The sequence below is a fragment of the Pleurodeles waltl genome, chromosome 10, assembly GCF_031143425.1.
Source record: "Pleurodeles waltl isolate 20211129_DDA chromosome 10, aPleWal1.hap1.20221129, whole genome shotgun sequence".
NCBI classification, from domain to species: Eukaryota; Metazoa; Chordata; class Amphibia; order Caudata; family Salamandridae; genus Pleurodeles; species Pleurodeles waltl.
Window position 1 is genome coordinate 91,732,761 of NC_090449.1, and position 144,179 is coordinate 91,876,939.

Sequence of the window (144,179 nt, forward strand, 5' to 3'; positions counted from 1 at the left end):
CAGATCATACAGCAGCAAAGCAGTCCTTCTTCCTGGGAGAATATCCACAGTGTCTGAGGTCCAGTATTTATACTTTGGTTGCCTGGTTCTGGAAGGTGGGGGAAGCTTCTAGAGGCATATCTTTTAAGTACACAGATGCCCTGCCTCTTCTGCCCCAGCTCCAAGCTGGCTGGAGTGACAATGCAGGGTGTGGACAGGACAAGCCTGTTCAGATGAGAGTGAGGCAGTTCTAAGCTCCCCCCCCATCAAGCTAGGTAATAGCCCATTAAGGCCGATAAAGTCACACCTAAACTCCCATTGTGTGTGGCTTTCTGGAGGGAATGCACAAGGCCCAGCTCTCACCCACCCCAGACATGTATTAGAGGCAACCAGTATGCACAGAGAGCTAAGAGCAGAAAAATGACAAATTTCCAAAAGTGTAATTTCAAAAATTGTAATAATAAATTGGACTTTACCATTAGAGAGGATTTATCATTACAATTCCATAGCTACTAAACATGACAGCCCTACTCCTCCTTAATCAGGAATTACACTTAATAAAGGTACTGAATAATCCCCAATGTTATCCTGTGAGGGGGTAGTCCTCACAGTAGGGAAAAACATATTTGGTATTTTTCACAACTACGACATACATAAGTAGTGAGAGCGAGTGCACACTCAGAAGGATTTTTGATTGGTTAAAAATGTTGTAAAAAACCCATACGACGATTAAATTGGAATGGCCAGGGTAGATGATGGGGGCCAATAAGTAATGTTGGAAAAAGAAACATTATTATTCTCAGAGGATCACATCCAAAAGTTATTATCTACCCCCTCTCCCTTCACATCTGTGATACTAGCCTCTTCAGCAAAAAAAAAAAAAAGAATGATGGTGAAAAACTCATAAGATTAAAATAGAAACAGATTAGAACAGAGTTGCCTGGCCATTGTTTATTAGAACATCTTAAAGCAGGGACAATTCCCTTGGGTTTTCAAGTATAGAACACACAAGTTATTTTTATTGATGACCATGAACACTGAAAAGGATTCAGTTATATTGGTATCAAATGCAGGAGGGACTGGATGGTTCATCAAAACTTCACAACAATTGTGTAAGAAACAACTGGATGAAATTCTTGAATTGAAACAGGCTATTAAAGACAAACAATAACTGAGGCAAAAACACTTTTGGACAAGACTAAGAAAGAGATAAACCCATGCAAGGCTCACACCGTCAATAGAAAAAAAACAAAATTTGAAGCTGATAAGAAAGCGTTTACCTTGGAAATAGTGTATCTATATTTAAGGAGAAGTATTATACCTTCCCTGAATCTAGAAGGGCTCTCCCCTGGCCTTGTACTAAGGCAGTTCTAAAGAGAGATTTATAATATTCTCTGCGCTTCATCTTCTGAATCAGCTGGCGAATCAGATTCGGCTGAAGGATCATCTAGTCGAAGTTTGCAGGAAACATCAAGGCCTTCTTTTTTTAGAGAGAGGCAATCAAAGACCACGGGGGAGGTTCAGACCAAACAGCCAACCTTGGGAAAGGTGCACAAGACAACTCTTCTACGAAACCCAGTGAAAACGTCCAAAGTTAATCTGTCTTCAAGACGCGTCTCAACAGATGAAATAGCTGTTTTAGAAAAAGGGCTCACATTTGTTCCAGCAAAGAAGACAGACTTTGTATGGTTGAAGATTGAAGCCGTAGAAATCGTCAGAACGGTCTGTTTAAAGGCTTATTTTCTATATCATCCATCTCAGCAAATGGGATGAATCAACTGGGTTAAAGAACAAATCAAACTTCTCCTAATCTAATCCTGAAGGGAGTCATCACCTTAGAACAAATGGTTTTCTCAATGATTAGTCACGTGGAGAATAAAAAAGATTACTGTAAACATAATATCAACAGAAAGCCTTGGCTTAGTTACAAAAGGATAAAACAATCGTCTTAAAGCAGACTGCTAAAGGTGGGGCAATAGTAGTCTGGGGAAAGGACAAATATATACAGGAAGGCAACAGGGAACTATTGGACCAAGAATACTATCAAAAAATCCCTGCAGACCCCATCAAGGACACACGAGGTGAGATCTTTGCATCATTCCATGAAGCCTATGACATGGGCCACATTGGTCTTAAAGAAATAGAATATTTTGTATTTTCGACCAAAAATACACAAGGATGAAAAAAAAACCTTCAAGACGACCAATCGTTTCTGGCTGTAACTCAGTCCTAGAACCCATTTCTAATTATGTTGACATATTTCTTAAACCTTTTGTCAAAGAAGTTCTTTCTTACCTGTGTGACACAACTGATTTTCTCAATAAAATTGAAGGATTAAAATACAATCCTAAAATACAATGGCTGGTTACCCTTGATGCGGTTTCTTTGTACACCAAAATTCCTCAAGATTACGGACTTCAATTTTTTTAACATTTCTTAGAGGAAAGGACACAACCACACAGAGTGCACACACGATTCATCTTGCAATTGGCAGGTCTAGTACCTAGAAATAATTATTTTAAGTTTGAGGATGTGTTTTTCCTACAAATCAAAGGGACTACCATGGGTTGTTCCTTTGCCCCAGAAATGGCGATTCTTCAAATGGCCTTGTATGAGAAAAAGTTTGTCTACAACAACAATCCCTTCTAAAAGCATGTGACAACTTGGCTCCATTTATTGATGATGTGTTTTGCATTTGGACAGGACATGAGGAGTCTTTGGAATCATTCATTGTTTAGCTCAACAACAGAACACCTGATATTCAGTTTAGGGAGAGTAAAAACACAAAAAAAGATCACACTTCTTGGTGTGGAAGTAAGAGCTGAAAATGAGCAGCAAATCAGCTCTTTGTTCAAATACAGCAACTGAAAGAAACATTGCCCTCCACTTTTTAAGATTCCACCCACGGAACTTAAAAGCAAACTTGCCATACAGCCAATTTCAGAGAGTGCGAAGTAACTGTACATTAAATTAGAATAACTTTAACCATGCATCTATTTTGTATACCGAACTAAAGGAGAGGGAATACCCCCATAAGATATTGAAACATTCTCTCAAGAGAGCTTGGTAAACTGCAAGGGAATTGCTGTTGGTATACAAAATCAAGACCAAATCTGACTGTCTTAGTATGCGTATCAAGATTCAGTTCACAAACAAATCAATTTAAGAACATTATCCTTCAAAATTGGCATCTGATTTCTAAATTGGATTACATTTGAGCGACCTCTGTTAGCATTAAAAAAGAACATGAGTTTAGGAAACCAGTTGGTCAGGGCCTATACTCCGCACACTGAAGTAATAAATAATCTAGGCAACACTGGAATCTCTCTCCCCTTCAGGGACATTATATCTGTGGTGCATGCATGACATGTGGACAGACTGCGGAAGAATCTGAATTTACGATAGACAATGTCACACGGAAACATTCAACTTTTTCTAACTGCCAAATGAAAAATGTTATGTACGCTATCATCTGCCCCTGTAAAAAACTAAACATTGGGAAGACTAATCAGAAAGTAGTACAGGGAGGAAAAACGTCAAAGCAGCACAGTTGGTATATCATTTTGCAGAAATGGGCCATTCTGAAAAAGAGTTCAAATGAACAGTGTTGACAGTGGTCTCCTCAAATCCAAGAGGAAGTGATCTTGAACAAGAATTAGTTCAGAAAGAAGCCCATCTGATATTACATTTCAATACTACGGACAAAGGTTAAAATGAGATGTTGAAATTGCATAGACTGCAAAACCAATGTATAGTATGAAAGGCATTGATTTGTCACAGTTAAAAACATCGTTGAACCAGGCACTCACTAGTGAAACATAAAATCTACTAACTGCTCTAGAGTTGGGATTATGGCTCACTAATTATACAGTGCTAGAAACCTTGGAGTGAGCTTTTCTGACAAACAAGGATGTGATTTTACTGTCAATGTTAACACTGTATAAACAGTGGGCTTTATCCACCAGCATGCACCAGCTAACGTTCACTGATTGTTCGGAAATACCTGACTGAGTTCTGATTGGTGTTGGGATGAATGGTTCAAGAATTACCATTTTCTTCAATTGCAGTAACAATGGAATCCACAAGTTGAATGAGGCAACCGGCAAACAAACAAAATAAGTCTGATCATACCCTGTAATACAGGCCACCAATGCACACAAAAGGTGGACTTTATGTACCAGGATGCACCGGCTAATTTTCGTTGATCTATTGGTTTTGCCTGCTTGTGTTTCAAACGGTGCCATGATAAATGGCTTACCAAATTCTGTTCACCATATATGCACTAAGAGAACTGGCGGCTAGAAAGAAAGGCAATAAAGCAAGTCAATAGATGTTAAAATCCTCAAGTCTCGTGGGTTTATTGAAATGATACCATCCCAAATATCACGCAGTAGTTTCATATTTGAGTATTAATGCCTCCTGTCAGGAATACAAATAGGAGGACTCAAGTACTGTCAGAAGTATTGAGGGCAACAGCATAGTGGTTCACCTGCAGGCACACAATAGATTGAAGTGCTACGAAGTAGCACACAAGAACTCCATTGATATCAGCTTTCCATATTTTCCAGATATAACAAGGGTTACATTGTAGCGATCCATCAGTGCACATAAGATTCAACTATTCCAGACCTGAAAAGACAGAAGCCGCTGATCAGTCAATCAATCAATATTTGTAGAGTGCGACTACTCATCTGTGAGGGTCTCAAGGCGCTGTTGGGGAGGGGCCTCATCCAAAGAGCCACGTCTTGAGGTTTTTCCTAAGTATAGTGAGTGACTGATCCACAAGGGGAGTAAGCAATCAACTTGTTTCTCAGAATGGATGAGGAAAATTATGTAACTACATACTTCATATAAAGTATTTTTTGTTTTAAGGTATTCATGCAGCGGAAATAACTGCTAAAATTCCAAAGAAGGGAGTTAGCTGATCCTTAAAGGATCCCTCCTATGTTTCTACACAGCTACAATCTGCTCCCCTGAATGAATGGTTGAGGATTGGCAATACTAATTGGATGCTTAAGGTAATGATTAATGTCAAGGAGAGGGGTGAGATGAATATAAGATGTTTAAAATTTGTTTTTTTCATATGAACACTACACAATCCTTGTTGTTTTCATTCAGTTAAACCCAGTCTTGTTCCTGAAGAGATTGCCACTTAAATAGGGTTGAAACGCATAAACACATAAGCACCAGGAACTTGTGAGACTCAGCCGGAACATACAGAGGCAACCTCAATGAATGAAGGAGATAGCTCATCTTTGAAAGGTTATGAAGAATACAACCCTTAGAAATGCATTTAAGTTCCCTACAAAAGAGGACTAATTAAGTGGACTCTGTTAGATTGTAAAACAAAAGACTGGTTTGATCTAAAGGGGATTGGTATCAACAAGATAAACTGTATTTGTTTGGTTATCTATAAATGTTTCTATAGTCTATTGTAAGGAAATGCCTCCTTGGCATGGTTGCCCCCTGACTTTTTGCCTTTGCTGATGCTATGTTTACAATTGAAAGTGTGCTGAGGCCTGCTAACCAGGCCCCAGCACCAGTGTTCTTTCCCTAACCTGTACTTTTGTATCCACAATTGGCAGACCCTGGCATCCAGATAAGTCCCTTGTAACTGGTACTGCTAGTACCAAGGGCCCTGATGCCAAGGAAGGTCTCTAAGGGCTGCAGCATGTCTTATGCCACCCTGGAGACCTCTCACTCAGCACAGACACACTGCTTGCCAGATTGTGTGTGCTAGTGAGGACAAAACGAGTAAGTCGACATGGCACTCCCCTCAGGGTGCCATGCCAGCCTCTCACTGCCTATGCAAGTATAGGTCAGTCACCCCTCTAGCAGGCCTTACAGCCCTAAGGCAGGGTGCACTATACCATAGGTGAGGGTACCAGTGCATGAGCATGGTACCCCTACAGTGGCTAAACAAAACCTTAGACATTGTAAGTGCAGGGTAGCCATAAGAGTATATGGTCTGGGAGTCTGTCAAACACGAACTCCACAGCACCATAATGGCTACGCTGAAAACTGGGAAGTTTGGTATCAAACTTCTCAGCACAATAAATGCACACTGATGCCAGTGTACATTTTATTGCAAAATACACCCCAAAGGGCACCTTAGAGGTGCCCCCTGAAACTTAACCGACTGTCTGTGTAGGCTGACTAGTTCCAGCAGCCTGCCACACCAGAGACATGTTGCTGGCCCCATGGGGAGAGTGCCTTTGTCACTCTGAGGCCAGTAACAAAGCCTGCACTGGGTGGAGATGCTAACACCTCCCCCAGGCAGGAGCTGTGACACCTGGCGGTGAGCCTCAAAGGCTCACCCCTTTGTCACAGCCCAGCAGGGCACTCCAGCTTAGTGGAGTTGCCCGCCCCCTCCGGCCACGGCCCCCACTTTTGGCGGCAAGGCTGGAGGGAACAAAGAAAGCAACAAGGAGGAGTCACTGGCCAGTCAGGACAGCCCCTAAGGTGTCCTGAGCTGAGGTGACTCTAACTTTTAGAAATCCTCCATCTTGCAGATGGAGGATTCCCCCAATAGGGTTAGGATTGTGACCCCCTCCCCTTGGGAGGAGGCACAAAGAGGGTGTACCCACCCTCAGGGCTAGTAGCCATTGGCTACTAACCCCCCAGACCTAAACACGCCCTTAAATTTAGTATTTAAGGGCTACCCTGAACCCTAGAAAATTAGATTCCTGCAACAACAAGAAGAAGGACTGCCCAGCTGAAAACCCCTGCAGAGGAAGACCAGAAGACAACAACTGCCTTGGCTCCAGAAACTCACCGGCCTGTCTCCTGCCTTCCAAAGAACTCTGCTCCAGCGACGCCTTCCAAAGGGACCAGCGACCTCTGAATCCTCTGAGGACTGCCCTGCTTCGACGACGACAAGAAACTCCCAAGGACAGCGGACCTGCTCCAAAAAGACTGCAACTTTGTTTCAAGAAGCAGCTTTAAAGAACCCTGCAACTCCCCGCAAGAAGCGTGAGACTTGCAACCCTGCACCCGGCGACCCCGACTCGGCTGGTGGAGAACCAACACCTCAGGGAGGACCCCCGGACTATTCTACGACTGTGAGTACCAAAACCTGTCCCCCCTGAGCCCCCACAGCGCCGCCTGCAGAGGGAATCCCGAGGCTTCCCCTGACCGCGACTCTCTGAAACCTAAGTCCCGACGCCTGGAAAAGACCCTGCACCCGCAGCCCCCAGGACCTGAAGGACCGGACTTTCACTGGAGAAGTGACCCCAGGAGTCCCTCTCCCTTGCCCAAGTGGAGGTTTCCCCGAGGAAGCCCCCCCTTGCCTGCCTGCAGCGCTGAAGAGATCCGTTGATCTCTCATAGACTAACATTGCAAACCCGACGCTTGTTTCTACACTGCACCCGGCCGCCCCCGCGCTGCTGAGGGTGAAATTTCTGTGTGGGCTTGTGTCCCCCTCGGTGCCCTACAAAACCCCCCTGGTCTGCCCTCCGAAGACGCGGGTACTTACCTGCAAGCAGACCGGAACCGGGGCACCCCCTTCTCTCCATTCTAGCCTATGCGTTTTGGGCACCACTTTGAACTCTGCACCTGACCGGCCCTGAGCTGCTGGTGTGGTGACTTTGGGGTTGCTCTGAACCCCCAACGGTGGGCTACCTTGGACCAAGAACTGAACCCTGTAAGTGTCTTACTTACCTGGTAAAACTAACAAAAACTTACCTCCCCCAGGAACTGTGAAAATTGCATGGTGTCCACTTTTAAAGTAGCTATTTGTGAATAACTTGAAAAGTATACATGCAATTGAAATGATTCAAAGTTCCTAATGTACTTACCTGCAATACCTTTCAAACAAGATATTACATGTTAAATTTGAACCTGTGGTTCTTAAAATAAACTAAGAAAAGATATTTTTCTATAACAAAACCTATTGGCTGGATTTGTCTCTGAGTGTGTGTACCTCATTTATTGTCTATGTGTATGTGCAACAAATGCTTAACACTACTCCTTGGATAAGCCTACTGCTCGACCACACTACCACAAAATAGAGCATTAGTATTATCTCTTTTTACCACTATTTTACCTCTAAGGGGAACCCTTGGACTCTGTGCATGCTATTCCTTACTTTGAAATAGCACATACAGAGCCAACTTCCTACATTGGTGGATCAGCGGTGGGGTACAAGACTTTGCATTTGCTGGACTACTCAGCCAATACCTGATCACACGACAAATTCCAAAATTGTCATTAGAAATTGATTTTTGCAATTTGAAAAGTTTTCTAAATTCTTAAAAGACCTGCTAGGGCCTTGTGCTAGATCCTGTTTAGCATTTCTTTTAGAGTTTAAAAGTTTGTAAAAGTTTGAATTAGAACCTAGAACTAGTTGTAGATTCTTAAAAAGTATTCCAACTTTTAGAAGCAAAATGTCTAGCACAGATGTGACTGTGGTGGAACTCGACACCACACCTTACCTCCATCTACAGATGAGAGAGCTAAGGTCACTCTGTAAACTAAAGAAAATAACAATGGGCCCCAAACCTACCAAAATACATCTCCAGGAGCTTTTGGCAGAGTTTGAAAAGGCCAACCCCTCTGAGGGTGGCAACTCAGAGGATGAAGATAGTGACTTGGAGGGAAATTCCCCCCCTCCAGTCCTACTTAGGGAGAGCAGGGCTACTCAAGCCCTGACTCCACAAATAATAGTCAGAGATGCTGGTTCCCTCACAGGAGGGACCAACAACTCTGAAATCACTGAGGATAACTCCAGTGAAGAGGACATCCAGTTAGCCAGGATGGCCAAAAGATTGGCTTTGGAAAGACAGATCCTAGCCATAGAGAGGGAAAGACAAGAGATGGGCCTAGGACCCATCAATGGTGGCAGCAACATAAATAGGGTCAGAGATTCTCCTGACATGTTGAAAATCCCTAAAGGGATTGTAACTAAATATGAAGATGGTGATGACATCACCAAATGGTTCACAGCTTTTGAGAGGGCTTGTGTAACCAGAAAAGTGAACAGATCTCACTGGGGTGCTCTCCTTTGGGAAATGTTCACAGGAAAGTGTAGGGATAGACTCCTCACACTCTCTGGACACGATGCAGAATCTTATGACCTCATGAAGGGTACCCTGATTGAGGGCTTTGGATTCTCCACTGAGGAGTATAGGATTAGATTCAGGGGGGCTCAAAAATCCTCGAGCCAGACCTGGGTTGACTTTGTAGACTACTCAGTAAAAACACTAGATGGTTGGATTCAAGGCAGTGGTGTAAGTAATTATAATGGGCTGTACAATTTATTTGTGAAAGAACACCTGTTAAGTAATTGTTTCAATGATAAACTGCATCAGCATCTGGTAGACCTAGGACCAATTTCTCCCCAAGAATTGGGAAAGAAGGCGGACCATTGGGTCAAGACTAGGGTGTCCAAAACTTCCACAGGGGGTGACCAAAAGAAAGGGGTCACAAAACCTCCCCAGGGGAAAGGTGGTGAGACAGCCAAAAATAAAAATAGTCAAGAGTCTTCTAAAGGCCCCCAAAAACCTGCACAGGAGGGTGGGCCCAGAGCCTCTTCACAAAACAATCCTGGGTACAAGGGTAAAAACTTTGATCCCAAAAAGGCCTGGTGTCGAAACTGTAGTCAGTCTGGACACCAAACTGGAGACAAGGCCTGTCCCAAGAAAAGTTCCACTCCAAACTCCAATCCAGGTAACACTGGAATGGCTAGTCTCCAAGTGGGATCAACAGTGTGCCCAGAGCAAATCAGGGTCCACACTGAAGCTACTCTAGTCTCTGAGGGTGGGGTGGATTTAGCCACACTAGCTGCCTGGCCTCCTAACATGCAAAAATACAGGCAGCAGCTCTTTATTAATGGGACAAGTGTAGAGGGCCTGAGGGATACAGGTGCCAGTGTCACCATGGTGACAGAGAAACTGGTTTCCCCTGGCCAATACCTGACTGGAAAAACTTATACAGTCACCAATGCTGACAATCAAACTAAAGCACATCCCATGGCAATGGTAACTTTAGAATGGGGAGGGGTCAATGGCCTGAAACAGGTGGTGGTCTCCTCAAACATCCCAGTAGACTGTCTGCTTGGAAATGACCTGGAGTCCTCAGCATGGGCTGAGGTAGAACTAAAAACCCATGCAGCCATGCTGGGTATCCCTGAACTGGTGTGTGTAAAAACAAGAGCACAATGCAAGGCACAGGGTGAAAAAGTAGAGCTGGAGTCTGGAAAAATGGCCCAGCCTACCAAGAGAAAAGGAAAGTCAGTTGGGAAACCAACTGCAACACAGTCAGAAAAAGAGAACCTCTCTTCTCAGGAAGAAGTTCTGCCCTCTGAGGGAACTGAGCCTTTGGAGCTTGAACCTTATCAGGTTGAGCTCTTAGGCCCAGGGGGACCCTCAAGGGAGGAGCTGTGTAAGGGACAAGAAACCTGTCCCTCTCTTGAAGGCCTTAGGCAGCAAGCTGCTGAAGAGTCCAAGGGCAAGAAAAATGGAACACATAGGGTCTATTGGGAAGATGGACTCCTGTACACTGAGGCCAGAGACCCCAAACCTGGTGCCACTAGGAGAGTGGTAGTGCCTCAGTCGTTCAGAGAGTTTATTCTGACCTTAGCCCATGATATTCCCCTTGCTGGGCATTTGGGACAAACCAAGATGTGGGAGAGGTTAGTCAACCACTTCTACTGGCCCAATATGTCCCAGAAGGTTAAGGAGTTTTGCCTCTCCTGCCCCACCTGTCAATCCAGTGGTAAGACAGGTGGGCACCCAAAGGCCCCCCTCATTCCACTTCCAGTGGTGGGGGTCCCCTTTGAAAGAGTGGGTGTGGACATAGTTGGTCCACTGGAACCTCCCACAGCCTCAGGAAATATGTACATCCTAGTAGTAGTGGATCATGCTACTAGGTATCCTGAAGCTATCCCCCTTAGGTCGACTACTGCCCCTGCAGTAGCCAAGGCCCTCATTGGTATCTTTACCAGAGTGGGTTTCCCTAAGGAGGTGGTGTCTGACAGAGGTACCAACTTCATGTCAGCATACCTAAAGCACATGTGGAATGAGTGTGGAGTGACTTACAAATTCACTACACCATACCATCCACAAACTAATGGCTTAGTTGAGAGATTCAACAAGACATTAAAAGGCATGATCATGGGGCTCCCAGAAAAACTCAAAAGGAGATGGGATGTCCTCTTGCCATGTCTGCTTTTTGCTTACAGAGAGGTGCCACAGAAGGGAGTAGGATTCTCACCCTTTGAACTTCTGTTTGGTCATCCTGTAAGGGGACCACTTGCTCTTGTTAAAGAAGGCTGGGAGAGACCTCTTCATGAGCCTAAACAAGACATAGTGGACTATGTACTTGGCCTTCGCTCTAGAATGGCAGAGTACATGGAAAAGGCAACCAAAAACCTTGAGGCCAGCCAACAGCTCCAGAAGTTTTGGTATGACCAAAAGGCTGCACTGGTTGAGTTCCAACCAGGGCAGAAAGTCTGGGTTCTGGAGCCTGTGGCTCCCAGGGCACTCCAGGACAAATGGAGTGGCCCTTACCCAGTGCTAGAAAGGAAGAGTCAGGTCACCTACCTGGTGGACCTGGGCACAAGCAGGAGCCCCAAGAGGGTGATCCATGTGAACCGCCTTAAGCTCTTCCATGACAGGGCTGATGTGAATCTGTTGATGGTAACAGATGAGGATCAGGAGGCAGAGAGTGAACCTCTCCCTGATCTTCTGTCATCAGACCCAAAAGATGGCTCAGTAGATGGAGTGATCTACTCAGACACCCTCTCTGGCCAACAGCAAGCTGATTGTAGGAGAGTCCTACAACAGTTTCCTGAACTCTTCTCCCTAACCCCTGGTCAGACACACCTGTGTACCCATGATGTGGACACAGGAGACAGCATGCCTGTCAAAAACAAAATCTTTAGACAGTCTGACCATGTTAAGGAAAGCATTAAGGTGGAAGTCCACAAGATGCTGGAATTGGGAGTAATTGAGCGCTCTGACAGCCCCTGGGCTAGCCCAGTGGTCTTAGTCCCCAAACCTCACACCAAAGATGGAAAGAAAGAGATGAGGTTTTGTGTGGACTACAGAGGGCTCAATTCTGTCACCAAGACAGATGCTCATCCAATTCCTAGAGCTGATGAGCTCATAGATAAATTAGGTGCTGCCAAATTCTTAAGTACCTTTGACTTGACAGCAGGGTACTGGCAAATAAAAATGGCACCTGGAGCAAAAGAGAAAACAGCATTCTCCACACCTGATGGGCATTATCAGTTTACTGTTATGCCCTTTGGTTTAAAGAATGCCCCTGCCACCTTCCAAAGGTTGGTGAATCAAGTCCTTGCTGGCTTGGAGTCCTTTAGCACAGCTTATCTTGATGATATTGCTGTCTTTAGCTCCACCTGGCAGGATCACCTGGTCCACCTGAAGAAGGTTTTGAAGGCTCTGCAATCTGCAGGCCTCTCTATCAAGGCATCCAAATGCCAGATAGGGCAGGGAACTGTGGTTTACTTGGGCCACCTTGTAGGTGGAGGCCAAGTTCAGCCACTCCAACCCAAGATCCAGACTATTCTGGACTGGGTAGCTCCAAAAACCCAGACTCAAGTCAGGGCATTCCTTGGCTTGACTGGGTACTACAGGAGGTTTGTGAAGGGATATGGATCCATTGTGACAGCCCTCACTGAGCTCACCTCCAAGAAAATGCCCAAGAAAGTGAACTGGACTGTGGAATGCCAACAGGCCTTTGACACCCTGAAACAAGCAATGTGCTCAGCACCAGTTCTAAAAGCTCCAGATTATTCTAAGCAGTTCATTGTGCAGACAGATGCCTCTGAACATGGGATAGGGGCAGTTTTGTCCCAAACAAATGATGATGGCCTTGACCAGCCTGTTGCTTTCATTAGCAGGAGGTTACTCCCCAGGGAGCAGCGTTGGAGTGCCATTGAGAGGGAGGCCTTTGCTGTGGTTTGGTCCTTGAAGAAGCTGAGACCATACCTCTTTGGGACTCACTTCCTAGTTCAAACTGACCACAGACCTATCAAATGGCTGATGCAAATGAAAGGTGAAAATCCTAAACTGTTGAGGTGGTCCATCTCCCTACAGGGAATGGACTTTATAGTGGAACACAGACCTGGGACTGCCCATGCCAATGCAGATGCCTTTTCCAGGTTCTTCCACTTAGAAAATGAAGACTCTCTTGGGAAAGGTTAGTCTCATCCTCTTTCGTTTGGGGGGGGGGTTGTGTGAGGAAATGCCTCCTTGGCATGGTTGCCCCCTGACTTTTTGCCTTTGCTGATGCTATGTTTACAATTGAAAGTGTGCTGAGGCCTGCTAACCAGGCCCCAGCACCAGTGTTCTTTCCCTAACCTGTACTTTTGTATCCACAATTGGAAGACCCTGGCATCCAGATAAGTCCCTTGTAACTGGTACTGCTAGTACCAAGGGCCCTGATGCCAAGGAAGGTCTCTAAGGGCTGCAGCATGTCTTATGCCACCCTGGAGACCTCTCACTCAGCACAGACACACTGCTTGCCAGCTTGTGTGTGCTAGTGAGGACAAAACGAGTAAGTCGACATGGCACTCCCCTCAGGGTGCCATGCCAGCCTCTCACTGCCTATGCAAGTATAGGTCAGTCACCCCTCTAGCAGGCCTTACAGCCCTAAGGCAGGGTGCACTATACCATAGGTGAGGGTACCAGTGCATGAGCATGGTACCCCTACAGTGTCTAAACAAAACCTTAGACATTGTAAGTGCAGGGTAGCCATAAGAGTATATGGTCTGGGAGTCTGTCAAACACGAACTCCACAGCACCATAATGGCTACGCTGAAAACTGGGAAGTTTGGTATCAAACTTCTCAGCACAATAAATGCACACTGATGCCAGTGTACATTTTATTGCAAAATACACCCCAGAGGGCACCTTAGAGGTGCCCCCTGAAACTTAACCGACTGTCTGTGTAGGCTGACTAGTTCCAGCAGCCTGCCACACCAGAGACATGTTGCTGGCCCCATGGGGAGAGTGCCTTTGTCACTCTGAGGCCAGTAACAAAGCCTGCACTGGGTGGAGATGCTAACACCTCCCCCAGGCAGGAGCTGTGACACCTGGCGGTGAGCCTCAAAGGCTCACCCCTTTGTCACAGCCCAGCAGGGCACTCCAGCTTAGTGGAGTTGCCCGCCCCCTCCGGCCACGGCCCCCACTTTTGGCGGCAAGGCTGGAGGGAACAAAGAAAGCAACAAGGAGGAGTCACTGGCCAGTCAGGACAGCCCCTAAGGTGTCCTGAGCTGAGGTGACTCTAACTTTTAGAAATCCTCCATCTTGCAGATGGAGTATTCCCCCAATAGGGTTAGGATTGTGACCCCCTCCCCTTGGGAGGAGGCACAAAGAGGGTGTACCCACCCTCAGGGCTAGTAGCCATTGGCTACTAACCCCCCAGACCTAAACACGCCCTTAAATTTAGTATTTAAGGGCTACCCTGAACCCTAGAAAATTAGATTCCTGCAACAACAAGAAGAAGGACTGCCCAGCTGAAAACCCCTGCAGAGGAAGACCAGAAGACAACAACTGCCTTGGCTCCAGAAACTCACCGGCCTGTCTCCTGCCTTCCAAAGAACTCTGCTCCAGCGACGCCTTCCAAAGGGACCAGCGACCTCTGAATCCTCTGAGGACTGCCCTGCTTCGACGACGAGAAGAAACTCCAGAGGACAGCGGACCTGCTCCAAAAAGACTGCAACTTTGTTTCAAGAAGCAGCTTTAAAGAACCCTGCAACTCCCCGCAAGAAGCGTGAGACTTGCAACACTGCACCCGGCGACCCCGACTCGGCTGGTGGAGAACCAACACCTCAGGGAGGACCCCCAGACTACTCTACGACTGTGAGTACCAAAACCTGTCCCCCCTGAGCCCCCACAGCGCCGCCTGCAGAGGGAATCCCGAGGCTTCCCCTGACCGCGACTCTCTGAAACCTAAGTCCCGACGCCTGGAAAAGACCCTGCACCCACAGCCCCCAGGACCTGAAGGACCGGACTTTCACTGGAGAAGTGACCCCCAGGAGTCCCTCTCCCTTGCCCAAGTGGAGGTTTCCCCGAGGAAGCCCCCCCTTGCCTGCAGCGCTGAAGAGATCCGTTGATCTCTCATAGACTAACATTGCAAACCCGACGCTTGTTTCTACACTGCACCCGGCCGCCCCCGCGCTGCTGAGGGTGAAATTTCGGTGTGGGCTTGTGTCCCCCCCGGTGCCCTACAAAACCCCCCTGGTCTGCCCTCCGAAGACGCGGGTACTTACCTGCAAGCAGACCGGAACCGGGGCACCCTCTTCTCTCCATTCTAGCCTAAGCGTTTTGGGCACCACTTTGAACTCTGCACCTGACCGGCCCTGAGCTGCTGGTGTGGTGACTTTGGGGTTGCTCTGAACCCCCAACGGTGGGCTACCTTGGACCAAGAACTGAACCCTGTAAGTGTCTTACTTACCTGGTAAAACTAACAAAAACTTACCTCCCCCAGGAACTGTGAAAATTGCACTGTGTCCACTTTTAAAGTAGCTATTTGTGAATAACTTGAAAAGTATACATGCAATTGAAATGATTCAAAGTTCCTAATGTACTTACCTGCAATACCTTTCAAACAAGATATTACATGTTAAATTTGAACCTGTGGTTCTTAAAATAAACTAAGAAAATATATTTTTCTATAACAAAACCTATTGGCTGGATTTGTCTCTGAGTGTGTGTACCTCATTTATTGTCTATGTGTATGTGCAACAAATGCTTAACACTACTCCTTGGATAAGCCTACTGCTCGACCACACTACCATAAAATAGAGCATTAGTATTATCTCTTTTTACCACTATTTTACCTCTAAGGGGAACCCTTGGACTCTGTGCATGCTATTCCTTACTTTGAAATAGCACATACAGAGCCAACTTCCTACATCTATCAATTTAATGTTGTTTTAAGATTTTAGGAAGAGTAAGCAGTGTGTATATTGATTGTTAGATTTTTAGTAATAGGCATGATTTGTTATATTGAATCATTGATTTGTTGTAGTGTAAATAACTTGATAACTGCAGGATGTATGAATCTGAGGTTTTGATGTAATAAATGTGTAATAATGGATTGTTAGGGAATTTTTGGCCAAGATAATTGAGTTGCTTGACCCTATATACAAATAACATTTCATAAACAAGTCCAGCCAAGATATATATATTTTTGTAGGTTTACCTTTCTAAAAGTGGCATTTTTAAAATTGTAATAATAAATACAACTTTTCCTTTAAAGTGGATTTATTATTACAATTCCATAGGTACCAAACGTGACAGTCATCCTCCTTCTTATTAAATAATTAAACTTCATAAGGTAATAAATAATCCCCAATGTTATGTTTTGAGAGGGGTTGGCCTCACAGTAGTGAAAAACAAATTTGGTAGTTTTCACTACCATGACATACAAAATTGAAAAGTATATGTACTTCCTTTTACGTACACCTCACTCTGCCCTATGGGCTACCTAGGGCCTACCTGAGGGGTATCTTATATGTAATAATAGGGGAGTTAAGGCTTGGCAAGGAGTTTTGAATGCCATGTCAACATGGCAGTGAAACTGCATATACAGGCTCTGCAGTGGCAGGCCTGATACATGTTTAAAGGGCTACTTAAGTGGGTGGCACAATCAGTACTGCAGGCCCATTAGTAGCATTTAATTTACAAGCCCTGGGCTCATATAGTGTAGTTTACAAGAAACATACAAGTAAATTAAATATGCCAAGTGTGGATACACCAATCTTACCATGTTTAAAGTACAGAGCATTTGCACTTTAGCACTGATCAGCAGTGGTAAAGTGCCCAGAGTCATAAAGCCAACAAAAACAAATTCAGCAAAAAACGGCAGGAAAAGGCAAAAATTCTGGGGAGGGCCCTGTAGAAAGGGCCAGGTCCAACAGAGTCCCACATCCACCCTGTCCCAGGATCAAAAATCCATGCCAGTTCTTGTGATGACCTGTGTGCTCTGGCCCACCCCGGTGGTATTTTTGGAAAAGTGGTGGAGTCCCATTTGCTCCGTCGTTCAGAAGAATGTCGAAGGTTGCTGACTGTAAAAAGACCACAACTCAGGCCTGATGGTCTAATTTCAATCTTACTCCCAGGAACGAGCTCTAGCCACGAGGAACAATTTTAGCAGACCTCCTCACTCCAAGGTGATGTATTTTGGAGAGAACTAGTCCCACTAGCTCCCTTCACCAGCTCTCCTCTTGGTCTTTGTATCTGGGTGCAGAAGTCCAGCTTTTTTCCCCAACTGGTCCTCAGGAGGTGCAAGGGGAAGGTAGCCTCACTGTCCCTAAAAAAGACCTACTGGTTGGGGGTCAACTTGGTCCTTTAGGGTGTCAGGGAGTTTGTCCTTTGAGTTCTCCATAGTTGTCCTAGGGTAAAGTCAACAGCAAAAAACATAACAGCATCAAAAGCCCTTTCTGTCCCTTGTACATATGGATTTAAAAGGGAGTCACAGGTTCTCAAAGCTAGGCACCCCTGGCCAATTCTAGTGTGTCACATCACCTCTCCATCATGTCCCATCGCTCCTGCACAGCCTGCTGGGACAGTTCAAGATGGCATCATCCCAGGGTTACTGGTCACATCTGTGCTAGGACTCTCAGTAGTGCCTCTCACTGTCATCACTGCCAGGGCCTTTCTCACCAAAACGTGAAAGAACAGCCCCCCTTCTGTGATTGCTACAGTTGTCTAAGCTTCTTCCTTTGTTCAGTGGGCCTGGTCTGTCCCCACCCCTGGTACAGTGTGACAGATATAGACTTTCATCCTAAACCCAACCTGCTCAGAGCTGAGGGAGGAAAGCACTATTACTGCTCTTGTGTGGGAAGACCTTTGTTTCTGCTGCTGAAGAGAAATGTAATTAACTTGGCCGTGCAGGATGATAACAATCTCTGATGCTGAACAGACACAGAAATATGACAATCTTGAGTGACCCATGAAATGTACATGTATGGTCTTGGTAGCTGCGAATATGAACTGGGTGCACCTTTTCCGCCCCAGTTTCATACCCCACTGGATGTTGTAGCCCAAAGTGAAATTGCTCCGTTAGGCAGATTTCAACTTATGTGTGTAATAAAGTGTACTACAAACAAATCAGTAAATCACACTGACTTTATCTAAGAGTACCTACTAATATTATAAGTCCTATCATAAGTCAAGATCTAACCCTGCAGATTCCCCCTGTGGTAGGTTATCTGTGCCCAGTTGCCAGGCTGTGTACGACTGTAGTCTAATACGTGTAACACTAACACTTGTGCATGACATGTGTGCACAGGTGTTCACATGTAACCAGGCAGGTGTCAACTGCTATTGCTACATCGCAGTAGCCTTATGTTAAAAGGCAGATACTGGTGGTAAACATGCACAGTCCAGTTGTCATGTGATTATCATGGGTGAGACGCACATAGTGAGACCCACCCACAGTAAAAAGTCCAAAACCTTGTAATCCAAAAAGCTAAACATTCTGGGCGTATTACATTGGTGGAATCCATTTTTCTACAGTGCTTGTCAGAGATTCTCTATCTTTAGCATTCAAACAGCTGTCTGGTGTTTGTGTATGTTGCAGGTGATTGGCTACATAGAAGACAGGGAAACAAAGAGAGGAGAGAAGACGGGAAGGACGAGGAGAGAGAGAGGGTGGAAATAGGAAAAAGGTAGAGAAGGCAGGCAGTAAGTAGGGGTACAAAAAGGAGGGGTGGGCATGAAAGTGACAGAACAGGGAAAAAGAAGAGAGTTGACAAAAGTGGGTGAATGGGATGATGGGGACAAAGGGGGTGGAGTGTGAAAGAAGAGAGGGAGAAGAAAGAGTAGTGCAAGAAAAAGGAGAGGAAAGAGTGAGGGAGAGAGAATGGACAACATATAGGGAAAGAGGAGAGATGGATACTGGGAGGGTGGTGTGTGAGGAGAATTCAAGGGAAGCTTGCATGTGGATGAGAGATAGGAAGCAATAGTTGGAAAGTTAATGGACACCGGATTAAAAAAAGACAACGCGATTGTGACTAAAATGGAGAGGAGAGGGAGAATAATGAAGCAAGGAGGAAAGATGCAAAATGAGTGAATAGAAGTGAGAGATGGAGAAACTGGGGAAAAGAGGAGAGTGAAGAGGAGAGATTTCATTTTCCAGTTGTTGATGAATTAATGATCCATGGTCCACAGGAAGAGTGGATCAAATCCCCAACAGAAGCCTAAAGATGAGAACCTCTTAGAGTCTTAAACATCCGACAAGTGGAAAGGATCCCACTCCACGTCCATGAAGCATGAATTTAGGAACCAAGGAGGGAAGAAGCACTTTAAGAAAGGGATGTGTTTTGAATATCATCAGTCAGGATACAAGAGGAAAGCCCCCTGATGCTCCAGGAAGGAATTCACTCACAGGCATTTAACATGGATGGCTAATGTAGCGCTGTAAAGGAGATGGTGCCCAGAAGGAGAGGGTAAAGCAAGAGGAGGGGACAGAGCAAGCACCAGTTACCCTTATTTCCACGCTGGATTCAGAAAGTAAGTTGGTGATCCCATGGAGTTATAGGAGGCAGTTCTATGTAGTCAGAGTGAACAGGGTCCTTGTCATTGACCTGTACCAGACGGATACTGGTGGTGGAAGGCTGGTCTCTCAAGAACAGTTTCTACAGAGCAGTGTTTCATTTATGAAAGAATAAATGCTGGGCCTAAAGTTTTACTCAGATACCTGTGGCTCGTGCTGTTGAAGGTTGGGTGCTGAATACCAAGACTAATTAGCTTTGTTTCCACCTCATTTCTCTTTCATCCATCGGTAGACACTTTGGGCCAGATGTAGGAAAGCTTTAGCGACTCGCAAACGGCGAAAATCGCCGTTTGCGAGTCGCTAAAGCCACTTTGAGATGTAGAAATGCATTTTGCGAGTTGGAACCGACTCGCAAAATGCATTTCCGACTCGCAAATAGGAAGGGGGGTTCCCTTCCTATTTGCGACTCGCAATGCGATGTAATTCGCGGTCGCAAGTGGACTCGCAGTTACCATCCACTTGAAGTGGATGGTAACCCAGTCGCAAACGGGAAGGGGTCCCCATGGGACCCCTTCCCCTTTGTGTCTGGCATTAAAAATAATTTTTCAGAGCAGGCAGTGGTCCCATGGACCACTACCTGCCCTGAAAAATACCGAAACTAAAGGTTTCGGTATTTTTTTCCAAGTGCAGCTCGTTTTCCTTTAAGGAAAACGGGTTGCACTTAGAAAAAAAAACTGCTTTATTTAAAAGCAGTCACGGACATGGTGGTCTGCTGTTCCCAGCAGGCCACCATCCCCGTGAGTGCCCTGAATCGCTATGGGGTCGCAAATTGCGACCCACCTCATTAATATTAATGAGGTGGGTCTTTGCAACCCCATAGCGACTCGCAGAAGGTGTCTGAGACACCTTTCTGCATCCCAAATTGCGAGTTGCAATTTGCGAGTCGCTGGGACTCGCAAATTGCAACTCGCAATTTGGGACTTTGCTACATCTGGCCCCTTCTGTCTTTTGTCTGTAGTCCAAGTATAAGGTCACCGGACTATTATCAAGTTGCAAGGGAACCGCAGTAGCCCTTTTTTTTAACAAAGTGACCCTTTTCCTATAGTTCAGCAATCTGGCCACCAGAGGGTGTGGTACAGTGTCAGGGGGCGGAGGTCTCGCTGGTACCCAGTGCACCTTTTTGAGGATAAAGAACTGGGAGAGGCCCTGTTGGGCCACCTTCATCCAGATCCACTTCTCAAGGTAGGCCACCATATTGTTACTCTCACACTCTTTAGGGAGCCCAATAACACATGCATTGTTGCTTCTCCTCATCCTCTACTGTTTATCCCACAGCTCCATCTTCTCAGTGAGGGCTGCAACTTCGTTTTTCAGCTCATTCACTAGCAGGCTCAGGCTATGTGCAGCAGTCTCATTAGCTTTCACTATGTCAGCAGGTTTGCGGTGATCATCCTGGAGGATGTTCGCTTAATTCGCCACTATGTAAATTTTTGCTTTGATGATCTGTCTCGTGGTGCTGATGGCTTCTAGAATTTGATTTAATTTTTTCTGGGGCCACCTCCCATTTGTGTGGACCTTTGCCATCATGATGTACCTCCTCCACAGGGGTAGTGGTGCCTTCGGGAACCAGTTGGAGGCCTCCCCCCTGGACTTTGGTAGATCTGTTGCTGCCCATTTCCTGGAGTCTCCGCACAGGGTTAATTACAAGGGTCCACCAGGGGCTGAGTACATTTCCAGTAGGGGCTTCGTCTTGTGCCCTGTGGACTGTGTGTGGTGGGAGGCAAAGCAATCCAAGTTCACTGTCAACCACTCACGTGGCCCCCGCTTCTAGTCACCCTGGCCAAGATTGTGAGTCTCAAAGGGTCATGGTTGTCATGGTGGCAGATGTGTGCAGCAAAGGCGACTGAAGCATATATTAAGTAGTGTCTCACCACTAGTTGCCAGGGGCGGAGAGGCTCCCAGGTTCCCCTGGCAGTCAAAATCTCACCTGGGTGCCTCCTCAAGTAAGCCTGCTCTGAGGCTCCCAGAGGGCAACTGCACCAGTGGTCCAAGTGGCTCATGGGACCACAGGTGGCATCAAGACAACAGGCCTCTTTCTCTCCCACTACTGGGTGCCATCATAAAAGAATCCAGAGCCACAGGGCTCTGGGGGCCACAGCATCTCAAGAGAAGACTTTTCAGGCCAGGTCAGGCTGCATAGCACTGCCTGGTGCCCCTGCTGTGTTCGAGTCAATTTTGGCCACCATCTCAAGATACGTGTGGGGCAGTCTCGTCTCCATCTGTTACGCAGCTGTGCTCCTCCCCAGACGTGCATGTTAGCCCAAAGGGCCCCTTACTCCCTGGAGCTACGAAGTAACACCGAGGGGCACTCATGGCTACAGGCAGTATCAACAGCAGTGAGCTTTCAGTATTTCCTCCACCAGTACCCAGCAGCCAGATCAATCCAGATTATAGGGCTGCAGGGTTGAGAGGGTTGTGACATCATGGGGAAGCACTCTCTTGGCTGAGTCAGGCCACCATGTGCCACTCCGGATCCTTACTGCACCTATACCGATTCCAGCCACCATCTTAAAGAGGGAGCTGTACAACCTGGCTGGCGTCTGTCGCACTGTGCCCTTCCTCTATGGACATGGAAATCATCTGACAGGGCCTCACTCTTCTTAGAGCTGTAGAGTGGGTTTCCGGGGCTCCAGTTGGGCTCCAAGGTTGTCAGATGGCAGGAGGCAAGGGTTGCAGAAGCTCTTTAACTCGGTGACATCTTTGTACATGGCTTAGCCATGCCCCCATTCTGAGATGCATCAGTGAGTAGTCTAAAGGTATTTTTTCTCATAGACAGGGTCTACAGGTGAGGAAAAGGTCTCCATTTAGGCAATGCCACCTGATGGGTTGAGTTGTTGCAAAGTTATCCTGGTATGTCGAAAAGGGCACATAATAAACAAGCGCCTCTACTTGTCCTTGTTCTATCGCCTGACCAGAGGAGCCAGTGCTTCTCTTGGATTTTTCAGCTTTTTCAGGTCCTATTTTCACTGATGCTTGCTGTGACACTGCCAATTAATGTCACAGAGTGTATGCTCTGACCCTAAAATAGTACTGTGAAATAGATTTTATCTAATTGGTGTATTTAATATTCTAGTAAGGCCACTGCAGCTTGACACAGAAACTGAACAAGTTGGATGGACACTAAGACCCTCATTACAACCCTGGCGGTCGGTGGAGAAATGGCGGTAATACTGCCAACAGGCCGGCGGAAACCAAATTGCATTACAAGCATGGCGGTGACCACCATGCTAAACCGCCACTTCTCCACTCTGACCGCCAGGGTGGTAACAACCGCTGGGCTGGAGACTTCGGTCTCCAGATCAGCGGCTGTCACGACAACGCCGGCGGTATCACGAACTCGCATACCGCCATGGATTTTGTGGGGTTCTGTACCGCCACGAAATCCAAGGCAGTAGGCACTATCAGTGCCAGGGACCTCCTTCCCTGGCACTGATAGGGGTCTCCCCCACCCCCCCTCCCCCACCCCGAGTCCTCCCCTCACACCCCTGACCCCCCTGCCGCCCCCCAAAGGTGGCAGGACCCCCCTCCCCACCCCCCTAACATCGACACCCCCCCCACATGCACACATACAAACGGACATTCCAACAGACACTCACACAGACATACACGCACATATACTCACAGACATACAAACAGACAGACACGCACACATTTTCAAAACACACAACACCCCCCGCATGCATACACGCACTCACACACCCCCTCTACACACTCACACGCACAACCCCCATGCATGCACACAACTCTCCCCTAACGGACGATCACCTTACCTGGTCCGGTGATCCTACGGGAGGGAACTGGATCCATGGGGGCTGCTCTGCCGCCAGCTCCCCGTCACCAGAACATCGCCACACTAAATCCTGGGTTGTGATTCGGTGGGCGGTGTTCTGATGACGTGGAGGTGGAGCAGCCTCCACTTCCCCGCAGACCGCCAGTATGGCTGCTGGCGGATCTCTGTCCGAAAAAGGACAGAGGGATGCCAGCAGTCATGATACGCTGTGCGGAAAACCGCCTGCACTGGCGGTCTTCAGCACAGCGGTACCTCGGCGGTCTTGCAAAAAGACCGCCAAGGTTAAAATGAGGGCCTAAATGTCATATGTGAACAGCAGTATGTACTTACACCACCAACAAATATTACAAAGCTAACTGGCTGTCAGGAACACCACTGTAGTCTGGATGGGTTGCAGTTTACAGGACTTCATGACACATGACAGGGAAAAGAGCTGGTGCCATGTAGAGAATCTATTTTTATATATTAGATAAATCACCCATTAAGTGTGCATTGTAGGCCAACAGGGTTGTATGCTTGAGAAAATTAAAAAGTGGCATAGTACATGTTGAAAAACGTATGGCCTCACAATGAAATTACCCAAAAGATATGTTTGCTTTGCAGCTAAAGCTGGATTTCCCAGGATCCGGGGAAGGCATAACTAATATCTTTATTTTAACAATCCCTTGAAATAACACTAACAAAATTTTATATTCAGCTAAGTATACAGCTCATCACAGTAGAGCCTGTGAGAGCTCAGGAGTTGTGGGACCCTGGTTTATGAACCCTTTCATCCCCCCCACCAGTTTTGGCGATCGCACCACTCAGCACCGGAGTTTTGACACCCCCCCTTTCTCATGGAGGGATATTTAAATCCAGAAACAGTGTGTCCATGCATTGGCGCACTGCTGGTGCACCGAAGGCATGCCTATGGCAAGCCGATCTGCGCCCATCCATGGCTGGATCGTGCAGAGTGCTAGGATTCCTACATAATCTCCCTTCCACCCGATGGTCAGAATCAACTTCAAGGATAAGGAAACTCATACACTCAACCTTTCAATCACCTCCACTGGTTGTGCATGTTTTAACTTTGCTTCCCTCTCCACAATGGCAGACCTTAATTGCCAACGATGCGGCTTCTGCATAACGTATCCCATCTAGTGTACTCCTCATGTGTGGTGCAGCAACCACCTACTGCTCCTCCCATCCTGCGATAAGAGGGGGACGTCTAAGCTGTGCTGTGCTCTCATTAATCCGGGCTCTCTCCCTAAGCACAAATTAGAAATAGCCAACCTCATAGACAGCCAGAAACTCGATATGCTATTCATCACAGAAACATGGGCAGTTTCTGCATCCAACCCTGAATTCTCTGTAGCAGTGCCCACTAGATTTTCACTACATAGGCTGGATAGACCACTTAAAAAAAGTGGTGAACAAGCCCTGGTCTACCACAATTGCTTCACAGCCACTTTTGAAATAGTACAGTCCACTATGAAGCAGTCTTCTTTAGCCTTGAACCCAATATTGAGCACTTTTTAAAAGGCATACTACTATACCACATACCAGATCTCAGATGCAGGTTTGTATAAAACATCAGCACACTGTTTGAAGCTAGTGTATGTTCAAAAGATATCCCCATACTAGGGGATTTTAATTTCCACTTAAAGGCCTCATTTAATAGGGATACAGTGGCCCTCCTCGAAACAATGTGCATGCTAGGACTAAGACAACTAGTTAAGAAATTCACCCATTTAGCTGGGCATACACTAGGCGGCTTCTTTACTAACAATTCTCTTACTACCATAGAGGATGTTCTTCCATTAGTCTGGTCAAACCACCACGCAATAATTTTTAGTGTATGTACACCACTAAACTCCAAAATAAGTGCACACACTAGCCGTTCCTCTAGTTTTCGGGCATAGAACAAAATTGATACTGACCAACTTAATCAACAGCTGATACAGACACTGTTAACCTCCCACATGATACTGAACAAGCCTCCTTAGAATATACTGACTGGCTAAATTCTGCTTTTACCAAGCTAGCCCTGTTTAAAAACTTCTCTACCAACAGGAGTAAACCCTCTGCACCATGGTTCACTGAGGCACTTAGTCTAGAAAAACAAAACTGTGGGAGATAGGAATGATGGTGGTGCTCTCAATACAACAATTTCGAGAAAAACTTGTATAAACTTGCACTGTCCAAATGCAAGTGCCTAATAATAAAAGCAAACAAATACCTACTTTACCCAATAAGGAGCTTTTCCAAGTGGTGACTAAATTTACTACACTACCAGACAGTAAAGTAGCAAACTATAGCCAGTCCTTCTGTGATACACTGGCTCACTGCTTTAGCCACAAATTGAACCAAATGTATTCTAAGTTTGAGGACTCTAACAACTCTGAGACTAGTGTCCAAACTAATCAAATATACTCTGGCCAGATGTCCTTCACGGAATTTCACCCAGTCACCCTAGACCTGGTAGCCAAAATGATTATTAATGCTAAGTCTGGCTCTCCTCTAGACCCCTGCCCTCCCTCCACTCTAAAGCTGACACCTGCTGTGGTAGGAACTAGTCTTTCAGCCATTTTTAACTCTATGTTTAATCTTCCCCTCTCAATGGAAAAGAGTTTCCTTTTTCTCACTCACAAAGAAACCCAGTTTGAACTCAGCTGACCCCAATAACTATTGCCCTATTCCCCACCTTCCTCTCCCTTCAAAATTAGTGGAGAAGGAAATGAACAAACAGCTTGCCCAGTTTAACCAAGATTATCATCTGCTGGACCTAACACAATTTGAGTTCAGACCTGGGCACAGCACATAAACAACCTTGATCAAAGCAATGGAGGAGATAAGGGGGCACAGGATAGAGGAGATGATGTAGCACTCATCCTCCTTGATTTGTCGGCGGCTTTTGATATGGTCAACCCCAGGCTGTTGATCAATTGACTAGGGGATTTAGGTGTTCAGGATAATGCCCTGGCCTTACTGACCTCTTTTCTATCAGGCAGATTGCAAATCGCTGTCCTGGACAAGTAGGAATCTTCCTCTTTTACCCTTCTTTGCGGGGTCCCACAGGGATTCCCACTAACTCCTACACTATTTAATGTATACATCACTTAGCTTGCTACCCTGATTAAAACATTTGCATTCTCTCTAATCTCCTACACTTGCGAGACTCAGATAGTTGTGTTAGCCTTCAACCATGTTACAAAAGTCTCCACCCACTTCCATGTCTGTATGTGCATTATAATTTTATGGATGAACAAACACTGTCTAAAGCTCAACTCAGGAAAAACTGAGAAAGTAAATCAAATGCTACCAGTGGGCCTGCAGCACTGGTTGTGCCACCCACATAAGTAGCTCTGTAATCATGTCTCAGATGTGCCAATGCAGTGTCTGTGTGTGCAGTTTTAACTGTAAATTTTACTTGTCAAGTGTACCCACTTGTCAGGCCTAAACCTTCCCTTTTCTTACATGTAAGGCACCCCTAAGGTTGGCCCTAGGTAGCCCCAAGGGCAGGGTGCAGTGTATGGTTAAGGTAGGACATATAGTAATGTGTTTTATATGTCCTAACAGTGAAATGTTGCTAAATTCATTTTTCACTGTTGCAAGGCCTGTACCTCTCATAGGTTAACATGGGGGCTACCTTTAAATATGATTAAAGTGTAGATTCCCTTTGGGAGCGGATATACGTGGAGTTTGGGGTCTCTGAGCTCACAATTTAAAAATGCAACTTTTAGTAAAGTTGGTTTTGAGATTGTGTGTTTGAAAATGCCACTTTTAGAAAGTGGGCATTTTCTTGTTTAAACCATTTCTGTGACTCTGCCTGTTTGTGGATTCCCTGTCTGGGTCAGTTTGACAGTTGGGCTTGTTGCACCTCTCACTAGACAGTGACACAAAGGGAGCTGGGGTGTAGTCTGAATTTCCTGATGAGCCATCTGTGCTAGGAGAGAAGGGGTGTGGTCACTCACACCTGAAAGGGCTGTGCCTGCCCTCACACAATGCAGTCTCCAACCCCCCTGGTGTGTGTCTGGGGCCTGGCCTGGGCAAGTCAGGATTTCACAAACAAGATACTTTTCTTTGAAGTAAGCCTACTTCGAAGGGCAAAATGGGTATAAGAAGGGCACCCAAAACCACAGACTTTAGAACACTTCTGGAAACCAAGATGAACCTCTGCCTGGAGAAGAGCTGAAGAGTTAAGGAAGAAGGCTGCCCTGTCTGTGACTGTGCTTTGCCAGCACAAGAGTGAGAAATCCACACACCGACTGCCAAAAGCGTTCTGGCGAGCATGTGTCCGGATCACTTTTCTGGGTTGCTTCTTAGAAGTCAACTCAGTCAAGGGGGTAACAATGGTACCATACCCCTTGACAAACCTCCTGTAGTATCCTGTGAGACCTAAGAAGGCTCTCACTTCACTCTGGTTCTTGGGAGGCTCCCAAGCCAGAATGGAATCAATCTTTGGCTGTAGGGGTGCCGCCTGGCCACTCCCCACCTGGTGTCCCAAGTACACCACCAAACCCTGCCCTATTTGGCACTTGCTTGTCTTAATAGTGAGGCCTGCCTTCTGCAGGGCCTCTTACACCCTCCAGAGGTGTTGCAGGTGTTCTCCCATGTGGAACTAAACACAGCAATGTTATCCAGGTAGGCAGCACTGAACTCATCCAGCCCAGCCAACACCTGGTTGACCAACCTCTGAAAGGTGGCAGGGGCATTCGTTATTCCAAATTGCAGCACTTTAAATTGAAAGTGTCCATCTGGGGTAGAAAATGCAGACCTCTCCTTGGCCCCCCTCAGTTAAGGCAATCTGCCAGTACCCAGATGTTAAGTCAAACGTACTGAGGTACTGGGCAGCTCCCAACCAGTCAATGAGCTCATCAGCTCGGGGAATGGGGTCTGCATCAGTCTTGCTGACCGCATTGAGTCCCTGGTAGTCCACACAGAACCTGAGTTCTGGAGTGGAACCAGGTGCAGCAGCCTTTGGGAACCAGTACCACTGGGCAGGCCCAAGGACTGCTAGAGTGTTCAATAACCCCTAGGGTTAACATTTTGGATACTTCATCCTTAATACAAGCCCTGACCCTGTCAGTCACCCTGTAACCCTTCTGTTTAATGGGTGGACTGTCCCTAGTGTCCATATCATGTGTGCACAAGTGTGTGACCCCTGGGATCAGGGAAAACAGTGAGGCGAACTGTCCCAACACTTGGCGACAGTCATCCTGCTGCTTTTTAGTCACGGAGTGGGAGAGGATCACTCCCTCCACAGACCCATCTTTCTCTTCTTCAGACAGGAGGTCAGGAAGAGGCTCACTGTCCTCCTCCACCCCATCATCTGTCGCAAGGAGCATGGACAGTTCAGTCCGCTCAAAGTGCGGCTTGAGGCTGTTGACATGCAGGACCCTTTAAGGGTTTCTTAGAGACCGCAAGTCCACCAGGTAGGTGACTTCACTCTTACGCTCCACCACCTCAAAAGGCCCAGTCCACTTGTCCTGGAGCGCCCTAGGCTCCACTGGTACGATCACCCACACTTTTTGTCCAAGTTGAAACTCGACCAGAGTGGCATTCGGGTCATACCAGTGTTTCATGTCCTCCTGGCTTGCTTCCGGGTTCTCCTGTGCGAGACTCCTGAAGCGGGCAGTCTGGTTTCTCAAAGCCAGCATGTAGCTGAATACATCCTGGGGGGGGGGTTACTAGGAGCTTCTTCCAAAGCCTCCTTGACCAAACTTAAATGTCCCCTCACAGGATGGCCATAGATGAGCTCAAAGGGACTAAACCCAAGTCCCTTTTGAAGGCACCTCCCTGTAGGCGAACAGAAGGTATGGCAAGAGGACGTCCCACTTCCACCTCAAGGGCTCTGGCAGGCCCATAATCATGCCTTTCAAGGTGTGGTTGAATCTCTCACCCAGACCATTACTTTGAGGGTAGTAAGGGATGGTGAACTTGTAGGTTACCCCACACTCCTTCCACAGAGGCTTCATATATGTGGATATGAAGTTGGTGCCCCTATCAGATACCACTTCCTTGGGGAACCCCATGTGGGTAAAAACCGACATCAACACACAACCCACCACAGGGGAAGTGATTGATCTCGAAGGAATGGCTTCTGGGTACTGGGTTGCATGGTCCACCAAGACCAGGGTAAACCTGCTGCCCATGGCTGTCTTGGGATCCAGAGGCCCCACCATGTGAATACCTACCCTCTCAAAGGGAGTACTGACAACAGATAAAGGTTGGAGGGGAACCTTACATTTCCCCCCACTCTTGCCACCTGCCTGGCAAGTTTGGCAAGACCTGTAATGTGCATCTGAGTGCCTGCGCATTAACGGCCAGTAAAAGTAGGTGACAAGCCTCTCAAAGGTCTTGTCCTGCCCCAAATGTCCAGCTAAAGGCACATCATGAGCCAACCCCAGTAGGAAGGCCCTGAAGCACTGGGGTACCATCAGCACACAGGATGACCCAGGCTCAGGAACCTTAGACTCACTATACAGGAGGTCATCCTCCCAATAGATCAGGTACGATCCTGGCTCCTTGCCAGCTGCCTGGCTTGCAGCCTGCTGCTGCACACCCTCCAGAGTAAGGCATGTCTTCTGTGCTGCACAGAATGCTTCCCTGGTGGGCCCGCTTTCTGCTGCCACTGCAACAGGTCCGGGACCTCACCCAGTTCAGCCTCCTGTTCCCCTGTAGGTTCAAGGGCTTCACCCTCAGGCTCTGCCACCTCCCAGACTGTGGGAACTTCTGGGGCCGGTTTCCCACGCCCCCTGCCCTTCCTCTTCTTGGAGGTCCTCTGGGCCACTGTTTCAGGCTCCAGGGGCTCTTGACCACCCTGACGGCTGACATTGACCGGGTGGCTATGCATACCCACCCAGGCAGACCCAACATCTCCAAGTGAGACCTGTGTTCCACCTTCTTCCAAGGGGAATCCTCCAGGTCATTGCATAGCAAACTATCAACAGGCATGGTTGGGCTCACAGCTACCTTCAAGAAACCTGAGACCCCCCCATTCAAAGGGAACCTGTGCCACTCTGCACAGGCACTCTGAGTTGTCCACTGCAACTACTTGATGAAGTACCCGGGGATCAATCTGCTGTTCAGACACCAGCTGACTCCTCACTGTAGTCACTCTGGCTGCTGTGTCTCTCAGAGCCTCCATCCTCTGTCCATTGATGGTCACCCACTGCCTGTAGTTCTTAGTGTTCTCAGGCACAAGGGTTCTCTGGACCATCTCACTGTCCCCTACTAAGACAAGGGTCATCTCAGCTGGCTCCCACCCACCTGGAACCACCCAACCGCTACACTAGGCAATCGCTGGTACAGCTCACCAGTGGGTGCCGTTGTACTCTTGGGGCATTTGGGGTCCCCCTTCACATGACCCACCTGGTCACATTCATAACACTTACATGGGGGTCCCTCTGCCACTGGCTTCCCTTTGGAGAACCATGGCTTCTTCACATTGGGGGGTTGGGAATCCTTACTCTGGGAATCAGTTTGGGGCCCTCTGTTTACCATTACCCCCCTTTCTTCTGAGAGTGACCCTGCCCACCCTTGACGTGGTCTCCCCCATACTGCTTTTGGACCCTGGCGCTCTCCCAGCGGTCGGCTTCCTGCGCAAGCTTCCTGGGATCAGTCAGCTTGCTGTCAATCAGGTGCTGGTGCAGCTCTGGAAAACATAAACTGTACAAGTGCTCCCAAGCAATCAGATTGTAAAGCCCCTCATACGTAGTTACCTTACTGCCCTTCACCCAACCATCCAGTGACCTGCAATAAGAATCAACACATTCCAACCATGTTTGGGATTCCTTCTTCTTATAGGACCTAAACTTATCCTTATACTGCTCAGGGGTGAGGTCATAGCTTGTGAGTAGGGCATCCTTCATGATAGTGTAGGTGAGATCCTGAGCATCCCCTAAGGCTGTCAGTGCATCCCTCCCCTCTACCTCAAAATGCTTCCACAGGCCTGCCCCCCAATGAGCTTCAGGGTCCAGAATTATGTGGAGAGCATACTCATACCCCTTGAACCACAAGTATATGTCATCCTCCCTCTTGTAATCCTTTCCTAGGTCTTTTGGGATGTGTACCCTTCCTTCAGGATGCACTGTGCTGTTGCTGCCACCATCTCTACTGGACTGGCTCCTCTTATCGAACTCCTTTTTAGCTACGTTCATGAGCCAGTAGTATCTTCCTTTCCTCAATGGCCATCCTACTGTCCTCCCTTTCCCTCTCCATCTTGAGTTTGAGCTTCTCCAGCTCCTATTGGTACTCTCTCTCTGCCTGTCTGTTGTGTAACTCTTCAGAAGTCAGACCCTTGGAGGACACACTGCTACCTGCCCTGGAGACTCTCCCCTTGGACATAACAGGCCCACCCACTATACCATTATGGATGGATTGCACCTCCTCCTCCTCTTCCTCCTCTATGTGCCCCTCAGCTTCTTTGCCTGCCACCCAGGCCCTCAACGCCCTTTGCAGCTCCTCCTTCTTGGATGAGCTCTTAATGGGCAGGCCAAATCCTTACAGAGCTGCTTCAACTTGAGCCACTGTATAGCTCTCCAAGTTCTCTATGTCAAAAGCAGCTCTAGTTGATGCATCTCCAGAGTGAGACATGATGAAGAGTCAAAAACAAGTGCAAAGATTCAAAGGCGGAAAAACAAGTTCCCAATGAAGTTTCAAAAAAGTCAGTCAAGGTATCAGCGAGAAACAGAACAAAAAGAAGTCCCAAAGAGAAAAGCAAACATCACAAGACAAGTAGTATGTGGTCACGTAGTGGTCTGAACTCAAAACAGTAGTGTACACTTAATTACTGTATGTCAAGTACAAATACAAGTCCAATCCCATCCGCTGATCACCAATGTTAGAAATGGAGCCTTGGGTTTGCAGTCAGATTACCCCCTGTCCAAGCAAGGACCCTCACTCTAGTCACGGTAAAAGAGAATCACCCTCTGCTAACTCATGCTTACCCCCTTGGTAGCTTGGCACGAGCAGTAGGCTTAACTTCAGAGTGCTAGGTGTAAAGTATTTGCACAAACACACACAGTAATTTAATGAAAACACTACAAAATGACACAACACAGGTCTGGAAAAATAGAAAATATTTATCTAAACAAAATAAGACCAAAATGATAAAAATCCACAATACACAAGTCAAGTTATCACTAAGAATGCAAAAAGAGTCTTCATGTAATTTGAAACTCAACGCTAACGCTACTAGCGTGAAAATGTACCTTGGGTGTGTCAAAAATAACCCTGCACGGGTCAGTGTGCGTCAAAAAGGGCTTGCGATGGTTTGATATCACTCACGAGCGAGACCTTGCGTCGTTTCTTCTCTCCATAGGAGAGCGAAGCATCAATCCGGTCAGCACTCTTGGGTCCGGGCAGGCCTTGTGTTGTTTTTACATGCCCAGCGATGTTTGCATCGGAAATCCATGCAGTGCGGGTTGCGATCCCATCAGCCTCCATCAGCGATGCTGTGCGTCGTTTCCTCAGCTCTGTGCGTCGATCTTCCGGTCACGTTGCAGGCGAGCGTTGATTTTCAGCCGCAAAGCTGGCGGCATGTTGATTTTTCAGCCGCAGATCGGAGTTGCGTCAATCTTTTCTCCGCACGGCGGTCGGTGCATGGATTTCTCACTCTTGTGCTGCCAGCTTCTCCTTTCAGCATCCTAGGAACTGGATTGGCACCACTTGGCAGAGTAGGAGTCTCTCCAGAGACTTAAGGTGCTGGCAGAGAGAATTCTTTGCTGTCACTGAGAGTACAAACAACAGAAGGCAAGCTCTAAATCAAGCCCTTGGAGAGTTCTTCACAAGAAGGAAGGCAACACAAATTCCTGTCTTTGTCCTCTAGCACAGGCAAAAGCAGCAACTGCAGGAGGGCTCCACAAAGAACAGTCACTGGCAGGGCACCTCTTTTTCCTCAGCTCTTCAGCTCTTCTCCAGGCAGAGCTTCCTCTTGGTTTCCAGAAATGCTCTAAAGTCTGTGGTTTTGGGTGCCCTTCTTATACCCATTTTGTCCTTTGAAGTAGGCTTACTTCAAAGAAAAGTATCTCCTGTTTGTGAAATCCTGCCTTGCCCAGGCCAGGCCCCAGACACACACCAGGGGGTTGGAGATTGCATTGTTTGAGGGCAGGCACAGCCCTTTCAGGTGTGAGTGACCACTCCTCCCCTCCCTCCTAGCACAGATGGCTCATCAGGAAATGAAGACTACACCCCAGCTCCCTTTGTGTCACTGTCTAGTGAGAGGTGCAACCAGCCCAACTGTCAAACTGACCCAGACAGGGAATCCACAAACAGGCAGAGTCACAGAAATGGTTTAAGCAAGAAAATGCCCACTTTTTAAAAGATGTATTTTTAAATTGTGAGCTCAGAGACTCCACACTCCACATGTCTATCCGCTCCCAAAGGGAATCTACACTTTAATCATATTTAAAGGTAACCCCTAGTAGAGGGACAGGCCTTGCAGCAGGGAAAAATGAATTTAGCAACATTTCACTGTTAGGACATATAAAACACACTACTGTATGTCCTACCTTAACCATACACTGCACCCTGCCCTTGAGGCTACCTAGGGCCTACCTTAGGGGTGCCTTACATGTAAGAAAAGGGAAGGTTTAGGCCTGGCAAGTGGGTACACTTGCCAAGCCAAATTTACAGTTAAAACTGCACACACATACACTTCAGTGGCAGGTCTGAGACATGATTACAGAGCTACTTATGTGGGTGGCACAACCAGTGTTGCAGGCCCACTAGTAGCATTTGATTTACATGCCCTTGGCAGCTCTGATGCACTGTACTAGGTACCTACTAGTAAATCAAATATGCCAATCATGGATGAACCAATTACATACACATTTTGTAAAGGAGCATTTGCACTTTAGCACTGGTTAGCACTGGCAAAGTGCCCAGAGTAACACAAACAGCAAAAATAGAGTCCAGCACACATCAACAACTTGGGAAACAGAGGCAAAAAGTTGAGGGAGACCATGCCAAGGATGAAAAGTCTAACAGGGCCTAATTCACAAAGGTAAATTTTGACCTAAAGTCTAACTTTACACTTGCAGACTAACTTTACATCCGAAGTCTAACTTTACACCCAAAGTCTCAGTTTAGACCTAAAGTCTAAGTTTAGACCAAAAGTCTAACTTGGACCAAAAGTCTAACTTTACTACTTTTTGTTATTCACAAAGGAAAGTTACTACAAGTAACTTTACTTCTAGTAATTTTACTAGTAATAACTGTACTAATAGTAACTTTACTGGTAGTGAACTTTCTAGTACTAACTTTCCTATGGGAATACCGACAAGTAGGAAAGTTAGACTTTTGGTCTAAACTTAGACATCAGGTGTAAGATTAGACTTCAGGTGAAAAGTCAGACTTTAGTCCTAAACTTAGACTTTAGGTCTAAACTTAGACTTCAGGTCTAAAATTAGACTTTTTGTCTAACTTTACTTTAGTTAATAGGGCCCTGTGTCTTGCTCTTTTATTATTCCTTGTCTTGTCTATTAAGTCTTTTTAAACCTCTGTGCTCCCTTTGTGAGACTCTGTTCATAAAACTGGTGTCATCTGTGGCCCATGTCTTTTCTTTTTTTATCACATCTCTGCAGTGTGTGCCTTTACTCATTTTTGATGCACAAAATCTGTGAAATCTGACATTTTCAGACCTATCAGAATCTAAGGAGCTAAGTTAGAACTTAGCAGATGGGTTACTTCATCACAAAGGTGACGGCTATCCCGTCCGCCGAAATCTAAATCTCAATATGTTCAATGGGATTTAGATTTCGGCGGATGGGATATCTGTCACTGTTGTGACAGAGTAACCCATACGCCGAGTTCTAAACCAGGCTTTAAGTTTTTATTCTTTTGTATCACCTAGTTTCTGTCCCTGAAGACGTATTTTTACATTCTCTTTTACTTAACTTTGTGATATCATCATAGTCTGTGCTACGTAGTTGATATTGTTGCATGTAGATAGTAAAACCTTGATAATGGAATAACACAAGCATTGAAGTTTTTGGTATTTTTTATGGTGTTTCAATGGTGGACTCCCCAAAACCTCTTCTAGTTTCTCTACCTGCTCTGCCGACAGCCTCCAATTTTATCTCTCTTGCACCTCCGACTTACTCTTTGGACCCTCACTTCCTCCTATTAAGTGTCATAAGAGAGAAGGGCATTTTACATTCTCTTCTTTCTCTTCAGAGATGTCTTATTCATGCCTATATTTCTTAAATTGCCATTGTGTTCTCGTCTCGGTCCCCCTCTACCACTGACCCTATTTTTATCCTCACTAACTTTGCCTTTAGTCGGCTCTATTTTTCCTGTTGATTGACCCACCCTTTTGGCTTCTCATCAAAGGGTGCCTTTGAAAAGACTCTGGTGCACCCATATTTGATTCGTACAATGGCAGCAATATGAGTGCAGTAGAGCCCTCAGACCCATAGGCCTTGGTGCCTTAGCACGTGCAGCAATAATGTTTGCTGCAGCCCACCACCTCATCCTCTGCTTTCACACTACATGGTAGAAATGTAAAAAAAATATTACTGCAATGTTTTCACGTACAAATGTGGTGTTGTTGCAATATGTATTTTTATTAATTTGAAAAAAAAGTTCACAGCATTCTGTATGTTATGACCTATATGGCATTTATAATTTTTTGCAGGCACGACTCCTCTGCAATGGCGGAGGAGCATTGCCCAGCCTACAGCAGCAGCAACTGCAAACGTTTTACTATAAACTATACTAAGCTGTGTTTATTATTGTTTTGTAGTAAAAGGGGTAGGGTCACGGGCTATGACGTGAACGGAGGGGGAGTGCTTTGCACTCCCCCTCAGTGTGCATATAAGTTTGGCTGCTCGTCTAGAACACACATGCGCACTGGGCTCTCTCCAACCTGACACAGTGTTAGCCCAATTATATTTTTTGCCAAATATGCATTCCACACTTGTAAACAGGCCAGGGGTTACCAGTCAGAACAGCAATGGTTAAGTAGCATGACGTTACCCAAACATGTCCTGCACTTGTGGCCAGGGTAGTGAAAGAAAGTAAGGATTTCTGTAACCATTGTGGATACAATCTAAGGTACTTGTGTTGAAACTGTGGGGAAGGCAGTGATCCCAATGTAGTGCGATGTTCTGGCCAAGAGGAGCACTTACTCTGTTCCAAGAGAAAGCAAACGTGCTTCATGCTTAAAAACTGTGCTGTAATTTCTGTGAAAGGAAAACAAATTGGCAGGAGCAACTTTGCAATGGGCCAGCACAATGACCTTTGCTTGTTCTGTACTAGCTGGAAATAGGTGTTAAAAGGGGCTACCAAATAAAACCCAGCCCTTCACCACCTCACTTTTGATAAAGGCTGAAAATGCATACATTTTGGGGTGACAACTCTGGCAAAATCATGTTGCCAATTATGTATGACTGTGCTTTAAAAGGGATCACCACAATGTTTGAATCGTTAATTGGGATCACGGCTAACAAGTCACAGCCAATGCAATTTCTTCAATCAATTATGATATTTTAGCCAAAAGTACACTGGAGTTTTAGACTTTCAGTTTTGTTTTAAAATGTAAACATTGTAAGTACAAGATCAAAACAACAGCATGATAGTGTTTCGGTCTAAAATGAAGACTGTCTGAAGGTGTGGCATGTGGCATGGAGCCATTTGTCAGCTGGATAAGATAATGTGCAAAGATGAAAGGCAAAGGTGAATACCAACTTTTGCCATCTGAAATCTCACACCTTTTGGCTGCTTTGCTGTTTCAGCATACCTTTAATTTCACAAATGGGATTTGATGTAAAACGATTCTTTTGAAGTGCCCCTCCACCGCTCAGTCCTACTTGAAATGCTTGGGCTGCTTGCTAAGTTTTACTCAGTGTATACTTATGGTGATACTATGAAAAGCAGTGCTGAGTACACGCTTTGCCTGTACTTGTGAGGAGTGCGCGCTCATGCCTCTCTGAACTTCTATAACTTGCTTGCAGTATTTAGCATTTTATAGAATTAGCGTGAAAAATATCTTCTCAAATATTCCCAACTACACCCATTCCCCTTTCCACCTTTGTGTGTCCTCTCTTTTTTTAATTTGCGTAAAACTTTGCAACGTTCATTTGCACCATGCCATTTGTTTGCCTCTCAGCTCTAAAGTTATTGATGTATGCAACCCTGCACACATATACTTTCAATGCACGGGCCATGTCATCAGTAAATAATTCTGGTGGCTTGTCTTCCTACGAAGAAGCTCCATAGCTATAGTAGAATAGACCCCTGCCTGCCTGTTAAAACTAGGGCAATGTAGTGAGATTGCAAAAAATATTAATTTTTTTGGCTTCCAGGCAGCTTGAATTGTAATTGCCCAAAGATTTGGCTCAATAACTAAGACCAGATGGATAAGGATAATTAAATGTACTATGGAACACAACAAATACCCTAGGCTTTGTGAAAATATATGGGAGCTTTTTCAGAGGGGGTGAGACAGGGTTAAAATATAATAATTATTTTGTATGTAGATACTTGTAGGGCTGGGGTGGCGGTGTGTCACTTGGATCTGCACACTTCTACTTTCTTGTCTTGTTGGTGTGTGTATATATATATATATATATATATATATATATATATAATATATGTTATATATATATGTGTGTGTGTGTGAGTGTGTGTGTCTGTGTGTAGAGTGGGCGAATATGATGAAAATACAAATATGTACTCACACATGCACACACAGACACATATTTCTATATATCGTTTATTACAGAGCTACTGTAATTAAACTAAAGAGGTTTTGAGATTCTGTAGCAAATTGTAGCAGGTGCAGAGAAAAGTAAAAAGAAGTATCACTCTTCAAAATATAGAGTGTGAAAATTGGAGGCTGGAGAATTAAATGAACATACGGCATATATATCAAACATTAAAAATTGCTAGAAATACAGATGGGATGGAAATCTTGGCTTGAAGTCTGTATGTATTTAATGCTTTTACAAAACATAAAATTTGAAGACTGCAACTTTGAAAGTACAATATGTTATTGAAGCTTGAGAGCTTGAGCCTGATTAAGTATTTGCCAAATATATATACATATATATATATATATATATATATATATATATATATATATATATATATATATATATATACAACTCAATCTTAACCCTGCTCCAATGGGGGCCTTCTCCAATAGGACCAATACAGCCCAAACTGCCAAGCCAGGTGGGTGAAAAACCATGGATTGGGATGCAGCTCGAATGATGGCCAGTGGCTAAGATCATTTCAAGTATTCTATCCATCATCTTGTTGTATTTATATCTGATGCCCTAAGTGCACTGGGCATGTCCAGACGTGGGTCCCAGGATCACTATGCCACTGGAACCAAGCTATATCTGTCTGGTTGAAGAGCCCTAATTATTGCAACACTTCTGCTCGGATGCTTGTGTTCCACTTCAGGGAGAACCTGGCCTGGCAGTTTGGACTGGACTGTTCCCATGAGGAGAAGGGTCAAAACTGACTTGTATAAAACTGAGGTGGCATGGTGGGCAAAAAAATGATGGATTGGGATGCAGCCCCGTGGCTAAGATTAATTAAAGCATTCCATCCAGCACCTTGTTGTTTTTACATTTGACACCCTTAGTGCGCCACAAATAGCACACATGGGTACTGGGCTCACTGTGCCACTGGACCCAAGCTATACCTGGCTGAAGAGCCATAACAAGGGTGAAACTGGTACTTGGTTGCTTGATTTTCAAATCACAGAGGACCTGGCCTGCCAGTTCAAGCTGGACTGTCCCCGTGTGGAGCAGGATCAAGATTGATTTGCATATGGCTAGGTTCAACGTCAGGTGGCATGATGGACGAAAAATTATGGATTTGAATGTGCCCCAGAGTGATTCCTAGTGGGTGAGATTCACTCAAGAATTCCATCTATGACCATGTTGTTTTTTTATTTGACACCCTAAGTGCGCTGGGTATGCCCAGACATGTGTCCCACTTTCTTGTAAACATGCCCCAAAGTCTGCATATTTTTCTGTGAATAGTTGCTCATTTTCGATAACACTTCATGTTACTGGCCTATTTAGGCTGTAAAGGAAGAACTTATATATTTTCTCTGACAGTGTTCTCCATGGGTTTGCATTGGCTCTATCAACACTGCAAGTACAATATATACTTTTTTTGCTTAATCTGTATCATTGTTATGGAGCATTCACTCCAGGCTCCAAAGGGAATGATTGGTTGGTAAAACATATAATGCATGTATTACTTCAAAAGATAAATGAACTGAAAGGAACACCTCGGATATTTCTGCCTGCCATGTGTTTGTTTGAGGTTCTGCTATGTTTTCTTCAGTGTATGTGAAACTCATGCTATTCTCTTGCTGTAAAACCCCTACTACTTTTAGTTAATGCAATTCCCTCCTTCTGGGAGCAGGCATTCCGAAAACAGCAATATGTTTTTTTCTTTTAAATATAACTAAAGTGCATTCGTTAATATTCCTTCTTATGTTTAGCATGCATGTTATCCTTTGCTCTCCTCCCCTCATTCTCTTGTAAATCCCTGGTAGCTATGAATTTAAGCTTCTATAATTCGCTCATGCTTAAAGTGCTTTTCTCTTAAAGCACAATGGACTACATTTTAACATTTTTCTTTTATCCACTTCTTTCACCATTTATAACATGCTACGTGAATTATGTAAAGTAATATTCCAAAAGAATATATTTATGATCCTGGCCCATAATTGAGCTGTAGCTGTTCCTACCCAGGAGTGTTCTACCTGCAGCATCCTGAAGCTTGAAAAGGGTGGGGGATGTGATTGTCAGTACCTACTGAGGGAGCGGGTTGAGACTTTTCACTCAAAAGCAGCAGAAGCCTCTGTAAAAAAGACCCATCGGACAAAATGGGTCTTGGGAGCAGAGGTTGAAGTGAGCAGGATCCAATGGGAATAATGTTCTTTTGGGCACTCTCTGCCCCCAAAATTGTATCAAAAACACTCCTATGGGTTGGGTGAATCAAGGACAGTATTGCCTTCATTTCATGAGGCATGGAGCCCAAAATAAGGTGCAAATCAGCATAACAAAAGTACAGCCAAATAAGAAAGGACCGGCTCAATTGGTGAGTACTGGGGTGGCATGAGACAATGATTGATCACAAACATTTAAAAGCTACAATAAAGTATAATTAAAGTGCTGATGCAGCAAGTCTCTGTTAAATTCATGAAGGTCACTGCCATGAAGGCTCTCATTAATAGGACAATACAAAATAATAGGCAAAATCCAAAACAGACAAAATCCCAATTATGCAGCAAAGTCAGTAAGAAATCAAACAGCATCACAATTAGCACCCAAAAGAAGCTGGCTCACCTCCAAAATTGTGGGTTTACATAGGGAATTTCCCTATAGACAGGCAAGGAAAGTGCAGAATCATCATGGTGTGAGCAAAGAAATACAGTTTTAACAAATTAGAAATAAGACTTTCAGATCCATCATACACCCTTGCCACATAATCATTTACCAACTAAATGAGTATTGATTCAGCCACAACTGACCGAGGGCCTGATTACGACTTTGGCAGAGGGGATTACTCTGTCCCAAATGAGACAGATATCCGGCCCGCCGTATTACGAGCACCATAGGATATAATGGACTGGTAATTCAACGGGCGGGATATCCGTCACATTTGGAACGGAGTAATCCCCTCTGCTGAAGTCATAATCAGGGCCCTAATGTCATTTGCAGGTGTCAGAACGAACTAGTTACAAAAACAACAGTGAAACATTTTGAATGAGTGTAATACCTTGCGCAAGTGAAGGATCCTTGGGCACGTGCCAGAGAGCCTTCTTCTTTGAGAACAGTGTCATTCAGAAATAAACATTTTTTGCTTGGCTACGTGCAACATAAATAATAAACAGTGAATTTGATATTCATTTTGAACAAGATGACATCAAGGCCTAGATGAGACCGAGATAGCATATACTAAGAAAATACACTTTAACAGTTCATATTGAAATTGTTTCAAAGGCAATAACATCCGATCTATGCATCCATGTGAAATCAAATGTAGATTACCGTTCTGCTAGTTGTTATTAATTCACAGTGTTGCCTAACACATAAAAACTTCTAAGCCTTTTTTTAATTTAACCGCAACAGTTACCATATGTTTTATTAAAAATCAACTGTTTCCATGCTGAAAGGGAAGAAGGGCATCTCCTGCACTGTCAAGCATGAAAAGGGACAGACAGCTAAAGATGAAACAAGTCTTCACTCTGGTGTGACTGCTATTTGAACGAAATGTGTGCAATTGGTTGGTTGGAAAATGTAAAAGTTGTTAGGGAGCCAGTAAAGGTTTTCATTTCTAGAATCATTTAAAACTTCAAAGAGACAATGGGGGTTATTCCAACTTTGGAGGAGGTGGTAATCCGTCCCAAATATGACGGATTTACCACCAGCCGTATTACGAGTTCCATCGGATATAATGGACTTGTAACACGGCTGGTGGTATATCCGTCACTTTACCGTCACTTTTGGGACGGATTACCACTTCCTCCAAAGTTGGAATAACCCCCAATGTGTTTTTCTTCTTGAGGGCTACTGTAAAAGCGTTAGCAGTTCTGGAATCTTTCCATTAAATGGATACCAGTAGAAAAGGAGGTTTACACTGGTACAGTCTCATTTTGTATTGCTTAGTTTGTAACTTTTGAATGTACTGTAAGCACTTATATACTGTGGGGCTTATTCTAACTTTGGAGGAGTGTTAATCCGTCCCAAAAGTGACGGTAAAGTGACGGATATACCACCAGCCGTATTACGAGTTCCATAGGATATAATGGACTCGTAATACGGCTGGTGGTAAATCCGTCACTTTTCTGTCACTTTTGGGACGGATTAACACCTCCTCCAAAGTTAGAATAACCCCCTGTATCTTGTGCACATTTTCCAAATATTGACTGTGTGCAGTCAAGCTCATTCTATGTGTGAAATATTTTTTTAACTGCAGCCACCTATCTTACACTGTGTGTTATACATTGTTAAAATAATGGTCCACATATTCACAGTGTTTCCTATCACAGGCTGGGGCCTAATATCACGTCATTATTCCCCAGCACACCTATAAGAATTCAGATTGGCCCAATGGTTAGGCAATTGCATTAGGTAACTGAGATTTCCTCCCATCTACACAAGGGTTTCCCCACAGATTAGTTTAATTCGCATTTATTGTTTTCATTTAAAATGTGTGCATTATATTTTATATGCCATTACCTGCAATTACTTTCATACTTGCATTTCTATTTGTTTTCATTCTTTGAATATCTCAGGCCCATCACTTGCAGTGTTTTGCTCTGCGAGACCTCTTTCTTTTCATGTTTCTGGTCACTTGTGCTGCCAGAATCAGTTTCAAACCCCAGCTGTTCTGTTACCATGCAAAATGGCATCTTCATTGAATCATGTTGATTCTCTTGTTCCCAGCCTCACGATTTCTCGATCCTTGAAAGTGGGAGTAAACACGGTCTGACCTTCAACCTGGAGCTGCTTATAACAGAACTGAAAGTTTTTGGAGGTGTTTGGGTAGCGGAGCTTCCACTGTAAGTATCAAGTGGCTCCACTGTCCCACTGACGATGAAACACTGGCAGTGTGATATTGCCCTTTAGGCATTGCACTGTTGATGTCAAGTACCAGAACACATCTGTGTATCACCTAGACTCGTTACATGTTTTGCTACACAAAAGGCCCATGTTAGATGTGCCACCAACAAATACATCTGCTTCCATAGAGATTTTGTGGAATAACCAGTTTGTTTTACAGGGAGAGTTGGGCACTATCATAAATGTCACATGGGTACACCAAATTAACTGCCTGATTGTGGAATCATGAATGCCTTTCCAGTAGCCAAAGAAATTCAGGGCACGTAGAAAAAATGTGGTTGGAAGTGAAACAAAATCATTTTGAAATTCCTTGGGTTTATGCTAACTTTTGTGCTGATTCACCATGATCAAGATAGGGAGATGTTCCTGCGATACAGCACTTCACTAAAGATAGGCGAGTTAATTTCCTTGGTGACTTGTGCAACTATCCAACTGAGTCCAAAGTTCTTTGTGTTATTTTCTGTCTCTGGACTATTATGTGTGAATTCTATCCTACAACAGTTGGACAAGAAAGGAGAAACATCCTAAGCAGAGCTATCTCACATACGTACCAACATAACAGGTTTCTCTGATCAGAGTAATGTATCAGAAGTAATCACCACACAAACCTACTATTCATGCCAGCATAGAAACTTTGAGATCAGGGTCCAGCCTCTGAGGTATGATTCTCACTGTATCTAAGGTAGTCCTCATTACAAAGGCATATGGTTTCTTGTTGCTTGATACAGCTCCAATGACTGCAATACTTGAAGTACCAGCAGTAAACACATTTTGTGCTTGTGTTTCCTTGCTTCACTTTGCTCACTGAGTTGCCTTTGTTTACAGTCACCTTTTCCTAAATACCCATTCCTGAGTCTGTGACTTAGGGTTTAGTGAGCACTTGCGTAGTGCTGCAGACTTTTGGAGTAATCCTAGAGGATTTTGTCATGATAAGTAAACTGAGGCAATTCTTTGCTTTTCACCACTTTACGTCGCTTTGTGCCACACACAAAACCTTAGTAAAGAATACCCGACAGCTCATATTTATCAACTCTCTGTGACTACAGTATATGAGGCTTAGCAATGAACAGTGGCACAGAGCGGCACATGCTATTTACTATTGAGTGGAATGGGTGCTATGAGCTGAAGTGGGGTGTAACTGGAGTGAATTAATAAGAACCCATAGATACTGATGGAAAGGCAATCTACTAAAATAACTACATTGGACTTTGCATCAAAAACTGATGCTTATTTGAAACTGGGACAAATAAGAGGTAATACTTTAATTTCTCAAATAAACAAAACAATGCTTTGCAACTTGCATGTGTGCTGGAGTGCGCACCCTACAATCAATGTGTGGGGACATTATAAGTGTTTCTAACCATAGGGATCTGTACTGCAAGGGTATACCTTTAGTACAAATCCTATGCTAGACAGCGCACACTCACTTATACATGGTGCACGCCTGTGCAGTCTACAAGACTGCCTGTTTCTGCACCAGCAGAGGAGATGACCAAATCAGCAGGCCAGTAGATCCTCAGCAGTTCAGTCATGGACGTCAATTCACTGAAATGCTAGGGGCAGTGGAAGCGACATCACATGCCCTTTGACCCCCCTTCACTCAAACACATACTTACGCATACATACAATTTCTCACGTGCATACACACTCATATAAACACACTCTCACCTGCAACCACGCTCACAACATACAATATTTTTTACTTACCTCAGCTGCCATAGGAGGGCATATTCTAGCTAATCGTACTCCATTTTTATTGCACTAATAGTGTAAAATATATTATTATTCCCTATTAGTGTAATAAATAAAATTGGCAAAAAAGATAGTGGAGCCTCAAATGACGATCATAGGGACGCCTCTCGGGGGTCCAGGGTTACATTCTTAGTGACAGGGGTCGCAAAGGACAAGCCAGGGGTTGCAGATACGACCCCTGGCGCCCCCTAAATGACGACCATGAGTTAAGTATTGTCTTCCTTTCACAACACTGTGTAGCAAATTTGTGTGCCCTGCTACTTGGAAAATGTGTAAATGTGGTCCAAGTCCTTCATGTGCTTTCAGGATAGGAACATGGCACGACCTCAAAGTCTCGGCTATTTGAACATCAGTAGATGAATAACAGCACACAGTCAGAATTTGTTAGTCTGACAACAATGCTTCCGTTTACGTCGGAATGTTCAACACTTAATTTGTAACCAATCTTACAACAGGTAGGAGACATTCCTGGTTTGTCTAAGCTCTTTGTTAACAATGTGTTTCTCAACAGTTACATATTAACTAGGTCTAAAAATAAAATATTCTAACCTTTTACTGGCAAGAAAAAATGATCTCTGTACTCTTTGCCTTTTGCTTTAACCTAACTACTAAATGTAATTATTAGTATCATTGCCAGGAAAGAGACGATCACAATGAAAATAGTCACTGGGATGGGAAGCTCGCTCAAAGGTACAACATAACCAATTATCCAGTAAATATGGTGATCCCTGCACAAAAACCAAGGTATGCCGGGTAGACTTAATAGCACTTTTTAGTACTTTTTGTAATACCACAACGTGCAGTTTGTGAATCAGGCCCTATCCTTTTACCAAATGGCAGAGGGCATGTTATTCTTATGAAAGATATATAATCAGTGTAAACATCAATTAAAAGAGCTTAATCTATAGTACGAAATTAAACACACCTAAAAGCATTTAGTACTTTTTGCAAAAAAGATATTAGCATCCATTTATTACAAGTCAGATTGAAAATGCGGTAGCATCGGAATGAGTAGACACAAGCAGAGAGAATCTTTTTCCTCAAATCTCCTACAGCCTGCAAAACATGTTGCCACAAATGGCATAAATAGCTAATTTCTGCGAATAATGTTCGTTTTAGGTAAACAGATCAGAGGAATAAGCAACATTTCACATCTTTTTCTCTAAACAGAAGTTGTAATTATGATCTTTGGCCTTACTTTCACCTTGACTTCTGGCTCTTGCAGCAGGCAATATTAAGTCAGAAATTATTACAGTTGAGCAACTGCATGTTGTTCGTATTATAGGTGACTAGAGGAGGCACAACTTGAAGTAATAAATTAGACATAGGCTTTTATACATGGATTACAGGCTGTATTATATTTATATGTCTTACAGCCTATAGTACTTTTAGTTCGTCTACATCAAAAATTGCTCTGTACAATAGGTCAATCCAAGTGTCACAGGTAGAATGTTGTGACATGCCTTCTGCTTGACTAATCCACGCTCTGAGAATTTTTCAGAAATTGGCTATTTAATAAACATTGTAATTTTTCTTGCTTCATTGACACTCGAAGACTGCCTCTAAGACTATCAGAGTTAATAGAAAAAAATGCTTAGAAGGTACAGCCGAAGAACCGGGATTCCTCTTAAAAGGCGCCTCAGTTTCAAAACAAATTAACAAGTGAATCTTTTATAAAAACTAAGGCTTTCCTTTTGGCTCTGAGTTCCCAGGTACAAGAGGCTTTCAATATCAATTGACAGGGTCACAGATATTTTAAAACATATTTCGCATAAACTACACTCTCCTTTACAAAGTGGCCGGAAAGAGGTAGCATGTGGCCTACCGTGAATAATCAGGTAATGATCTCAGTTTTAAACTGAACGACAGGCGTCAAGTGTGAATGCCAGTGAAGACGTGGAAATGAAAGAAACACATGCTTTTCTGTGGTCTAAATGACAGGCATCGCTGGAAGCCTCAGAGAAAACAGAAATGAATAGTAAATTGAATGTCACACAGTTTAATCACATTTCGATATCGATGTATGTAGGCCACAAAGAGGTTTGGGACTGAAAACCCGTGCTGTCACTGTCATGACGTAATACTATTGTATTTAACACTTTCACCAGAGCTAACAGGGGCCCTCGGGCAGTCTCTAAGTGTACCGACACCAGAGGATGTAACTATAAAGGGCTTGGTAATTAGATTGCGGCTTCCTGCTCGAAGTATTTAACAACTTGTAAGCCTGGGCGGAGCTCGCGGAGTTTGACTCTACGGAATTCCGCAGGGTTACAGAAAAAATAAGCCCAGTTCCGCAGAATTGTGGTGGGATATTGCTCGACCACCATTAAAATATCCCACTGTGCCGGGTTTAATGTCTGCAGGAATGTGTACTGCATATGCAGCCTCTCCAGCGAGGTGTCAGAGCTCATGCAGTGATTGACGGTACACTCTGGGACAGAGTCCTGGTGGACTCTTGTTGCAGTCCCTCTTTGGACTCCTAGAATGAACCTCAAGCCCGCTCCCGCCTCCACCAAATAGTCCTGGAAATGGGAATTGGACTGGCATTTCTTCTGCTATTGGTGGAAAGTGAGGGCTGTGTCCCACACCCCCGGCCGACCCGTTCCTCCAAAACAAGTGTAATAATGATGCTCAAAGATGCTTCTTAACCCTTTCTGATGCTGTTGGAGCATGCAGGCACTACTGGGTACTACTGGTGCTATGCAGCGCCAGGTGTGAGCGTATGCATTTCACAGGAGAGACAGCAGAGGGGAGACCGAGCCCTGCCGTCATTGAGGCAGACACCAGAATAGACCAAGCAGTATTTGTCCTTAGTGCCTAGAGGAGCAGTTGTAGCACAAACAGCAATGTTAAATAGAGTGATTAACAAAACTTCAGGCTACCAAGGAGGTATGTCACCACGAGCCCTTTACTTTTCCCTAGTCTCTCATTACTGCACCTCCTTGCTAATTGTGCTTTTTGTCAAATTTGCGCCTCTCAAATTCTCCTGGTTCCAGTCCTAGCCATACCCTTGTTGCTCACACTCTAGCGCTGAAATGCTCCCCAGTGCCCCATGAAGTCCCCCCCCTGCAGCCTCACCTCCTGGCACCTCCTTTGCTCCACAGTCAGGTCCTTGGGGTCCTCCCGACATTCATGCACCATGCACTTGCAGCAAATGAGTCCTGCTCTGGGATACAGTACATACAGCTCAATCGGGCACCCTTGGAGGGGGCAGAGCACCTGGTACTGTCTCTTGTGCATTATCTGTGAGTGTAACATAGGCTGTTTCTACTAGGGCTGCCCTTCGAGTGACCCCGTAGTCTCCCCGCAAGCCCACCATCACCTGTGATATTGCACAGGGCCATGCTGTTGGAGAGCTGAGGCCTCTGGGGCTCAGACACAAAGCAATTGGGACAGGTATAGCCTCACGCCCCGACGGCCTGCCCAGTAGCACCCCACAGTCCCTGTTGTTCCTGATCATAGCGCTTCTCAATACACTCTCAGCAGAAACTGTGCCCAGAGGGGGTGGTCACTGGCTTCTTGTAGACATCTCTGTAGATGAAGCGGACCAGCATTTCTTGGAGCAGGATCAACATTTTGAAAGGGGACAAGGGGTGCTCAAGAGCCTGGTTATTCATGTTCATGTACCATCTACATGTACCAGAGGCTGCGGCTTCGAAGACTGCACCTCTGGTGAATCTGGGTTATCGTGAGGAGCTGAGAAAGGAGACTACAGGCAAATTGGCAAGTCCCCACAGTACAGACAGCTTTGAATAAGTGAAAAGTCGGTGCTAGCTTTGGAACAGCTTAGGCCAATTTATTTGAAAGACAAACCCAAAAGAAGACAGACTCACATAATGATATTAATAGGTGCTGAAGCAGATGTCTTAATTAGAAATTATTGATTGTTCACGTATTTTTAATAATGACTTATGTAGAAAAATGAATAACGTAGAAAAATAATGTGCATGTTTGAAATTGTGACCTCGTAGAATGGCCACCAGTTTTCACGAAATGTACTAATTGATGATTAATTCTTATGAAATATTGAAAATGTATTAGATTAATGTAGTAATATGTCATATTACAGGTTATGAAGTATGTTTTAGCTTATTAATTGTAGGCCTTAATTTAGTGAGTGTCTTAGCTTAGTTGTCAGGCCTCATGCAGAAGCTGTATTTCTTAGTATTTAATCAAAATGGTGACAGAGTGAACTAACTGTGAAATGCTCATTGTCTTGTTAAAATGTTTAGCAGAAGCTTTCAATGAGAACCGACTAACAGGAGACAGTGGGGGTTATTCTAACTTTGGAGGAGGTGTTAATCCGTCCCAAAAGTGACGGAAAAGTGACGGATTTACCACCAGCCGTATTACGAGTCCATTATATCCTATGGAACTCGTAATACGGCTGGTGGTATATCCGTCACTTTTGGGACGGATTAACAATCCTCCAAAGTTAGAATAACCCCCAGTGTCCTTAAAATGTATCAAGACGTGTGTAATGTGTGCTAGAGGTTCTTTCCTAGGACGCAAACAATGAAGACACTGACTGGAGAAGAAAATGCAACAAATTTGATACCTGACGACCCGGATGATGAGAACATCGTAAAGCAGACCAATCAACGACGTGTGAAGTGTGAAATAAGAGAATTCATAGATTTGGTATAGAACATTCACTGGACAGAGTAATAATGTACGATTAATTGACCGATTGGAAATTAGGGGATAGTTTGGGTGGCTTTGATTTAACAATGCGACAGAGGAGAAAGATTCAGATTTTAGGGAATCACTCAATACGGCAAAGAAGAGATTCGAGATTTGATGACCTGAGGACGAAGAATGATTCTGCTTGCTGACCCATACCGTGGATAGGTAGATATGACAATGTGACTGAATTGCATTTTTATGCCTTTTCTTTCTAGTTACCAACTGCACTGTCTTAATAATTTTCCTTGCTAGGTGTTTTCTAAATTTGTGTTCTAAATAGTTTTGCATGAAGCCCCACATACTGATGCTAATTTGGATTAGTTGAGGGTATCTACATGAGGGCTGACAATTTGCAGAGACAAATGTTTGACAAGCTATTTTGACGAATTCGATGAATGTGATTACTTCATTGCAGCTGACTTTGCTATTGATCTGTACCGTTGCTTTAGAATGTATTGTGATTGAGCCTTCATTAGGTTGTGTTACTTTTGTCGCTTTAGCCAACCAGTGCTTTTTTTATTTGTGTTCCATTTGATTTTGAGATTAATCTACATGACATTAGCATTGAAATAAACTTACTAAACTTTTACTAAAGGTGTGGTTATTCGTGGCTGAAAGGTCATGGTGTGTGACAATTTCTAACTCCATTGATTGTTGATTATTAATTTGATAAATGATTATTGATTATTGTGTATTGATTATTGTTTCTGTTCTGGAGATATGGTAAGAACATCCTGAACGAGTAAAAAGGTTAATCGACCTATACGCGTACCCTTTTAAACTTACTTACTCATTAAGCTCCGACACGCTAATATAGGCTACTTACATTATATAACAGAGGCCTTCAAACTTTTTTTTTGCCAAGCATGGCCAGACTGGGAAGGGGTTAGAGTGACGGTGCACCAATAAACTCCGCTCTGCCGGTGGTGGGTGGAGTTTTGCCGAACTCCATGCTCCAAGCGAAGCGCGGAGTGGCAAAACTATGCTAACTCCACCTGCGGAGCAGAGTTTACTTCACACCCATTCTCATTTTCATTTTGTGAATGCAGTACTTGCAACCACAAAAAAGGTTATTATTTTGGCTCTCAGGTTATGCCCACTGAATACTCTTGGTAAATCCCATTCATAGCAGGATCCCAAGCAAGAACAATCATGAAGACTGCTGTTGTTGTTGAACAACACATTTTAGTTGGGCCATCATTTGCAAAGACCAAAATGCAGTAGGGTTTCTGCACAGTGGAGAAATGTGATGTTATTAACCAAAGTTAAAGGGGAATAGGACAGATTATTGAAAGTACAGAACCACCCAAATTACAGGTGATTTCTAATTTCTTGATATGTTCCATAATGGCAAATTGCACAGTAGTTGTCCTGTAAGGTATAGTGACAGAGTGGAAAGCTTACAAAATGATTTTTTATTGAATATGAATTTACACCCATGAAGAATTATTTTTATATGCAATATTTCACTTAGGTGGTGTAATGTTACCTTTAAGCAAACCTGTTGCTAAGGGTGTGGAGAGACTATTCTATGAAATTAATTAGAAAAGTGGTTCCCAAACTTTTTAGAACCACAACCTATATTTTAGAACAACAAACTTTTGAGACCAATCTACCTTTAATGGACATGCGGCAGGGCAATAGTTTAATGTAACTAAAGCATTGTGTGGTAGTGCATTATAATTTACAGACAGCACATTTTCCATTGAAAATGGCCACTAAACTTAGACAGACGTACAGTTTTACTGATAAAACTATATAGCATACAATGATAATATGTGGAAAACGGGTTTCTGTGAATATTTGTTATTTGTGCCATTCACCAATTAAGTGTCTTGATTTCTGTTGATCATATTAAAATCTCTGTTTCCAGTGCACTTCTGAATTACAAAAAAATGTTTTAGTTTTGCTTTAACGACTGCTGGATGTATATGGTTCATTCAGGGAAATTGGAGACTATGACGCTCATTATAACATTGGCGGTATATACCACCTACTGCTGCGGCTACGGCCACCAAAAGAACGTCGTTGCGGCTACCAGAGAGATTATGACCATAGCCAGATTTCTCCCAGAAGGATGGCAGAAATCCGGCTGTGGTCATACTGGCGGATGGCGGTAAGGTGGTGTTGCTGCCAGCAGCAGCGCCACACCAGTAGACGGCCGCAGACCGTATCATGACCCATGATATGGCCTGGCGGTGTTCTGCTGGTGGACGCTGCTGCTGGCCGCAGTGCCCCATCCCGTCTCCTACCTGAGGACCTCCAGACATCAGGTAAGTTATTTGCTCTGACAGGGAAGAGGGGTGGGGGTGTTGTGTGTGTGTGGTGTGTGTGTGTGTGTGTGTATCTGTGCGTGCGAGTATGAAGGTGTGTGATGCGTGTTGTCTGTGTGTGTGTGTATGGATGTGTGAGTGCGTGTATATTGTGTTGTCTGCATGCATTATATTGTATTGTGTGCATGCGTGTGTGCATGTATGTATGGCAGTGTGTGTGTGTGAATGGATGTATGCCTGCGTGGATGAATGTAGGTATGATTGTGTGTATGCATGTGTATGTTGGTGAGTGAAGGTGTGTGTATGTCGTGGGGGGGTCTGTAGTGGGCGGATGGTTGGGGGGAAACCTGGGGAGGGGGTGGGTGGCGGGGAAGACCCCTATCAGTGACAGGAAAGGAATTCCCTTTCACTGATGGTACCTACTGCCATGGTTTTCGTGGCGGTAAGGTTGCCACGAAAATCATGGCGGTAGGTGGGGTCATAATCCCATGGGCGGGCTAGTGACGGCCGTCTGGCTGGAGACAGAGGTCTCCAGCCCGGCGGTCATTACCGCTGTGGTGGACGGTGTGGAACATTGGCGGTTTGGTTTGAGCCAAACCGCCAATGTCGTAATATGGGGAAATGTACCGCCAGCCTGTTGGCAGTACTTTTCTCCATTTTACCACTGTCCGCCGGGGTCATAATGGCCCCCTATATGCTTTTGTGTTTGCTGAAGGCAATATAATATAAGGAAAATCAACAATAAAAAGTGGTTCAACAGACCATGAAACAGGCCCAAAAGCAGCCATAAAAGTGGTCCACATACTGACTTATTAGACCAGCCCATCAGACACTGCCTGGTTGCTGTATAGGCCAATCTGACCCTGCCTGACACTAACCATGCGTCCATGAGTAGCATAGCTTGAAGAGGGCTGGTCGTAGATTTTAGAAGATCTATGAGGATGGCCTTTATTCCTTCTAGATGAGTGGGTACACTAGCCTTTATTTTGGATCTTAAGTCTGCTGGGGCAAAGTGTGTTTTAATTTTCTGAGCTGATGGGGTTGATACAATGGAAATTTGTCAGCTTCATAATGTGGCAACACAAAAGGATGATGGACAGAGTGCTGAACAATGCAAACACTCACCCCCAGTCACAGATCTGGGTTTAATCCATCGTTCTTTTGCTCACCATGCCACCCCAGTTTGGACCCAGTCATATGCAAATCAGTCTTGACCCTGTTCCTCATGGGAACAGTCCAGCCCAAACTGCCAAGCCAGGTCCTCCCTGGACAGGAAACAAGCATCCTGGGACCGGTTTCAGGGTATCACCCTTCATCAGCCAGGCTAGCTTGAATCCAGTGGCACAGTGAGCAAGGGATCCATGTCTGCGCCTACCCTTCCCACTTAGAGCAACTTTAGCAACACGATGATAGACAGAGTGCTGGACAATGCAAACACTCACCCCCAGTCACAGATCTGGGTTTAAACCATTGTTCTTTTGCTCACCAGGCCACCCTAGTTTGGGCCCAGCCATATGCAAATCAGTCTTGACCCTGTTCCTCATGGGAACAGTCCAGCCCGAACTGCCAAGCCAAGTCCTACTTGGACCTGAAACAAGCATCCTGGGACCGGTTTCAGGGTATCACCCTTCCTCAGCCAGGCTAGCTTGAATCCAGTGGCACAGTGAGCAAGGGATCCACGCCTGGGCATACCCTTCCCACTTAAGGCAACTTTAGCAACACAAAAGGATGATGGCTGAGTGCTGAACAATGCAAACACTCACCCCCAGTCACAGATCTGGGTTTAATCCATCATTCTTTTGCTCATCATGCCACCCGAGTTTGGACCCAGACATATGCAAATCAGTCTTGACCCTGTTCCTCATGGGAACAGTCCAGCCCAAACTGCCAAGCCAGGTCCTCCCTGGACCGGAAACAAGCATCGTGGGACCAGTTTCAGGGTATCACTCTTCATCACCCAAGCTAGCTTGAATCCAGTGGCACAGTGACCAAGAGACCCACGTCTCGGCATACCCTTCCCACTTAGGGCAACTTTAGAAACACAGGAGGATGATGGATGGGGTGCTGAACAATGCAAACACTTATCCCCAGTCACAGATCTGGGTTTAATCCATCATCCTTTTGCTCACCATGCCACCCCAGTTTGGACCCAGCCATATGCAAATCAGTCTTGACCCTGTTCCTCATGGGAACAGTCCAGCCCGAACTGCCAAGCCAGGTCCTCCCTGGAGCGACAACAAGCATCCTGGGACCGGTTTCAGGGTATCACCTTCAACAGCCAGGCTAGCTTGAATCCAGTGGCACTATGAGCAAGGGACCCACATCTGGGCATACCCTTCCCACTTAGGGCAACTTTAGCAACACAAAAGGATGATGGACGGAGTGCTGAACAATGCAAACACTCACCCCCAGTCACAGATCTGGGTTTAATCCATCGTTCTTTTGCTTCGTAATGTGGCCATTTAGGGCGATGTTTTGGTCTAAAATCAAGTCCGGAAACCTTTCATGTGATAACAGTGATAGTACCAAGGACAGAGAGAAACTAGCTTTTCCTGTAAAGACGGATGAATGTCACGAGAGAATTGGAGAAGGGATTTGGTCTTCAGATAGTTTAGCTTCTGTGAGAAATATAGTGCCTCATTACGAGGCCGGCGGTCGGACTGCCGCAGACAGGGCTGTCCAGCTGCAAGACTATGACCGTGGCAGAGCCACCATGGTCCAACCGCCGGCACCGCCAGATTGCAGCCCTGCGAATTACGAGTCTCCACCCACCAGCCTTTCCATGGCGGTAAACACCACCATGGAATAGCAGGCAGAATAGGGGTGTCGGGGACTCCTGGCATGGGCAGTGCAGGGGCCCCAAGCACAGCCCTATTGTGCATTTTACTGCCCAAATTACAGGCAGTGAAATGCGTGACGGGTGATGTTGCACCCAACGCACCAGAACATTACCACCGGCTCAATTATGAGCTGGCCTCAATGTTATGGTGAGTGTTCTGCTGGGCCAGCGGACTAAAATGCTGTTTTTGCCTGCTGGACCATCGGAACACTCCTAATATGACGGGCAAAAGAACTCCACTTCTGGCGGTCTTTTGCCAGCAGCGGCTTCTGCAGTCTTGTTAAAGTTCCGCCAAAGTCGTAATGAGGCCCATAGTATCTAGTTTGTTTAACCAATGAAGAAAACATCAACATTATTATGTTGGATTCATTAGACACTGAAAGGAATAGCTTGGTGTTGTTAGAATATTGGTGAATTGAGGTGAAATTTTCTTGAAGGATTCTTGCTAAAAGTTCCAAAAATGCAGTGAAAGGGTGAGGTGAAAGTATGGATCATTTTGGTACATGATGTTTCACTGAAGTGATAGCATTTCAAAGAAATCAAGTGTCACAAATTGAGATTTTAAAGAGAGGGATTATTAAACCATCTCTTTACTGTTCCTTTTGTTTCCATTAGTTAGTTTACCATCTGCAGAAGTCTAGCAAATCAAATGCAGCAGAGAGGACTAAAAGAACTATTATGTGTACACCCCCATCATGTAAACATTTTAGTGCTTCCTCCATGACTAGTACTAAATTTAGAGTTGAAGCCAAATCAGAATGAATTTAGGAGGTTGTTAATCGCAAGGTCTTTAAGAAGTTGTGTTGGCTAGGAAAATGAGTTTTAAAACTTGCCTAAGATTCTGAAGGACTTTTGGGTCCATGTTATGTCTATTGAGCAGATTTGAGAGCTGACGGAAAATACATTCTTCTATAGAAGTGTTAACAATTCTGAATAGGAGACATGATGTCTCATGCATTCATTCCTTTAACTAAAAAACAAGTGTAGGGTCTTTGAAGTATTAATGAAGGATCAGTGGAAGAGATAATTTACATAATCTAGTATTGTGAATTTGAACCATCTGGGGTGTATGTTCTCAGAATGTCATACATTGGGTTACTGGTTGACGGGGTGAAACCCTACTCAATCAGAAACCACAATGCCTGTCAGACTTGAACACAATCAAACCCCAAATTAAACTGTGTTTAAACCTCTGGTAACTTGGCACAAAAGCAGCCAGGCTTACCTTAAAGGCAATGTGTAAAGTATGTATGCAGCCCAAAATAAGTAATTGTTTAACACCAAAATGGCAAAATCCAATCAGTAAAACCAGAAATATGCAATTGTAAAGATTGAATGTAAGTATAGCACCTAAAAGCAGAAAACGCAGCTCGCATATGAGACCGTTTAAAAGTCACAAGTTCAGGCCAACCACTATGGAGCTTGAGCTGGACACAGGTTACCTTCTAAAAGCAGGGGCAAAAAGTCCAGTTTGTGTGGAGGGGGCACAAGGAACAGGGAGGGGCCCACAAGGAACAGGGAGAGCATTGTAGATGGTCACCAATGTAGTGCAAAGAACATGCCTGGCATTATGGACGGTCATCACTGTAGCATGAGGATCCTATGGGCCGTCACAGACAATCGTTGCTGGAGATACGCTTCAGTAGTCACCGCAGGCTTTCAAAGCTATAGTGCAGATCTCATATTGCTGGTCTTCTCGGGGGGTCATTGTGGCATCAAGAGTAGGGTTCATCAGAGCCTCACTTTGGCAGGCAGCATGAGTGGCAAGATCTTGGTGCTTTCAGGCTTGTTTGCAGTCGTAAATAGCCCAAAACTTCAGGATTTCTCCTTTACTTGTGGTGGGAGCTCCACTGATGTCAGCCTAAGGGTCCAGGTCGTGAAGGGCACATCTTGGAGGCCAGGAACACACTCCAGCAGAGGCTAGCAGGGCTTAGGCAAGTCGATTTGCAGGTCCAGATGCAGAATCAGTTGCAGGCCCATGCAGAAGGTCAGCTGGGCAGCTGAAGGGATCTCTGGAGCTTGGAATGTCCCTGTAGCTTAGAAGAGGTCAGTCAGCTGAACCTTAGAATCACTTCAGCCTGAGATGAGGTGTGCAGGTTCAGTCTTCCTTCTCAGAAAGCAAGGTAGCAGAGTATCAGGGCATCAGGGTAGCAGTCCTTCTGGTAGCTGAGCATCACAGCAGTCTTTATTTTGTTATCCACCGGTTCCGAGGTGTGCTGAAGAGTTGGGTTTGAGGGTCTAATATTTATACATGGCGCCAGCTTTGAAGTAGGAGAAGATTCTGAAGGTTTCCACCCCAGGGGTGTTTGGAACTTCCTGCTCTCCTGCCCTGGCCACAGCCTGTCTGGGGTCACAAAATACTAGTTTAAAACCCTTTGTGAGTGTGTTGTATCAAGGCAGAGACAGCCCATCAAGCCAACACCTATTCTCCTTTTTGTCACAGTCAGAGAGCAATACAGAAACACCAACTGCCAGCTACACCAAGACATGTGACTCAGGGTACTGGGTGCAAGCACCAAATTATTGGGACTAGAAAATGCCTCTCTTAAAGTAGCATTTTTGGATTTGTGACTTAAATTACCTCTTAAATTCCAACCTTCCCATTAAAGTGGTTTTTAAATTATATTTTTTCAGGGACCAAACTCAACATTACTACCTGCTCAGAAACTGGCAAATGTAATAGAATAACCTAATGGTATCCTACGGGAGAGGCAGGCCTTGTAGTAAAGAAAAGTGAATTTAAAGGTTGTTCACTACCAGGACATGTAAACATCAAAAGTACATGTCCAACTTTTTAAATACACTGCACCCTGCCCCTGTTGTAGACCCCAGTTAGGGTTTACAATAGTGGTGACTCATATGCCTGGGAAAAGGTTTATTTTGCTAGATCAATGCAATGGCAGGCCTGAGACATGTTTTGAGGACTACTTAAGTGGGTAGCACAATAAGTGCTGAAGGCCCACTACTAGCATTTAATTTACAGGTCCTGGATACATGTAGTACCATTTTACTAGAGACCTACAAGCAATTAAATGTGTCAATTGGGTGTAAGCCAATTCTACTATGTTTAAGGGAGACAGCACAAGCACTTTAACACTGTTTAGCAGTGGTAATGTGTGCAGAATCCTAAGTCCAGAAAAAACAATGTCACCAAAAACAGAAGTATTGAAGGCAAAAACCACTCCAAGGATGTCAAATCCAATAAGTTGCATTACTACGTTTAATATATTAGGTGACACACAGATTTGGACATTTGTATCCATCACAGATGGAAATAACACTGGACTTGAGTTGAAAGCAGCATATTTTTTTTCCAAACTTGTAAAATTGTAATTCCATTATTTTTTTTAAATGTGAGATTAGCAATGTTTTCATACAATTACTATGCTGGTCATTATGTAAGAGTAAGTCTCATTATCTCAATTTTTTCCAAAAATCTCTGTTTGCAATATTGTGCATGGTGTTGTTTAATTTTCACAGAAACACTAGAAATATGCATGAATTGCACTAAAAAAGAATACCTCTTTATAACATATGTCTTGTACATACCAATGTATTGTACTACACTGTGCGGCAGTGCAACAGGGTGTGGCCATTTCTATGGCTGTACTGAATGCGCGGCCTCCACAACACACACATAATTCATATCAAGCAAATAAGGAGCTAGAGGAACATGGATGTAGAATATTAGTAAAATAATATCCGTCAAGGTGATTGGGAAAAGAGGTCATTACAATGAGGACAGAGTGCAGTTCAAGAGAATTGTAGTCTTGCTGCCTGGTGCTCTTTAGCCATGCCACACCTGCTCCAGTCATAAACTAGGCCAATTCTGCAGAATATAGAAATAATTGAAATGTTTCATTTTCACTTTTTTAGCGTGCTACCCCTTGCTTTTGTTTCAGGCTACATTTTGTGTAATCTCTTTCTGGCTGGTACCCCTAAGTGCCCAACCACTAACACATTCGTATGCAAGTTGGAAAATGCATCTTTTACATAACATGGGCTAAATGGCTTTGACCCTCATTTTGAGTTTGGCAGAAGGGAAAGCCCGTCTGCCAAACTCCTGACAGGGTGGCTGCCACCATAGTAGCGACCACCCTGCCGGACCTATTAGGAGTTTTCTGCTAGGCCGGCAGCCGGAATGCGCCATGAAAAGGCTGGCACAGAACAAGGTTGTAATCCGCAGGGCAGCGCTGCATGCAGCCCTGCCCTGGCGTATTACAATCTCTGCCACTGCCAGGCCGTCGGGATCATAGATCCTGGCGTTGCTGCAGGAACCCTGACGGTCTGACCGCCAGGGTCTTTGGGCCAGATGTAGCAAGCAGTTTTGCCCATTCTGTGTCTATGGGAAAATGTGTTCGTACATATGGCCCTTTGTGTGGTGGTCGGACCGCCACAGCAGCAGCAGCAGTGGTCCTGACCGCCAGCCTCGTACTGAGGCCCTTTATGTTCTGGTTTCAGAACAAGCCTGCTTTTTCCTACCAATTATACTAAATCTACTGAAAGATAGGTTGACCTACTTTCACATCTCAGCACGTTTGCTAAATAGCCTGTGTGTTCAATGTGTGTATGCTCAATGCGTTTTCATATCCAGTCCATAAATTAATATTACTTCCTTGTATAAAAACAGCTTGCGATGTATAGCACATTTGGGGTGTTCTGTTTCCGAGGTACCACTTTATTCTGGTTTATTTTAGCTAAATGATTAGAATAAAATGTAATTCCCAGGACAAATCGTTCACAAGTACCAAATGCTGTAAAACAAATACCTATTCTTTGCTCCCTGGAGAACCTCTCTTCATTGATGCTTTTGACGTCGTAGAGACAGGAGCTTCTTAAACAGCAGAGGCCGCTGTGTCAAGTAGAGAGAGGATAAAGAGGATACATACTGGGAAAAATAATAGATTATATGAAATGATAAATGGGCGTTGTTGCTGCTGCTGTCCCTACACAGCCATGAAAAAGTGTAGGTCTGAAGGAGCCGCTGGTTCAGGTGGACGATCTGCTGATAAGTATGGGCTCTGGCTCCTGTGCTTTACTTGACTGATTGCTTTTTGGCCAGTACTGGCTGTAGCTGAAGGGTCCCATCAGAAGACGTAGAAGGAAAATGGAGGAGGCGTGGAGACACAATGCAAAGCTAGACAGCACATGATGCGTCACAGGCTTGACAAAGCTACAAAGACCACGAAAGTGAAGTCGCTGCCTTTTTGATACTATCTCGAAAAAAACAAACAGATAGTTTCATGGGCAATGAAGAGATTATCATTATGTAGGGGATGCACCTGCATGAGAGTGCCCTCTCAGTAAGGTCGAAAGAGAAGGAACAGGAAAGGTCCAGCCTGAGATACACTGAAGTTCACACATTAGTAGGAACTGGCCATATAGAAAGAAAGTTTAAGTAACAGAAAGGAGAGTAATTACTTCCCTGTGCCTTCCCCCTCAATCTGCAGGTGTCCATGCATCTAAATATCACCGGAACCTTCAGAGGTATAAATACCATAAAGAGTAAGAGGACATAGGAGTTGAGAACTCCTAATATCAGCCACAATGTGAAGGAAAGGTCAACAAGATTGTAAAGGTAGACGCGAGTGAAGGGAAGTTTATAAAATGACAGGGGCCTAAATCATTCTGAAGATGTCTTTTCTTTTTTCTACTGCCCTATATCTAGCGCATGTTTAACAGAAGACCCCAGGGAGACACAATGGCCCAGATTTAAAAGGGCCTAGCACCTGCCTTGCGCCACATTAGTGTCTTTCTTTTGCTAATGTAGCCCGACAAGGCCAAAATCTATGCGCCATATTCATAAAGTGGTGCACTGCATGCATAGCACCACTTTGTATACCCTTGCAGCACCTTATGCCTGCGTTTGGCATAATATATGCAAGGGAGGTTTTCCCCTGTGTGGGGGGCTGAAAAAATGGTGCAAAGAAATCTAAAAGATTTCTTTGCACCATTTTTTGAGGCATCTTTAACACATGCACAGAGCAGGCAGTAAAAGGAGGCACACCATTATTTATAATGGGCCTCAATATGCTTTAAAGGATTAGAATCAACATTTTTTATGCTAATCCTGCAAAGAGCCAAACTAGTATCAAAAATGTTGACGTTAGTTCCCTGACTACCACCATGGTGCACTGTATCTTAAATATGGCGCACACATAGTGGTGTTAGTGGGGCGCTACGGGGTGCACAAAAAGTGGCACTGCATTGGATGAACCGCCACTTTTCTTAAATCTACCCCAATGATCCGATCAGGAAGGCTCCCTATCCAAACCAATTACACTAAAAGTATCCTACTTTCATGTTATACTTTGACCCAGATGGTAGTGTTCTGGATAATATGAATGATGTGCCCTCATTGCAACAATAATTTAACAATACTAGTTTTTTTTTTGTGTGACCCTCACCCAATTTAGTAGTGAGATTCTTCATCTTCGGGTCTGTTAGACTTGGCATCCTTGGTGTGGTCTTCCCTAACTTTTTGCCTCTGTTTCTCAGGTTGGTGATGTGTTCTGGACTCTGTTTTTGCTGTTTTTGTTACTCTGGGCACTTTACCACTGCTATCCAGTGCTAAAGTGCAAGTGCTCCTACATAAAATGTGTATGTAATTGGGTTTCCATGATTGGCATATTTGATTTACTGGTAAGTCCCTAGTACAGTGCACAAGAGGTGCCCGGGGCCTGTAAATCAAATGCTACTAGTGGACTTGCAGCACTGGTTGTGCCACCCACATTAGTAGCCCTGTAAACATGGCTCAGACGTGCCACTGCAGTGTCGGTGTGTGCAGTTTTAAACTGCCAATTCGTCTAAACCTTCCCTTTTCTTACATGTAAGACACCCCTAAGGTAGGCCCTGGGTAGCCCCATGGGCAGGGTGCAGTGTATGATTAAGGTAGGACATATACTAATGTGTTTTATTTGTCCTTTCAGTTAAATACTGCCAAATTCGGGTTTCACAGTGGCAAGGCCTATCTCTCTCATAGGTTAACATGGGGCTGCCGTTAAATATGATTAAAGTGTAGGTTCTCTTTGGGAGCAGATAGACATGTGGAGTTTGGGGTCTCTGAAATCACAATTTAAAAATACATCTTTTAGTAAAGTTGGTTTAGAGATTATGTGTTTGAAAATGCCACTTTGAAAAAGTATGCATTTTTTTGCTTAAACCATTCTGTGACTCTGCCTGTTTGTGGATTCCCTGTCTGAGTTAGTTTGACAGTTGGGCTGTTGGCACTTCTCTCTAGACAGTGACACAAAGGGAGCTGGGGTGTAGCCTGCATATCCTGATGAGCCATCTGTGCTAGGAGGGAGGGGAGAAGTGGTCAGTTACACCTGAAAGGGCTGTGCCTGCCCTCACACAATGCAGGCTCCAACCCCCTGGTGTGTGTCTGGGGCCTAGCCAGGGCAAGGCAGGATCTCACAAACAAGAGAGAATTTCCTTTGAAGGAGGTCTACTTCAAAGGCTGAAATGGGTATAAGAAGGGCACCCAAACACCTGAAAATTAGATCACTTCTGGAAATCAGGAGGAACCTCTGCCAAGGAGAAGAGCTGAAGAGCTGAGGTTAAGTGCTGCCCTGCCTGTGACTGTACTTTGTGGAGCTATCTTGCAGGTGCTCCTTCTGCCTGTGGAAGGGGACAAAGACTGGGCTTTGTTGTGCATGCCTGCTTGTGACGAAATCTCCAAGGGCTTGAATTGAGCTTGCCTCATGTTGTTGAAGTATGAGGGCTATCAAAGACTTCCCCTGCCAGCACCTGGACTCTCTACTGAGACTCCTGCCCTGCCAAGTGGTGCCCTATCCAGTTCCTGGGCCCTTGAAAGGTGAAGCTGGCAGACCAAGGCTGAAAATCCGGGCACAGACCGCTGTGCGGGGAAATTTTAAGGCACCTTCTGAGACGCAGTTTAGAAATGACGCACCACTGGCTTTGTGTCTGAAATCTATGCTCCACCTGCATCGTGGCTGGGAGATCGACACAGTGCGGCTGAAGAAACAATGCACAACACCCACTGACGGAGGTTATTTACATCGCTCCCCCACATAGCGCAGTTTTCTGGTACAGTGCAACCGGATTTTTGGCACAAACCTCGCTGAGTGCGGAAAAACAATGCAAAGCCTACCTGGACCTGAGGTGCCTGTCTGGATCGACGAATCGCTCTCTTGCAGAGAGGAAAAGTGATGCACGCCGACCCGACCAGAGGAGGAACGACACACGGTCTCACTTGTGAGTGAGAAATCGACGCACTACTGGCCTTTTCCGACACTCACTCACCCGTCCAGTGTTATTTTGACGCAATCCAGGTACTTTTTCACGCTAACAGTGTTCCCACTGTTTTCTAAAGGATTTAAGACTCTTTTTGCTATTTAATTCATAACTTGACTTGTGTATGTTGGATTTTTGTCATTTTGGTCTTGTTTTGTTTAGATAAATATTACTTACCTAATATGTTGTGTCATTTTGTAGTGTTTTTACTGAGTTACTGTGTGTGTTGGTACAAATACTTTACCCATTGCTTCTGAAGCTAAGCCTGCCTGCTTGTGCCAAGCTACCAAGGGGGTGAGTGGGGGTTAACTGAGGGTGAGTCTCCTTACCCTGACTAGAGTGAGGGTCCTTGCTTGGACAGGGGGTAACCTGACTGCCAACAAAAGACCCCATGTCTAACGGGGTCGCATTCTGGTTTTTAAAAACCAGGATGGGCTCAACCATAATTCCCAGAATTCAAGAATATTGTCTAGCGCTTTTTTCATATTGGTGCCAGACACTACCTTATATTTGAAAGTAGATTGCATTTAACAATCGAGATCACACAATTGAAAGCACACCTTACCCACACCATGTAGGACACACCATTCCTATTCAGTATCCCAGAGTTCATACAGATCTAACTGACGTGGCCTTCTGACACAAATTCTACACCTCAGCTTATATAGCTTATAGGTTCAAACCTCTGAAAGCATATCTAGTAATCTAGGTACAGAGATCATTCAAGCTCATACATCATGCAAAGCAATACCTCAGGTTACAGAGATCTCATCAGTTCGGGCCTTTTTGTATGAGAGCTGTAGCTCATGTTACAGGGGCTCCTCATAGGCTGAGATATCTTACAACAACACTGTTTCAGGTTGAAATTAACTTACAGGCTCAAGATACGAAAGCACGACTGTTCTGTATATCGAGACCATTCCAAAATGTTTCCATTGAAGCTAGAAGCATAGAGGTGACTTGTATAGTTAATAAATCCTTGTAAGCAGGTGCTTCAGAATACCTGGTACACAAATGAGTCACCTCAGGCAGGTCCTGTACTTTCTACAGTGTAGGTTCTATTCCATATGGAAACTTATTCCTTGAAAAAACCTAGAACTATGAAACAAGGTTTTTACATTAGGGAATGATCCCAAAATATAGAATCTCCCTGGCAATAAGGACAAACTTCTCTTAAGACAATTTCAGGAAATAGTTTTAGGCAAATGAAACTTGTAGGTATAACTGAGTGCATACCAGAAATAAGCTGCCAATACCTGGGCCGTCCTGAAAAAACTCAAAGGTGGAACAAATGAAGATATATTGTGTGGGACAGTGTAGACTACAATACTTGTCTTACCCACTATGAAACACAGACTAATCTTAAAAACTAGCTTTTACATTTGCAAAGCTGTTACAGCTGAAAGCTCCACCAGTCTGGCTGACAGCCTCAGGATCTCCGGTGGCTTTTTTCAGACCCATAGTCAAGGCCCCATCAGACTGGACATGAAGAAGTGCCAAAATCAAAATAGAAGACAACTTGCCTTAGGCATTATCACACTGGACATGAAGAAGTGCCAAAACAAAATATGGGACAACAGGCCTATTCCATCTATATGGCATGGAATGAGATTCCTGTATCCATCAGGACTTCCTCAACAAGACAAAACTGATTTGAATCTAATATACTCAGTTTGTCTCATTCATAGGCTATAAAGTACCCTGGTGCCTACTGACCTCCCATTAACTAATTTTCAGACCTCCCAGAACAAATTTTGGCCTCTTGCTATCTTCATTTTGCTTTTATATTATGTACATTTGAAGCAAATACATTGCATCCTTTGGAACCTATTGTAGATAGTGTACTTGGGTCTGGGTTGTACTTTATAAAACAGCGAACAAATGAATAAATATATGTCAATTTAGAGAGCTCTCACAGGCTAGCTGCAGATGTATCACTCTGGGTGTACAGATATTTCATGCTAAGGCATAGCACTGCTGAGCTAGCCTTCAGGTTTCAGAAGAATTTATAGGCTAAGCCATCTAATAGCAAAGCAAACCCCAAGTTCATCTAGATGTTACAGGTTCAGAATTTTGAAAGAAGAACTCTCTTGCAGATACTGTTTTATGCAGGCCTTGTTATAGATGGATTAGTAGACCAGTCTGTCAATCAGTCCTCAGACCACATTGCAGCACAGAACCAGCTATTCAACGATAACATCTTCTTCACAATTAACACTACCTCAGAATCCTGCTCGATCTCTCAGCTGATTTGGACTGTCAACACCTTGAAAACATGCATGTATTTCACTGACAGGGTCCTGCAATAGTTTGCCCCTTCTGTCACCAAATGCCACTAGCTTGTCCACATGTGAACCACACGTTACCAGTAACACACTCTTTTCTGCATTGTCCTAGAAGGATCACTTTTCTTCTTCATGACAGTGAACTTCTACACAGAGTGCCTGAGTACGCACTAATAACAACATCACAATCCAATAATGTGACTCTTACACAAAATCCTAGTTCAAAATCTCCTAAGTAAATGACATTCAGTGACTTAAAACCTACATCAAGCTAAAGTGCAAATGAACATCAAACTTTTACCTAAAACTTAACCACACCAAAATATAATTGTTCCTTTTCCTCAAAGGCGCCGTACAAATCCTGATTCAAACCTGGCTAGTAAACATGAGCCTTAACTTGCCTGCTGACAAGTGATTCAAAATTACTTGGATTCACCCCAGACATGGAGCTCTTCTAAAAAGAACACATTGGTAAGTCCTTGAAGAAAAAAGCGAACCTTGTCTAAGGTTGTATGACTCAGGCCCCCTTCTGGTTTGTAACTCCCTTCTTTGTTTTGCCTATTTGATGCTATGATGTCATGGAATGATGACCCAGAGTAGCCAAGAAACTATCTTCCTTAAAGCAGCTAATCCCAGATTACTCTTTTATCACAAGCTTAGGTCTATGAAAGAAAAGCTACCATTTAAGCAACATTGAACCTACATGTACAGGAATTCGGCAGTCAACATCACAGAGATCACCTCAGGGTGCGCCTCAGTCACAGAGTTCATACAAGGTTAATGACTTTGCTGCAGCATTGTAACTCAGGTTCTATGGCCCTTAAAGGCTGCGGAATTTAACAGCAATGATAACCTTTAGGTTGCAGACATTTTGCAGGGTTTGCCCTCTGAATAGAAGAGATATCCCTGACTTAAAGAGGTCACCGTGATTCCAGAGATCCTAAAGGTTAAGACATATCTCTCACTTATACAGACAACCCACAGGCCAAGGAAACTAGCTATTAGGGGCATTATTCTACAATTTGTAAACACATTGTGACCCTAGTTTCATTCTGTGTGTAAATTGAAAAAGTGCATTTTGACCAAGATCCTGACTTTTGCAAATTTCCTAATGAGCCTTTCAAGAAATTAATGGTCTCCGTTGTTGTGCTATCTAAAAGGAACTCATTCGAAACAAAATGAACTAAAATGTATGGATTGGGGAAACATTCGTTTTTAATGATTACTATCAAAAATACAACTAGGAAGGTATTTGACAGTCAAATAAGCAGTGAAGCTTGTGAACAGGAGAGGAACAAGCAAAATCTATTGTTCATCTGCAGGGTTCGAAGTGAAAACGGTCGACAGAATGAGCAGAGACCCTAATGAAATCTGTAAAAGCCTCATAGGCACCATGCCAACACACTTTGAAAATTGTTATTCATTGTTTCTCAGTGAAAAGGTTATTTAATTTATTTGCATCAGTATCTCACACACCAAAATATTCCAGTGATTTAAAGGAATATATACATTTTGGTATGCACAAAAAAGGTGTCAAAACTAAGGGTGGGTGGAGCTTGCAGAGTTTTACTCTGCGGAACTCCGCAGAGTTATATAAAAACTCTGAGATATTCCGCAGAGCTGCGCCCACTCCACTAACTGGGCCCCATTCCAGCCCAAGGAGCACTGTTGCTTGTGCCACGTCTTCTGGGACTTGATAAAGACTGTTTATTTACAAAAACAGTTAAAATGAAGCCTGTGCTTCACTCACCTGCCTCCGCTTCTCTGCGCTGCGGCTCATGCTCAAGAACACTCGGGTCACTTCTGCCGCCTAATGGCAGGTCCGAAAAGTGCAATTCCTAAGTTATTACAGGCATCAATTGGGTTCTCTGATATTTCAAGTAAACGGTGTAGTGTGCAGGGCATGATCGGCTGCTGCTGGGATGCACGGAGATTTATTTACAGCAGAGAGTTAGACAAAGCATTAAGTGCACTGAGGAGAGTCCCGGTACCCCTAAAAGAAAATAATGACAGCCCCAGGGATGGCACAGGCAAGCTTGCACACAGAGGGAAAGACTGCAAAGAGACTTCTTCCTTCTTGAAATAAACTTGCTATGATCAATTGATTAATGCCAGTTCCCCCTTACCATCAGCACCCTCTCCCTTTAATCACAGGAATGTATTGGAGGTTGTTAAATGTAGGGAGAGGAAGTAAAGGAGTCCTGATCATCAGGAGCAAGAGTCCTCACACACCGTACTTGGTGTCATGCTTCATCATCGGACAGCTCCTCGTCAGACCGGCGCTGCAATGTCTGACGGGCTCCCCCCTAAAAAGGGGGGGCTCTTTGCCGGAGATCTTTTGTTTTTGCCGATGATGCCGCGGAGCCAAGTATGGGTCCGTGGGGAAGGAAAGTACAGGAATAAAGGATAAGATTGGCTCAGGACCCTCACTAAGTGATTTATTCTTTGATGTTGGGAAATGGCCAAGATTAAAAAAATGGCAAGGGAGTGAAAATTGAGGTAATGCTCAGACACTCACACAAGAAAATTCAAAGCAGGAAGTCGGTAATTATCCGAAATTCCTTAATATGTGGTTGACATGTTTCGCGTCTTAATATGGTCTCAGCAGGATCCTACGACGCTTCTTCAGGACCTATTAAACAATTGGACTTCTTCAATCGAAACCCAAGTGAAAAAAAGAAAAAATTATATATATAGACTCCTGCAATCTATCGTTTACAGTCAAAACGTAGTCAGTCACTTACTAGGATAGAACAGGACTGGCTTTTTCCTATCAGTCACCCTAAATACAAAAAGGAACAGAGGTTAAAAATATATAATCTCTTCATTGAACATGAAAGAATAATCCAATCAAGTCAGTGGAAAAATAGTGACAAACTGTGCAACACATCGTGATGGGGTGGGAGGTAGCAACCCATGCTGGTAGTATATTGGTTGGGCTTACCATCTCCACTAGAGAAAGGGCTTCATGGGATCACGTAGGCCTGATGCCCAATACACAAACAATCTGGTCAAGGTAAAACAAAGACATGTAACAGGGAGAGCATTCAAAATGAGTAACAAAATAAACAGCAAGGAGTCTGATCCTCAACAGTCAATCAAACGCCTTCAACGGTACCACAATGTATGTCAGAAAGACTTAATAATGCAGTCAGATCAAAAAAGAGAACCAAATAGTACATACTAATATGTGCAATGAAACACCATTCATTTCATAATAGAACACATCAATGGTAGAGACAAACGCACTAGATTCGCGATGTCTGTACATGTAATTCAATTCATACTGGCATTTAAGCACGTGCTCATAAATAGTGAAATAGACATGTGCAGGGATTGGAGTTTGAACAGATAATCGGTCTCTCCCCCTTATATATTAAAATGCTCAATGAAACATCAGTCATTCCCTCATGGAAAAACATCAACGGTAGAGACAACAGCACCGGATTCTCGGTGTCTGTGCATGTGGTCCGTTTAATGGTCACAAGTAAGCAAGTGCTCATAAGTATTGAAATGGTCACGTGCGGGGCTTGGAATATTCAACAGGTTATGAATACCTTTCCTTTGTTGTCGAAGAAGGCCGGGTAATTAGTTAAAAAGATCGAGATTAACAGTCTCTGAACAGGTCATTTTCTTTAGTGACAGAGACACAAACACACAGGTAACTAGTGGAGGAGACACTCGACCTCCCCTAAAGGAACCGGTATCTAAATTCAATAGAATGGCATTATGGTCAAACATATCCATAAGGACGTGCAGGTACTCACTTGTGTGCGTTTCGGTGTCAGGCGCAGCACCTACCCTCAGGCTCCGTTCCCGAATGAGGCGGAAGCCGAGTGCTCCAAGGGTATAAATAATACGCGAGAAGTGCGCGCAAGCGTCAATTACTCAATTGGTTGCTTGGCAACTTCTCCCTCCGAACGAGGCGCGATAGGGACAAGAAACAGGTAAAAATTAAAGAAGGGACTATCAAAAAACGTCACTAGAGAGGGAATAACATGGCGGCCATCTTAGGCTAGTGTGCATTGTAAGAGAAATGAGTGTATAGACCACTCAGGGACAGCATAAACGACTCACAATGCCCCCATCTGATACAGTAACTTGCTCATTAGCCAACTCGCTACCAAGGGGAGCACTTAATTCAATTATAGAAAGTGTAGAGGGGAGTAACCAGCTCCCGTAGGAGATGTTACCACTGAAGCCCAAAGTGTAATCATAAGAGAGTACAATAGTCTGTATCTTTTAGATTATAAGTAGATAATCAGTCAGCTGATGATTGTTTATATTGACAGGTTGAACCAGGGAATATCATCATTCAACCCTTGGCGATGGGTGTTAAGCCTGTAAACCCAGCGCTGTTCAAGTTCAAAAAGTGGACGTGTACCTTCTGAGGTGCTGGTCTGTAAAACAACCCACCACATATCATCTGGTGTGTGGTTGGACTCAATGTAATGGATGCTGAGTTTAGTTGTGACTCTGCCGCAGCGGATGTTGCTGCGGTGTTCATTTATTCTTGTTTTCACTGCTCGTGTGGTCATACCTACATATCGAAGATTACATGGGCAGGTGATCAAATAGACACAATTGCGAGTATTGCAATTGGTATGTTTCATCAGTCGCCAAGTTAGTATAGGTTCGAAATCTAGGGTGTCTGTCCGTTTAGTGAGGGAGCATACATTGCAAGACCCACATGGAAAGTGACCCTTGACTGGTGGAAGATCCCATAGAGACCTTTGGCTGGACGAGACCGTATTGAGTCTCGGTCGAGTGTGTACTAACATATCTTTAACGTTGGAGGTCCTCTTAAAAGCAAAAACAGGTTTAGGAATACTCTCGCCTCCACTACATAGAACAGACCATCTTTTATTGATGATCTTTTTGACTGTATTAGATAGTGGTGTGAAGGTGGAGACACACGTCAATTTGGTTTCTGTGGATTTGGGAGTCAGCTGCAATAGTGAATCTCTGTCACTATATTTGGCTCGTTTGTAGGCCGTCCTTATGACTTTATCAGGATAATGGCGGTCATGTAGTTTAGTCTGTAGGTCAGTAGCTTGGGTATTAAATAGTTTGAGGTCACTACAATTCCGTCGAAGACGTAGGAATTGCCCGTACGGTAAATTGTCTCTCAGTGCCTTAGGGTGGTGGCTGCCATATAATAGCAAGCTATTCCGATCTGTCGTTTTATGATAAGTTCTTGTCTTCAGTTTACCTCCCTCAATGCTGATCATTAGGTCTAAGAAGGGGATTTCAATGGTAGAGATAGAGGATGTGAAGTTCAGAAAGGGATCAAGACCATTAATCCAGGTCGTGAAAGAGTCAACTTCTGAGGCAGAGCCATGCCAGACAACTAAAATGTCGTCTATATATCGACGCCATAGTTTAATGTTGTCAAAAAAAGGATTTGTCTCTGGCAGAATGTAGCGCTTCTCAAAATCATACATATACATGCATGCTAGACTAGGGGCAAAAGTGCTCCCCATCGAGGTACCGCAAATCTGGTGGAAAAGCTTATCCTCGAACTGAAAAAAATTCTTTGTCAAGGCGAGGCTAGCACAGTGCATGATGAAATGAACAGGGGTAGTTGACTCCAATCTGGCTGACAGAAGAGCTGCCTCGACTACCTCCAGTGTAGCTGCCTGTGGGATATTGGTATATAAAGCCTCAACATCAAGTGTGATGAGGGCATGAACATTAACTGTAAGGTTTATAGTTTCAATGAGATTAAGGACATCCTTTGTGTCCCTAAGGTAAGTTAGCGAATGTTGTACAAGAGGTCGTAGAAAATGGTCACAAAATATAGATAATGGTTCAAGGACAGATCCAATCCCTGATACTATCGGGCGGCCCGGTGGGGGAGATCGGCCTTTGTGAATCTTGGGAAGACAGTAGAAATATGGTGTGCGAGGCTTCTCAGTATCCAAAAATTCTGCTTCTTTTTGTGATATCCATTTGTTGCCGCGGGCCTCTTCTATCATGCCCCGGATCTCAGTTTGTAAATTGGCCGTGGGATCCTGGGTGATATGTGCATAATAGGTAGAATCACTGAGAAGGCGAAGACATTCCTGTCTATAGTCCTCTGTGTCCATCACAACGATGGCACCTCCCTTATCTGCTGGTTTTATGGTAATGTTAGTATCCACTGATAAGTCGTGGAGGGCCTCGTTCTCGGCTCTAGGAATGTTGTTAAATCTATGCCGTGGTTGCATTTTCATAATGTCGGAGGTGACCGCTTTTTCAAAGGCCAAAACCTCACTGGGCATAGCGGACGTGGGTGGCATGAAGCTGGAGGGTTTCTTTAGCCCAGAATCCTGGGAAGAGTCGTGAGTAGGTTTATCTTTAAAAAAGAATTGTAGTCGAATCTTCCTAAAGAAGCGAGAGAGTTCGCAATGGAGGCGAAAAGGGTCGTCCTTGGGAGTAGGAACATAACCCAGGCCTCTATTGAGTGCCTTCTTTTCATAAACAGAGAGAGGCCTTGAGGACAGATTGACCACTAGATCTTGATTGGTGGGGTTTTGCCCTGGCTCCTTGTGACCATCTGTGGTTCCTCCTGAGACCAATGGACTCTCCTGCCTCTTCCTCGCCTTCTGCCTCTGCCTCTGCCGCGGCCTAAAAAAGGCATGTAAGGTGGCATTGGACGGGGTTGATAGAAAGGAAAAGGTTGTTGCCATGCCATTGGGTGGCCAGGATGGTACTGTGGAAAATTATAATAAGGTTGTGGTCTCTCATCTTCAGTGCTCCATCCATCAGAGGACGAGCTGTGGCTATATTTACGTTGTCTCCTGCCTGAAATGGAGGATTCATCTGATGATATAGATGGTGTATCCATCGTGTAATCCTCCTTGACATAAGGGTAAACCTTCTCTCTATTGAACTTATTGATGTCTTTCTGTAACTTAGTGATCTTCTGTTGCGTTAGAAACTCTTTGGTTTCATTTAGATCCATATTTATCTCTGCGAGTCGACTCTTAAAGGCTGTTATAGAAACAATGGTCTTAAGTGTGTTCTCCATAAAAGTAATCTGTATAGCCATAGATTCAGCTAGTCGTCTAGATGTATTGATAATCAAGACCAGCCAATCTCGAGTGCATTTCCATGCAATCTGTGCCCAGTCCTTCCTAAAGACAAGGTCTTGTAGGAAGATCCTGGGCATATTGGACACAAGTAGTCCATTGGGGGCTATGTTTGCTCTGAGGTATTCGGTCATGATAGTCCCATGTAAAACCGTTTTAACCAGATCTCGTTTAAGTGAAGACAGTTTGTCCCATTCTTCCTTAGTGGGACCAGATGGTCCTGCACCATCATTGGTTAGAATGGAGGGGGTCTGCAGAATAGCAGATACAACATCATCATCAAAGCTGAGACCTTGAAAATTATCCATATTAGGAGTCTCAGGGGAATTATCCAATTAGTAACCCCACAGCAAACCTGCTGTACTAGATACTTCAAAAAAAGGAGGGGATGGGAGGATTTATGGTCCAGTGTATATCCTCCAAAGAACTTGATAATAAAATATGATACACTGTTCCAAAAGAATAGGGAGAGGAAGTAAAGGAGTCCTGATCATCAGGAGCAAGAGTCCTCACACACCGTACTTGGTGTCATGCTTCATCATCGGACAGCTCCTCGTCAGACCGGCGCTGCAATGTCTGACGGGCTCCCCCCTAAAAAGGGGGGGCTCTTTGCCGGAGATCTTTTGTTTTTGCCGATGATGCCGCGGAGCCAAGTATGGGTCCGTGGGGAAGGAAAGTACAGGAATAAAGGATAAGATTGGCTCAGGACCCTCACTAAGTGATTTATTCTTTGATGTTGGGAAATGGCCAAGATTAAAAAAATGGCAAGGGAGTGAAAATTGAGGTAATGCTCAGACACTCACACAAGAAAATTCAAAGCAGGAAGTCGGTAATTATCCGAAATTCCTTAATATGTGGTCGACATGTTTCGCGTCTTAATATGGTCTCAGCAGGATCCTACGACGCTTCTTCAGGACCTATTAAATAATTGGACTTCTTCAATCGAAACCCAAGTGAAAAAAAGAAAAAATTATATATATAGACTCCTGCAATCTATCGTTTACAGTCAAAACGTAGTCAGTCACTTACTAGGATAGAACAGGACTGGCTTTTTCCTATCAGTCACCCTAAATACAAAAAGGAACAGAGGTTAAAAATATATAATCTCTTCATTGAACATGAAAGAATAATCCAATCAAGTCAGTGGAAAAATAGTGACAAACTGTGCAACACATCGTGATGGGGTGGGAGGTAGCAACCCATGCTGGTAGTATATTGGTTGGGCTTACCATCTCCACTAGAGAAAGGGCTTCATGGGATCACGTAGGCCTGATGCCCAATACACAAACAATCTGGTCAAGGTAAAACAAAGACATGTAACAGGGAGAGCATTCAAAATGAGTAACAAAATAAACAGCAAGGAGTCTGATCCTCAACAGTCAATCAAACGCCTTCAACGGTACCACAATGTATGTCAGAAAGACTTAATAATGCAGTCAGATCAAAAAAGAGAACCAAATAGTACATACTAATATGTGCAATGAAATAATCTTGGCCATTTCCCAACATCAAAGAATAAATCACTTAGTGAGGGTCCTGAGCCAATCTTATCCTTTATTCCTGTACTTTCCTTCCCCACGGACCCATACTTGGCTCCGCGGCATCATCGGCAAAAACAAAAGATCTCCGGCAAAGAGCCCCCCCTTTTTAGGGGGGAGCCCGTCAGACATTGCAGCGCCGGTCTGACGAGGAGCTGTCCGATGATGAAGCATGACACCAAGTACGGTGTGTGAGGACTCTTGCTCCTGATGATCAGGACTCCTTTACTTCCTCTCCCTATTCTTTTGGAACAGTGTATCATATTTTATTATCAAGTTCTTTGGAGGATATACACTGGACCATAAATCCTCCCATCCCCTCCTTTTTTTGAAGTATCTAGTACAGCAGGTTTGCTGTGGGGTTACTAATTGGATAATTCCCCTGAGACTCCTAATATGGATAATTTTCAAGGTCTCAGCTTTGATGATGATGTTGTATCTGCTATTCTGCAGACCCCCTCCATTCTAACCAATGATGGTGCAGGACCATCTGGTCCCACTAAGGAAGAATGGGACAAACTGTCTTCACTTAAACGAGATCTGGTTAAAACGGTTTTACATGGGACTATCATGACCGAATACCTCAGAGCAAACATAGCCCCCAATGGACTACTTGTGTCCAATATGCCCAGGATCTTCCTACAAGACCTTGTCTTTAGGAAGGACTGGGCACAGATTGCATGGAAATGCACTCGAGATTGGCTGGTCTTGATTATCAATACATCTAGACGACTAGCTGAATCTATGGCTATACAGATTACTTTTATGGAGAACACACTTAAGACCATTGTTTCTATAACAGCCTTTAAGAGTCGACTCGCAGAGATAAATATGGATCTAAATGAAACCAAAGAGTTTCTAACGCAACAGAAGATCACTAAGTTACAGAAAGACATCAATAAGTTCAATAGAGAGAAGGTTTACCCTTATGTCAAGGAGGATTACACGATGGATACACCATCTATATCATCAGATGAATCCTCCATTTCAGGCAGGAGACAACGTAAATATAGCCACAGCTCGTCCTCTGATGGATGGAGCACTGAAGATGAGAGACCACAACCTTATTATAATTTTCCACAGTACCATCCTGGCCACCCAATGGCATGGCAACAACCTTTTCCTTTCTATCAACCCCGTCCAATGCCACCTTACATGCCTTTTTTAGGCCGCGGCAGAGGCAGAGGCAGAAGGCGAGGAAGAGGCAGGAGAGTCCATTGGTCTCAGGAGGAACCACAGATGGTCACAAGGAGCCAGGGCAAAACCCCACCAATCAAGATCTAGTGGTCAATCTGTCCTCAAGGCCTCTCTCTGTTTATGAAAAGAAGGCACTCAATAGAGGCCTGGGTTATGTTCCTACTCCCAAGGACGACCCTTTTCGCCTCCATTGCGAACTCTCTCGCTTCTTTAGGAAGATTCGACTACAATTCTTTTTTAAAGATAAACCTACTCACGACTCTTCCCAGGATTCTGGGCTAAAGAAACCCTCCAGCTTCATGCCACCCACGTCCGCTATGCCCTGTGAGGTTTTGGCCTTTGAAAAAGCGGTCACCTCCTACATTATGAAAATGCAACCACGGCATAGATTTAACAACATTCCTAGAGCCGAGAACGAGGCCCTCCACGACTTATCAGTGGATACTAACATTACCATAAAACCAGCAGATAAGGGAGGTGCCATCGTTGTGATGGACACAGAGGACTATAGACAGGAATGTCTTCGCCTTCTCAGTGATTCTACCTATTATGCACATATCACCCAGGATCCCACGGCCAATTTACAAACTGAGATCCGGGGCATGATAGAAGAGGCCCGCGGCAACAAATGGATATCACAAAAAGAAGCAGAATTTTTGGATACTGAGAAGCCTCGCACACCATATTTCTACTGTCTTCCCAAGATTCACAAAGGCCGATCTCCCCCACCGGGCCGCCCGATAGTATCAGGGATTGGATCTGTCCTTGAACCATTATCTATATTTTGTGACCATTTTCTACGACCTCTTGTACAACATTCGCTAACTTACCTTAGGGACACAAAGGATGTCCTTAATCTCATTGAAACTATAAACCTTACAGTTAATGTTCATGCCCTCATCACACTTGATGTTGAGGCTTTATATACCAATATCCCACAGGCAGCTACACTGGAGGTAGTCGAGGCAGCTCTTCTGTCAGCCAGATTGGAGTCAACTACCCCTGTTCATTTCATCATGCACTGTGCTAGCCTCGCCTTGACAAAGAAGTTACTCATTTTGAATGCTCTCCCTGTTACATGTCTTTGTTTTACCTTGACCAGATTGTTTCTGTATTGGGCATCAGGCCTACGTGATCCCATGAAGCCCTTTCTCTAGTGGAGATGGTAAGCCCAACCAATATACTACCAGCATGGGTTGCTACCTCCCACCCCATCACGATGTGTTGCACAGTTTGTCACTATTTTTCCACTGACTTGATTGGATTATTCTTTCATGTTCAATGAAGAGATTATATATTTTTAACCTCTGTTCCTTTTTGTATTTAGGGTGACTGATAGGAAAAAGCCAGTCCTGTTCTATCCTAGTAAGTGACTGACTACGTTTTGACTGTAAACGATAGATTGCAGGAGTCTATATATATAATTTCAGGGATTGGATCTGTCCTTGAACCATTATCTATATTTTGTGACCATTTTCTACGACCTCTTGTACAACATTCGCTAACTTACCTTAGGGACACAAAGGATGTCCTTAATCTCATTGAAACTATAAACCTTACAGTTAATGTTCATGCCCTCATCACACTTGATGTTGAGGCTTTATATACCAATATCCCACAGGCAGCTACACTGGAGGTAGTCGAGGCAGCTCTTCTGTCAGCCAGATTGGAGTCAACTACCCCTGTTCATTTCATCATGCACTGTGCTAGCCTCGCCTTGACAAATAATTTTTTTCAGTTCGAGGATAAGCTTTTCCACCAGATTCGCGGTACCTCGATGGGGAGCACTTTTGCCCCTAGTCTAGCATGCATGTATATGTATGATTTTGAGAAGCGCTACATTCTGCCAGAGACAAATCCTTTTTTTGACAACATTAAACTATGGCGTCGATATATAGACGACATTTTAGTTGTCTGGCATGGCTCTGCCTCAGAAGTTGACTCTTTCACGACCTGGATTAATGGTCTTGATCCCTTTCTGAACTTCACATCCTCTATCTCTACCATTGAAATCCCCTTCTTAGACCTAATGATCAGCATTGAGGGAGGTAAACTGAAGACAAGAACTTATCATAAAACGACAGATCGGAATAGCTTGCTATTATATGACAGCCACCACCCTAAGGCACTGAGAGACAATTTACCGTACGGGCAATTCCTACGTCTTCGACGGAATTGTAGTGACCTCAAACTATTTAATACCCAAGCTACTGACCTACAGACTAAACTACATGACCGCCATTATCCTGATAAAGTCATAAGGACGGCCTACAAACAAGCCAAATATAGTGACAGAGATTCACTATTGCAGCTGACTCCCAAATCCACAGAAACCAAATTGACGTGTGTCTCCACCTTCACACCACTATCTAATACAGTCAAAAAGATCATCAATAAAAGATGGTCTGTTCTATGTAGTGGAGGCGAGAGTATTCCTAAACCTGTTTTTGCTTTTAAGAGGACCTCCAACGTTAAAGATATGTTAGTACACACTCGACCGAGACTCAATACGGTCTCGTCCAGCCAAAGGTCTCTATGGGATCTTCCACCAGTCAAGGGTCACTTTCCATGTGGGTCTTGCAATGTATGCTCCCTCACTAAACGGACAGACACCCTAGATTTCGAACCTATACTAACTTGGCGACTGATGAAACATACCAATTGCAATACTCGCAATTGTGTCTATTTGATCACCTGCCCATGTAATCTTCGATATGTAGGTATGACCACACGAGCAGTGAAAACAAGAATAAATGAACACCGCAGCAACATCCGCTGCGGCAGAGTCACAACTAAACTCAGCATCCATTACATTGAGTCCAACCACACACCAGATGATATGTGGTGGGTTGTTTTACAGACCAGCACCTCAGAAGGTACACGTCCACTTTTTGAACTTGAACAGCGCTGGGTTTACAGGCTTAACACCCATCGCCAAGGGTTGAATGATGATATTCCCTGGTTCAACCTGTCAATATAAACAATCATCAGCTGACTGATTATCTACTTATAATCTAAAAGATACAGACTATTGTACTCTCTTATGATTACACTTTGGGCTTCAGTGGTAACATCTCCTACGGGAGCTGGTTACTCCCCTCTACACTTTCTATAATTGAATTAAGTGCTCCCCTTGGTAGCGAGTTGGCTAATGAGCAAGTTACTGTATCAGATGGGGGCATTGTGAGTCGTTTATGCTGTCCCTGAGTGGTCTATACACTCATTTCTCTTACAATGCACACTAGCCTAAGATGGCCGCCATGTTATTCCCTCTCTAGTGACGTTTTTTGATAGTCCCTTCTTTAATTTTTACCTGTTTCTTGTCCCTATCGCGCCTCGTTCGGAGGGAGAAGTTGCCAAGCAACCAATTGAGTAATTGACGCTTGCGCGCACTTCTCGCGTATTATTTATACCCTTGGAGCACTCGGCTTCCGCCTCATTCGGGAACGGAGCCTGAGGGTAGGTGCTGCGCCTGACACCGAAACGCACACAAGTGAGTACCTGCACGTCCTTATGGATATGTTTGACCATAATGCCATTCTATTGAATTTAGATACCGGTTCCTTTAGGGGAGGTCGAGTGTCTCCTCCACTAGTTACCTGTGTGTTTGTGTCTCTGTCACTAAAGAAAATGACCTGTTCAGAGACTGTTAATCTCGATCTTTTTAACTAATTACCCGGCCTTCTTCGACAACAAAGGAAAGGTATTCATAACCTGTTGAATATTCCAAGCCCCGCACGTGACCATTTCAATACTTATGAGCACTTGCTTACTTGTGACCATTAAACGGACCACATGCACAGACACCGAGAATCCGGTGCTGTTGTCTCTACCGTTGATGTTTTTCCATGAGGGAATGACTGATGTTTCATTGAGCATTTTAATATATAAGGGGGAGAGACCGATTATCTGTTCAAACTCCAATCCCTGCACATGTCTATTTCACTATTTATGAGCACGTGCTTAAATGCCACTATGAATTGAATTACATGTACAGACATCGCGAATCTAGTGCGTTTGTCTCTACCATTGATGTGTTCTATTATGAAATGAATGGTGTTTCATTGCACATATTAGTATGTACTATTTGGTTCTCTTTTTTGATCTGACTGCATTATTAAGTCTTTCTGACATACATTGTGGTACCGTTGAAGGCGTTTGATTGACTGTTGAGGATCAGACTCCTTGCTGTTTATTTTGTTACTCATTTTGAATGCTCTCCCTGTTACATGTCTTTGTTTTACCTTGACCAGATTGTTTGTGTATTGGGCATCAGGCCTACGTGATCCCATGAAGCCCTTTCTCTAGTGGAGATGGTAAGCCCAACCAATATACTACCAGCATGGGTTGCTACCTCCCACCCCATCACGATGTGTTGCACAGTTTGTCACTATTTTTCCACTGACTTGATTGGATTATTCTTTCATGTTCAATGAAGAGATTATATATTTTTAACCTCTGTTCCTTTTTGTATTTAGGGTGACTGATAGGAAAAAGCCAGTCCTGTTCTATCCTAGTAAGTGACTGACTACGTTTTGACTGTAAACGATAGATTGCAGGAGTCTATATATATAATTTTTTCTTTTTTTCACTTGGGTTTCGATTGAAGAAGTCCAATTATTTAATAGGTCCTGAAGAAGCGTCGTAGGATCCTGCTGAGACCATATTAAGACGCGAAACATGTCGACCACATATTAAGGAATTTCGGATAATTACCGACTTCCTGCTTTGAATTTTCTTGTGTGAGTGTCTGAGCATTACCTCAATTTTCACTCCCTTGCCATTTTTTTAATCTTGGCCATTTCCCAACATCAAAGAATAAATCACTTAGTGAGGGTCCTGAGCCAATCTTATCCTTTATTCCTGTACTTTCCTTCCCCACGGACCCATACTTGGCTCCGCGGCATCATCGGCAAAAACAAAAGATCTCCGGCAAAGAGCCCCCCCTTTTTAGGGGGGAGCCCGTCAGACATTGCAGCGCCGGTCTGACGAGGAGCTGTCCGATGATGAAGCATGACACCAAGTACGGTGTGTGAGGACTCTTGCTCCTGATGATCAGGACTCCTTTACTTCCTCTCCCTATTCTTTTGGAACAGTGTATCATATTTTATTATCAAGTTCTTTGGAGGATATACACTGGACCATAAATCCTCCCATCCCCTCCTTTTTTTGAAGTATCTAGTACAGCAGGTTTGCTGTGGGGTTACTAATTGGATAATTCCCCTGAGACTCCTAATATGGATAATTTTCAAGGTCTCAGCTTTGATGATGATGTTGTATCTGCTATTCTGCAGACCCCCTCCATTCTAACCAATGATGGTGCAGGACCATCTGGTCCCACTAAGGAAGAATGGGACAAACTGTCTTCACTTAAACGAGATCTGGTTAAAACGGTTTTACATGGGACTATCATGACCGAATACCTCAGAGCAAACATAGCCCCCAATGGACTACTTGTGTCCAATATGCCCAGGATCTTCCTACAAGACCTTGTCTTTAGGAAGGACTGGGCACAGATTGCATGGAAATGCACTCGAGATTGGCTGGTCTTGATTATCAATACATCTAGACGACTAGCTGAATCTATGGCTATACAGATTACTTTTATGGAGAACACACTTAAGACCATTGTTTCTATAACAGCCTTTAAGAGTCGACTCGCAGAGATTAATATGGATCTAAATGAAACCAAAGAGTTTCTAACGCAACAGAAGATCACTAAGTTACAGAAAGACATCAATAAGTTCAATAGAGAGAAGGTTTACCCTTATGTCAAGGAGGATTACACGATGGATACACCATCTATATCATCAGATGAATCCTCCATTTCAGGCAGGAGACAACGTAAATATAGCCACAGCTCGTCCTCTGATGGATGGAGCACTGAAGATGAGAGACCACAACCTTATTATAATTTTCCACAGTACCATCCTGGCCACCCAATGGCATGGCAACAACCTTTTCCTTTCTATCAACCCCGTCCAATGCCACCTTACATGCCTTTTTTAGGCCGCGGCAGGGGCAGAGGCAGAGGCAGAAGGCGAGGAAGAGGCAGGAGAGTCCATTGGTCTCAGGAGGAACCACAGATGGTCACAAGGAGCCAGGGCAAAACCCCACCAATCAAGATCTAGTGGTCAATCTGTCCTCAAGGCCTCTCTCTGTTTATGAAAAGAAGGCACTCAATAGAGGCCTGGGTTATGTTCCTACTCCCAAGGACGACCCTTTTCGCCTCCATTGCGAACTCTCTCGCTTCTTTAGGAAGATTCAACTACAATTCTTTTTTAAAGATAAACCTACTCACGACTCTTCCCAGGATTCTGGGCTAAAGAAACCCTCCAGCTTCATGCCACCCACGTCCGCTATGCCCTGTGAGGTTTTGGCCTTTGAAAAAGCGGTCACCTCCGACATTATGAAAATGCAACCACGGCATAGATTTAACAACATTCCTAGAGCCGAGAACGAGGCCCTCCACGACTTATCAGTGGATACTAACATTACCATAAAACCAGCAGATAAGGGAGGTGCCATCGTTGTGATGGACACAGAGGACTATAGACAGGAATGTCTTCGCCTTCTCAGTGATTCTACCTATTATGCACATATCACCCAGGATCCCACGGCCAATTTACAAACTGAGATCCGGGGCATGATAGAAGAGGCCCGCGGCAACAAATGGATATCACAAAAAGAAGCAGAATTTTTGGATACTGAGAAGCCTCGCACACCATATTTCTACTGTCTTCCCAAGATTCACAAAGGCCGATCTCCCCCACCGGGCCGCCCGATAGTATCAGGGATTGGATCTGTCCTTGAACCATTATCTATATTTTGTGACCATTTTCTACGACCTCTTGTACAACATTCGCTAACTTACCTTAGGGACACAAAGGATGTCCTTAATCTCATTGAAACTATAAACCTTACAGTTAATGTTCATGCCCTCATCACACTTGATGTTGAGGCTTTATATACCAATATCCCACAGGCAGCTACACTGGAGGTAGTCGAGGCAGCTCTTCTGTCAGCCAGATTGGAGTCAACTACCCCTGTTCATTTCATCATGCACTGTGCTAGCCTCGCCTTGACAAATAATTTTTTTCAGTTCGAGGATAAGCTTTTCCACCAGATTCGCGGTACCTCGATGGGGAGCACTTTTGCCCCTAGTCTAGCATGCATGTATATGTATGATTTTGAGAAGCGCTACATTCTGCCAGAGACAAATCCTTTTTTTGACAACATTAAACTATGGCGTCGATATATAGACGACATTTTAGTTGTCTGGCATGGCTCTGCCTCAGAAGTTGACTCTTTCACGACCTGGATTAATGGTCTTGATCCCTTTCTGAACTTCACATCCTCTATCTCTACCATTGAAATCCCCTTCTTAGACCTAATGATCAGCATTGAGGGAGGTAAACTGAAGACAAGAACTTATCATAAAACGACAGATCGGAATAGCTTGCTATTATATGACAGCCACCACCCTAAGGCACTGAGAGACAATTTACCGTACGGGCAATTCCTACGTCTTCGACGGAATTGTAGTGACCTCAAACTATTTAATACCCAAGCTACTGACCTACAGACTAAACTACATGACCGCCATTATCCTGATAAAGTCATAAGGACGGCCTACAAACAAGCCAAATATAGTGACAGAGATTCACTATTGCAGCTGACTCCCAAATCCACAGAAACCAAATTGACGTGTGTCTCCACCTTCACACCACTATCTAATACAGTCAAAAAGATCATCAATAAAAGATGGTCTGTTCTATGTAGTGGAGGCGAGAGTATTCCTAAACCTGTTTTTGCTTTTAAGAGGACCTCCAACGTTAAAGATATGTTAGTACACACTCGACCGAGACTCAATACGGTCTCGTCCAGCCAAAGGTCTCTATGGGATCTTCCACCAGTCAAGGGTCACTTTCCATGTGGGTCTTGCAATGTATGCTCCCTCACTAAACGGACAGACACCCTAGATTTCGAACCTATACTAACTTGGCGACTGATGAAACATACCAATTGCAATACTCGCAATTGTGTCTATTTGATCACCTGCCCATGTAATCTTCGATATGTAGGTATGACCACACGAGCAGTGAAAACAAGAATAAATGAACACCGCAGCAACATCCGCTGCGGCAGAGTCACAACTAAACTCAGCATCCATTACATTGAGTCCAACCACACACCAGATGATATGTGGTGGGTTGTTTTACAGACCAGCACCTCAGAAGGTACACGTCCACTTTTTGAACTTGAACAGCGCTTGGTTTACAGGCTTAACACCCATCGCCAAGGGTTGAATGATGATATTCCCTGGTTCAACCTGTCAATATAAACAATCATCAGCTGACTGATTATCTACTTATAATCTAAAAGATACAGACTATTGTACTCTCTTATGATTACACTTTGGGCTTCAGTGGTAACATCTCCTACGGGAGCTGGTTACTCCCCTCTACACTTTCTATAATTGAATTAAGTGCTCCCCTTGGTAGCGAGTTGGCTAATGAGCAAGTTACTGTATCAGATGGGGGCATTGTGAGTCGTTTATGCTGTCCCTGAGTGGTCTATACACTCATTTCTCTTACAATGCACACTAGCCTAAGATGGCCGCCATGTTATTCCCTCTCTAGTGACGTTTTTTGATAGTCCCTTCTTTAATTTTTACCTGTTTCTTGTCCCTATCGCGCCTCGTTCGGAGGGAGAAGTTGCCAAGCAACCAATTGAGTAATTGACGCTTGCGCGCACTTCTCGCGTATTATTTATACCCTTGGAGCACTCGGCTTCCGCCTCATTCGGGAACGGAGCCTGAGGGTAGGTGCTGCGCCTGACACCGAAACGCACACAAGTGAGTACCTGCACGTCCTTATGGATATGTTTGACCATAATGCCATTCTATTGAATTTAGATACCGGTTCCTTTAGGGGAGGTCGAGTGTCTCCTCCACTAGTTACCTGTGTGTTTGTGTCTCTGTCACTAAAGAAAATGACCTGTTCAGAGACTGTTAATCTCGATCTTTTTAACTAATTACCCGGCCTTCTTCGACAACAAAGGAAAGGTATTCATAACCTGTTGAATATTCCAAGCCCCGCACGTGACCATTTCAATACTTATGAGCACTTGCTTACTTGTGACCATTAAACGGACCACATGCACAGACACCGAGAATCCGGTGCTGTTGTCTCTACCGTTGATGTTTTTCCATGAGGGAATGACTGATGTTTCATTGAGCATTTTAATATATAAGGGGGAGAGACCGATTATCTGTTCAAACTTCAATCCCTGCACATGTCTATTTCACTATTTATGAGCACGTGCTTAAATGCCACTATGAATTGAATTACATGTACAGACATCGCGAATCTAGTGCGTTTGTCTCTACCATTGATGTGTTCTATTATGAAATGAATGGTGTTTCATTGCACATATTAGTATGTACTATTTGGTTCTCTTTTTTGATCTGACTGCATTATTAAGTCTTTCTGACATACATTGTGGTACCGTTGAAGGCGTTTGATTGACTGTTGAGGATCAGACTCCTTGCTGTTTATTTTGTTACTCATTTTGAATGCTCTCCCTGTTACATGTCTTTGTTTTACCTTGACCAGATTGTTTGTGTATTGGGCATCAGGCCTACGTGATCCCATGAAGCCCTTTCTCTAGTGGAGATGGTAAGCCCAACCAATATACTACCAGCATGGGTTGCTACCTCCCACCCCATCACGATGTGTTGCACAGTTTGTCACTATTTTTCCACTGACTTGATTGGATTATTCTTTCATGTTCAATGAAGAGATTATATATTTTTAACCTCTGTTCCTTTTTGTATTTAGGGTGACTGATAGGAAAAAGCCAGTCCTGTTCTATCCTAGTAAGTGACTGACTACGTTTTGACTGTAAACGATAGATTGCAGGAGTCTATATATATAATTTTTTCTTTTTTTCACTTGGGTTTCGATTGAAGAAGTCCAATTATTTAATAGGTCCTGAAGAAGCGTCGTAGGATCCTGCTGAGACCATATTAAGACGCGAAACATGTCGACCACATATTAAGGAATTTCGGATAATTACCGACTTCCTGCTTTGAATTTTCTTGTGTGAGTGTCTGAGCATTACCTCAATTTTCACTCCCTTGCCATTTTTTTAATCTTGGCCATTTCCCAACATCAAAGAATAAATCACTTAGTGAGGGTCCTGAGCCAATCTTATCCTTTATTCCTGTACTTTCCTTCCCCACGGACCCATACTTGGCTCCGCGGCATCATCGGCAAAAACAAAAGATCTCCGGCAAAGAGCCCCCCCTTTTTAGGGGGGAGCCCGTCAGACATTGCAGCGCCGGTCTGACGAGGAGCTGTCCGATGATGAAGCATGACACCAAGTACGGTGTGTGAGGACTCTTGCTCCTGATGATCAGGACTCCTTTACTTCCTCTCCCTATTCTTTTGGAACAGTGTATCATATTTTATTATCAAGTTCTTTGGAGGATATACACTGGACCATAAATCCTCCCATCCCCTCCTTTTTTTGAAGAGGTTGTTAAATGTAATCACAAAATAAAGACATACATTTTATGAATGCTTAGGGACTGGCTCCCGTTATGAGTTAATTTACTATTCTAACTTCAAATACTCCTGAATCACTACAATCATCTCTACACATAAAAAAACAAGTGAATAAATGTTTCATCATTAAAACTTGAATTGAAAGCACAATTTTAAGTTGGAAAAACCCGTCATAGCAGTATGGGGAATCTCTCTGAGGATGACCCTGCATTTCATGTAAATCCCCAAAAAGATAGCATTGGACTACCTTCCAGTGATGATCCTAAAATTAGCCAAATACGCACACACAGCACGTATTCACACACATGTAAACACAACAAACTCGTTAGGGAGAACACGCATACATAAAAGCAGCCATGTACATGAGCGCGCACACACACACACCGCACACTGACCATGTACAGACTCAAAGTACCCATTTAGGTTCTCCTGTTCATGTGTACTGTGCCAACAGTCGACTGGAATACAAAATCGAACAAGGTATTTTGTCTGTCATCATGGTTCATGACCTGCATATGCCTGGCCTTCTGGCTCTGAGAAGGCTGGTGGAATCAAAACAGCCCTGTTGCTGCCCTCATGCCCTTTCATTCTCACTACCCATCCCACAGCTGGATCCCTGTCCCACTGATCATCGTCGTCGTAGTTGTATCCGCATACGTTTCGGTGCAGCGCCATGCTGCGAGGAGGGCTGTAAGCCACACTCAGGTGCCCACCAATCAGCTCGTGACTCTGACTTCTCTCCCCAGCATGGACTGTCTGTGCCTGAGGAGCTCAATAGCTACATGAAAACACGCCATTTCCTACAGTCACACCCCATAAGCTTCAGTTGCACACTGCTGCCTCACTGGGAGCACCGGGACTCTTGTTGCATCATTGCAGAGAGCCATGCCACTCAGTATGAATGTCTAAGAGGTTGAAATCACTAAGGGGGTCATTACAAGTGTGGCAGTCTTAAGACCACCAGCCTAGCAGTAGAAGTCAGGACAGCCGCAGATGTGGCAGTCCGACCGCCACATTACAACCCTGGTGGTTAGACCGTCAGGGAACCTCCCAGCTCCACCAGGGTCATGGTTCCCGGTGGCCTGGCAGTGGCGGAGATAATAATTAGCAAGGATAGCGCCGCCCAGCTGATCTCAACTTTGTTCCCTGCTATCCTTTTCATGGCGGTTTCACTGCCATGAAAAAACTGGTGGAGAACAGGTGCAGGGGGCCACAGGGGGGCCCCTGCACTACCCATGCACCCAGGCCTCCATGCCCAGTACCATCACAATATTCACTGTCTGCTCTGCATTGAACATTGCAAGAGTGCTGGTGCACGATTATGAGCCAGGGAAAATGCTGTGGCCTGTTTCCCCCTAGGTCGCTGGTGGAAACCTCACGACCTAGCGGGAAACTCATAATGACTCCAGCAGGGAGGTTGACGCGTAGGCGGTGGCAACTCTGTAGAGAGTTTGGCAGACAGGCTTTCCCATCCACCAAACTCGAAATTAGGCCCTGAGTCTAACACTTATTAACTCTGCTAGCAGAGCAGCGGAATTCTTTTAGTAATTAAGCTTTACAAGAGTGAGGTGGAATTACAAAATTCCTCGCATTTCGTCTGCAGAATTAAAAATCCCAAGCACATAACAGTTTATAATTAAGAACTGATGATGTTTGTAAGAGTCTAAACCATGATTACATTTAATAAATTGATATGTGAAAAATGTAACAATACAGAAAAACTATTCAGGTCATAGTATTTTTATTAATGATTTGAGAGAGTCTATTTTTTTATGGAATTGAAAATGCTAGATGGCTCGCAAAACACATATTGGCTACATTTATTATTAACATGACTTACAATACATGAAGAAATGGAAAATTGAATTTAGGAGAAGAGTATGAAAATAAACCAAATGGATCTGTGGAAAGGCTTTCTTTTCTGTCTGACTACATTGTAACATTGACTCTGCACATGCAGGTATTGTGGAGACCAGCCGTTAGAAAGCACACAGCTCAGGTTGATTTCTCCAATGTTCTAAGCATAAATATGTTTAAAGTAGAATTTACTTACAGTACATACACATGTGGTCAAAATCTTTTCGGTAGGCATTACTTTTTAGTTTGAGGTGGTCAAAGATTTAGCTGTGCCTGATAAGTTGAGTGAAATCAGGAAACTTTACCCTGTGTGAATTGAGAGAATTTTTCTGACTTAGCTGACTGCATCCAAAATGATATTTAATCCATCTTGTTCCTGCCAGGGAACATTTGCTGCAGCCAGATGTTTTTTCAAGAAGGCAGGGATAGGCAACAAGTAATTGTTAGGCATATGCTGATGCACCAATGACACTATATTGGCTACCATTCATTGCTAATTTACATGCTAATGTTCATGGTTGCTGATGGGTTTGAGTATCAGTGGCAAAACACCTTCACGTAGTAAGATCATGGCTATGGCATCTGCTACTGCAAGTCCTGCTCCTTAAGAGATGTAGTAGTAGGAGCAAGGAATCTTAATGCTCAGCAACCAAGCATATTGTTTGCATTAATTGTCACTTGCAGCCCCTGGCATTATGGCAATGTTAGCCACTATCACAGCAAACCATTACAACTGCTACATTGTTTTAAAACTTTGCTAACTTCTCACTTCACAAAACAATTATGCAAAGTGGCTGACTTTGCAACTTCTCATACAAGGAGACTGAATAGGGTGAAAGGTAGATTCTTTTTTAGTATATACTTTAGTTGTTGCTTTGCATCTAAGTGTGAGGGCATCATTGCAATTGTTCGTCATACATAGACAATAAGCTGCATAAGTTGGGCAACATGTTTGCCCACCTACAAAACGTGCCAATTAAAGACTGGCGTCATAGGCCAGGGCCCCATTTTCTCATGTCCAAAGATTCCTATTGGAAATGTTCCCTTTCTGTATGGTCACACCATATTTGTTTGCACTGTTGCTGGATCCTATTTTTGCTGGCTATAGAACTCTGAGCACTTTACCCCTGATAACCAGTGAGAAAGTGTTTCTGGTACTCCTTTCCACAAGATGAAACTGGTATGTACTGGATTGGTATTTAATTTGCCTAAAAGACCTCTTCTTGACAGCCCTGAACCTTCCCTTTAAATATGTATAACTCAGCCCAAGTTGGCTGGATTGCCCATCTGCCAGAGAGCATGGCATTTAAAAGTAGGACATGTAACCGTTTAATGTGAACCATGTCTTTACAGTTACCAGTACCTCAAAGTTGTTTTCACTGTAACAGCGTTGGCTGTTCCATAGGAAAGCATTAGAATACATTTTTTTTAATTAATAAATGTTATCTCTGCCAAGGAAACAGATGCAAATATAATTGTTGGACTTTTTGAACTGGTTAAGTCCAATTCACTGGGTAAGTTGGATTTGTAATACATATTTTGGAAAGATTACATTTAAAACATTACTTTTGACATACCTGAAGCACATATCAGTTAAATTCAGCATTTTGCTGTCTCCCTCCTGCAAGCCAATAATTAGCATTTCAATGGGGTTGGAAACATGGTTCGAGGTCCATGCTAAATGACCAAGGGTGTTGGTAGGTGTTGTGGTGCCCTTGACAAGAGGCCTACTCTGTTACAAATGGTTGTAGCCCACACCCTGGCTTGCACCCTTCTTTGTACCCTTCAACTAGACCAGCCTCTATCATAGTGGGCCTCTTGTTAATATCAGTCGGATCCTGTTGGAGTGTCAAGACCTGCACAGCAGGTCTGCTGGGTTTTATGACAATGGTGGCACACTTCAAAGGAGGGAAACAGAATGCCAAAACATTTTGTATATATCTATTGTCCAGTTGCTGAAAGCTCAACCTTTATCCTTCTAGACATCTGTCTTTGAGTCTGTTGGGGGTACATGGACTGCCTAAAACTGGAATTTAGAATTAGATTTGGGATGATACCAATATTACCAGAGAAAATTCCAACACACACTACCAGCCCTCTTGGGCCATCTTGAAAATGTCAAATTGTGTAGGGATAGCCCCGGGAACCTTTACCTCATTGACTAGGGCATTCCTAGGTGTCATTCCCGCCATCTTGCTCATGCTAGGTGTTGCAGCTGGGTTCCGCCCATTTAGTACGCCCAGATTGTTTGCTTTTTTGATCACCTGGTTTTGGACTTTTTACTGTGGGTGACTCTCACTACCGGTCTCTCGCCTACTGTAATTATATGGCAAAAGGACTGCACATGTTTACAGCCAGTATCTGCATTTTAAGACAAAGCCGCTGTGATGCAGCAAGGGTAAGGGACACTTAGCTGTGCAGGCTGGCATGGGAGACTACTGTTGTGCACAGCCCGGTAACTGTGCACAGGTAGTCTGGTGAAATGGGACTCTGCAGGGTTAGATATTCACCTGCGATAGACCTTATAAGGTTAGTGTACACTAATATGGAAAGTCAGTGTGATTTACTGTTTTGTTCATAGTGACACCCCATTATACACATAGGGAGAGAAGTGCCTTAGAGTGCAGTTTCTCTCCTCTTTGGACTACAGAGACGATTGACATCTTGAATTGGAGTGTAACATGTGTGGGAAAGTCAATTGTGTAACTTCCAAATTGATAGCTGCACACCTTATGGGTCAGCCAGAGTTTTCATACTTCCCTGGCTCAGCTCAAGATCAGAGCCCAGGCCTTTTGTCACCCTTCTGTGCCCAGTTAATTACATTTCCAACAACAGCAACAAAGGCCGCCGCTCACAAAAGAAACTATTAACAGTCCTTCTTCCAGCTCCTGTGGGGGAAAAGGTAGGGGAGGAATGTTCTGCATTAATCACTCAGCTGTCACACTACACAAGGGATGGGCCCTTCCAAGCCCATTAAACAAAGGAGAGTGCCCAGACAACTGGACCCAACCCACCAGTGGGGCTCCCTTTGAACTTTCAGTGTGCAAGGTCCTGGCAGTGATGTCAATGAAGGGTGGAGCTGAGAACCCAGGAGCAGATGTGACCAGAGGCTCCTGTATCATGTCATTTTAGACTGTCCCAGCATGCTGTGCAGAAGGGGTGGAACAGGGATGGAGAGGTGATGTTGCACCATAGGAAGGGCCAGGAGCACCTGACTTCTATAACCTTCCTCTCCACTTTAAAAACTCTTGCACAGCAGAGAGACTCTCCTTTGCCTGTGAATTTTTCTACACTTCGCTGCAGGATCCTAGGTCCACCATAGAGAACCAAGTACTCTGCCCAGTTGATCTAAGGACCAGTGGGTCCCTTCAAGGCCTGGACTTTTCTCCACCCAGAAACAAAGATCAAGAGGGGAGCGGGTGCAGGGAACCAGGAAGATCAACTCTTTGAGAACTGCACCACTTTGAAGGTGAGAAGTGTTGAAACTGAAACTGCCTCTGGTGCCTAGAGCTCGCTACCAGGCGTTAAATGAGCCCAGGATCATAATCCGCCCAACAAGGCCTGAGTTATGGCATTTTAAAGTTTGGCAACCTTTACTGCCACAACACGTTAAGGGTTTAGCTGCAGATCTGGTAAATTTCCCCAGGGTGGGCCACGGCCCTAAGGATGGTACAACCAGAAAGTACTGCAAGGAGAGGGGCGTGCATAGGGCCCCCTCTCCCATTTTCGCCTCTCCACCTGGGGACCCCGGCCCCAAGGCATTGGTCTGTTTAGGGGGCTGAGACCCCATCCATGAACCCCCAAAATGAGGGAGTGTCTACACATTCTCCCTAAAGTCAGAAGGTAAAATCTTTGACAAGGGAGAGCCTGGTTAATCTATCCAGCCAGCATTCCATCATAGGCTTCATCAAATTGTGCATAGGTACCGCAAAGATTGACTATCATTGCCACTTTGTGCTTCTTGGAGCTATTTCTACCTAAACTTTAAAAATCTTATCTACTGTTCTCCTTATTAAATTTTATTTTGATATCATTTTGTTTACTAAATTTTACACTATTTCGCTAATTAGGTTTGACATTTTTATTGTTTTGGGACAACCTCGGATTTCTTCAGTGACCTTTGTGTTTCTGCCTGACAAGAGTTGCGGTTATTATTTGAGGTGGGTATTTATTCGCCACTCACAACTAATAATCACGTTTCCTGCAACTTTCACTATTTTTAGGGAAGTATAAACAATGGCATCAATCTTTTTAGCTTTACCTGTAATATGTTTATTCAGTTAACCATCGTTCTTCTAGGCTATAACCAGTTTGCCATGGGGTCGTGTAACTTAGAGCATCATTAGTAAAGTTTCTCATAAAACCAGAACACTTAGCACTAATAAAAATAGAAAATTGTCAACATTAGTAGCTGAGCACGGAAAATGTCAGGTCATGAGAGAAGACTTCTGTACCAGACTTCTTGAGCAAACTGAGTTAAAAACCCAGACGTGTCTTACAATAAATGCAAGAAATCACAGCCAGTCAAAGACAAAGGGGGTAGGGACATTTTAATGAAGCAATATCAAATAAACTAGAAAAGATGTACACCTCAATTGTTCCAACTGTTTCTCAGGAAAATATGTTGCTTAATTTATCTTCACATTTAATCTATGCCATTCCAAAACTGAATAATACATCTCGGTAGAAATTCTGCAACATAATGCACTGGAGCGAAACCAGCTTATTGAGTTTAGGGGAGCTCAAATGCAGCATTTCATTAAATTTCTGTTTATCTGTCTGCAATTTATGGACGGTACGGCGCGCTATTTCATTATTGCAGGCCGCTTTCTCTTATTTACGTTTTTATGCTAAAATACAAGTCGAGAAAAAGCAATAGAAAAATATTTTCCTTTCACCTTATATACACTTAATTTTGATACATAATTTTAGACGCCAGCAGTGCCTTTTTCGTTTTCAGTATGTATCTGTACCAAATGAGTAAGGTACAAGTAAGGTAAACAATGTCAGATGATGTTACATGGTCTTGCATCCTCACTGCTGCTTTTCAATCCTTTCTGTGATTTTAATTTCATAGGCCTTTAAGAGTGATTCCATTTGTCAAAGTATTCTGAGAGTACTTCACAATAAGTCTGTTTAACAATACCTAAAACACTTAACCCCTTCGCTGCCAGGCCTTTCTCCCTCTTGTGCTGAATCTTTTTTTGGCTATTTGGGGCAGTTCGCGCTTTGTCCCTCATAACTTTTTATCCACAAAAGCTACCCACTCCAAATTTGCGTCCTTTTCCCCCAACATCCTAGGGATTCTAGAGGTACCTAGAGTTTTTGGGTTCGCTTGGTGGAGACTAAGAAATTAGCCAAAATACAGCACAAATGTCGTTTTTAAAAAGGAAAATGGGAAAAGGGGCTGCAGAAGAAGGCTTATGTTTTTTTCCCTGAAAATGGCATGAACAAAGGGTTTGTGGTGCTCATATCACCATCTTCCCAGCTTTCAGAAACAGGCAAGCTTGAATCATAAAACTACATTTTTCAACGTAATTTTGGCATTTTACTGAGACATACCCCATTATTACTATTTTTTGTGTTTTTAGCCTCCTTCCAGTTAGTGACAGAAATGAGTGTGAAACCTATGCTGGGTCCCGGACAGCTAAACATTTATGAAAGGTAGACAAAATTCCGATTTCAGTAAGTGTAGATCCTACAAGGCTTTCCTACAGAAAATAACAGCTGAAATAAAAAAAATCGAAGTTGAGGTAAAAAAACAGCAATTTCTCTCAATGTTTTACTCTGTAACTTGTTCCTGCAGTGTAAGATTTTTAAAATCAATATACCGTTATGTCTGCTAGACTCTTCTGGTTGCGGGGATATATTGGGCTTGTAGGTTCATCAAGAACCCTAGGTACCCAGAGCCAATAAATGAGGTGCACCTTGCAATGGGTTTTCATTGTATACTGGGTATACAGCAATTTATTTGGTAAAATATAAAGAGTAAAAAATATATATCAAGGAAATCTTTGTATTTCCAAAATGGGCACAAGATCAGGTGTTGAGAAACAGTGGCTATTTGCACATCCTTGAATTCCGGGGACCCCATACTAGCATGTGAATAACAGGGCATTTCTCAAACAAACATCTTTCTTACAAACTGTCTTACATTTGGAAGGAAAAAATGTAGAGAAAGACAAGGGGCAATAACACTTGTTCTTCTATTCTGTGTTCCCCCAGGTGGTCCCCCGATAAAAATGGTACCTCGCTTGTGTGGGTAGGCCTAATGCCCGCGACAGGAAATGCAACAAGGACACATCACATTTTTTACATTGAAATCAGGGAAGGTTTTTGGAAAGTGCCTAGCTGTGTATTTTGGCCTCTAGATCAGCCAGCACCTAGGGAAACCTACCAAACCTGTGCATTTTTCAAAAATAGACATCTAAGGGAATCCAGGATGGGGTGACTTGTGGAGTTCTCACCAGGCTCTATTACCCAGAATCCTTTGAAAACCTCAAAATTTGGCAAAAAAAAAAAAATTTCCTCACACATCGGTGATGGAAAGTTCTGGAATCTGAGGGGAGCCATAAACTTCCTTCTACCCAGCGTTCCCCCAGGAATCCCGATAAAAATGGTACCTCACTTGTGTAGGTAGGCCTAGTGCCCGCAACAGGAAATGCTCAAAAACATAACATGGGCACATCACATTTTCCCCAAAAACTGCCCTGTTTTTTGCAAAGTGCCTACCTGTGGATTTTGGCCTCTAGCTCAGCCTGCACATAGGAAAACCTAGCAAACCTGGATATTTCTGAAAACTAAACACCAGGGAAATTCAGAACGGGGTGACTTGTGGGGCTTTTGCCAGGTTCTGTTACCCGGAATCCTTTGCAAACCTCAAAATTGGGCAAAAAAATAAACTTTTTCCTCACATTTTGGTGATGGAAAGTTCTGGAATCTGAGGGGAGCCACAAATGTACTTCTACCTAGCGTTCCCCCAGGTCTCTGATAAAAATGGTACCTCACTTGTGTGGGTAGGCCTAGTGCCTGCATTAGCGCGTCTGACCTTAATAAGTAAACTTACAAGGGGACACGAAAAGGTCAATGAACCTTCTGAATCGCAATTAAGATGTTCTTACCATAGCTCCAGTACATAATCAATAATCAATACGCTATATTAATAATCAATAACAGTAATAATCAATAGAGTCAGTACTTGTCACGCACCATGAACTTTCAGTCACCTTTTAGTAAAAGTTAGAATAATTATTTCCCTATATTAACAATGCTAAGGTCATGTAGATTAATCTCAAAATCAAATGAAACACATACAAAAACAATACTGGCTGTCCAAAGCGGCCGAAGAAACGTAATCTAATCACAGCTTGAACTACAAACACATTTTAAAGTTTTGGTGCAAATCAATAACAAAGTCAACTACGTCAAAGTAATTTCATACATTAAGTTTAGAAAAGAAATTCCTCAAGCATTAATCCCTGTTATCATGATTTCATTTGTAAGGATCCTTAAATAACTTCAGATTAGCATCGGCATGTTGGGCTTCATGCAAAACAGTTTTAGTAACACAAATTTGGAAAAAACATCTAACTAGGGCTCTATCAAAACAGTGCAGCTGGTACCTAGAAAGAAAAAGCAAATGCATATCAATCAACAGTCTGGATCATAATACCTATCTTCAGTGTGGATCAGCAAGCAGAGTCAGTCTTCGTCCTCAGGACATCAGTTGATCAGCAAGGCATCAGGATTCAGCATCAAAGTTCAGAAAACGCAAAGTCTCTAAGCATTAAAGTTAAGCACGTCTCTTGTCACGACGCATAAGAAAGAAATACCCTTTTGGTCAGGAAGAAAATGGTCAATGGGTAACGGCAAACTGCAAGGGCAGAATGTCTGTCTCTTTTCAGTATAGTCCCGTTAAGTCAAAACTGCCAAAGCTACTTCCCAAATCCCTATTGGTCATTTAATCACATGGTCACACTTTGTCCAATAAAACTAAAATTCCAAATCTATGAATTCTACTATTACTCCGTTCACATGTCGTTGATTAGTTTGTCTTGCAATGTCCTCATCATCCGGCTTGTCAGGAAACAATATTGTTGCAGCTTCTACTCCAGTCAGTATCTCCATTGTTCTTCTCCTGAGAAAGTCAGTCTCACACACATTTCACATAAAATGTTACATCTAGCAGGAGCATCATCTTCTAGTAGTCTGTTCTCATGAGAAAGCTTCCGTTATGAGCACATTCACACAATACAGTAGAAATAACAGTTTAACTTTCTAGGACAGCCATTTTATTAAACATTAAGAAATACAGCTTTTACATGAGGCCTGGCAAGTAGGGCATGACACCTGCTAAGTTAAGGCCTACAATTAATTAAAGCTAAAGCTTACTGTATAACCCTTAATATGACATATTACTACATTAGTCAAACATATATCATTGATTAGTACATTTCGTTAACATTGGTGGCCATTCTTCGTGATCACATTTTGAAATGCTTGCATTATTTTCTAAGTTATTTTATTTTCTGAACAAACTTATTTATTCAGAATACATAAACACTCATTAATGATTTTTATTAAAACACCTGCGCTAGCAATCCCTTCTCTGATGACTAAATGTGTCATCACACTAACTATTACCCACAATTTTTTTCATCAGCTAAAACACTGTCAATTCAATCCCTTCAGGCTTTTGTTTCCCCTTTGAATTTTCTCACACACATTACATTACAGTCACAGGGGAAGTACTCTCATCATGGATAGTGGCTAGCATGTAGACATCACTCCTGTCTGTAAATTTCAGAGATCGCAGCTCATCATTCCTCAAGGCACTGCACTGTCCCCTCTCAAGTTTTTTACAGACAAGCTCCCTTGGATAGCCTTTTTGATTAGAAAGGATTGTGCCACAAGCATCTGTTCCACTGTAAACAATTCCTTGAACAACTGCACTCCAGTGTAGAAGTTATCTACGTACAAATGGTGACCTTTGTTAAATAGTCTCTACCAGGTTCCCACACAATTTTCTCACTAACTCCAAAAGTGGGCGGACAACAAGGGGGGTCAATACTGGAATCCCTCCTAGTGTAGACCTCGAAATTATACACATATCCTGTACTACTTTCAGACAGCAGATACATTTTAATTTCATACCGTTCCCTCTTGCTAGGAATGTACTGCATAAAACCCAAACGACCCTTGAACAAGACCAAAGACTCATCCACAGCTATTACTTTGCCTGGAACATAGACCTCTAAAAAACGATCTACAAAATGATCAAGGACAGGCCTAATCTTAAAAAGATGGTCAGAATCAGGGTGATCTCTTGGCAAGGCTAAAGCATTGTCAGCAAAATGCAGCATCCGAAGAAGAAGCACATACTGATTACGACTCATGATTGCAGGAAATATAGCCGTTGCCATCAAGGGACTAGTAGACCAATAATAAGCCAGTGACAGCTTCCTTATCAACCCCATCAGAAAAGTCAAACCCAAGAACTTTTTCATCTCTTTCAAATTTGTGGGAATCAACTGGGTAGCTCTAGAGTGTGGCCTAAGTCTGTCAGCGTTGTCCCTCAAATACTGCTCCGCATACAAGTTAGTCTGCTCAACAATCTGTTCTAAAAATGTATCATCCATAAACAGCTGAAAGAAATTGACAGGCAAAAAGGTTTCCATTTAGACCACACCCAGTGAGACCAGTAAAGGCAGGCAAACAGGCTGCTCCATGTTTGGGGCAACCCAGAGTTCAGGTCTTCCAATGGGAAACCTTTCAGCTCCATGCTGCAGCACTATTGGCACATGAGTGTCCTCCACTAAAACAGGCCCTTCATCTGCACTGAGAGTGGCTTCATCATCTGAAGATTCCTCGCAGACAGAAAATTCACTGCCAGAATCTCTCACTTCCTCCTCTGCCTCAGATGCAGAGTCAGTCTCATGATCATGATCAGACGATGACTTAAAAAGCATATCAACAACCTGCTGAACGGTCATCCTGTGGCTAGCCATGATCCTTCCTACGATAAGTAACTGGACAAATGCACCACCACCAACCAGCACTGTGTAAGATAACAAAGATAACAAAGTTAACAAAGTGTGGCTTTATCACAAAGAGTTATGTACTCAAAAACTATACCACTCACTTGCCTGAAAAACCTAGACTCACCACAGACTCTGCACAGACACAGCAATCACCAATGATATCCCACTAAAAAGAAAAAAGAAAAGCAAATTAGACATAAGACAACACAAATATCATTGTGCACAAATCTAAGGACAATTTCACACACAATCCTGCCTTTAGTATACCACCTACAAACATGTCATTCTTGCATGGCAACAATACTACTTTGGAGTAAATTGTTTTTACTTACCTAAAACATGCAACTACGCAAACCGCAGGTCAACCACTGCCAATACCACAAGGAGCCACAGCAAAGGAAGCAAAAGTTTTGAACTAGAACAAAAAGGAGAAAGAAACTGTTATAATCACAAATGCAAATATTTTGCCAGTTGACAAATACGCCACCAACCATTTAGAAATTTTCCCTGGTGCCTAAGTGGATTCTGCCCCCTTTGGGGCAGATGGGCCTACAAAAACCAAAACTAAAACAATCCCTGGTGTCTTTGTGGCTTCTTCCCACCTTGGGGGCAGATGGGCCTAAACAAAATAGGCCGAAATCGCCATTAGTAATGTGCCGCCACAGTGAGAGACACTTGCCCAAGGGCCCACCCCCCTCAAACAAAAAACACACACACTATCCCTGGTCCCTAAGTGGTTTCTGCTGGGCCTACATAAAATAGGCCGATCTGCCCTCAAGGGGGCCAGAAATGGCCAACAGTTCTGTGCCCCCCTCGGGGGGTGACCCTTGCCCAAGAGCCTGACCCCCACAGAAAAAAGAAAAAGAAATCCTGGCGTTCCAGTGGTTTCTGCCCCTCCTTGGGGTCTGATCAGCCTAAAAATAATGGCCGATCTGCCTTCAAGGGGGGCAGAAATGGTCATAAATAATATGCCCCAAAAGGGGAGTGACCCTTGCCTAAGGGGCCACTCCCCCGTAAAGAAATAAACAAAAAAATAAAATCCCTGGTGTCTAGTGGGCATTTGCTGCCTGATCGCAAATCAATCGGTCAGCAGGAATGCTGAAAGAGACATCGAGGGAAAGGAAATGATAAGCATTGAAGACAGTCATGGAAAGTGGCATACTCTATTATGTTGAATATGTTTGCCTAACAACCCAGAGATAGAGACTGTCTAGCTGATCATTTTTGTATTTTGACTTAGAAGAGCAAAGTATTGCAGTGGTGTAAAGTACTGCAGAGTTGCTTTACCTGTCAGTTTCACCATGTGCTTTCAATGCCACGTCATGCCCCCGTCAGGTAGTAGGCATCATGAGGAGGGCACAGCACTGTAGTATTATGTCATTCAAATCAATGATGCCTAATTCAAAAAGAATGCACCTGTCTCTTGTGAAGGCATACCAAGCTTTTTCCGAGTAGGTTTCCAAGAAGAGTAAACAGAAGCTACACCATACCAATAATTCAGTATAAGCATTTCATGGCATTCCTATTTAATCCATATTGCCTCTCCTGACTCCGAATGGTCCCAAGGTTTTTGCAAAGATGTCCAACTCTACCATCAGCACCTTTTTGGATCTCTTAGCAGCCATGGAAAAGTTCACCAACAGTGTGCTTGATCACCATTGGGAGACAGCCTCTTTTGCCAGCAGTGTCCCTCCCAGTCACAGCCTCCTGTTTGTAGTCAGTTTCTTCAGCAGTAAACACTCACATGACATTTTTGTACTGCTTGTTCACTCTTCTTAACCAGCATGGATACTCCGTCTGCCTGGGTTGCGCTCTGCTGATATCTCCTCACTGCAGTTATTCAGTGATAATTTCCCTTTGCATTGCATGGCTAATGCATGTCACCTTTTCATCCGCCCCCTCCAATACCATAGTTGGGTGATTTTCTAGACCCAAGTGACAACTCGGTCTGGCTGCTGTTCAGTGTTTCCCCTCCTTCTCTCTTCACCTGCGACCACATGTTGTGGGATGGTTGGGTGTAGCGTGACTTGCTATACAAATGGTAGTGTTGATGTGTTGGAGAAGACTAATTTGTGTTGTGTCATTCTCGTCAATGATCAGTCAGCGGGATCCTGAGAGACTGTCTTCAAGTTTAAATTGAGTTGCTCAGTGTGTGCTGGATTACTTTAATGCAAAACAATCTTGCATACAATTTCTTTTAATGGATTTCACCTCTTGTTTTGTAGGATATGGTATGTTTTAGGTATTACAGTAGGTGGAGAATGATGTTGTGAGGAATGATCACAGTGTTCAGTTGAGATGTGCCGAGGCTTTGGTGAGTATACCTTTTCAGGTGCATCTGTGCAGGAAGTGAGTAAGGAGGATCTACAGAAAAGGGTTTGCCTGGAAGGAGTGCGGCAGGGGGCATCTAGCTAGATAGGACCAATATTCCGAATTGTTTGAGGGCATACTGGCTGAGTTTGGGAAATGTCAATTAGAGGTTCCATTTGGTAAGTTACTTTAGTGGGGTGTTGAATTCAGTTAATGGGTTAGTTATCAGTTTTCTCCTTAGGTTTCATAGATGCATTGTATAGCTGATCATAACGACACCCAGCTGATCATATCCCTCACCGAAGATCCCGACCCGCCAAAGCTAACCTCCACCGAGGAATGAAGGCCATAGCCGACTGGATGAAGGACAGCAGACTGAAGCTGAACTCAGACAAGACGGAGGTCCTCATTCTCGGACCCACCCCATCAGCCTGGGACGACTCTTGGTGGCCCACGTCACTAGGCACAGCCCCGGAACCCACGGACCACGCACGCAACCTGGGGGTCATCCTCGACTCCACTCTCTCCATGACCAGGCAAGTCAACGCCATCTCCGCGTCCTGCTTCAACACCCTCCGTATGCTCCGCAGGATCTTCAAATGGATCCCCCTTGACACGAGAAAAACCGTTACCCAGGCCCTCATCACCAACAGACTCGACTACGGGAACGCCCTCTACTCAGGAACTACAAACAAGCTCCTGAGACGACTCCAACGCATCCAGAACGCCTCGGCCCGACTCATCCTCGATGTCCCCCGCCGCAGCCACATCACACTCCACCTAAGAGGCCTGCACTGGCTCCCCATCAACAAAAGGATCACCTTCAAGCTCCTGATCCACGCACACAAAGCACTGCACAACACCGGACCCACCTACCTCAACAACCGACTCAGCTTCCACACCCCCACCCGAAGCCTCCGCTCAGCCAACCTCACCCTCGCCACAGTCCCCCGCATCCGAAAAACCACAGCCGGCGGCAGATCCTTCTCCTACCTCCCGCCAAGACCTGGAACACTCTACCCACCATCCTACGACAGACCCAGGACCTGCTGGCCTTCAGAAGACTCCTCAAGACCTGGCTCTTCGACCAGTAGCACCCCCCCTCCCCAGCGCCTTGAGACCCTTGCGGGTATGTAGCACTCTTTACAAATGCAGTGATTGATTGATTGATTGATAGGAGACAAGATAGTTCTAGGAAACCTAGGAGTCAGTGTTGGAGCTGGAAGTCTGATTTGATGCCTAGTGTTAAACATAACATAACAGAGCAAAACTGGTGTATTTGTATAGCATCCAGTCATTCCTGAGGAGTTTCTTGGTACTATTGACAGATAATGGATGTTTATTGTTACCTAATTTGATGGTATGGACCTTAGCAAAATGAAAGGTTGTGTAGTACCACCAGGATTTGAACTTCTAACCATGAGATCAAACAGATAATCATGGAGTAAATACATTAGATAACTGAGCTGTGGATTTGAGCTGATTTGTGGTATAGGGAGTAAAGGGCTGGCACATAAGTGGTGAGGATAGGCTGATGAGAGGTTGGTAAGAGTTTTATTATCAAAGGTGAATTTTATGATTGTTTTCCTGTTATTAGAGAGAGGTTCTTCAGTGAGTTCCCAACAGATGACACTGCTGGCATGGTGTGAGTCAAGTTGTCTGTGTTAACCTTGGAGCTCAAGGAGGTAAATGGTGGAGTTAAAAGATTTATTGAAAGACAAGACTTGTGAGCTGTGTATGGGTTCTAGGGTTTGAAGTTGTTTTTGTCTACTCAGGAGGTTTAAGAATAACATGTAATGGAGAATAAATTTGTGTTCATTAGGTGAATGGTATAGTCAATTGCCAGGGCCATTACATGGTGTTGTAGTGTCATAGCCTTTAAGGAGAATGAAATGGACACCCTTTCAGTGGGGGAGTTGAGCAGTGGGGGAGTTGAGCAGTGGGTTTGGTTTTTAGCTGCCTATTGCAGAATTAGGCCCTCATTTCAACCCTGGCGGTCGGTGTTAAAGAGGCAGTAATACCGCCAACAGGCCGGCGGTAAAAAAAATTGAATCACGACCACAGCGGAAACCGCCAACCCAGACAGCCACTTTAACACACCGACCGCCACGGCAGTAGCAACAAACTCCGCAGCAGTCACCGCCAACAGACAGGCGGAAGACAATGTACCGCCCACCCCATCACAACCCGCCAATCGGCCATCTTTTCCAGGGTGGTACCAATGCCATCAAAAGCACGGCGGAAACAGGACTTGGAAGGGAAACCTCTCACCTTCCGACAATCAACAAAGAACCAGGACGCCATGGAGCCCGAGCTGCAGGTCCCTACCCAGGCTGGTCTACGTCCTCAAACACGAGGAATATCACAGGAGGCAGCGGCGATGACCACAGTGAGTAGTGCACCTAGCACACAGGGGAAGGGGGAGGCAAAAGAGAGTGACACACACACGCAAAACGCAACACCCCCAACCCCACCCTCACCCACAACACCATACACACAAAAACATGCATCAATGTTACATTTACTCCCCATAACCCCCTGGCAGAACACAAGGACAAAAGTAATGGAGTAGAATCTGTGATATATTAGAAATAGGCAGATATACTTAATGAATTTAAAAACAGTATATACAATTATTTACAATATGTACAGAAGGCCGTACAATGTCCTTTGTAAATGTAGGTGGCTCACTGGGCCAAAAATCATGGGCAAATCCCACACTTGACTCCTGCCTCAATACGGAATGAACACTGCAGGGGCATCAGGTAGAAAACACACAGGCACCTCAGGAGGATGCGGAAGGGGAGGGCATCTCAGCCGGAAGATGGTACTACCCCACTGCTCCTCGAGGGGGCTCCATGCCCACAGCGATGTCCTGGGGAAGGCAAAGCCACAGTCTCTCAAGTGGGTGTGTTGCCCACTGCTTGGTCCTGGGGAGTGCAAAGCCACAATCTCTCAAGTGGATGGGCTGCCCACTGCTTGGTCCTGGGGAGTGCAAAGCCACAGTCTCTCAAGTCTCTCAAGTGGGTGGGTTGCCCACTGCTTGGTCCTGGGGAGTGCAAAGCCACAGTATCTCAAGTCTCTCAAGTGGGTGGGTCGCCCACTGCTTGGTCCTGGGGAGTGCAAAGCCACAGTCTCTCAAGTCTGTCAAGTGGGTGGGTCGCCCACTGCTTGGTCCTGGGGAGTGCAAAGCCACAGTCTCTCAAGGGGGTGGCATCTTAACTGGTTCTGGAGGGGGCTTTGTGCCCAGTCTGCTTCATCCTGCCAAGGATAGGGGGAGTGGATGCATTTCTCCACTGGTTCTGGAGGGGGCTTTGTGCCTAGTGATGCTGCATTTGGGGTGTGGCAGTTCATATTCCCTCACCTGGGTGTCTGAGGCACGAGATTTGCAGGGAACAGGTAGCATGATACTCCATGGAGGCAGGGCCCAACTCCATCCTGCTGCAACTAAGGCTGCATTCTGGTGGTAGTGCCGGTGCTGGTGAGGGTGCTTCCAGTGGTGGTGGGAGGATCCAGGCCATCTCCTGCAGCCTCGGATGGCTGCCCACTGGGGATGCTGCTGCTGACACTAGTGGCAGCGGCAGGGAAGGGGGCAGTGTCTGCGGGGGGGATGCTGGTGATGCTGTCTGTAGTGCAGGTGCTGGTAGTGGTGGAGGGAGGCACCAGCCCGTCTCCTGCAGCTTTGGACAGCTGCCCACTGAAGATACTGTTGCTGACAGTTGTTGTGGCAGTGGCAGGGAAGGTGGCGGTGCTTGCGGCGGTGCTTGTGGCGGTGCATGCCGCGGTACAGGTGGCGGGACTGTCGGTTATGATGGTGGGCACCAAGCCCTCACCTGGTGCCACCGAGGCCTGAAGTGCCTTGCCTTGGCTTTTCTGCCCCTTCCTCACCTTGGCAGATGCTGCTGGGACCTTGGCACTGGCAGCTTGAGTTTTGGAGGAGGCCTAGCTGGGTGGGTCGTGCTCCTTGGCTGTGCTGCAGGCTGGTCCCTTCTTCACTTTGGCAGGTGGCGGAATGGGTTGCTCCTTTGCAGGGGTCGGTGTCCTGGCCTGACTGTGGCCCCCTTTGATCCTGTGGGGGTTGCATTGACCACAGTGGATGCCGACTTGGTGGCTGAGGTGCTTGCCTGGGATCTGGACATGCTGGCCCGAGGGGAAGAACGGGGGGTAAGGGTAGGGAAGAGGTCAACGTTAGCCAGGAAAAGTTTTTTAGACACACTGGGACGGGAAGATGGAGAGGGTTTGGGAGTGGAGGAAGAGGGAGTGGTTGTAGAAGTTTTCTGTCTGCTGAGTTTGGGTGAAGGTAAATGGGCTGGATGCTGTTGTGAGGTGGATGCCTGTTGAGTGGGTGGGTGCTTGCGTTTGTGTACTTTGGGAGGAGGGGTCACAGACACACTGGGAGAGGACACAGGAGATGTGAGCATGGTTGTGGGGGTGGTGACTGCCAGTGAGGGGTGTGTTGTGATGGGCGTGCTGGTGATGGAGGTAGTGGATGAGGATGTAGTGTAAGCAGGTGTGAGTGGAGATGATACTGGGAGGGAGGTGGACGAAGAGGAGGAGGGGGACACAGTGGAGGCAGTGGATGTTGGTGTGTGTGCATGGGCATGGTGCTTGTGTGAGTGCCTGTGAGATGAGGTGTGGTGCTTATGTTTGCCTGGGCCACTTTTGTGTGTTGATTTGGGTGAATGCTGGTCTGAAGGTGTGCTTGGGATAGGCTGAGGTTGAGGGGATTGTGACTGGGTAGAGGAAGTTGGAGGGGGGAGGCTAGACACAGGGACAATGGCTGCCATCAGTGCTGAGGCCAGAGCTTGAAATGCTCTCTGTTGGGCTGCCACGCCAGAGTGAATGCCCTCCAGGTATGCATTTGTTTGTTGCAAATGCCTCTCGACACCCTGGATGGCATTCAGAATGGTTGACTGCCCAACAGAGAGGGATCTCAGGAAGTCAATAGCCTCCTCACTGATGGCAGCAGGGCTGACCTGGGCAGGGCCTGATGTGCCTGTGGCGAAGGAGATGCCCACCCTCCTGGGTGAGTGGGCATGGGAAACATGCTGAGGCGCTGCTGGGAGGGCGTGCTGGTAGGGGGGGTGGCGGCTGTACCTGTTGTTGGGGTGGGCACAGAGGTGTCCGCCAGGGAGCTTCCATCAGGGGAGTCGCTGTCTGTGGTCTCCCCTCCTGTCCCCGTCGTGGTGCTCCACTCCCCCTCCGTCCCACTGGTGCCTTCACCCTCGGTGGATTCGGCCTCCAGGCCCATGTGGGATGCAGCTCCTCCCGTCGCCGGTGCCTCTGCTCCTCCGCCAGATGATGCTAATGCACACAAGGACAGAGTGACAAAACAAAAAGGGGAGGGAAGAGACAGAGGATACACTTGGTCAATGCCAGCAAGAACACCACGGTTGGTGTACACTACACACAGGGATCAGCCCTATGCAGTAGGCCATGCACTACCAGTTACACAGCTAGTCACCAGCCCATGGGGTACAATGCCTAATGCCAGCATCTGCACACCAGAAACCCACAGGACCCTGCCCAGTAGTAGATGGCCACTTACAGTATTGGGGTAGGGGTGCTCCAGAGCCTGCCCAACAAGGGACCTACACTGCCATGTTCGGCCTGGCCTAGGGGGACCCATAGCCCACATCCCCCACCCAGGTAACACCTCAACGCGCACAAAGTCATGACTCTGAATCTGTTCTCACCCCCTGTGGCTGTTGTGATGCCCTCAAGCGCCCATCCAACTCCGGATAGGCCACCGCCAGGATGCGGAACATTAGGGGGGTCATGGTGCAACGAGCACCCCTTCGACATTGGGAGGCCAGCCCCAGCTGGGCCTCCGCCATCTTCTTTGACCAGCGGCGCAGGTCCTACCATCTCTTGCAGCAGTGGGTGCTCCGCCTGTGAAAGAACCCCAGGGTCAGCACCTCCTTGGTGATGGCACGCCAAATACCCTTTTTCTGGTGGATGCTGACCTGGAGGAAAAAGACAGCAGAAATGGAAATCACTCACCCCTCCGGACCGTCATACTCATTGCCCACCGATTCCCACCCATGCCCTGATGCACATAGACCAACCACCTTACATGCCTCAGCACCCCCCAACATGTGGCTTACATCCACAGCACTCCATACATTCATGGCCCACGCATCATGCTCACAGTGTAATCACCTGTTTGTCTGGAGGACCGTAGAGTAATGTGTATTGGGGTAGGACCCCATTCACCAGTTTCTCCAACTCTTCCAGACACAGGTCACAGCAGCACTTGCAGTGTAGGTCCTCTCCTGTTGAAGGTCAGGTAGCAAGTTAGTGGATAGTTAGAAAATGGCGGTCACATCCGCGGCGGTGCATACCGTCACCGCCAGCGTACATCGCCGTTTGCTCCTGGAACCCATAGGGCCCAATAATAAGCAATGCGAAGTTGCACGGGGCTTAACGACCACCTACTGCGACGGCACACAACGCCAGATCAATTACCTAATTTCCACCTGTCCCTCCTCACAGGTCAGCCAGCTGCCATTTCAGGGGGGCACAGGGCATGGCACCTAAATGTGTCACAGCAGACATTGGCACATCAACTGACTCTCAAGTTCACATACTGCTTCTGTAAAGTAAAAAAATCAACATTAGTGCAAAAGATGTGGAATTATGACCCTCTGCTCACCGTTCTCTTCCATAGGCTTCAACGGCTGAGGCAGCATATGAGATGGCGGCATCCTCCGGTGTACAGACCCCTGGTGGACCTTGCAACAATGGAGGACAGACACATTATCATCACATACAGACTTGATCGTGCCACAATCCTAGAACTGTGTGCCCAATTGGAACCAGACCTGATGTCAGCTATCCGCCAGCCCACAGGAATCCCCCCTCTAGTGCAGGTCCTGTCAGTGCTCCATTTCCTGGCAAGTGGTTCCTTCCCGACAACAGTGGCCATGGCATCAGGGATGTCTCAGCCAATGTTCTCTAACGTGTTGACCAGAGTGTTGTCAGCCCTGCTGAAACACATGCGCAGCTACATCGTGTTCCCCCAGGTGGAGGATTTGGCCACAGTAAAAGCTGACTTTTATGCCCTGGGACATATCCCCAACATAATTGATGCCATTGATGGTACACATGTAGCATTTGTCCCCCACCGGAGAAATAAACAGGTTTACAGGAATAGAAAAAGCCATCACTCGATGAATGTGCAGATGGTGTGTTTGGCAGACCAGTACATCTCCCATGTGAATGCCAAATATCCTGGCTCTGTGCATGATGCCTTTACATTGAGGAATAGCAGCATCCCATATGTGATGGGCCAACTCCAGGGGCACTGGGTGTGGCTAATAGGTGAGCCAAAGATCCCCATTCGAGTATATGTTGATGTTTGGGTATGGGATTGCCCCTGAGGGTTAGTGTGTGTCTAACAGTTGTCACCCTATATTTACAGGTGACTCTGGTTACCCCAACCTCTCATGGCTACTGACCCGAGTGAGTAATGCCAGGACAAGGGCAGAGGAATGTTACAATGCGGCACATGGGCGTACAAGAAGATTATAGAAAGGACCTTCGGCTTCCTGAATGCCGGGTTCTGGTGCCTCCATCTGACAGGTGGATCCCTGTACTAGTCACCCAAGAAAGTGTGCCAGATCATCGTGGCATGCTGTATGTTGCACAACCTGGCCTTGAGACGCCAGGTGCCTTTTCTGCAGGAGGATGTGCCTGGAGATGGTCTTGTGGCAGCGGTGGAGCCTGTGGACAGTGACGAAGAGGAGGCAGAGGAAGAAGATGTGGACAACAGAACAAGCATAATACAGCAGTACTTCCAGTGACACACAGGTAAGACACTGTAAGTTCACTTTACATTTCAGCTTTCTGTTGGACATTGTACATGGTAGCCTGTTTCCCTATATCTATGGCCACTGACTGTTCCCTTTGGAATCTCTATTTTCAGATCACTGTGCCCCATTCTGGCTCCTGCTATATGTACTGCTGCCCACCAAAGGTCATCCTGTAGTATATTTCACTGTACATATATGTTGCAATGCTTTGATAATGTTGTACTAATACATTTGTGAATCATTAGATTGACTCCAGATTGGTATTTGTTTCATGGGTGTTTATTTAGGTGCTAATAAGTATAGGGGTATGTGCAAGGGTTTGGGGTGATGGTGGAGGAAAGTCCATGGTAGAGTCCAGTCTCTTGGTATTACAGGTGCATTGTCCAAGGAGGCATGGGAAGAGGAGCAATGGCAGTTAAAGGTGGACAGGGTAACAGAGTGGGACAGAAGGGTGACAATCAGGATAGTCCTATTTCCTGGCCGGGGTCTTGGCAATGTTCTCTGTCTTCTGATGGAGTGCAGGGACCGTTTGCGGGGTGGTTCTTCTTCTGCAGGGGGTGGTGTGCTGGTGCCCTGTTGGTCCTGTGGCGGGGCCTCCTGTCCACTAGCGCCAGCAGAGGTAGAAGGCTGTTCCTCAGTTTGGCTAGTGTCAGGCGCCCTTTGTTGTGCCACTGCCTCCCTCATGGTGTTGCCCATGTCAGCCAGCACCCATGCAATGGTGACCAGGATGGTGTAGATTTTTGTTAGGTCATCCCTGATCCCGAAATACTGTCCCTCCTGCAGTTGCTGGGTCTCCTGCAACTTGGCCAGTATCTGGCCCATGGCTCCTGGGAATGGTGGTATGCTCCCAGGATTTTGGAGAGTGCGTCGTGGAGAGTGGGTTCCCTGGGCCTGTCCTCCCCCTGTCGCACAGCAATCCTCCCAGCTTCCCTGTTGTCCTGTGCCTCTGTCCCCTGAACCGTGTGCCCACTGCCACTGACCCCAGGTCCCTGATCGTCCTGGGTTTTTGGGGTTGCCTGGGGACCCTGTAGTGGTGGACACACTGCTGATTGACATGTCCTGGGGACAGTGGCATGGGCCGGCTGGGTGGGTGCTGTGCTGGTGTTTCCTGAGGGGTAGGCTCTGTGGTGGGTTGGGACTGTGGCAGGGGAACCGACTGTCCAGAGGCCCCTGATGGGCCAGATTGGTCATCGTGATCCAGGCGTGCAGAGCTGCTGTCGTCACGGTGGGCTTCTTTGGGGGGGGACTGGATGCAGCTGGCACCTCCTCTCTGGTGACATTGGGTAGGGGTCCTGTTGGGATGCAAATTCATTGTTAATGTATCTGCGTGGGCCATATTGTGAATGGGTGTGTTTCCATCTCTGATTGTGATTTCCCTGTCAGCTTTGCCTAGTGTGAGTGGTGATTTTGTGGGCTGGATGAGTCTCTCTACTGGGCATGCTGTGGTCATGGGTGTCCATACAGGTCTGTGATGGGTGTCCATGCACTGGTGTTGCATGCAGGGCTTGGTATTGTGATGGGTGGGTTGTGATAGTGGGGTATATGTGTGTTGGTGGAGTGATGGGGGGAGGGTAGGGGAAGGAGTTTGTGATGGCATGCAGGTAGGGTGGGGGATATAGTAGTATAGATTTGACTTACCAGAGTTCAGTCCTCCTGCTACTCCTGCAAGGCCCTCAGGATGCATGAGCGCCAAGACGTGCTCCTCCCATGTTGTTAGTTGTGGGAGAGGAGGTGGGGGTCCATCGCCAGTCCTCTGTACAGCAATCTGGTGTCTTGATACCAGGGAACACACCTTCCACCTCTTCCTGATTTCATCCCTGGTTCTTGGGTGCTGTCCCATGACGTTGACCCTGTCCACGATCCTCCGCCATAGCTCCATCTTCCTTGCAATGGACATCTGCTGCACCTGTGATCCGAAAATCCGTGGCTCTACCCGGATGATTCTCTCCACCACTACCATTAGCTCCTCCTCAGAAAACCTGGTGTGTCTTTGGGGTGCCATGGATGTGGTGTGAGTAATATGTGTGAGGATGTGTTGGGAGATGTGTGGGGTGATGTGTTGTGGTGTGTGCTGTGATGTGCGTGAATAGTGTATGGGTGATGGTGGTCTGTGCCTCTGATTGAGTGGGTGCTCCTTGCTTGTCTCTCTGTGCTTGGTCTCTTTTTTTTAAACGTAAGGGGTTGTGGGTATTGTGGGTGTGTGTTTTATAGTGGTTTGGGTGTGTGGGTGTGGTGTGTGTATTTTGAATTGTCCAATGTGGTGTTGTTTGGCTTGAGTATGTGTATTTTGAGCGCGGCCGTGTGTACCGCCAATGTTTTGCCGCGTTTGAAAGACCACTGCGGTGATTCGTGGGTCGTGATACTGTGGGCGTATTCTTGTTGGCGTAACAGTGTCAGTTTTGCTATCACCAGTTTATCACTGACCTTTGGTGTGGCGGACTTGTGTGGGTGTCTGTATAGTGGCGGAATTCTATGTGTGGGTCATAATACCCGTGGTGGATTACACCACGCTCACGGTATGTTGGCGGCCATCAGCACGGCGGTAGGCGGCATTTACCACCTGGGTTGTAATGAAGGCCTTAGTGTCTAAGGTAGGGGAATAATTTGGGTCTTCATTTTTTACTAGATGGATTCTATTGTGATATAGTAAGATATTGCCCCCCTTCTGCTTCGTGATTGCTTATTGGCTCCTCCATTGGAACATGTACAAAATTTTACTCTCCATCAGGGACAACGATTTTTCATGCCTTTAGAAGCAATGGTGCTACAAAGTAGGAAAATGCATAATGAAGGATAACAATAACAACTTTAGACATTTTGGGGTCTGATTCACGAAGGTAAACATACAAATTTGCCTAGGATTACTCTTTTTTGCTATTCACAAAACTGCAATTTAAAAATAAGTTTATGACTGTGGAAACTCCGCAGTCAGGATGAAGAACTCTGCACATAGAAAGACGGGACATGTCACGATTTAGACTGTAATATTCCATTCTGGAAATATATTAAGTGTCAACTGATGGATTTTTTAAACTGTAATAGACTATTTTCTCAGCTCTGGTAAGGTACTTGATATCACTTATAGATGTGTGATCACTTACAAATAAAGTGATGGTGATATTGTGGCTACATTCTGGAAGCAGTTAGGTTAAGAGCCTCATTAGTAGGCTGGTGGTCTTGAGACCCCCATCCTTGCAGTTGCAGTCCTGACCGCCGCCAGTTTGGCAGTCTGACCACCAAGTTAAGACTTTGGCAGTTGGACCGCCAAACGGCCACCGTCTCTGTTTCCCAACAACTGATGGCAGCCCAGGTTGGAATCAGCCAGAGCGGCGCTGAAGTCGGCGCTCCCCTCTGATGATGTCCTGGTTCTCCATCAGCCTTTTCATGGTGGTTTCACCACCTTGAAAAGACTGGTGCAGGACAGGGGGCCACGGGGGGGCCTGCACTGCTCATGCATTTGGCATGGGCAGTGCAGGGGTCCGTCTGCCCAGCACCCTACAATGCTCACTGGCTGCTGTGCATACAGTGAGCATTGTGAGGGTGCTGGTGCCGCCTGGAGGCGACAGCATTGGCGTTGGCTCTAATATAACTGGCGACAATGCTGTAGCCACTTTCCCGCTGGGATGACTGGAGGAAACCTAAGTGTCTACCCGTCAGCTCAGCGGGAAAGTCTTAATGGGCCCAGCAGGGAGGTAGCCAGTATGGTGGCAACCTCCCCATCAGAAGTTCGGCGGGCAGGTCATCCTGTCTGCCGAACTCATAATCAGGCCCTAAGTAACCATATCAGATAATGAGCTGTGAGATGGGTGGGATGGCACACAAATGTAGACTGTCATTGTCAAGTTTTCCTGCAAGCAGATCTGTTTTAAAGGGCTGTCTGATGTTCCAGGGAGACACTTTGTTGTTCAGAGAACAGTAGCCCTGCTGAGCCCTGTTAGTACTGTCTTTATCAGTTCAGAGATTAAGGAGGGGAACAGGGCACTATAAAAATAGACCTTTTCTTGTAGATGTTTTGGCATAAAGATGTATTCTGCCTTGGGGTCCTGAAGGACACAGATGCCTCATCTATTGCTCCTTTTGGCTGTTATGACCGTCAGTGCACCTGGTAAATAGCATGGCATTCACTGATACTTAGCCATTTACAATTGTGGCTATACATCCTATAAATTTTTAAACAGATTTCATTAACTAGAGTTTGATATTTGTATTATTAAATGACATGCCTGGGCCTTTTTTTTGTAGGTTTGGCTGGACAATACAGTTGTTGTTACATCTTATGTGAGCGCCAGAAAAAGAACAGAACCTTAAGAAGCAATACTGAGAGAGGGATTTAGGATCCACCATTATGCTGGTCTTTCTCTGTAAAAGCTTTTGATTGGGCAATAGATGTGTGTCTCCTATAAAAAATGGTGCTTGTATTACACATTTTCATTTGAGAAAAATGCATGTTTAAGGAATTAGGTCTCACTTGGTTATAGAGATCAACCAATGATCAAAACTGATCTGGTTTTATGGAATGTTTCTACAAAGGCAGTATGCCTGGTTTATTTATCAAGAACAGTATAAGCATTTAAGGGTGGGATGTCATTGCATTGTTCAATAGTCTGTAGACAAGTCTATTTCATTGCAAGAAATCACATTCGCCATACTAGCCAAAGGTTTTGGTATCGGTTATCCCCTGGCAAACCCAAGGGTTAGAAAGTTTGTACTGTGCAAATCCTAGTTAAGTTTGTATACTGGTTTGCCAACTGTAATTTAGTGCTTATTTTTGCATTTATGACAGTATGGATGGTGGCAGGCTCGTCAGAAAGCCTATGATGAGTGCAATGTGCTTGCATTGGTTATGGCAACAAGCCACCTATAAAATCTATGGACTTGGAAAAGTTTGGTCGGATGTTCGTTATGAAACAGTATGGTAAAGCAAACTAATTAGTGTTTAGGTGTGGATTGTTGACACACTCAATTAATACACTCTGCCTCATACTATTGTGAGACAGCTGTGCTTTGCTATGCTTACTATTTTACTTATTATCTGATTGGATGTATATGTCCATCATGTTAAGGTAGTGTGTTTTTTCTACATTTTTTCCTTTAATTTATGTTGCACTAGATTTTTAGGTTGTGAGAAAACAGGGCTGATTGCAGAGGCCCCCTAATTTTTTGCCCCCATTTTCCACTTTATGCTGGTGTTTTCCTGACTCTGATGATGCCCTGGGTACTGCTAACCAGTCCCAGGGCCTGTGCTCTGGGTAAAATGGATATGCAAATTAGGCTAATTATAATTGGCTAAGTTAACCTACCTATAAGTCCCTAGTATATGGTAGGGCATGTAGGTTTAGGGACCACAGCATAGGTGGTGCACACCTAGGTGCACTGCTGAGGTGCCCAGTGTCATTTTAAAGGCAGGCCTGCCTTGCTGACTGCTTTTAAATTAAAGTTATATGCAAATTCGACTTTGGAATTAAAAGTAGTTCCAAAGTCTTAAACTACCTTATTTTTACATATAAGTCACCCCTAAGGTGTGCCCTATGTGCCCCTAGGGCTGGGTGCCATGTAACTATAAGCAGGGACTTTATAAAAATAGATTTATAAACCCTGGTGAGGTAAAAACAGCCAAATTCGTTTTTCCCTCATTGAAGTAAATGGCCTTCATAGGCTAGAATGGGGAGACTTTATTTTAAATTTTAAAGTCTCCTTAAATGTTGCATACCAAGAATTTGGTATCAAATTAATTGTTGTAATAAATCCCACAACTTCCAGTTGTTGGATTTAATATAACTTGTTCAGGTAAAGAGTTTTAGACTTTACCTAAAAAGTTGCCAATTTCAGCCCTGCATTGTTTTTGCTGCTGTGCTCTGATTGGCCAGCCTGCAGCAGCTTAGCAGAGCTGCCTTGATGAGGTGTGAAGTGGCCTGGCTTCACACAAAGGAATGTGCTTGTGGGAGAGAATCTCCCCTCAGCAGATGGTGAGGCAGGAAGGGGGAGGGCTGCCAAACTGGTCTTCAAAGGCAGAGAAGGACATTTGGAGCAACCAGCAACACCCCCACATCCTGCAACCCCAGACAACTAGGTGCCCCCTTGATTAGATTAGGAGAGGGCAGGAGAGGGGTGTGTTTATGATTTTTAGCCACACCAGTGGGTGGGCTCAGCCAGATGTAACCTCCAAAAATCAGATTTAGCCATGTTGGATTTTTAGAGAATGTTGCCTCTTGGGATGGATTTTTGCCACACTTCCCAGGAAGTAGTCATCACAGGGGGACGACCCTGTACCTGATTGGAGAACCAGGACCCCCCTGCTTTTCACCCAGGAGCAAGGATAAAACTGGCAGACCTGCACCCACACCTCAGATCCCTGCCAGATTTCAAGAAGAAAAGAACTAAAGGAGAAGAAGGACTGTCCTACTGGACCCCTGGCCTGCACCTGGAACCTGCACTCAGAAGGACTGCACCAGCTGCACACTTGGGCTTCACCACAAGAAGGACTTTGCCTGGCTTCAACTGGTTCAAGGAGGGACTCCCTGTTTGCTACAGGTGAAAAATTACTAACCAGAGTCCACTGCACCAACTCCTGAAGAAAGCGACCAGCTGACCACTGCCCAGTGGCCAAAAAGGAGTTTGCGCCAGGTGCATTCTGGTAGTTGAAGTCCGCACCCCCCAAGGACCATCTCAGAACTTCTGGACCCTTGGGGTGAGCTGTGGACCCCAAATGAACCTTAAAAGAACATCTGGGTGAAGCCCCAGAAGTTTGGAGAAGATTTGAGAATTTTTTTAAAAAAGCTCCAGAGAGGGACCGACCCGCCGTGGAAATTCTAGCCGGCTTGCCTCAACCGTGACCCGGCCTGACTTGGTGGTTCGTCCCGGTAAAGAAAAATCTCCGAAAAAGAGACTAATTCCGAAGGTAAAAAGTTGACCGGGACCTCCCAGCCATCGTATCCGAGAAGGGCTCCATGGACGTCGGATCAAGATCCAGGTTTACCCCGGTCGAAGGATTTTCATCTCGAAAAAACGACTAAGTCCGAAGGTAAAAATCTCCACCGAGGAATCCAGCATCGCGTATCCGGACAAGGGCTCCAGGAGGTCGGATTCGACTGGCAGGTTCGTCCCGCTGAAGAAAATCTTCAAAATAAAGACTAAGTCAGAAGGTAACTTTTTAACCGAGGCCTCCCGCGACTTGTAGCCGAGCAGGGCTCCATCGCGGTCGGCCTGAAACTTTGACTTTGCCCCGGTCCTGGTGCAACCAGATGACCCGATTGGCGCTTTTTGTTTCTAAGCGCTAGAAAAATAATAATTCTTTAAAAATTCATATCTCCGGTTCCCCTTATCCGATTTTATTCGTTTTTGTGTCATTTTAAAGATAAAAATATAAACTATTTTTAAAAATTGGTTTTGGATTTTTAATCTGTTTCCTGTGTTTTATTTAATTACTGTTTTGTGATATTTGAATGCTTTACACACTGTCTCCTAAGTTAAGCCTTTACGCTCGTTGCCAAGCTACCAAGGGTTGAGCTGGGATTAATTTACTGAGACCTAACTGTACCTAAGTGGAGGTTGGTGGCTTGTTGCTAGGTGTAGGTACCTACCTGCCCTTACCAATAACCCATTTTCCAACATTTTTGGAAGCAGCGGTGGGATCCTGTACTTGTGTTCAGTATCACGTTACAGTTTTAAGTAAAACAAATAAAAAATCCTTTAAATTGTCCTAGTGCAAAAAAAAAAAAATTGTATTTTTATTTTTTATTTTATTAATTTGGATTAATTTCAATTATTGAATTTTTGTAATTTTTCTAAATTATTGTTTCCAATTTTTGCAAAAAGTTTTTGTTGACACAAAACAAGGGAACCATGGAGCTTGATCTGGCTAGCCTACCCACACTGACAGTAGCCCAGCTTAGGGGGTTGTGTATTGAAAGAGGGTTGCCTGCAACCACTGATCTCAGGAAGCAAATCCTGATCAAATCCCTGACAGCATGGGCTGAGGCCCAAGAGGTAGGCCCAGAGGAAGCTCCAGAGGAGGAAGAAGGAGGGGAGGATGCTAGCTCTAACAACTCAGGGGAGGGAGGGCATCTGAGCCTAAGTGAGGATGGGGAAGACCGGTCCTCAGTACATACAGTCACTAGGGGCAGACCCAAAGCTAGTGGTGGAAAGGGGGTCCCTTCAGGAGGAGAGAACCCATCCATCAGAGAAAGAGAGCTGGAGGCCCAGCTAGCATACATAGCTTTGGAAGCAGACAAGCTGGCCCTAGAAAAGAAAAAGTGGGCAAAGAAAGAGAAAAGAGATGGTGGCAGCGACAGAGAAGTTGAGGTGTCCATGGGTGGGGGAGTTTGCCCCAGATTACCCAAGGGGGTGGTTCCTGCTTATGTAGAGGGGGATGATATAGACAAGTGGTTGGAGGCCTTTGAGAGGGCACTCCAAATGAGAAGGGTTAGGCCTCAAAACTGGGGTTCCCTTTTGTGGGAGTTGGTCCCCAACTCAGGGAGGGATAGGCTTCTGACCTTAAGGGGGGAGGAGGCAGATTCGTACCCTAGTATGAAGAGGTGCTTAACCAAGAAGTTTGGTCTGACCCCAGAGCAGTATAGAATGAAGTTCAGGGACACCCAGAAGGTCAGTACCCAGTCTTGGGTTGACTTTGTAGACACCTCACTAAAGGCACTAGAGGGCTGGATTATTGGTAACAAAGTAAATACTTAAGAGGGGTTATACAATCTGATCATGAGAGAGCACATCTTGACCAATTGTACCCAAGAAAGGTTACACCAGCATCTAGTGGACTCTAAGCAGACCAACCCTAGAGAGCTAGGGGAGGCAGCTGATGAGTGGTTGAGAACCAGGGTGGTTGTCAAGTCCCAGGGGAGGACTCCAAGAAGGGGGGGTCAGGTCCCCAAAAACCTAAGGAGGGAGGTGGTAAGCCCACCACAGAGACTCCCTCTGTACCCCAGAACCCTAAGAAGGAGGAGAGTAAATCCCACTCCCACTCTGACAAGCAGAGACAGGGAGACCCAGGGTTTAAAAAGCTCTTGGACAGTAGGGCTTGCTTTGACTGTCAGCAGACAGGTCACTTCAGAGGAGATGCAGCCTGTCCAAAGAAGGTGGTTAGCACTGGGCTGTCCAGTGTAGCCATAGAGTAGGACTTCTCAGATGATGAAGTCCTCCTAGCCTTGAGCTGGGAGACAGGACCAGATGGTAATCTGGTGATCCCTGAGGGTGGGAGTAGGCACTTCCACCACATTCAAGTGAATGGGATCCCTACCACGGGCCTGAGAGACACCTGTGCCAGTCACACCATAGTGAGTGACCGGTTAGTGACCCCAGACATGTATGTCCCAGGAGAGACCAGGAAAGTCAGGATAGCCTCAGGGGAGGTCACTTCCAAACCTGTAGCCATAGTGCCCCTAGAGAGGGAGGGTATCCTTGACTGGTTTAGGGTGGTAGTCAGTGCTGACCTCCCCCTAGATTGTATCCTGGGCAATGACCTTCCAGAGGTGGGTCTGGTCCCAGATGGGGCGGTCGCCCAGGGCGCCCCCCCAAACCAAAGTCCTGGGGAGTCAGTCCCTACAGTTAGGAGACAAGGGACCCCAAGAAAAGGAAAGAAGAAAAGGAAGGGTAGGCCACTCTTAAAGAGAGTTCCAGGGAGCCAAAGGCCTTATGCCCCAGTAGGGGGGGTGCCCAGAGTTGGCACTGGTGAGGCCTCCCCTCACCCCAAGGAAGTCCTGAGTAGGTAGGCAGCTGTCCAGATGCAGGGTGTTCCTCCTGCGCTGACAGAAGGGAGAGTGGAAGGAGGGTGTCTGCCACAGGAGGTGGTAGCCCCCCACTCTAGACAGCAAGAGGGGTGCCAGGACCCCAAAGTTGCCCCTAAAGCAGCTCAGTCACCTGTCAGTGGAGAGCTTAGGGTGTGGTTCTGGGTACTGACAGCTGTCAGTAGCCTCTGCTGGGTGCTAGCCTTCCTGGCAGCACTGTACTTGGCCTGGGAGGCAGACCCCAGGGCCAATAGCAAAGTACGCCCCCTGACCCTGTTGGTCATGGTGGGGTTGCTCAAGTGTTGGGTGACCTCTTTGGGTAAGCTAGGTGTTGCCCTAGCAAAGTTAGGAGTAGGGGAAGTGGGCACCTCACTACCCAAGTTGGCAGAGAGAGAGGAGGAAGACCCCCCTAGAGGGAAGTTTCAGTTTGAGATGGGTCCTTTCACTGTTGGGATGGCTTCACTACCCAGAGGGAGTGACCATGACAGGAGGATGTAAGGCAGAGTAGGCCCTGCAAAGGGACAGCCAGTTTTCTTCACTGTCTTCCTCGCCTAACAAGCCAGGAAGACTCTCCCAGGGTTGGGCTGAGTCTCCTGGGCGTGTGGGCTTGGGGGGGCTTGTGTGAGAAAACAGGGCTGATTGCAGAGGCCCCCTAATTTTTTGCCCCCATTTTCCACTTTATGCTGGTGTTTTCCTGACTCTGATGGTGCCCTGGGTACTGCTAACCAGTCCCAGGGCCTGTGCTCTGGGTAAAATGGATATGCAAATTAGGCTAATTATAATTGGCTAAGTTAACCTACCTATAAGTCCCTAGAAAATGGTAGGGCATGTAGGTTTAGGGACCACAGCATAGGTGGTGCACACCTAGGTGCACTGCTGAGGTGCCTAGTGTCATTTTAAAGGCAGGCCTGCCTTGCTGACTGCTTTTAAATTAAAGTTATATGCAAATTCGACTTTGGAATTAAAAGTAGTTCCAAAGTCTTAAACTACCTTATTTTTACATATAAGTCACCCCTAAGGTGTGCCCTATGTGCCCCTAGGGCTGGGTGCCATGTAACTATAAGCAGGGACTTTATAAAAATAGATTTATAAACCCTGGTGAGGTAAAAACAGCCAAATTCGTTTTTCCCTCATTGAAGTAAATGGCCTTCATAGGCTAGAATGGGGAGACTTTATTTTAAATTTTAAAGTCTCCTTAAATGTTGCATACCAAGAATTTGGTATCAAATTAATTGTTGTAATAAATCCCACAACTTCCAGTTGTTGGATTTAATATAACTTGTTCAGGTAAAGAGTTTTAGACTTTACCTAAAAAGTTGCCAATTTCAGCCCTGCATTGTTTTTGCTGCTGTGCTCTGATTGGCCAGCCTGCAGCAGCTTAGCAGAGCTGCCTTGATGAGGTGTGAAGTGGCCTGGCTTCACACAAAGGAATGTGCTTGTGGGAGAGAATCTCCCCTCAGCAGATGGTGAGGCAGGAAGGGGGAGGGCTGCCAAACTGGTCTTCAAAGGCAGAGAAGGACATTTGGAGCAACCAGCAACACCCCCACATCATGCAACCCCAGACAACTAGGTGCCCCCTTGATTAGATTAGGAGAGGGCAGGAGAGGGGTGTGTTTATGATTTTTAGCCACACCAGTGGGTGGGCTCAGCCAGATGTAACCTCCAAAAATCAGATTCAGCCATGTTGGATTTTTAGAGAATGTTGCCTCTTGGGATGGATTTTTGCCACACTTCCCAGGAAGTAGTCATCACAGGGGGACGACCCTGTACCTGATTGGAGAACCAGGACCCCCCTGCTTTTCACCCAGGAGCAAGGATAAAACTGGCAGACCTGCACCCACACCTCAGATCCCTGCCAGATTTCAAGAAGAAAAGAACTAAAGGAGAAGAAGGACTGTCCTACTGGACCCCTGGCCTGCACCTGGAACCTGCACTCAGAAGGACTGCACCAGCTGCACACTTGGGCTTCACCACAAGAAGGACTTTGCCTGGCTTCAACTGGTTCAAGGAGGGACTCCCTGTTTGCTACAGGTGAAAAATTGCTAACCAGAGTCCACTGCACCAACTCCTGAAGAAAGCGACCAGCTGACCACTGCCCAGTGGCCAAAAAGGAGTTTGCGCCAGGTGCATTCTGGGAGTTGAAGTCCGCACCCCCCAAGGACCATCTCAGAACTTCTGGACCCTTGGGGTGAGCTGTGGACCCCAAATGAACCTTAAAAGAACATCTGGGTGAAGCCCCAGAAGTTTGGAGAAGATTTGAGAATTTTTGTAAAAAAGCTCCAGAGAGGGACCGACCCGCCGCGGAAATTCTAGCCGGCTTGCCTCAACCGCGACCCGGCCTGACTTGGTGGTTCGTCCCGGTAAAGAAAAATCTCCGAAAAAGAGACTAAGTCCGAAGGTAAAAAGTTGACCGGGACCTCCCAGCCATCGTATCCGAGAAGGGCTCCATGGACGTCGGATCAAGATCCAGGTTTACCCCGGTCGAAGGATTTTCATCTCGAAAAAACGACTAAGTCCGAAGGTAAAAATCTCCACCGAGGAATCCAGCATCGCGTATCCGGACAAGGGCTCCAGGAGGTCGGATTCGACTGGCAGGTTCGTCCCGCTGAAGAAAATCTTCAAAATAAAGACTAAGGGGGTCATTCTGACTCCCGCCGGACGCGGTCACTGCGCTCCCGGCGGGAGCCGCCAAAATACCGTACCGCGGTCGGAAGACCGCGGTGGGTATTTTGAGGTTTCCCTTGGGCTGGCGGGCGGTCGCCAAAAGACCGCCCACCAGCCCAGGGAAAAACTCCCTTCCCACGAGGATGCCGGCTCGTAATCGAGCCGGCGGAGTGGGAAGGTGCGACGGGTGCTGTTGCACCCGTCGCGTATTTCACTGTCTGCCAAGCAGACAGTGAAATACTTGTAGGGGCCCTCTTACGGGGGCCCCTGCAGTGCCCATGCCAGTGGCATGGGCACTGCAGGGGCCCCCAGGGGCCCCGCGACCCCCCCTACCGCCATCCGGTTCCCGGCGGGCGGACCGCCGGGAACTGGATGGCGGTAGGGGGGGTCGGAATCCCCTCGGCGGAGCAGCAAGCTGCGCCGCCTTGGAGGATTGCAACGGGCAGTGGTAAACCGGCGGGAGACCGCCGGTTTACCCTTTCTGACCGCGGCTGAACCGCCGCGGTCAGAATGCCCTCGGGAGCACCGCCAGCCTGTTGGCCGCCAGGGTCAGAATGACCCCCTAAGTCAGAAGGTAACTTTTTAACCGAGGCCTCCCGCGACTTGTAGCCGAGCAGGGCTCCATCGCGGTCGGCCTGAAACTTTGACTTTGCCCCGGTCCTGGTGCAACCAGATGACCCGATTGGCGCTTTTTGTTTCTAAGCGCTAGAAAAATAATAATTCTTTAAAAATTCATATCTCCGGTTCCCCTTATCCGATTGTATTCGTTTTTGTGTCATTTTAAAGATAAAAATATAAACTATTTTTAAAAATTGGTTTTGGATTTTTAAACTGTTTCCTGTGTTTTATTTAATTACTGTTTTGTGATATTTGAATGCTTTACACACTGTCTCCTAAGTTAAGCCTTGACGCTCGTTGCCAAGCTACCAAGGGTTGAGCTGGGATTAATTTACTGAGACCTAACTGTACCTAAGTGGAGGTTGGTGGCTTGTTGCTAGGTGTAGGTACCTACCTGCCCTTACCAATAACCCATTTTCCAACATTTTTGGAAGCAGCGGTGGGATCCTGTACTTGTGTTCAGTATCACGTTACAGTTTTAAGTAAAACGAATAAAAAATCCTTTAAATTGTCCTAGTGCAAAAAAAAAATTTTTTTTTTTTTTTTTTTTTTTTATTAATTTGGATTAATTTCAATTATTTAATTTTTGTAATTTTTCTAAATTATTGTTTCCAATTTTTGCAAAACGTTTTTGTTGACACAAAACAAGGGAACCATGGAGCTTGATCTGGCTAGCCTACCCACACTGACAGTAGCCCAGCTTAGGGGGTTGTGTATTGAAAGAGGGTTGCCTGCAACCACTGATCTCAGGAAGCAAATCCTGATCAAATCCCTGACAGCATGGGCTGAGGCCCAAGAGGTAGGCCCAGAGGAAGCTCCAGAGGAGGAAGAAGGAGGGGAGGATGCTAGCTCTAACAACTCAGGGGAGGGAGGGCATCTGAGCCTAAGTGAGGATGGGGAAGACCGGTCCTCAGTACATACAGTCACTAGGGGCAGACCCAAAGCTAGTGGTGGAAAGGGGGTCCCTTCAGGAGGAGAGAACCCATCCATCAGAGAAAGAGAGCTGGAGGCCCAGCTAGCATACATAGCTTTGGAAGCAGACAAGCTGGCCCTAGAAAAGAAAAAGTGGGCAAAGAAAGAGAAAAGAGATGGTGGCAGCGACAGAGAAGTTGAGGTGTCCATGGGTGGTGGAGTTTGCCCCAGATTACCCAAGGGGGTGGTTCCTGCTTATGTAGAGGGGGATGATATAGACAAGTGGTTGGAGGCCTTTGAGAGGGCACTCCAAATGAGAAGGGTTAGGCCTCAAAACTGGGGTTCCCTTTTGTGGGAGTTGGTCCCCAACTCAGGGAGGGATAGGCTTCTGACCTTAAGGGGGGAGGAGGCAGATTCGTACCCTAGTATGAAGAGGTGCTTAACCAAGAAGTTTGGCCTGACCCCAGAGCAGTATAGAATGAAGTTCAGAGACACCCAGAAGGTCAGTACCCAGTCTTGGGTTGACTTTGTAGACACCTCACTAAAGGCACTAGAGGGCTGGATTATTGGTAACAAAGTAAATACTTATGAGGGGTTATACAATCTGATCATGAGAGAGCACATCTTGACCAATTGTACCCAAGAAAGGTTACGCCAGCATCTAGTGGACTCTAAGCAGACCAACCCTAGAGAGCTAGGGGAGGCAGCTGATGAGTGGTTGAGAACCAGGGTGGTTGTCAAGTCCCAGGGGGGAGACTCCAAGAAGGGGGGGTCAGGTCCCCAAAAACCTAAGGAGGGAGGTGGTAAGCCCACCACAGAGACTCCCTCTGTACCCCGGAACCCTAAGAAGGAGGAGAGTAAATCCCACTCCCACTCTGACAAGCAGAGACAGGGAGACCCAGGGTTTAAAAAGCTCTTGGACAGTAGGGCTTGCTTTGACTGTCAGCAGACAGGTCACTTCAGAGGAGATGCAGCCTGTCCAAAGAAGGTGGTTAGCACTGGGCTGTCCAGTGTAGCCATAGAGTAGGACTTCTCAGATGATGAAGTCCTCCTAGCCTTGAGCTGGGAGACAGGACCAGATGGTAAGCTGGTGATCCCTGAGGGTGGGAGTAGGCACTTCCACCACATTCAAGTGAATGGGATCCCTACCACGGGCCTGAGAGACACCTGTGCCAGTCACACCATAGTGAGTGACCGGTTAGTGACCCCAGACATGTATGTCCCAGGAGAGACCAGGAAAGTCAGGATAGCCTCAGGGGAGGTCACTTCCAAACCTGTAGCCATAGTGCCCCTAGAGAGGGAGGGTATCCTTGACTGGTTTAGGGTGGTAGTCAGTGCTGACCTCCCCCTAGATTGTATCCTGGGCAATGACCTTCCAGAGGTGGGTCTGGTCCCAGATGGGGCGGTCGCCCAGGGCGCCCCCCCAAACCAAAGTCCTGGGGAGTCAGTCCCTACAGTTAGGAGACAAGGGACCCCAAGAAAAGGAAAGAAGAAAAGGAAGGGTAGGCCACTCTTAAAGAGAGTTCCAGGGAGCCAAAGGCCTTCTGCCCCAGTAGGGGGGTGCCCAGAGTTGGCACTGGTGAGGCCTCCCCTCACCCCAAGGAAGTCCTGAGTAGTCAGGCAGCTGTCCAGATGCAGGGTGTTGCTCCTGCACTGACAGAAGGGAGAGTGGAAGGAGGGTGTCTGCCACAGGAGGTGGTAGCCCCCCACTCTAGACAGCAAGAGGGGTGCCAGGACCCCAAAGTTGCCCCTAAAGCAGCTCAGCCACCTGTCAGTGGAGAGCTTAGGGTGTGGTTCTGGGTACTGACAGCTGTCTGTAGCCTCTGCTGGGTGCTAGCCTTCCTGGCAGCACTGTACTTGGCCTGGGAGGCAGACCCCAGGGCCAATAGCAAAGTACGCCCCCTGACCCTGTTGGTCATGGTGGGGTTGCTCAAGTGTTGGGTGACCTCTTTGGGTAAGCTAGGTGTTGCCCTAGCAAAGTTAGGAGTAGGGGAGGTGGGCACCTCACTACCCAAGTTGGCAGAGAGAGAGGAGGAAGACCCCCCTAGAGGGAAGTTTCAGTTTGAGATGGGTCCTTTCACTGTTGGGATGGCTTCACTACCCAGAGGGAGTGACCATGACAGGAGGATGTAAGGCAGAGTAGGCCCTGCAAAGGGACAGCCAGTTTTTTTCACTGTCTTCCTCGCCTAACAAGCCAGGAAGACTCTCCCAGGGTTGGGCTGAGTCTCCTGGGCGTGTGGGCTTGGGGGGGCTTGTGTGAGAAAACAGGGCTGATTGCAGAGGCCCCCTAATTTTTTGCCCCCATTTTCCACTTTATGCTGGTGTTTTCCTGACTCTGATGGTGCCCTGGGTACTGCTAACCAGTCCCAGGGCCTGTGCTCTGGGTAAAATGGATATGCAAATTAGGCTAATTATAATTGGCTAAGTTAACCTACCTATAAGTCCCTAGTATATGGTAGGGCATGTAGGTTTAGGGACCACAGCATAGGTGGTGCACACCTAGGTGCACTGCTGAGGTGCCCAGTGTCATTTTAAAGGCAGGCCTGCCTTGCTGGCTGCTTTTAAATTAAACTTATATGCAAATTCGACTTTGGAATTAAAAGTAGTTCCAAAGTCTTAAACTACCTTATTTTTACATATAAGTCACCCCTAAGGTGTGCCCTATGTGCCCCTAGGGCTGGGTGCCATGTAACTATAAGCAGGGACTTTATAAAAATAGATTTATAAACCCTGGTGAGGTAAAAACAGCCAAATTCGTTTTTCCCTCATTGAAGTAAATGGCCTTCATAGGCTAGAATGGGGAGACTTTATTTTAAATTTTAAAGTCTCCTTAAATGTTGCATACCAAGAATTTGGTATCAAATTAATTGTTGTAATAAATCCCACAACTTCCAGTTGTTGGATTTAATATAACTTGTTCAGGTAAAGAGTTTTAGACTTTACCTAAAAAGTTGCCAATTTCAGCCCTGCATTGTTTTTGCTGCTGTGCTCTGATTGGCCAGCCTGCAGCAGCTTAGTCAAAGCTGCCTTGATGAGGTGTGAAGTGGCCTGGCTTCACACAAAGGAATGTGCTTGTGGGAGAGAATCTCCCCTCAGCAGATGGTGAGGCAGGAAGGGGGAGGGCTGCCAAACTGGTCTTCAAAGGCAGAGAAGGACATTTGGAGCAACCAGCAACACCCCCACATCGTGCAACCCCAGACAACTAGGTGCCCCCTTGATTAGATTAGGAGAGGGCAGGAGAGGGGTGTGTTTATGATTTTTAGCCACACCAGTGGGTGGGCTCAGCCAGATGTAACCTCCAAAAATCAGATTCAGACATGTTGGATTTTTAGAGAATGTTGCCTCTTGGGATGGATTTTTGCAACACTTCCCAGGAAGTAGTCATCACAGGGGGACGACCCTGTACCTGATTGGAGAACCAGGACCCCCCTGCTTTTCACCCAGGAGCAAGGATAAAACTGGCAGACCTGCACCCACACCTCAGATCCCTGCCAGATTTCAAGAAGAAAAGAACTAAAGGAGAAGAAGGACTGCCCTGCTGGACCCCTGGCCTGCACCTGGAACCTGCACTCAGAAGGACTGCACCAGCTGCACACTTGGGCTTCACCACAAGAAGGACTTTGCCTGGCTTCAACTGGTTCAAGGAGGGACTCCCTGTTTGCTACAGGTGAAAAATTGCTAACCAGAGTCCCCTGCACCAACTCCTGAAGAAAGCGACCAGCTGACCACTGCCCAGTGGCCAAAAAGGAGTTTGCGCCAGGTGCATTCTGGGAGTTGAAGTCCGCACCCCCCAAGGACCATCTCAGAACTTCTGGACCCTTGGGGTGAGCTGTGGACCCCAAAAGAACATTAAAAGAACATCTGGGTGAAGCCCCAGAAGTTTGGAGAAGATTTGAGAATTTTTGTTAAAAAGCTCCAGAGAGGGACCGACCCGCCGCGGAAATTCTAGCCGGCTTGCCTCAACCGCGACCCGGCCTGACTTGGTGGTTCGTCCCGGTAAAGAAAAATCTCTGAAAAAGAGACTAAGTCCGAAGGTAAAAAGTTGACCGGGACCTCCCAGCCATCGTATCCGAGAAGGGCTCCATGGACGTCGGATCAAGATCCAGGTTTACCCCGGTCGAAGGATTTTCATCTTGAAAAAATGACTAAGTCCGAAGGTAAAAATCTCCACTGAGGAATCCAGCATTGCGTATCCGGACAAGGGCTCCAGGAGGTCGGATTCGACTGGCAGGTTCGTCCCGCTGAAGAAAATCTTCAAAATAAAGACTAAGTCAGAAGGTAACTTTTTAACCGAGGCCTCCCGCGACTTGTAGCCGAGCAGGGCTCCATCGCGGTCGGCCTGAAACTTTGACTTTGCCCCTGTCCTGGTGCAACCAGATGACCCGATTGGCGCTTTTTGTTTCTAAGCGCTAGAAAAATAATAATTCTTAAAAAATTCATATCACCGGTTCCCCTTATCCGATTTTATTCGTTTTTGTGTCATTTTAAAGATAAAAATATAAACTATTTTTATAAATTGTTTTTGGATTTTTAAACTGTTTCCTGTGTTTTATTTAATTACTGTTTTGTGATATTTGAATGCTTTAACACTGTCTCCTAAATTAAGCCTTGACGCTCGTTGCCAAGCTACCAAGGGTTGAGCTGGGATTAATTTACTGAGACCTAATTGTACCTAAGTGGAGGTTGGTGGCTTGTTGCTAGGTGTAGGTACCTACCTGCCCTTACCAATAACCCATTTTCCAACATAGGTCAAGCGTGGAAGCTCTTTGGCCTGATATAATCTATCTGTGCGCTTTTAACCACACCCATCGCATGCCCATCACTATCACTTGTTCATGGGCTTGCCTTTCAGAAATCCTTTGATGTCATTGGTAAATGTCTTACGTTTGTCCCGCTTTTGGGCGGTTTGTTTACTGCCTTGGCCATTGACCGTGTTACATGGATGAGTGCATGTTTGCCAATATGTTTGACCGCGAGCAAATTTATTTTTCCTTTTCTGTCTCTCCTTCGCGTTTATGCTCATGGCAGCCGTGGCGCTTTGAATTGGCTTGCTTATGTCAACTGTTTTATTTTTCATTTTCAATTTATGTGGCAAGAAAAGTCCAGTTAGGAATTTACAACACTAATAGCTCTAACTCAAACGCGAGACCCATTGCATTGCAAATGCTTGTGTTTGTGTGTGTGCTTTATTGTCACTAGGTGAGTGGTTGAATCTGAGAATGGTTGACTCCGAGAATCCAAGGAATCATGGATAAATGGGTTGAAATGAGTGCCTACACTCACCAGTGACCTATTAAATTTGTCACTGTTTGTTGCCATATGTGATGTTGATCATTTGCGGCTCTTCAGGCATGCCCATTTTTCAGACGGGGAGGGGGCGGTGGCTAGGGTGGGTGGCATGGCTTTTTATGGAATCTCTTAAAGCCTTCTGGGGTAGGGACAAATTTACTGAGTTTCAAGAACAGACTTTACAGACAGACCAGTCAGGATATTTTTATAACCAGTTTACACTAAAAAAGATAACATTTAATTGCAAATGTCAATTATTAAAATGCAAAGGCATGATGATTTTATAATATATATGATAATGAGTTTAGAGATGGAGAACAAACCACAGGCCAAGTAAGCAGATGTCTTGTCAACAAGGTCTGGCATTTAGAATCATTAGGCTCTTTCAAGAAACATACTTACCGTGACATAAAACTGAAACACATTATAATATTTCACATTCACACAGCTATAGATGACATTTTTTCCTCATTAAAATGAAGAACGACAGAGCCAGCGAGAATGCTGGTTTTGTCGTCTTAGTATCTGTAATTCAAAAGATGTATATAGCAAATTGTCCCAGAGAGACAGTATATTAAGCACTTACAGTGTTGTACTGAATACAATTAATTTCCCGGCCTTTGAATAGATTTAATATGTCACAGTAGCAGTGAAATAATAGCCAGCAGCTACTTATTGTTCTCGATTTCTCTTCCCACGTCCATCACTCCTGTATCTTTCTTCTTCTAGTTATCTTCATTTAGTCCTGCCGATCTCAGATACATATTTCCCGTATTCACATCTACGGTGTCTGCTGTAATTTGTTCTCAGATGCGGTCCATATAATTCACAAAGCTTTTTAACAAGAGTAACTATGCGCAACTCGGAAAAAACATGAGTTCTGGATGAGTAACCTACAAGCACAATTGACAACATTCAGAAAAATCAAAATTATACCAGGTATTCCTAAAAAACGAAGGAAAGGAAAATGTTGAGGTAAAATTAAACCCCTCAGTTTCTGGAAGAAATTCTAAATCCACTGTAGGTTCATTTCTCCGTTAAGAAGGAAAATGCCCCGAGTGGATTTTTCTCCATACTCAGCATTTTCTTCAGAAAGTGTCAGAGACTTCTAACCAAATGTAGATCTGGTCCTGAGTTATCAATGCAGGAAGTACGCACACTGTGCACCACTGACGAAAGTATGGCCGAAAAATTCAGATTTTGACACTGAGGTGAGAGATGACGTTATTAGGTTTTGCTAAATAACAAACACTTGTATTAGCACTCAATATTACGCCAGTATAAGTAGTACAGTATATGAGAACACGGAGGTATGCCCCCGGTGTGGTTCTCACACAACAAAGCAGACCGATTCATATTTTCTAAGCCATACTCATGCATAATAAATACGTATGTACTTTAGTCATACATAGGGAAAGTTCATTGAAAAAAATACTTCAATTTCTGTTATATTCTGTTATATTCGTCCCAGGTAAGCATATGTTGAATGCGTTTTGCCCCTGCAAATGTCATCGGGTCGTGACTTTCACAGTTTTTGCTGCAGGTCAAATCCAAAACCCATCCAGTTATGCATGCATGGTCCTTTAAAGTGTAACAGAAGGTCTGTTTCCACATAGGTATTACAAGTTCATTTTAAATTAGTTTGAATGCCCAAAAGTCTTTTAAGTTTTAGGCATTCAGTGACTTTGTAGTACCTCCTCAGACCTACCTCGTTCAAGTGTTTGCCCGTGTTCGGGCCAGCCCACCCTGCAAGGGTTCACAGGTGTATAATGAGGATTACCCCTCCTCATACGGTCTTAATGGCCGCACACTGGCATGATGTAGCCAAAGGTATTTATGTGCGGAGTCAGGGTGGGAAAGAGCATCCAGGCTCATAGATATAAGTAGATAAAGGGGTTGTTCAAAGCCTACCTGACTCACGTGTCCTCCTTTCGTCCTGCAACGCTACATTTGGCGACGAGGCTGGCTCTGCTGCCTACAGCAACATCTGGGTGCCGAACGTCAAGTCTGATGCAGCACAGGGGCATCCCGGCAGTGAACACCCCGCTGTGGAGAAGATGGAGAATTTGCCAACAGCAGCAGCACATCTGCATGTGCACTCCTCCCCGGCCTTCCAGCACCAGTTTTGCTTCCCTGCTGCCGGCTGCCCTGCCCGAATGCCTCCGCCTGGCCTGCGGCCTTCCTGGCACCTCCTGCAGCTCTCCTACATGCCACAAATTCAGGACGCTGCGGCCCGCCTATGTGGCTTTGCCGATTATACATCCCCTGCGGCTCTTTGACATGCCACGGGGGGCAGACTGTCTTCCTGCTGCTGGAATCTGCAAGATGCAGTTTGAGCGCCTGCCACATGCGCTCATACCTTCAAGCTTCTGCTCCTGCTGGCCCACATAGAAGCCCCGCCCTGCAAGGTGGCTGCCTCTGAGGATTGATATGGAGGCGAGCAGGCCAGACGTGAACCGGCTGCATTGAGTGAGGTGAGGAGTCAGCAGGCCACTGCACAAACCACCACTCCCAAGGCACGGAGTCTGTAACTCCTCACTCTACACCCTCCCAGCAGTCACAAGCACCCATTAACATGGCTGGTATCCTGCCCTGGAGCCCTTTATTGTCACCGGAGCCCCCCTCACCCAGGCCACAAGGTGGAAAGCATTGATTGATCATCTCAAAACCTACTTTGAGGCTCTAGAGGTGAAACATGAGCACAAAAGACCTCTACTCCTTTATTTGGGAGAGGCAGACACTCATAAAGTATCTAAGTAGGTGGCAGAACCAACACCTCACTCAAATGACACACTGAAAGATGCAATCACTGCACATTTTTTACCTTATGCAAATCCGGACTATGAGCGTTTCCTACTGCACCAAGATCGCCAAAGCCCGAAGAGTCAGTGGATGTGTTCTATGCGCACCTAAGGGAACTGGCCAGCACGTGCACCTTGCCCGATGAGGAAGACGAAGTGAGGTAGCAGTTCATCCAAGGATGCACCTCATCAAAACTCCGGGAACGCATCCTACAGGAGCTGAAAATGCAGATGAGAGGCATCCTGACCTTAGGGCGCTCACAAGAACTGTCGAAAGCAAGGGCCGTGCATATGGAGCAGGCACTGAGTGTCCAAATAAAGACAGAGCCAGTCAACACAGTAACCACAGACACAAGGGAGAGCTGGGAGCCACAAAGGGAAAACAAGGTACAGACTTTGCAGATGGAATGGGAGCCCTATGCCACATTCTGGGAAGACTTGCAGCGCATGTGGCAAACTCAACCACTTTCCAAAGGTCTGTCATTCCACGCCAAAAGTGGCAGTTCCCACCCCCAAGAAGGCCATCCGGGCTGTAGCTGCCCTTCCCACCACCTCGTCAGACAGTGACATGGACGACGACCAACAAGTTGTCCATGGTATGCAGGCAATCTGTAACCGGCGGCTGCCCACATGCCAGGTGCTACTGCGACATCAACCCATATCAGCCCTGATTGACACAGGGGCCTCGATTAACCTCATAGCCGCCAATGTGTATCATGGACTTCCAAACCCACCGCCACTCAGCCCACCAGGGTACAAGTCTACGCTTTTGGAAATACACATCCAATCGAGATAGCCGGAGTCTTCACAGCAGACGTTACACATGAGAGCACGAAGATCACGACTAAAGTCTATGTGTAACGTGAAGGGGCATGCTTCCTACTCAGTTGCCAAGCCGCCCAAAGCCTCAACCTGGTGCACTTCACGTTCAGTGTCCATGCCAGCAGCTTGGGGGACCTTGTGAAGGAGTTTGACTCACTATTCAACGGCACTGGATGCCTGAAAGGCCCTCCCCTCAGGCTCCATATAGATGACTCTGTAGCCCCCGTCACCCTCAGACACTTGCGGGTGGCTTTCCATCTGCGTCCAAAAGAGGAACGTGAACTATAACTGATGGAGCGAGCAGGAATAATCGAAAGGGTGTCAGGCACCACCCCTTGGGTGTCCCCGATAGTCTTTGACAGAAAGCCCAAGCAACCTGATGCCGTCCAAATCTGCATGGACATACGTCTTCCCAATGAGGCTATCAAGAGGGAAAGGCACTTAACCCCAACCATAGACAACATAATTGGGGAGCTCTACAAGTCTAGGTGGTTTTTCAAAATGGACCTCCGGTCTGGGTACTACCAGATTGTTCTACACCCAACCTCACACCCAATAACCACCGTCTCCACACACACACAGACCTCTGGAGGTACACCTGGCTAAACTTTGGCATCTCCAGCGCCACCGAAGTGTTCCAGCACACCATCAAAGGGGTCCTACAAGGACTCTTGGGAGTTCTCAACGTGAGCGACGACATTCTGGTGCACGCCCCAACCTTGGAAGATCACATGGCAAGGCTGTGTGCGGTGTTTGCGAAATTGCAGGAGCATGGGCTGACGCTAAACAGGGAGAAAGGTGAGTTTCTCAAAAGAGACATTTGCTTCTTTGGGTATCAATTCTCAAAGCATGGGATTGGTCCAGATCCGCACAAGGTGAGAGACATCCAGGAGGCCCCAGCTCCAACCTCTGTCTCAGGGGTCAGGAGTTTTCTTGAAATGGTCAACTACTGGGGCTGGTTCATGAAGAACCTGTCCGATATCCCCGGCCCCCTGTGAGTGCTAACCCGAGCTGATCATCCTTGTGTCTGTGGTGAATAGCAAGAACGGGCTTTTGAAAACACAAAGAACGCCCTTTCTGCGGATATCACACAAGCTTTCTTTGATCCTTGATATCAATCGCAGTTGGCTCTGGACGCCAGTCCCACGGGGCTGGGTGCCGTTCTGACCTGGAAACAGGACTGTCAGGACTGGGCACCCATTGCTTTCGCCAGCCAAACCCTTACGCCTACAGAGCAGCAATACTCCCATATAGAACGGGAGGCCATCGCCATTCACTTGGGGTGTCGGCACTTCCACATTTATCTCTATGGCAAGGCTTTTACTGTGGTTACCGACCACAAGCCACTACTTCCCCTCTTTAAAGTGTCTTCATCGAAGTTGCCGCCATGGATAGAAAAGTGGATACTGCAGTTGCAGTAATTCAACTTTACCGTGGAATATCAACCAGGCACTAGAAAGTGCAGATTTCCTGTCACGCCACGCCTGCCCGGCTACCCCCAGGAAGCTGAAGAAGCCTTAGACACTGGAGATTATGTTTGGTTGGTGGTTGACAATGCCAGGTGGCTGCCCATACTGTTCACAGAAGTGGCATAACCCACAAACCAAGATGACTTCCTACAAATGGCCAATGAGGCTACCAGATCAGGTGACTGGAGCTCGCTGCAACATCCTGTGGCTTTTCCGCACTGCAGATTCCAGAGCCAAATGGCAAGCTCTTTTCAATGTTCTGCACGAGCAGTCAGTAAGCGAAGAGGGGAGCCTAGTGCGAGGGCTCCGCCTTGTAATACCTTCTTGCCTGACTTCCAAAGCTATGTCACTGGCACATGGGGCACACCAGGGCATTGCCAAGTCGAAGAACCGGCTCCGGAGCAAGGTCTGGTTCCCCGGTCTAGACCAACAAGTAGAGGATGTGATAAGAGGGTGTCTTGTCTGCTGAGCCAGTGGAATTCCAGACCCCCCGGCGCCAGTCATCACTGAGGATGGCCCCACTGCCCATGACAGAGGGTCAGCTTGAACTTTGGGAGCCTGCTCGATGCATCTTACATGCTGGTGGTGGTGGATGATTATTCGTGATGCCCGGAGGTAGAGCTTGTGCAGTCGATCCTCAGCATCCACAGTCATCCAAAAGATGGAAAAGCTAATGGCTACCCATGGTCTGTTTGGAGAGGTCCGCACAGACAACAGGCCCCTGTTCAACAGCCAGGAGTGGGCAGACTTTCTAAGATCAGGAAACACAAAGTATCACCGGATCACGCCTAAGTGGCCACAGGAAAACGGAGAGGTGGAACGGTTTGTCAAGACACTAACCAAGGTAATCCGCATAGCTACAGTGGAATCGCAGAAAATCGAAAGTGCCATATACACGTTTCTCCGGGAGTACTGGATCACACCCCATGCCACCACCGGTGTGACCCCGAGCCAGCTCTGTTTTGGTATGTTAGTGACCGACGTCATCTCGCACCACCCTTTGTGGACAACTCAGCCACCGCCTCAGAGCCAATCCACTCAGTGGAGGGATCGCACCAATGAACGTGCCACTCAGAAGCGGCGGCCAGAGTAATTCCTATCCAAGTGGGGGACACCGTCTTGGTGAAAGACCGCCACCCTGCAGGGAAGATCCGGTTGCCCTTCGAGACAGATCCATGGACTTGACCGCCATTAGGGGAACGATGGTGACGATGAGAAGAGGAGCCAAAAATGTGACCCGAAATGTGTCCCAGTTCAAGAGTTTCTCCTCCACCGCTCCCTCAACATGTGACAGGGATGATTCTGCAGCGCCCGGGGGTCACAATGACCCTGAGGGTGCCCTACCTCGACAAAGGTCCATGGCGGATGAAGGTGCCCCTGCGAGCCAACAGGTGGCAATGAACTCATCACTATCAGCACCAGTGGGAGCCCCCACCCTGAAAGGGGAGCTGTCCAGCACCAGAAGGAGCCAGAGGCCGCTGTCAGAGAGGCCTGGAGGTGGGCGGTACCATTGGAGTACAACCCTAACCCTTCGGGCTATGCAGACTTTATGGCTGACTGAACAAGACACGTAAGGAACGCCTTGGCATTGGTCACCACCGTTTGTGTCCACTGAACTTTGACTATGTTCTCTGAGTGAACTGCTTTTGGGTTTTTGTTTGTTTGTTTCCAGTTGGGGAGGAATGTAGTGTTGGCCCATGTTTGGGCCAGTCCCCCCTATGAGGGTTGGCAGGTGTATAATGAGGATTACCCCTCCTCATAGGGTCTTAATGGCCGCACCCTGGCATGACGTAGCTGAAGGTATATATGTGCGGAGCCAGGGAGGGAAAGAGCATTCAGGCTCATAGATATTAGTAAATAAACTTGCTGTTCAAAACCTACCTGACTCATGTGTCCTCCTTTCATCTTGCAACCCTACACTTGTCTCATTACTTACTAACTGAGGTATGTCTTCCTCCTTCCAGAAGACACGTGACCTTGCAAAAACTCCCACACAGGCATCCTTCCACTCCTCCGTCCCTCCCTTCAGCCCCTCCCCCATGATGTTTGATGACCAAAGGTTGTCTATCCTGCATGCTGAGGGCCTGGCCGGTGTCATTGCAAGAATTGTGTTGGCTCAGCAGTTTCAACCTTCCCATGTGTACTGCTCATGAACAAATTACTATTGTTGCTACACAGCCTAAGGAAAGACAGAGCACCTTAAAATAAAGAGCTTTTCTGCATATTTCCTTCGTTCACCTCTGAAAATAAACCATTCCTCGTATACTTAAAAGAAGCGAAGGATGAGCTGAACAGCATCTATAATGAAATATTAAATAGGGAAATTGGCCAGTGTGGTCATCCTCCAATCTTGTTGACAGGAGAGACAGACCCAGATTTAAGAGGGCCCAGTGCCATTCCAAAGCCACATTAGCGTAATGTTTTTGACGCTAATGTGATGTTGGAAGGCTAAAAATGCTACACCATATTTACAAATTGGTGCAATGTTTGTAACTCCTTGTGCCACATTATGCCTGCACCTGGCATAATGTATGCAAGGGGGGCGTTCTGGCGCTAGGTGGAACAACAATTGGTGCAAACAAATCTAAGAGATTTCTTTGCAGCATTTTTATCGGCATTTTTGATGCCTGCTAAGAGCAGGCATTGAAGGGAGGCTCCCATTGTTTTAATGGGCCTCTGGGTGCTTTGCAGGATTAGCGTCAACATTTTTGATGCTAATCCTGCAAAACGCCAGACTAGCGTAAAAAATGATGACTCTAGTACCCCCGATTAATGCCATGGTGCGCCTCATTTTAAATATGGCACACACATGGTGGCATTACGGGGCGGTAAGGGGTGCAAGAAAAGTGGTGCTGCACTAGGTGCAGCACTACTTTTCATAAATCTGTCCCTGAGTGTGCATCAGCTCTCTGTTGGGATCCAGTTCAGAAACCGTAGGGCTGGTGATCTGTGATCTATGATTTATAAACTTCCTAATGTGCCTCACAGCTGGGTTTAGGATTGTTTTAAGAAGAGTCAGGGTAGATTTTATAAACTTTGCTTTGACATATTCGTCGTTCAGCTCTCTAGAAAACGTTGCAACAACTTTCACGACCAACACATGCCATACAAGAGGGAAAATATATTTTTAAGGATGGACTCCCAATTTTTCGTAAAAATAAACATTAACTATAAACCAAGCTGAATTAATAGCAATAGCAATAGCAAGAAACACAGCAGCATTTCTTAGTTGGGTGCCTAATCATATACCTCTGCTATGAATAGAAAAGTTGTCACACTTCATCTCATCCTGCAAAGTGATATTTATTCTTTAAGATTTGCCACTGCATGCAACAACTTGAATACGAGGACATCCTCTGTGCTCTCTTGGAACAACCACTTTGAAACGCTATAGCACGTCTAAAGGGATGTCATTGTTTTCAGAAACGTGCAATTTCTTGCAATAATGCCCGATGATACAGAGCCCAAATATAGTTGCCACTGTACAAATACGTGATCGTTTCATGCATGACCTTTCCTCATCTACCGTAAATCATAGTTATTGCACAGACGACAAGGAGAATCTCATAGCCACTTGCGCCTCCGAGTTGCTCTACTCCAGTAATTCAGTTCAAGACCTTCTGCACCAGTAGCTCTGTCTTTTTGGGGCTGTGAATTGATTAATGTATCATGAGGTGACGTTCAAGGAGAGAAAAGCTTGACCTATTTTAAAGAAAGCTTCTCAACAGAGGAGGAAGCGATATCTGTGAGATATTTAAAGCGAATTGCTTTAGTACCCTCTCTGTGAGAAGGACATTTTGCAAGTTTTCCAGAGTAAAATCAAATGGTACAGAAAAAAAGGATGTATTTTATTGTGAAATTAATTGAAATAAAACAGTTCTAAGTGACAAAAGGGCTGACAATTTGTTACCCTCCTTTAAGGTAGGTAATATATCCATACATCTGTATTCAGTCGGTAACGAATAAAAGGTTTGTGGATACTTGGCAAAAAAATTAATTTTCATGTTTGAATCATTGCCAATAAACAGTCCAGAACTATGGAGTATAATTGGTGGCTAGATAGTCCATCCGCCTACAAAGAGAAAAATACCTTGAAAATTAGGCAAATTTAAAGACTCGAAGTCAGGTTCACAAACATTTGTGCACACGTGAGTAGATTTTGAAGTGTTAAAAAAGTTTTGAAAAAAGTTGGCCCTGGGTCCAGATGTCAGGAATTTTGGAATTGTACAATGGTAAATTGGAATCTAGGATGATGAATAGTCTACTGCTATGGCACATTTGCCTCTGTAGGGATTTTTTGGCTGGAAAAAGGGTATTACAGGGAAAGGTGGCTCCGCATAAATCCATTTAGTAACTCATACCAATGTGGATAAAGGCAGCTTCCATCCCAGTGCTTAATTTGTAAATAAAAACGTACCGGTGCTCTAAGCCGTCCTCTTAAACACCCGGCTACTCCAATTAAATGTGGAAACACCGGAATACTGAAGCCATCTCGGGCCTCTTCAATCCATTCAAAGCCACTCCCTTCTACTTCAGCTCATTTTTGCAGCTTTCAGCTTTCTGCTTTCTCTCACTGTGACGCTTTTTCGTTTTCCCCTTCCTCCGTCTTTCCCATATGTGTCTTTTGCTCGCAGCAAATGCTTGGGGCGGGAGAATAAGCACCGGCCCTCAATAATAAGTGCCGGCTCGGCACCGGAAAGAATAAGCACAAATTAAACACTGTTCCATCCTAGAAACTCGTGCAAATTCACTGCTGTTAAAGGAACGTGGAAGGGACTTGCCTACATTCGAAAGTAAAAAGGAAAGTCCTTTATGTTTTTCGGTATCGTCACTTTATAGAAAAATAATGACATTTCACATATGGAAGTGCATAATTTACTCATCTGTGGATTTCACAGGGTGGAGAATTAGTTCAAGGTCTGCTCAAAATCTACCACTGTAGATTTCTGAGATTTCTACTTGGGTTATTTCTGAGTACCTAAGAAATCAGGACATTAACAGTGATACTAAAACTAGGCATGCAGCTGCAGAAGGGTGATGCCCAACAATGCCACCTTCTTCCACGCAGCTTTCCTTCTTTCTCCACGCAGTCAATCATCATAAAGCAGAACCTAGAGGAAATAATTCAAAACCTCTGTATATTCTTTCTTGTGTAGATTTATCTTTCCATTGGTCTATCTCCAAAGTGATGTCATATTGAAACTTTAGTGATTCTCTTACTGGGTATTGTAGAGAGTGAAAGAAAGCGGCCCAGGACATGGAAGTATCACACATAAATGTGAATAAACATTTTCTAGCGTTATCACTAGCAATTACAACTACTTTAAATGAGGCACACTAGCCATCTCAGTGTGGATTGTGATGTTTTAAGTAGGGTAAAATAATAAAACCTTTGAGCGATTCAGACAGGGCTAAACACAATTTGTAAGTCATGTTTTTTAGAAAAATAATTTAAATACATTTTACATTTCAAAACCACATGTCAATGTATGTTAAGCCATTGACCTCTGTTCATAGTTACTGTGTTATTCATACAATACAGTACAGCAGTCTTTCACATGGACTTTTAATCTTTTATTAGGTTTGATTAAATTTAGGATGTTTGCAGTGGGAAAATAAAACACATGGATATGTACTTTTAAGTTTTACATATCTGCATAGTGAAAAACTGACAAAATAGTTTTTCACTACATCAAGGCCCATCTTTCCCACTTTCCCATAGGATAACATTGGATGACATTATTTCATCTTATAAGTGTAATTCACAATCTGGATGAGATATGTGCCTTCTATTTCTGAGTATAGCCTCATCTCAGATTCATGCCTGTATAATTCTGAAAATGCCAACTATAGAAAGTTGACATTTTCTTACTTTAGCCATTTGGTGCCTGCTGACTGTCTTTGATCACTTGTCTGGGGTGGATGACAACTGGCCTTTGTGTATCCCCCATAGGCACTCTCTGCATGCCTTCTATTTCTGAGTAGCCTCATCTCAGACTCATGCCTGTATCAGTCCTTCTTATTGTAATTCTGCATTTGGGTTATACCTCATTTAATGGATCACAACCTCATTTCATAGATCACAACCTACTCTTTTTAAAAACCTAAACCTGTATCCTAACATTACCTAATCTCCGCCAGGCTAGCTACCTTACCAACCATTCACCTGAAACCACATAACCCCTACAAATAATCACACCTAACTGGTATTAATATAATACATCACTAAGGAACTGGAATAATTGCATGCAGTATGTCTTCAGTATACCTAACTAATTACAAAACCCACTAGATTAACAACTAATCTTGGGACCCGAGTAGTGTGCCATAAAGCGCTTCAATGCCTTGTCACATTAGGAAATCCTGTATAAATACAATTACAATTCATTTTTAGCTCTGTGAAAGAATGACGTTGGAAGAAGTAGACTTTTACATGTGCTTAAGTGAATAATATTTTATCATGTGTGGTGACTTTTGGGTTGTAGTGAAATAATTAGCCACATACAACAAACAATGCACTAATCTCACAACTGTGTCATTGATACAAGCAAATGTATTCACCCTCAGCAATTTAGGCTTCATTAGGCAGTTGCATGCCTTTTAACCCACCTACGCTGACAACTATTGAGTTTGCTGTGATGTCTGAGAGCATGGAGGGTCACCCGATTCATGTTTTCTGTATTTAAAAACAAATACAGAAAAATAAACATATTTGTGCTAGGCCATTGATGTAAACATTGATAAAAACAGAAAACGTAAAATAACTAATTTAAAAGCCCTTATATATTGTTTGGTGTGTTGAATGGGGGAAGTAGGATGGATCTTTCCTGGGATAAGGGCCAATGGAAGTCTTGGTACATTATTTGTAGTTTCAAATATAATAGAGCACACATTTCTTTTTCCTAGTGTCAAGGATATATCTGCTAATGGGGCATGCGGATAATGGACAGTAGCTTAGCAAGGATGCCATGAGCCCATATTAAAGCGAAGCAGTTAGGCTCCTATACCCTTTAATAGCAGTGAAAAACAGCTAAGTATGTATCAAATACTGCCTACGCATTTAAACTAAGAAAACATAACAACAATGACAAGAACCAAAGTATTGATCTGTTAAATATAGACATATTTCTAATTAAAACATGTAATATTAACATTAGATTTAGAAACACATATAATACTATGTCAAAATAAAATTAATACATATTAAGTCAATAACAAAAACGCTATTGTTTATCATAAATATTGCAAAGAATATTCAAACTAGTCTCCAACCAGCCACCAAATTAAATTTAAATACAGTTAATAGAAATATTTTTCTAATTAACACACAGTATATAGAAATCACAAAAACGCATAGAAAAAGAATTACAGCAGAACACTGTCACTCTAGATTACAAACTTTCAAAAGAGGACTGCAGCACTTGAACAAACCAATACATACTACAAACTAAGGGTCTGATTTAGAACTTGGCGGATTAGGTTACTCTGTCACAAACGTGATGGATATCCTGCCCGTCGTATTATGATCCCGTTATATCCTATGGGAATCATAATACAGAGGATGGGGTATCCATCACATTTGTGACAGAGTAACCCCCAAACTCTAATTCAGGACCAAAGTAAGTCTGGCAATAAATAACAATGAAATTAATATGTAACTTAAAGTTGGTTACTATAACAAATAATTGAAACTATGCTATATATTTTATTCAAACTGACAGGTGCGTCTTTTTACGAGATGGGAAAACACACTAAAAGGAAAAGGAAATAAAGCCACAGACAACAAATTACTAAAAATTAAAACCACTTCCAAAACAAATATAGTAACCAAAGCACAAAACAAAAATAAAACAAAAAAAACACTTTAACATTAAAAAAATAGAAAACAAACAAACTAAATTTTAGTTAAAAAAATTAACTGACACAACTAGCACACTTTTCTTCACAATATACAGCAACAAAATAAAACTGGGCCAAAACCAACATTCAACATACCTGCGAAGCAGAATTCTATGATGTAAAGACAACATCAAGAATATAAGTTAAAATATGCTCCTGTTAGGTAAAACGTTAAAATAAACATACCATAATGTATTTTTTCATTTATAAAAAATAATGTATATTTTATATAGTATAAAACCCACAAATAAAATGTTGGAAGTGCCCCAAAAAAGTAAGCTGTTATTAATTATAGATTACATAATAAGAGTAAGGAAACCACCACTAGTGACACAACACCCTGAAAATTGACCAAATTGTATTCAGATGTATGTTATGGCAGGGCTACTGCTAAAAAAGAAACACTTGTAAGTGGTGAGGATCATAACCAACCCCTAAAATTACCTAAATAGAAGTCAGAAACATTTTACAGGACATATAACAGGCCAGTTCCAGCTCACATGAGCCAACAGGAACATCAATAATTTTTTTTAAATGTTCCTGAATAGTTGAAGTTTATTTGCTTAGTTAATAAAACCACTGCAATGTAATTAATTCTCCACTACAGAATCATTAAATAACAGTAATTTTAAATGCATCTTTCATTTTGTTAAAACCATCATAAAATGAACACCTTCCCTAGTAAAGCTCAAGTCATTATAAAAATCATAAACTGCCAGGTATTTGAATTTATCAATATAAACATTACAAGTGTGACGATATGAAGACCCCCACACTCGCGGTGGCAGTCTTACTGCTGCAGGGTCGGCAGTAAAGACTGGTCTATTATGACATTGGCAGTTTGGCAGAAGCCAAACTGCCACAAGGCTGCCAGTACAGCCAGTGTGGTCAGACCTCTGGGCCAGAGGTGAGCACCTCCGGCTCGGTGGCTTCCGTAAGATCGCCGGCAGTATTTTTAGTCAACACACCATCAGGCTTTCTGTGGTGGTCGCACCGCCATGAAAACCCTGGCGGTAACACACCCGGCGACAGGAATCTCCATTCCTGTCACTAGTACACACACACCCACAAGTCCGCACACCCACAGACACCCCCCATCCTCACGCATCCACACGTACCCTCACTCGCAGACTTGCACACATGCACCCCCTCATTTACACGCATCCACACAGACATTCCCACTCACTCCCACACTTGCACACATGCACCTCCACTCACATGCATCCCAATACAAACACCTACATACTCACACCCCGGCACTGCCCCCTCCCCTTCGCATACATGCAGAAACACTCACTCTCCACACACACATGCATACGCACACCCATACCGCTACAAATACACGCACACACCAAACACATGCACACAACCCCTCCTTTCAGACGGCCCACCTACCTGTCTTGGCAAGGTGGTCGTCTGGGTGGGAATGAGTCTCTGCGTTTTCCACTGCCAACACCACACCAATGTTCTGGAAACCACTGCGCCCTATTAAGTATCATAGTACGGCAAGTGAAGTCCTGTTGGCATGGCTGTGCTGGCGGTGGAAAACACCTCTCTTCCATTTCCACTGGTAAATGAGTGGAAATCCAAATGAGCTCCTAATTTGGCAGTCTTCGGACTGCCAACACTGGCTGTCTTCTAGTACCCGGGATTTCAGAAGTCTTTTGAAAAGTCCGCCAAAGTCATAATGAGGACCATATTGTCCTACTGCTGCTTGCTTGGTTCCGTGACCATAATTTCACTTTCCACACTCCTTAGGAATTTTACCAACACAAAGTTGAGTGTGAGGTTGGCCGGATTGAGACATGCAACCACGGCCTCTCTACTGGTTCTTATTCCTCTCCTGATAAACTCCTCATGCATAATTTTGCGACGTTCATTAAGAACGGCTTGTAGAGGCACAGTACATGAATCTTATCATGGATTTTACACACACAGACTATTAGAATTGTCCCACAAGGATTTTTCCCCAACAGGATGCACTCCTGGTTGGGTTTACCTCAAAAGGCAAGACACAGTTGTAGTAAGCAGCTGGTGTTAGTGCAGGATTGCATTTTCTTAGTGCTTCCTCTCTTCCACAGTGTGAGACTACAAGAGGCATCGTCCCTGCTCCAGACCAGAAATCCACATCCCTATTGCTTAGGGTAAGACAGGACGTAGTGGCTAATGTTGTTTGGCACTACACTAATATGCATATAGACTTGCATGTTGTATCACTCTAGCATGGATTTTGGCACCTGTGTTTGCAGTGGTTTGCAGTGTTTTATTAGGAGGCATAGTCACCAGTTTGGTTGCAGTGCATGTTATTTCAAGAGCATTTGCACGTTTTCATCACTTTGTTTCTCTGCTTAATTAAGCATATATTTTTTGCTGCCACTCAGGTAGGCTGAGAGTGTTTGGATAGTAAGGGCCTCATTATGAGTTTTGCGGGTGCAAGAGACTGCCCACCAAACTCTTTCATTCGGAAGACCGTCAATCTGGTCTTCTGCCCACTGGCCCTATTACGTGTTTCCTGCTGAGCCAGTGGGCGGTAGAGGTGTGAAACTCACCAGTGCGAAATAGGCCAGTGACAATGATTGAATGTCAGAAAAAATAACCTAAACTCTTTTAACCAAAATTGCATATTTTCAAAGCAATTAACTCAAATTACAAAGCCTTTCACATTGTATGCCTGCTGATCCTTTGGAGGTGTTGCCACGGCCGTATGTGTGTTTGTTGCTGAGCCGGAGGAACCAGGAGCGGAAAACACAGAGACCGGAGGTAAGCACTGTGGGTATTTACTTGCAGAAGCAGAACGGGTGCAACTGAATACAGTGTGTGGCACATGCACAGTTGTATTCAAGTATTATTTAATTTTGAATTAAAAGGAGAGCATGGCAGAGAAAATAAAGACATTCTGCAATGATCGGAAATTAAGAGCTGAAATGGTCTTTTCAACCCCTATGACGGACAGAAGTAATTCCCATTCGTTGGAACATGGTTCAACTAGCATTGACATTTACAGCTTGTTTAAAGATTTACAAAGTCTCAAGAAAAAAGAATTGAGTAAATGGTGGGAAAGCGAATCCCTGCAGAGATACGTGGATGCTGAAAGAGTTCCTAGAGGTTTAAGAATTATGATCACACCAACCTATGATGAGCCTAACCCTGAAATGCTGAAAGAATGGGCTATTCATTATGCACAGAGTTCAGCTGGGATGATGAAGATATTTATTAAATATGCTAAGATTAACAGAGATAAGATCATTGGTGATATTGAGTCAATAACTACGAAAATGAACCTATATGAGGATCAGAAACTTATAGAATCTCTAAACAAAGACATGGAAGATCGATTGAAAAAGATAGAGGAGGAAATTATTCATAAAAAAAGCAAGAAAATTCAACAGAGATAAAATTGACTATGAAACTGGTCAGATCTACACATTTGCAAAACAATTTGATCATTGGAGAAAAAAAAAGTAAATGAAAGTAGTGTCAAAGGAATAATTCAGACACCCAGTGGTATTATTAATGAGGTTAGTGAAAGCTCTGACACTGATGGAGAGGAACTTTCACGGATGAACGTACATACTTCTTTACAAGAGGTATTTGATTTTTTGCAAAGAGATCGAAAAACCAATCACAGGCCATTGTGAGGTATGGGCAGGCCAAGAGGAAGAGGCAAAGGAAGAAGAGAAGAGGTGGTAAGAGAACAAGAATGTCGCAGAGATGTACAAGAGAAAGTTACTCACAGTAACAGACGGTACTGATTGCAAAACGATCTGCAATCTTTCAGAGGTGGAGCTTAATGATGAAGATATAACACATCCCAAACTGGGTTTGTCATACTGTGAAGAAAGTAATTTTGATTATGCACAAAGCAGGATAGATCTGTTTCTGGTTTCTGTTTGTTAGAAAGTTGAAGGTGATGAAACATGGACAGGACCTGTAGTTCAGGCTCCATGGCTTCCTGGTTACTGTATCTCTTAATACACAATGAAGTCAATGAAATGGAAAGAAGGAAAGTGTTTAATATATATATATATATATACCGTATTTACCGGCGTATAACACTCACCGGCGTATAACACGCACCTCATTTTAAGAGGAAATTTCTAGAAAAAAAACCTTAAATTTATATCGGTGTATAACACGCACACATCATTTGCCCCCTATTTTCAGGGAGAAAAAGTGCGTGTTATACGCCGATAAATACGGTATATATATATATATATATGTGTGTGTGTGTGTGTGTGTATATATATATGTAATATTCATATATATACATTTATATGTATATACACACACACATACACACATATATATATATATATATATATATATACACACACACACACACAAACACACCTTTTCACCAAAAAACCCTACCTACCCTAAACCCTAAAAATTACCTTACCACCTCAAAACCCATACGCACCCAAAAACCTTAGCACCCCTTAACACCCCAAACTCCATACCCACCCTAAAACCTAAACCCCCTTGCCACCCCATATGCCATACCCACCCTAAAACTTAAAAATGCCCTTACCACCCCAAAAGCCATAATCACCATAAAATCTAAAAATGCCCTTACAAGCTCAAAACCCATACCCACCCTAAAA